Genomic DNA, 144,179 nt, shown 5'->3' with positions numbered 1-144,179 from the left:
AGGTTCAAGCCCAGCCCTGGCCAAAAATTGCAAAAAAAAAGCAAAAACTAAAGATTTTCCCAATTACCTGAAACATCAAAACTCTATTGTACTTTGAGAAAACTCTAAAAAGCAGCATCAGGCTCGGCTCCTGTGGCTCAAGCGGCTAAGGGGCCAGCCACATACACCTGAGCTGGCGGATTTGAATCCAGCCTGGGCCCGCCAAACAATGCCGGCTGCAACCAAAAAAAATAGCTGGGCGTTGTGGCGGGCGCCTGTAGTCCCAGCTACTTGGGAGGCTGAGGCAGGAGATTCGCTTGAGCCTAGGAGTTGGAGGTTGCTGTGAGCTGTGATGCTACAGCACTCTACCCAGGGCAACAGCTTGAGGCTCTGTCTCAAAATAAATAAATAAATAAAAATTAAAAAGCAGCATCATTAAAATAGTGGTTAACTCACAAATATGTATGTTATGTATGTAACAACCATCACACCAACCTTAATATCACTTAGGCGTGTCAGAGTCACCACCTGCCAATTCAGCACCCTGATAACTGATTGAGAAAAAGGCCATGAGCAGTAAGTACACAGCCCAGGGCATCCAGGTGCTTTCTTGTGAAATGAGTGTCAAAACGGAATAGACTCTCCTCACAGAATCCAAGGGCCAAATTAAAACGCACGCTAAACAGCTGAATCCTTTTTGACACCTTCCTCATCATTTTAATACATAGATGGTACAAAGTCTTCACACAGTAATTGTTAAAAATTGTATTTTATGTTAATGCTAAGACAGCTAATTTAACAGAACTTTTAAGTGCAAAATTTTTCAGGTTTTCCTTATTAATTACCAATATTAAGATAGGGGTCAACGTGTTAGCTAAAAAAGCCCATAATCTATATGTCAGCTAATATAATTTAAAGATCACCTGACAACACTATTTAAAAAGGCCTTGAAAGAAAAACAGAGACCATTATTTGGAGTTTAATAAATCATCCACATAAAAGTTCTGTTATCTACATTTTAAGTTGATCTATCTTCAAATAACTGAAATAATTCAGCTATTTAAATCACCATTTTACACAATAAAAGAAAGAGTACCCACTGAAGTTCACACTTAAAAATGAACACAATGGGTGGTGCCTGTGGCTCAAGGAGTAGGGCGCTGGCCCTATATACCAGAGGTGGTGGGTTCAAACCCGGCCCCAGCCAAAAACTGCAAAAAAAAAAAAAAAATTATCATACAGTAAAAATGAACACGATGTACCTGTTGGTCTAGTGGTTTAAAAAAAATGAACAAGATGGTAAATTTTATGTGTATTTTAGCAAAATTAAAAATTTAAAAAAATACTGAAACCCACAAAAAAAGGATATATCTTTTTGGTAACATGATACTAAGAAAAACATGCAACTAAGTAATCAGACTGCTTTCAGTAAAAAAATGAATTACTTTTCTTTTCATATTCTAAGGTTTAAAGGTCCAGTGTCAGATCCCTAAATCTCTGAACGTGGTGGCAAATAAAAATTCAGCATAACAATTAAACCTGCTCCTCTTTTCAGATAACGGAGAGATTTGTTCAAGGAGTTATAAAAAGAAATACCAGGGCTTTGCAAGAGAATTGCTGTTTTTTAAATATTTAATGTATTTAATAGAATAAGTTGATCATGTTTGTAAACCTAAAGATTTAATTTCTCAAGTATTTGGAAATAAGGAAAATCCTTCCTACCACCAAATTATGGTCCTCTTTCTCATTCTCTCAGAATCATCCTAATTCCCTAGCATATCCTTATCATCTATCATTAAAGACACCATAATATCACGCAAAGCATGGATATACCTATATGCCTGATCTCATCTTAGACTCACACTAAAACTGCGGAAGCCGTCTAGGCATAAACACCAAAGTGGAGGCACACTGAGCCCCTGGGCATCTACAGAAGCAGGAGTGTTCTCTCTCTAGCTGGCTGTTCCTTCTGAAATAGCTCTTTGATCTGGGCTAATTGGCCATAGAGCCTCTCTCTCAGTGGAGGAATGTGGTAGGTAGGGTTCAGAATGTTCGTTATTCTGCCCTCTCTCTTGCTTCCGTGACTGCTAACAGGACACCTGTGTGACCTTAGGGAAGTCACTTAACCTCTTTGATCCTCAGTTTTTTTCTTTTTCTTTTTTTTTTTTTTTGAGACAGAATTCTACTATGTCGCCCTAGGTAGAGTGCTGTGGTATCATAGCTCACAGCAATCTCCAACTCTTGGGCTTAAATAGTTTTCTTGCCTCAGCCTCCCAAGTAGCTGGGACTCCAGGTGCCCACCACAATGCCCAGCTATTTTTCTGTTGCAGTTGTCATTGTTGCATAGCTGGCCTGGACTGGGTTTGAACCCATAAGCCTAGGTGTATGTGGCCCGCGCCATAACCACTGTGCTACGGGCCCTGAGCCTGATCCTCGGTTTCTTTGTATTTTTTTTTTTTTGAGACAGAATTTCACTATGTCACCCTGGGTAGAGTGGCATCACAGCTCACAGCAACCTCCAACTGTTGGGCTTAAGCAATTCTCTTGCCTTAGCCTCCCAAGTAGCTGGGACTACAGGCACCCGCCACAGGGTCCGGCTATTTTTTGGTTGCAGTTGTTGTTTAGCTGGCCTGGGCTGGGCTCGAACCCTCCAGCCTTGTTGCATGTGACTGTCACTGTAATGACTGTGCTATATGCACCAAGCCCTCAGTTTCTTTGTAAAACTGAAGTGGTAGTACATACCTTACAGAGTTGTAAAATGAGATAACAAGTAAAGCATTTGGCTTACTGTAGATGTTTTAATGTTAGTTATTTTATCACCATTATTATTATCATTATTCAGAACTTTGCATCTTTGATAATCTTGGCAGAGTCATTGCCTGGGAGAAAAAGGTAAAAACAAGAAGTTACTTCACCAAGCTGATTGATTAGGGAAATAGCAGAGGCAAGGGAACGTAAAATATTAAGTATTTTAAATTTTATCCAGTGATCAATGGAAAGGTGGAGGATTTTAAACAGCTAATATGATGACATTTGCACTTTTTTTTTTTTTTTTTGTAGAGACAGAGTTTCACTTTATGGCCCTTGGTAGAGTGCCGTGGCCTCACACAGCTCACAGCAACCTCCAACTCCTGGGCTCAAGCGATTCTCTTGCCTCAGCCTCCCGAGTAGCTGGGACTACAGGCGCCCACCACAATGCCCGGCTATTTTTTGGTTGCAGTTTGGCCGGGGCCGGGTTTGAACCCGCCACCCTCGGTATATGGGGCCGGTGCCTTACCGACTGAGCCACAGGCACCGCCCACATTTGCACTTTTTTAAATGACAAAATTATTTCATGCATGTTTTAAATTTTTCAAACAGAACAGAATTGCTTAAAATAAAGTCCTTTCTTTACCCTCATGTATGCATTTAGGAAGATCATTTTAACAGCTATATGGAAGTTGGAGTAAGGGGACGAGAACAATAATAAGGATATATCATTAGTTGAGTGAAGAGACTAGAGAACAGAATTATGATAGTGGAAATGGGGAGAGGACATATATGGGAGAGCAGTGAGAGAAATCTGGAGTAAGGTGGAAAGGGAGCAAAACAAGATGATAAAGGAAAAAAGGTAGGGTAGAGAGAATAATGTGCAATCAAAAGATGCCTTGGAGTTCAAAGGGCAGCAATAGTGACTAGAAAGAGAGGAAGATCACGGAACTGATCATGTTGAAGGGGCTACAGAGAGGAAATTACACAGATGGCTATACCCAGAGCTCTGGTGTCTAGGTAACCCTTGGAATCATTTCTTGCCCCTTTCCAATTTAAGGAAGATAAGCCTACTCCTAAAGTCAGAAATATGTAAAAGATGGCCCGGGCACAGTGGCTCACACCTGTAATCCTAGCACTCTGGGAGGCTGAGGTCGGTGGATTGCCTGAGCTCACAGGTTTGAGACCAGCCAGAGCCAGAGCGAGACCCTATCTCTAAAAATAGCCGGGCATGGGTGGCGCCTGTGGCTCAGTGAGTAGGGCGCCGGCCCCATATGCCGCGGGTGGGGGGTTCAAACCCAGCCCTGGCCAAACTGCAACAAAAAAAAAATAGCCGGGTGCTATGGCGGGCACCTGTAGTCCCAGCTACTCGGGAGGCTGAGGCAAGAGAATCGCTTAAGCCCAGGAGTTGGAGGTTGCTATGAGCTGTGTGAGGCCACGGCACTCTACCAAGGGCCATAAAGTGAGACTCTGTCTCTAAAAAAAAAAAAAATAGCCGGGCATTGTGATGGGCACCTGTAGTCCCAGCTACTTGGGAGGGTGGGGCAAGAGAATCGCTTGAGCTCAAGAGTTTGAAGTTGCTGTGAGCTGTGATGCCATGGCATTCTACCAAGTGCAACAAAGTGAGACTGTCTCCAAAAAAAAAAAAATGTAAAAGATAACTTGCAAATACCATGTTCTACAAATTTTTTACAGGAAAATTTAGGAACAAGCCAAGAGAATAAAAAGGTAAACTATCTTTTTTTTTGTTTGTTTTTTAGAGAGAGAGAGACAAGAGTCTCACTTTGTCACCCTCTTTTTTTTTTTTTTTGTAGAGACAGAGTCTCACTTTTTCACCCTTGGTAGAGTGCCATGGCGTCACACAGCTCACAGCAACCTCCAGCTCTTGGACTTAGGCGATTCTCTTGCCTCAGCCTCCTGAGTAGCTGGGACTATAGGCACCCGCCACAACGCCCAATTATTTTGTTGTTGTTACAGTTTGGCTGGGGCCAGGTTAGAACCCCCCACCCTCGGTCTATGGGGTTGGCGCCCTACTCACTGAGCCACTGGCACCACCCCTATCATTTGAGTTTTAACACCATACTTTGGTAAGGAAAGGAAGAAGCAGTACAAAGACAAAAGAGAAAAATAAGGAAACAGTGAGGAGTCAGAGACTCAATGGTATTTGTTAAACTGGACATTAGCCTTATAGTTGTTTCTGTACGGCTTAAGCCATTTGCTACATGACATGACAGACTAACAGACTGGTGTAGTTCAAATTCAAAATGTAATGTGATATTGCTAGATGTACCTTGTAGCATTATGAACAATACCCATTTATTTTCTGAACAGCTATCCTTCCTTATCCTTGTGTGCCAAGATGCATCACCAGGTCTTAAGAGCTATTTCCCATTTTTCAAGCACTTTTTCCTTCCCTGTGGTAGGTCCCAGAGATACTTTTTTTTGTGTGTGTGGTTTTTGGCCGGGGCTGGGTTTGAACCCGCCACCTCCGGCATATGGGACCGGCACCCTACTCCTTGAGCCACAGGCGCCGCCCGAGATACTTTTATTTTCTTATTTTAAGCTGCCAACATTTGAGGTTGCATAGTATTCCATGCAGCCTTAAAAAAAGATGGAGATTTTACATCCTTTAGTTTACATGGAGCTGGAACATATTTTTCTTAGTAAAGTATCTCAAGAAGGGAAGAAAAAGTATCCAATGTACTCAGTACTTTTATGAAACCAATTTATAATCATTCACACTTTTTTTTTTTTTAGAGACAGAGTCTCACTTTGTCACCCTTGGTAGAATATCGTGACGTCACAGCTCACAGCAACCTCCATCCAGCTCTAGGGCTTAGGCAATTCTCTTGCCTCAGCCTCCTGAGTAACTGGGACTATAGGTGCCCACCATAATGCCCGGCTATTTTTTTTTGTTGTTGCAATTTGGCTGGGGCCAGGTTTGAACCTGCCACGCTGGGTATATGGGGCCGGCACCCTACTCACTGAGCCACAAGCGCTGCCCAATCACTCACACTTACTTTTTTTTTTTTTTTTAATAGAGACAGAGTCTCACTTTTTCATCTCACTTTTTGACCTTCTGTAGAGTACTGTGGTGTCACACACCTCACAGCAACCTCCAACTCCTGGGCTTAGGCGATTCTCTTGCCTCAGCCTCATGAGTAGCTGGGACTATAGGCGTCTGCCACAATACCCGGCTATTTTTTTTGTTGTTGCAGTTTGGCTGGGGCTGGGTTTGAACCCACCACCCTCGGCATATGGGGCCAGCGCCCTATCCACTGAGCCACAGGCACTGCCCCACTCACACTTTCATATGAAAGATAAATCACAACTATAGCCCAGGATGTAGGAGGGAAGAGGAGGGGGGGGAGAGGAGGGGGGAGATTTGATGGAGGGAGGGTAAACAGTGGGACCACACCTATGGAGCATATTGCAAGGGTACATGTCAAATCTACTAAGTATAGAATATAAGTGTCTTAATGCAATAATTAAGTAAATTAGGTGAAACCCTATATTAACTAATTTGATCTAAGTTTTCCAAATTGTATATAAAATCAGCATATTTTACCCCATAAATGCGTTAATGTATACATAATCTATGTGTATGTGACTTAATTTTAAAAACCTGCCAACATTTGAGGGTTCTTTTCCCATCATATTAACTATTATCCCTGATTCACCCCCAGTCAAGACAAGCCCAGTGGCCCTTAGCTTTGTAAAGGTTTTGCTTTGAATCACAATGGGGAAACAGGCTTGGGACAACACAAATAGTAGGTATGGGGAAATTGCAAAAGTTATGGAATTTTACAGATTTCTAACAGTCAACTCTGATTCATAGTTCATTCCTTACTGATATGGTGATTACAAAGATCCCTCTTGGTCATCATTCTTCAGTGGGGTTTCATCGAGCTTTCCCACTTGACACAAAACTCAGAAGCATAAAATAAAAGAGTGTTACTTTTGTCTACATAAAACATCCTGAACAAAAAGTTCCATAAGCAAAATTAAAAACAACAAAAGGGGAGCAAATATTTGAAACTTTTTCACAAAAGACTAAATAGTCTTATTTATATAAAGCGCTCCTACAAATCAGTAATAAAAGATAAATAATTCAATAGATATATGGGTGGGCAAGAGATATTAGGGTTCTCCAGGAGAGCAAAACCGATTAGATATACATAGATATAAGAGGGGATTTACCACAGGGTTGGCTCACCCAATTATGAAGGCAAAGAAGTCCTATGATCTGACACCTGCAAGCTGGAGAACCATGGAAGTGGCTGGTATTAAGTCACAGAGTCCAAACGCCAGAGAACCTGGAGCTTTGATGTCCAAAGGCAAAAGAAGATGGATATCCCAGCTCCAAAAGACAGAGAATTTGCACCTTTTTATTCTGTCTGGGCCTTTGATTGGATGATGCTACTCTACATTGGTATGGGTGGATCTTCTTTATTCAGTCTACTGATTCCAATGCTAATCTCTTCTGGACACACCCCCACAGACACAATCAGAAATAATGTGTAACCATCTATCTGGATATTCCTTAACCCAGTCAGGCTGACACAAAATTAATTATCATAGATATAAAGACATGGCTTTAAGAAATGGAAATCCAAATGGTTCTTGAATGTATGAAGTAAATTCTATATTTAAGAGAATTTAAAAAACCTGTGCTGAAATGTTTCTCATCTATTAGAGTGGAAAAGCAAAAGTCTGATAACATACTTTTTTTTTTTTTTAGAGACTGAGTCTCACTTTGTTTCCCTTGGTAGAGAGCTGTGGCGTCACAGCTCACAGCAACCTCCAGCGCTTGGGCTTAGGCGATTCTCTTGCCTCAGCCTCCCGAGTAGCTGGAACCCCAGGCACCTGCCACAGTGCTCGGCTATTTTTTCTTGCAGTTTGGCTGGGGCCGAGTTTGAACCCGCCACCCTCGGTATATGTGTGGCCAGTGCCCTGCTCACTGAGCCACAGGCGCTGCCCGGTGATAACATACTTTCATATGCGGATGTAAAGAAACAAGTACTCTCTTATAGGAGGAAATATAAATTGGCACTACCTCCACAGACAGCTGTTGAGCAATATCTGCCAAATTATAAATGTACAAATCTTCCATTCCAGAAATATGACTTCTAGGAATTCATCCTACAAAGATAGTTACATATATGCAAAATGACATATAAACGTTTATAATAATAAAAAACTGGAAAAAACCCAAGTGTCTCTCAGTAAGATATTTATTAAATAATTTTCCTACAGTGAGACGCTTATTTCTCAACTATAAAAAAGAATAAGGAACCTCTTTATATATTGATAGGGAATGAGCGCCAATATATATCGTTAAATTTAAAAACCAAGATTCTAGGCCGGCTGAGATAACTCATACCTGTAATCCTAGCACTCTGGGAGGCCAAGGAGGGTGGATTGACAGAGCTCACGGGTTCAAGACCAGCTTGAGCAAGAGCGAGTCCCTGTCTCTAAAAATAGCTGGGCATTGTGGCAGGCACCTGTAGTCCCAGCTACTCAGGAGGCTGAAGCAAGAGGATCACTTGAGCCCAAGAGTTTGAGGTTGCTGTGAGCTATGACGCTACAGCACTCTACCAAGGGTGACAAAGTGAGACTCTGTCTCAAAAAAATAAAAACCGGGCAGTGCCTGTGGCTCAAAGGGGTAGGGCACCGGCCCCATATGCCAGAGTTGGCAGGTTCAAACCCAGCCCCGGCCAAAAACTGCAAAAAAAAAAACCAAACAGGATTCAGGACACAGTGTGCTACCATTTATGCAAAAAGGGGGTATTGGCAGGGCGCGCTGTCCACACCTGTAATCCTAGCACTCTGGGAGGCCAAGGCAGGTGGATTGCTTGAGCTCAGTAGTTAGAAACCAGCCTGAGCCAGAGCAAGACTCTGTCTCTAAAAAATAGCCGGGTGTTTTTTTGTGGAGGGCATCTGTAGTCCCAGCTACTTGGGAGGCTGAGGCAAGAGGATTGCTTGAGCCCAAGAGTTTGAAGCTGCTGTGAACTATGATGCCAAGATACTACCGAGGGCAACAAAGTGAGATTCTGTCTAATAAAAAAAGGGGTTGGATTAAAGTACGTGCACACATATTTGTTTGAATATTTGAATAAGCATAAATTATCTCTTGAAGGCTATTGGTTGCCTCTGAGGAAAAGAACTGGGTGGTTGGGAGGTATGGGTGGGAGGAAGACTTTTTTTTGTTTTTTTTTTTGAGACAGAGTCTCACTTTGTTGCCCTCAGTAGAGTGCTATACCGTCACAGCTCACAGCAACCTCCAACTCTTGGACTTAGGCGATTCTCTTGCCTCAGATTCCAAAGTAGCTGGGACTACAGACTCCTGCCATAACACCCGGCTATTTTTGTTGAGTTGTCACTGCTGTTTTAGCTGGCTGGGGCCCAGTTAGAATCCACCACCCTTGATATATGGGGCTGGCATCCTACCCACTGAACCACAGGCGCTGACTAGAAGACTTTTTTTTTTTTTGAGACAGTCTCACTTTCTTCACTTTCTTTCTCACCATGGTCTTAGCCTAGCCCATAGCACCTCAAACTCCGGAGTTCAAATGATCCTTTTGCCTCAGCCTTCTGAGGAGCTGGGACCACAGGCACCCACCACCATGGCTGGCCTTTTTTTTTTTTTTTTTTTTTAGGAGAGATGGAGTCTCGCTCCTGATGATGCTGGTCCCAAGCTTCTGGGAGATCCTCCTGCCTTGGCCTCCCAGAGTCCAGAATCACATGCCTGAGGCACCACGCCCAGCAGGAGGGAAATTTTATGCTATTAATATGTATTTTTTCTCTATTGTCTTTTGAATTTTGAATCATGTGAGTGAATTACCTATTCAAAAAGTAAATATTGTTTTAAAAATAACATTTCTCCCCATTTCAGTACTTTGAACTCTACATTAAAAAGTGTGGAGGCATGATACAAACCATTTTCAGGAATAAAAACCCTGTGTTTCAGCTATAATACTCTCAGATGCCCATTAATCTCTTTATATTTAAAGACCTCAAGGGCCTGGCAAGGTGGCTCACACCTGTAATCCTAAAACTCTGGGAGGCCAAGTGGGGGTGGATCACCTAAGCTCACGAGTTTGAGACCAGCCTAAGCCAGAGTGTGACTGTCTCTAAAAATAGCCTGGCATTGCGGCGGTGCCTGTAGTCCCAGTTACTTGGGAGGCTGAGGCAAGAGAATCGCTTGAGCCTAGGAGTCTGAGGTTGCTGTGAGCTATGTCACACTCTACTGAGGCTGACAAATTGAGATACTGTCTCAAAAAATAAATAAAAATAAATATCTCAAGCCGAGCTGAGTAGGGTGAGGTGCCTGAGACATACACTTCATTTGCAAAATTTAAGTGGGGGGGTGGGCAAAAACATCAGTAGTCTAGAGGAATGATTTTTTTTTTGCAGCTTTTGGCTGGGACCAGGTTTGAACCCACCACTTCTGGTATATAGGGCCGGTACCCTACTTTTTGAGCCACAGGCACTGCCCAAGAGGAATGATATTTTAATGTACTATTTTAAAAATCAAATTAATGCAAAAAATTCATGATGAGCAAAATACCACTTTTTTGTTGTTGTTGTTTGAGACAGAGTCTCACTATGTTGCCCTGGGTAGAGGTGCTGTGGCATCACAGCTCACAGCAACCTCCAACTCCTGGGCTCAAGCGATTCTCTTGCCTCTGCCTCCCAAGTAGCTGAGACTATAAGCGCCTGCCACAACGCCCGGCTATTTTTGTTGTTGTTGTTGCCGTTGTCATTGTTGTTTAGCAGGCACAGGCCGGGTTGGAACCCACCAACCTCCGTGCATGTGGCGGGCGCTGTAACCACTGTGCTACAGGTGCCGCCAAAAAATAACACAATTTTAAATAAAGACAGGATCAGTAATAGTGCCATACTGAGCCATATTGGAGCCTGGGGCAAAAGGAAAAATATAGGTGTTGTATACATGATTCCAGGTATTCTTTTTTGTTGTTGTTGGGTTTTTTTTTTTTGAGGCAGAGTCTCACTGTGCCGCCCTGGGTAGAGTGCTGTGGCATCACAGCTCACAGCAACCTCCAACTCCTGGGCTCAAGCAATTCTTTTGCCTCAGCCTCCCAAATAGCTGGGACTATAGTCGCCTGCCACAATGCCCGGCTATTTTTGTTGTTGTTGTTGCTGTTGTAGTTGTCATTGTTTGGCGGGCCAGGACAGGTTCGAACGCGTCAGCCCTGGTGTATGTGGCTGGCACCCTAATAGCTGAGTTACAGGCGCCAAGCCATGATTTCATATATTCTTAAATGGTGTTTTCCAAAACATTAAAGCAGTTGAAAAATATTGAAAATTGAAAAATGCGGCAAGGTGCGATGGCTCACACCTGTAATCCTGTGGGAGGCCGAGGCAGGTGGATCACCTAAGCTCATGAGTTTAAGACCAGCCTGAGCAAGAACGAGACCCTATCTCTAAAAATTGCTGAGCATTGTGGTGGGCACCTCTAGTCCCAGCTACTTGAGAGGCTGAGTCACTTAAGCCCAAGAGTTTGAGGTTGCTGTAAGCTGTGACATCATTGCACTCTACTAAGAGTGACAAAGTGAGACTCTGTCTCAAAAAAAAAAAAAAGAAAAAGAAGATTGAAAAATACATTAAAACTCACAGCATCTAGTCTTCAGATATGCTTTACTAAAAACAAATATAGGCGGCGCCTGTGGCTCAGTGAGTAGGGCACTGGCCCCATATGCCGAGGGTGGCGGGTTCAAACCCAGCCCCAGCCAAACTGCAACAAAAAAATAGCCGGGCGTTGTGGCAGACACCTGTAGTCCCAGCTGCTCGGGAGGCTGAGGCAAGAGAATCGCGTAAGCCCAAGAGTTAGAGGTTGCTGTGAGCCGTGTGATGCCACGGCACTCTACCCAAGGGCGGTACAGTGAGACTCTGTCTCTACAAAAAAAAAAAAACAAAAAAACAAATATAAATCTTTTTTTTTTTTGCAGTTTTTGACCAGGGCTGGGTTTGAACACACTACCTCTGGCATATGGGGCCCGGCGCCCTACTCCTCTGAGCCACAGGTGTCACCCAAATATAATTTTTTTTAAAACTCATGGCAGCTAAATTTAAATACATTATTTCCATCAAAACTAGAATTTATTAAATTTTATGTTCCTGCTTTTCTTTCTTTCTTTCTTTTCTTTTTTTTTTTTTTTTTGAGATAGAGCCTCAAGCTGTTGCCCTGGGTAGAGTGTTGTGGCGTCACAGCTCAAAGCAACCTCCAGCTCTTGGGTTTAAGTGATTCTCTTGCCTCAGCCTCCCAAGTAGCTGGGACTACAGGCACCTGTCACAGCGCCTGGCTATTTTTGTTGTTGCAGTTTTCATTGTTTTAGCTGGCCCGGGCCCGGCTTGAATCTGCCAGCCTCGGAGTATGTGGTGGGTAACCTACCCACTGAGCTATGGGCACTGCCCATGTTCCTGGTTTTAATGAAAGCGAAATCATCAAAAATATTTCCATTAAAACCAGAAGCTTGGCTCGGCGCCTGTGGCTCAAGCAGCTAAGGTGCCAGCCATATACACCTGAGCTGGTGGGTTTGAATTCAGCCCTGCCCGCCAAACAACAATGACGGCTGCAACCAAAAAATAGCTGGGCGTTGTGGCAGGCACCTGTTGTCTCAGCTACTTGGGAGGCAGAGAAAGAAGAATTGCTTGAGCCCAGGAGTTGGAGGTTGCTGTGAGCTGTAATGCCACGGCACTCTACCCAGGGTGACAGCCTGAGGCTCTGTCTCAAAAAAAACATAAAAAAAAATATATATATATATATACACAGAAGCTTAGAGCCAGGTGAGGTGGCTCACACCTGTAATCCCAGCACTCTGAGAGGCGGAGGCAAGTAGATTGCCTGAGCTCATGATTTCGAGACCAGCCAGAACCAGAGCGAGACCTTGTCTCTAAAAATAGCTGGGCAGGGCACCCATAGCTCAGTGGTTAGAATGTGAGCCACATGCACTGGGATCGGTGGGTTTGAAACTGGCCCAGGCCTGCTAAAAAATAAAATAAAATAATAAAAATAGAAACAAAGGTCAGCACCCATAGCATAGTGGTTAGGGCGCCAGCTACATACAATGAAGCTGGCGGGTTTCATTCCAGCTGGGGCCTGCTAAACAACAATGACAACTACAACAGAAAATAGCCAGGCATTGTGGTGGGCACCTGTAGTCCCAGCTACTTGGGAGGCTGAGGCAAGAGAGTCACTTAAGCCCAAAAGTTTGAGGTTTCTGTGAGCTATGATGCCACAGCACTCTACCAAGGGTGACAAAGTGAGACTCTGTCTCAAAATAATAAAAAATAAATAAAAATAGCTGGGCATAGTGTCTGTAGTCCCAGTGCCTGTAGTCTCAGCTATTTGGGAGGCTGAGGCAAGAGAATCGCTGAAGCCCAATAGTTTGAGGTCGCTGTGAGCTGTAACGCCATAGCACGCTACTGAGGGTAACAAAGTAAGACTCTGCCTCCAAAGAAAAACAAACAAACACAACAACAACAACAACAACAAAAACAATCCTGAAGCTTAGGCCTAATATGAATTTGTAGAATTCAAGGGAAGTCCTAGAAATCTGGGGCAATTTAAATGCAAGGTAAGCATTGGAGAATCTCTGGAGATGAGAATCACAAGGTAGACATGGACCATATAGTTATGTCATGCTAAGGAATTTGGATTTTGTGTTGAAGGTGATGGGGTACCTCTAAAGTATTTTTTTTTTTTTGAGACAAAGTCTCAAGCTGTTGCCATGGTGTCATAGCTCACAACAATCTCCAACTCTTGGGCTCTAGGGATCCTCTTGCCTTAGGTTTTTTTCTATTTTTAGTAGAGATGGGGTCTCACTTTTGCTCAGGCTGTTTTCAAACTCGTGAGCTCAAGCTATTCATCCACCTCAGCCTCCCAGAGTGCAAGGATTACAGGTGTGAGCCACCACGCCTGGACCCTCTAAAGCAGGCATCCTCAAACTTTTTAAACAGGGGGCCAATTCACTGTCCCTCAGACCATTGGAGGCCCAGACTATAGTTAAAAAAAAAAAACTATGAACAAATTCCTATGCACACTGCACATATCTTATTTTGAAGTAAAAAACAAAATGGGAACAAATACAATTCACACCGCTTCATAAGGCCCGCAGGCCGCAGTTTGAGGACGCCTGCTCTAAAGTATTTTAAGCACATTAATTTCAAAATATTACAATCACATTGAGTACTGAGGACTAATAAAAGGGCAAGACAGGAAGTAGAGACCTGGTAGTTTTTTTTTTTTTTTTTTTTGGTTTTTGGCCAGGGCTGGGTTTGAACTCGCCACCTCCGGCATATGGGATCAGCGCCCTACTCCTTGAGCCACAGGTGCCGCCCAAGAGACCTGGTAGATATTTATTTTTATTTTTTTTTATTTTGCAGTTTTTGGCTGGGGCTGGGTTTGAACCCACCACCTCTGGCACATGGGGCTGGCACCCTACTCCTTTGATCCACAGGCACCGCCCTGACCTGGTAGATTTTTAAGGTAGAAATATAATTCTAAGATAGAGAAAGGCTAAGTTCTGAAGACTGAATGTGAGGAATAAGAGGATATGAATAAGGATAATCAACCACTCAGATTCACCAAATACAATACAGTCTGCTCTTTATCCTTATTATATTATATGTTCACTCCCGACATGTGTGAAAGGAAATAAATTATTCTCTCCTTTTTAAGAAGCTTTCCGAGTCTTTCAGCCGGAGACGCCATCTTCCAGTAATTCACCAAAATGACAAACACAAAGGGAAAGAGGAAGGGCCCCCGATACATATTCTCTAGGCCTTTTAGAAAACATGGAGTTGTTCCTTTGGCTACATATATGCAAATCTACAAGAAAGGTGATATTGTAGACTTTAAGGGAATGGGTACTGTTCAAAAAGGCATGCCACACAAATGTTACCATGGCAAAACTGGAAGAGTTTACAATGTTACCCAGCATGCTATTGGCATTGTTGTAAACAAACAAGTTAAGAGCAAGATCCTGGCTAAGAGGATTAATGTTCGTATTGAGCATATTAAGCACTCTAAGAGCCGAAATAGTTTCCTGAAACGTGTAAAGGAAAATGATCAGAAAAAGAAGGAAGCCAAAGAGAAAGGTACCTGGGTTCAACTGATGTGCCAGCCTGCGCCACCCAGAGAAGCCCACTTTGTGAGAACTAACAGAAAGGAGCTTGAGCTCCTGGAACCCATTCCCTATGAATTCATGTCATAATAAGCATGTAACATAGCGCACAGGAGTACCAGTGGACCCATGTTTTTAGGTGCAAGAACCCATTTATTCCCCATGAGCTCATAGCATAATAGGTGTACAGCAGTGATACAAGGTGCAGGAAACTATTTCCCATGAATTCAAAAGTCAATCAACACTTCGTCACATTCAATGGCAAGGTGCCTCCCTGAACTACTGGAACCTCTTCCCTATGAATTCATGGCATGGTAGATAAAAATAATAGCGTAAAAATGTTCATTCACTAAAAGTGTGATATTTTTTCCCCCTAAAGAAGTATTAAAGCAAATTTTAATGTGTCCTTAAAAAAAAAAAAAAAGAAGCTTGCCAAGCACCTTTTATTTTTGTAGCAGAGCATACCCCAAAAAGTTGAGAACCGTTAATGTCGTCAATTTCTCCTATCCATTCATAATATATATGCAAAATGTGAGATGAAGCTTTCCCCTTATCTTAGCTATAGTCCATTTACTTTTTTTTTTTTTTTTTTGAGACAGAGCCTCAAGCTATCACACTGGGTAGAGTGCTGTGGCATCACAGCTCACAGCAAACTCCAACTCCTCGGCTCAAGCAATTCTCCTGCCTCTGCCTCCCAAGTAGCTGGGACTACAGGCGCCTGCCACAATGCCCAGCTATTTTTTGGTTGCAGCCATCACTGTTGTTTGGCGGGCCCGGGCTGTTCAAACCCCGCCAGCTTAGGTGTATGTGGTTGGCGCCTTAGCCACTTGAGCACAGGCGCCCAGCCCACTGTTCATTTCAAGAAAGTCTTTCTCAAGAAACTGGCAAGAAATCTGGTATTCTGCCAAATGTGCCAAGATTCATATATATAGATATTAATATATATCTATATATATGAATATATGTATAGTAGCAGACTCAAGTGACTGGTAGGTTGTAGGTTGACAGTTTTGTTTTCTTTCTTGGGCAAACAAAAAAAAAACTTTAAAGATGAAATAAGGCATAGAAAAATCCATTTACATTCTCCTAAGAAAGAAAGGGGTATGACCTTCTAAATTAAAATTCGTTAAGAATTTAATCTAAGATTGGCATCTAAACCAATGCTGCCTGCCATACCAAAATTATTTTCCTTTGAAAATAATTGCAGCCTGAGCAAGAATGAGGCCTCTTCTCTACAAAAAAAGAAAAGAAAATAAAGGAAAAATTAGCTGGGCATGGTGACACACACCTATAGTCCCAGCTACTTGGGAGGCTGAGATAGGAGGATCCCTTGAGCCCAGGTATTTGAGGTTTCAGTGAGCTATGAGGATGCCACTAATGTCTAGCCTGTGCAACAGAGCAAGATCTTATCTCAAAAAAAAAATAAAATGATAAGGTTCGGCACCTGTGGCTCAAGTGGCTAGGGCGCCAGCCATATACACCTGAGCTGGTGGGTTCGAATCCAGCCAGGGCCCGCCAAACAACAATGATGGCCGCAACCAAAAAAATAGCCGAGTGTTGTGACGGGCGCCTGTGGTCCCAGCTCCTTGGGAGGCGGAGGCAGGAGACTCGCTTGAGCCCAGGAGTTGGAGGTTGCTATGAGCTGTGATGCCATGGCACTCTACCCAGGGCGACAGCTTGAGGCTCTGTCTCAAAAACAATAATAATAATAATGATAATAAAATAAAATCTCTAATGTCCATTCTGGTAATATGGTAGCCAAAATAACCTGAAAGTCCTTTCATACTGCAAAACGCTTAGAAATAACAAATAAAATATAGCATCCTTTTAAACATATGGCTGAGATTGCAAGTCAGTAAAGCAAATCACCAGGAGTTCAAAACACAAAATGGAAAACCAAAAGCCAGAGCATTCGGTGGGAGGTGAAATTTCAGCTGCTTCAGGGAGGTGAGGGATCAGTATTTGCAGACAGTTTGCTTACCTCATTATGCAAAGTGCTTAGGTTTTGCTGGCCTTGTAGAGGCAGGACAGAGCCTTGGGCCTAAGGAAGGCAATGGGTCAGAACTGAGACACCTGTAGAAAGCTGGAACTTTCAAAGGACTAAACCTTTAATAAAGTTGAATTGGACAGAAACCATTTGCTACCACAGGAGGACAATCTGGGAAGGAAGAAAAATGTCTGCCTATGATGATTTGTAACCTCGGGCCTGGTTTCACATGGATTTGGCATTCAAATATATATATATATATATATATCTTCTGTAATGTCAGGGAAACTTTCACACCAAAAAATGAGCATAACGTAGTTCTTAGCTGGCAAAAGCAACTAAAAAATAGCTCTAGAGAGACACTCTTCACAAAATCCCCACAGGTAAAGCTGCACTGAACACAACTTACAATAAAAAATTATAAAACACAGGAAGAAACACTGTACCTGAAGCGACTATCTGAAGACACATCAAACAGGATTGGACGCTAAGATCTGAAGATAATAAAATAATCTAATATATACTACAAAATAACTTTGTTTAAAATAATTAAAGACATCATTTAAAACATAAGAAATGAACAAGACACTATTTCAAAAAGACCAGGTAGTATTAAAAAGGAATTCTAGGGCGGTGCCTGTGGCTCAAAGGAGTAGGGCGCTGGCCCATATACTGGTAGGAGGTGGTGGCCCTGGCCAAGAAAAAAAAAAAGAATTCTAGAAATGAAAAAATGTTTCAAAATTAGAAACTCAGTGGACATATTAAAACAGAAATTGGGCCACAACTAAAAGAAAAATAGTAAACTGGAATATAGATATACAGAATATAGCACAGAGAAATAAAGAAACACAAGATATAAAATAGAAGTAAGGACACATACCAGAAAAATTAACAAAAGTAATGTTCAAAGAAGTAATGGCTGAGGATGTTCCAGAACTTAGGAATTAAAAATATGAATCCTGGGTGGCGCCTGTGGCTCAGTGAGTAGGACACCAGCCCCATATGTCGAGGGTAGCGGGTTTGAACCCAGCCCCAGCCAAACTGCAACAAAAAATAGCCGAACATTGTGGCAGACACCTGCAGTCCCAGCTACTTGGGAGGCTGAGGCAAGAGAATCACCTAAACCCAAGAGCTGGAGGTTGCTGTGAGCTGAGACGCCAAGGCACTCTACCAAGGGTGACAGAGTAAGACTCTCTCTAAAAAAAAAAAAAAAAAAATCCTCAGATTCAGGAATTATGAATCCTGAGTGGGATAAATACAATTAAAACTCACATTTAGGGGTGGCGCCTGTGGCTCAGTGAGTAGGGCGCTGGCCCCATATATTGCGGGTGGAGGGTTCAAACCCGACCCCGGCCAAACTGCAACAAAAAAATAGCCGGGTGTTCTGGCAGGCGCCTGTAGCTTTTGGGGAGGCTGAGGCAAGAGAATCACCTAAGCCCAGGAGTTGGAGGTTGCTGTGATCTCTGTGATGCCACGGCACTCTACCGAGGGCGATAAAGTGAGACTCTGTCTCTACAAAAAAAAATTCACATTTAGAACATTTTGTCGAATCTTCTGAAGACATTGAGACAAATGATTATAATGATGATACTTAACATTTCCTATGTGCCAGGATTGTTCTTTTGTATTTTTTGTTTTACCCAAAAGATAATCATTTTAATATTAATATATTGGTATATTTTCTTCCAGTCTTTTATCAATGCATGTTTATGTACAATACAAAAATTTCAAAACAAAATCAGAATAATATCATACATTTTTTTTTTTTTTAGATAGAGTCTCACTTTGTTGCCCTGAGTAGAATTGCTGTGGTGTTATCATAGCTCACAGCAACCACAAACTCTTGGGCTTAAGCAATCCTCTTGCCTCAGCCTCCTGAGTTGCTGGGACTACAGGCGCCTGTCATGAGCCCCAGCTAATTTTTCTATTTTTTGGTAGAGACAGGGTCCCGATCTCGCTTAGGCTAACCTGGAACTCCTGAGCTCAAGCAATCCACCCTCCCCTTCCTCTCAGAGTGCTAATATTACAGGTGTGAGTCACCTTGCTCAGCCTTGAATTCTTTTTATACTCAATATTTTACTATAAGCATTTTCCCATGTTATTAATCAGCAGCAGTAGCAGCATAAATAACAGGTAACATCTGGGTGGTGTTGTTATGAGCATGAGTTTTGAAGTAGAACTTTTTGGATTTGAATCCCAGCTCACCAGTTACTAGCCAGGCAGCATTGGACAAGTGACTCATCCTATTGCTGATTCTATTTTCTCAGCAGTAAAAACCTACGTCACAGTGACTATTTACTAAACCATCTTTCAGGCACTGTGTTAAACACACAAATAACTCATTTAATACTCACAAAACCCCAGATTTTATGTAGGAGAAAAGTGGGGCTTAGAAAGACTATTAGGTGATTTGCCCAAGATCACATTGCCCAGTGATGGTGCTTGGATTTGAATTCAGCCGTCTCCAAAAACTATGCTCTTGATTATTACGCTACACTATTTTATATCATTTTACTGGCTTCATAGTAGGTATAAATCATAAATCTCACTACAATATTTCTCAAATGTTGCACTATTACACCTAGATCCTTTCCATTTACGTCTCATTACAAATAACCCAGTAAAGCACATCTTGACCCATAAAATACTGGGTGCACTTCAGACAAATTCTTTTAGGGTAGTCCCTCTAAAGTGGATTTACTAAGTTACAAAAAGTATGGGCTGGGCTCAGTGGCTCACACCTGTAATCCTAACACTCTGGGAGGTCTAAGTGGGTGGATTGCTTGAGCTCAGGAATTCGAGACCAGCCTGAGCAAGAGCAAGACCCCATCTCTACTAAAAACAGAAAAACTAGACAGGGGGTTGTGGTGGGTGCCTGTAGTCCAGCTACTAGAGGTGAGTGACTGAGGCAAGAGGTTTGCTCAAGCCCAACAGTTTGAGGTTGCTGTGATCTATGATGCCATGGCACTCTGCCTTGGGTGACAGAGTACAACTTTGTCTCAAAAGTAAAAAAGTGTAATATTTTTAATACTCTTAGTATTTGTTAGCAAATGGTTTTCCAGAAAAGCTGGAACCATTTATTTACCCATTGGTAGTATATGAGAGTAAGGCTGACTTTTTATATATATATATTGATCACCTATGTATGTTCTTTGCCCATTTTTCTTCAGAGATGTTCTTTTTCCTAATTTGTTTGGATGATACGTTCTGTTATATGTTATGTATGTATATATGGTATATATTAAGTTAATCTTATACAGTTACTTATATAGTATGATATTAACCAGTTTATTATTATTATTATTTGAGACAGAATCTCACTATGTCAGTCTTGGTAGAGTGCTGTGGCGTCACAGCTCACAGCAATCTCAAACTCCTGTAACTGGGACTACAGGCGCCCGCCACAACACCCAGTTATTTTTGTTGTTGTTGTTGTTGTTGTTGTTGTTGTAGTTGTTTGGCAGGCCTGGGTTGGGTTCCAACCCACCAGCTCTGGTGTATGCGGCTGGCACCCTAGCCACTGAGCTATAGGGGATGAGCCAATGAGCCAGTATTTTTTAATAAACTTTTTATTTTCAAATAGCTTTGGAGTTACAGAAAAGTTATCAAGATAGTATTGAGCGTTCTCATATACTTCACACCCAGTTTCTCCTATTTTTTTTTTTTTTTTTTTTTTTTAGACAGAGCCTCAAGCTGTCACCGTGGGTAGAGTGCTGTGCATCACAGCTCACAGCAACCTCCAACTCCTGGGCTTAAGCAATTCTCCTGCCTCCACCTCCCAGGTAGCTGGGCCCACAGGAGCCCGCCACAATGCCCAGCCATTTTTTGGTTGCAGCTGTCATTGTTGTTTGGCGGGCCCGAGTTGGATTTGAACCTGCCAGCTCAGGTGTATGTGGCTGGCACCTTAGCCGCTTGAGCCACAGGTGCCGAGCCCAATTTCTCCTATTGTTAACATCTTACTTTAATATGGTATATTTGTCACAATTAATGGACAAATAATTATGCATTATTAACTAAATGTTAAAGTTCATACTTTATTCAGAAACTACAGAAATAATTTGTACCTAATGTCCTTTTTCTGTTCCAAGATACCACACTACATTATGTCCACTTATGGTCCTCTTGGCTGTGGCTGTTTTTGTCTAGCATATCTTTTTGCAAATCTTTTACTTTAATTTGTAATTTATTTTTCAGTTTTATTAAGATAGAATTGAAAAATAATATATATATTCAAAATGTACAACTTGATGATTTGATATACACATGCATTGTTCAATTATAACAACAAATTAATGCATTCTTTACCACATATAGTTACAGTGTGTGTATGTGTGTGTGTGAAGATATGCTCGTTTCTTTCTTTTTCTTTTTTTTGAGACAGAGTCTAACTCTTTTACCCTCAGTAGAGTGCATGGCGTCACAGCTCACAGCAACCTCACTTGGACGTAAGCCATCCTCTTGCCTCAGCCTCCCAAGTAGCTGGGACTACAGGCACCTGCCACAACGCCCGGCTATTTCCTCTTTGTTGTTATTGTTGTTGCAGTTGTCATTGTTGTTCTAGCTGGCCCGGGCCAGGTTTGAACTCACCAGCCTCGGTATGTGTGGCTGGCACTGTAACCACTGTGCTATGGGCACCGAGTCGTAAATACTTCTTCTTTTTTGTTTTTTTAGATATGTTCTTTGAGTAAATTTCAAGTAAACAATACAGTATTACTAACTATAGTCACCATTGGTGATGCCTGTGGCTCAACGGAGTAGGGTGCTGGCCCCATATGCCGGGGGTGGTGGGTTCAAACTCAGCCCCGGCCAAAAACTGCAAAAGAAAAGAAACTATAGTCACCATGCTGTACTATTACTATTACAGTATGGTGACTAGATTAGATTAGACTGTATTAGATTCCCCAGAACTATACGTCTTATAATTTGTCTTTCTCATTTTATATGTACTGTTTCTGATATATATATATAGCAAAGTTTTTTATTTTTATTTTTTGAGACATAGTCTCACTATGTCGCCCTCGGTGCAGTGCCATGGTGTCACAGGTCACAGCAACCTCAAACTCTTGGGCTTAAGTGATTCTCTTGCCTCAGCCTCCCACGTAGCTGGGACTACAGGCACCCACCACAACGCCTGGCTATTTTTTGTTGCAGATGCCATTGTTTAGCTGTCCCAGGCCGGGTTCGAACCTGCCACCCTGAGTGTATGTGGCTGGAGCCCCCACCACTGTGCTAAGGGCACCAAGCATATATCAAAGTTCTTAAATCTGTATTCAAATATATAATATTTTCTTCTGTGATATTATCTTCTATATTTATACTTAGAAAGTTCTTCTCCATACCAAAATGAGTAAAATATTTACCTTTATGACTTCCTATTATTTTATATTTTCACTTTTTAAATTATATATAATTCACCTATCCACCTGCAGTTTATTTTGGTAAATAGTATGAAGTTGGGTTCTAATTCTTCTTTTTCCAAGTAATTACCATTTCTGAGAGCACTATCTCTTACAATCCTTCTTTTTCCCACTGATGTGTAATTCTCTATGACCTACTAAAGTTTGTTTCTGGGCTATTCTTTTCCACTAATAGGACCAGCAGCTGCCATCCCAGTTTGCTGACATTATCTCAGGTTTACCACTAAAAAGTTTCTGTCATGGGAAAGCTCTGAGTCTTGGGCAAACCTTGATGGATGGTCACATCATCCTCTCCTTATTTTTGTGCCATTGCCACACTATGTTATTGTAGCTTTATAATGTAGTTTAATATCTACCCTGTTTCCCTGAAAATAAGACAGTGTCTTATTTTACGGTGTGCTCCCACAGATGAGCTAGGTCTTATTTTCAGGGGACGTCTTATCTTTCCTGTAAGTAGGTCTTATTTTCAGAGGATGTCTTATTTTCGGGAAAACAGGGTAGTAGAGCAAGTACCCCTCACTGTTCTCTCCAAAAATTGACTGTTTCTTCTTCCAGATAAAATTCATAATATTTTACCAATTGCAAAATGAAAATTCCGTTGTATTGCATTATAATTACAAATCATTTAAGAATATTTCTTTCCTTTTATTTAGAGGCAGAGTCTCAGTTTGTTGCCCTTGGTAGAGTGCGGTGACGTCACAGCTCACAGCAACCTCCGGCTCTTGGGCTTAGGTGATTCTCTTGCCTCAGCCTCCCGAGTAACTGGGACTACAGGTGCCCACCACAACACCCGGCTATTTTTTTGTTGCAGTTTGGCCGGGGCCGGGTTCAAACCTGCCACCCTTGGTATATGGGGTGGGCACCCTACTCACTTAGCCACAGGCGCTGCCCAAGAACATTTCTTAATTTGAGTCTTCTTCATGTAATATGGAATGCCTACTTTAAGTGCTATTCTATGTTCTCTCATTAAAGCTTCAAAGTTATTTTCATATAGGCCTTTACATATATTATATTCCTAAGTAATTTAAAATTTTATGCTGCTATATCAAATGGGATCTTTCTTTCCTCCTTATTATACTTTCTAAATAGTCAGATCAAGTATTTTCACATATGTCCATACAATTTTACCTAAAAGTGTAAGTGAGACTATATACATGCTTTAAAAAAAAATTACCCAATCTTTTTTTCTTTTTCTTTTTTTTTATGTTTTTGGTTTGGCTATTTCACCTCCTCTCCACTTCTATCCCTGTCGCATATTTTACCAACTTAATGGGTATCTTTTCATTTTTTCCTATACTTACATACTCCTATACAGATAGATAATAGTTTTTGATCACTGGTTGTTTTTTTTTTTTTTTTTAATGGCAGCATATTACATGCATCTTTAAAATTGTCAGTAGATACTGCAAAGTTGCTTACCATGGCTGTAATACTAAATATTTCTTTTTTTTTAATTTTTTTTGTAGAGACAGAGTCTCACTTTACCACCTTCAGTAGAGTGCCATGATGTCACAGAACTCACAGCAACCTCTAGCTCTTGGGCTTCCACGATTCTCCTGCCTCAGCCTCCCAAGCAGCTGGGATTACAGGCACCTGCCACAACGCCCAGCTATTTTTTGGTTGCAGTTCAGCCGGGGCTGGGTTTGAACCCGCCACCCTCGGTATATGGGGCCGGCGCCCTACTCACTGAGCCACAGGCACCACCCAATACTAAATATTTCTATCATCAATAAGTAGGAATACCCTTTTCTCTCATAACCACCAACAATATATTTTTGCCAATCTTAAATCACCCAAATGTCCAGCATAGGAGATTTGCTGGATAAAATATGGTACATTGGAACAATGAAATATCATGCAGCTGTAAAAAGAGAAGAAAAAGATGAGTGGCACCTGTGGCTCAGTGAGTAGGGCGCCAGCCCCATATACCAGGGGTGGCAGGTTCAAGCCTGGCCCTGGCCAAAACTACAAAAAAAAAAAAAAAAAAAAAAAGAAGAAAAAGAGTTCTATTTACTGCTGTGAATAATCTCCAGGATATACACTTAAGTTAGAGGAGCAAAGCACTTTTCAAAGTACGTACAGTAATCTTTTATGAAAGAAAGACAGGAAATGTTTGCCCAGGCTGGTGTCCAATTCCTGGCCTCAAGTGATCCTTCTGCCTAGGCTTCCCAAAGTGCTGGGATTACAGGTGTGAACCACCATGCCTGCCAGGTATAATTGTCTGATACTTTCTCTTTTTTCTTTTTCTTTCTTTCTTTCTTTTTTTTTTTTTTTTTTGTGTGTCAGAGTCTCACTATGTCGCCCTCGGTTGAGTGCCATGGCGTCACAGCTCACAGCAACCTCCAACTCCCAGGCTTAGGTGATTCTTTTGCCTCAGCCTCCAGAGAAGCTGGGACTACAGGCACCCGCCACAATGCCTGGCCATTTTTTGTTGCAGTTTGGCCGAGGCCAGGTTTGAACCTGCCACCTGCAGTATATGGGGCTGGTGCCCTACTCACTGAGCACAGGCGCTGCCCGAGCCGATACTTTTCAACTGTGTAGTACAAATTTGTTTTTGAGTAAATATTGAATGCTAGCTGTGTGTCAGGCATTATTCTAGTAACAGTCGTATAAGGAAGATAATTGTTATACACTCACAACTTTAAATTGTAAAATTAGCATATACTCTCAATGATTTGCTATTATATAACTTACGTGATGTTGGGATCCAGAACTAATGTTGATTCTTTCAATAAAGAATGCATAGTTATGGCTTGGCACCTGTGGCTCAAGCGGCTAAGGCGCCAGCCACATACACCTGAACTGGCGGGTTCAAATCCAGCCCAGGCCCACCAAACAACAATAATGGCTGCAACCAAAAAATACCTGGGCACTGTGGTGGGTGCCTGTAGTCCCAGCTACTTGGGAAGCCGAGGCAGGAGAATTGCTTGAGCCTAGGAGTTGGAGGTTGCTGTGAGCTGTGATGCCACGGCACTTTACCCAAGGCAACAGCTTGAGGCTCTATCTCAAAAAAAAGAAGAATGCATAGTTATCATGGATTATTGTAAATTGTGAATTCTATATTTTGGATATGTAAATGGTAGGTTGTACTTCATTGGGTTTTAAATTTCAAGACAGATTGTGGATGTATTATATATGTTTGTTTTATGGCTGTGTCATGCTTTCTTAAAATTAAAATGTGCGTTCTTACCTTTGAATTTTAATTTTACTCAGAAAGTAACGTGTATGCTGCTGACTTTTCCAACAGGAATTCTTTTAAATATTTATACTACCATGTGTTATGAGTTAATTCTCTTGGTATTTTCTATATTTGAACTATAATTAAAACTTCTTATTCTGGGTGGCGCCTGTGGCTCAAGGAGTAGGGCGCCGGTCCCATATGCCGGAGGTGGTGGGTTCAAACCCAGCCCCGGCCAAAAAACAAAAAAACAAAACTTCTTATTCTAAAAAAAAGACAAAAAAAGACAGGAAATAAGGACAATGCACACCATCTGGGTGAAGGGCACACTTATAATTTTAGTTCAATCTGTAAAAAACAAAGTATGTAAACAAAATGTGTACCCTCTAGTATTCTGAAATTTAAAAAAAATTAAAAACTTATATAACTATTTATGTTTTCAAAAATAAACAATGTGCATAGGAAAAAAAATAAAAAATAAACAATGTGAGTATAAACTAAGAGCTAATAAAAATGGGTACGGCTAAGAAGAAGGAGATAACAGGTTGTTAAAGGTCAAGAATGAAAGCTAGACTTTTTTTGTTTTTTTGAGACAGAGTCTCAAGCTGTTGCCCTGGGTACAGTGCTGTGGTGTCACAGCTCACAGCAACCTCCAACTCTTGGGCTTGAACAATTTTCTTGTCTCAGCCTCCCAAGTAGCTGGGATTATAGGCATCCGCCACACATCTGTTGTAGTTGTCATTGTTGTTTGGCAGGCCTGGACTGGATTTGAACCCGCCAACTCCAGTGTATGTGACTGGCGCTCTAGGCACCGAGCTGAAAGCTAGACTTTTTTGAATGTAACTTTCATGGTCTTGACATTGGAGTCACATAATTTTTTTCATAATTATAACAAAATTAAACTAAAAATCCCTAAAAATTGAAAACAAAATGAATACAACAAATATCTTTGTTTTTTATTTTTTTTGTTTGTTTTGGAGACAAAGTCTCACTCTGTCACCCTGGGTAGAGTTCAGTGGCTGTCATAGCTCAGAGTAACCTCAAACTCTTGGGCTCAAGAGATCCTTTTGCCTGAGCCTCTCAATTAGTTGGGACTACAAGTGCCTGCTGCCACAATGCCCAGCTATTTTTTTTTTTTTTGTTGCAGTTGTCGTTATTGTTTAGCAGACCCAGGCTGGGTTCGAATCTGCCAGCCTTGGTATATGTGGCTGGTGCCCTAACCACTGGACTATGGACGCTGAGCCATGTATACACATTTTTAAGAGATGCTATCTATGTATTACTTTTCAAAATTAAATTGAATTACAGTAGCAATGTGTAGTATGATGTTTGCTCAAAAGATGGCATTAATCATGCTGGTGGGATGGTAAACTAATACAACCTCTTTTGAAAGAATATGGAGATCCTCAAAGAACTCAAATTAGACCTTCCATTTGATCCTGCAATCCCATTATTAGGTATCTACCCAGAATTAAAAAAAATCATTTTACCATAAGGACATTTGCACTAGACTGTTTGTTGCAGCTTAATTCACAATCACCAAGATGTGGAATCAACCCAAGTGCCCATCTACACATGAATGGATTAATAAACTGTGGTATATGTATACCATGGGTTCTTTTCAGCCATAAAAAATACGGAGACTTTACATCTTTTGTATTAACCTGGATGGAGTTGGAGTACATTCTACTTAGTAAAGCATCACAAAAATGGAAAAGCAAGTATCCAACGTACTCAATACTAATATGAAACCAGTAATTGAACAAATACACACCCACACAGGAGAAAAATGTAATTAAACTCAAGTGGGGGGAGGGGAAAGGGAGGAAGGGGGATTGGTGTGCTCCCACCTAACGGGCACAATATAAGGGTATATGGCATATCTGGGTGAGGGGCACAACTACAACTTGGACTCTGCCTAACAAATGCAAACAATGTAACCTAATCTTCTGTACTCTCATATTAATATGAAATGAGAAAAAGATGGCGTTAATCAAATGAATGCTAGCATCACCATACAACAGACATGAATAGAATAGCTTTTTTTCTTAAAATGTATACATATATGTGTGTATATATATATATATATTTTTTTTTTAGAGACAGGGTCCCACTTTATCACCCTTGGTAGAGTGCTGTGGCATCACAGCTCACAGCAACCTCCAACTCCTGGGCTTAGGTGATTCTCTTGCCTCAGCCTCCCGAGTAGCTGGGACTACAGGAGCTAGCCACAATGCCCAGCTATTTTTTTGTTGCAGTTTGGCCGGGGCTGGTTTTGAACCCATTGCCCTTGGTATATAGGGCCGGTGCTCTACTCACTGGGTCACAGGCACTGCCCCAAAATGTATATGTATTTTTTTGGCCTTCTGTGTATATTAGTTGTCAGTAGAATGACACAAAGAAGAATTAGTTCAGGTTAGTTTAAGGCATAGTAATTTGACTAAAATGGTGGGATATATACCCCAAAGATAATATAAATCACAAAGAAATCTCAACTGAAACAGTAATAGTACTGAAACTGTTATTTTAAAATTATTGGTTACATACCTCAGGATAAAGTAAATAAATAATTATGTTAATGTCATTAGCAACCAAGATTTTCAGCATCAGAGAAAAGAAATACAAATATAAAGAGGTTGAGTAAAAATTCTATAATCTAAATTTTGAATTGGCAATGTCAGTATGAACTGATCTATTTTTCTCTTTCTAAAAATTACACTTTTGACATCTATGTAGTTAAATAGGTCTATCTCTTCTTTTTTATTTTTATTTATTTATTTTTTGAGACAGAGTCTCACTTTGTCGCCCTCAGAGTGCCATGGCATATTTTTTGCGGTTGCTGTGAACTGTGACGCCACGAGAGGGCGACATAGTTAGACTCTATCTCAAAAAAAAAAAAATTAGCTTTGTTTGGTGGCAGGTGCCTGTAGTCCCAACTACTCTAGAGGCTGAGATGGGAAAATCGCTCGAGCCTAGGAGTTCAAGGTTACCGTGACCTGTGATCTCCCGACTGCAGTCCAGCCTGGACAACAGAGTTAGATCCTGTCTCTAAAAAATAAATAAAATGAATTAAGCCATCTTGAATCTAGTTTTCTAAATTGTGTAAGAAAGGAATGTATTTTTATTTCTTCTGGATAGCCAATTGTGCCAGTATCAATTTGTTTTTCATTTTTTTGAGACAGAGTATCACTCTATTGACCTGGGTGGAGTGCAGTGATGTCATAGCTTCTAGCAACCTCAAACTCCTGGGCTTAAGATATCTTCTTGCTTCAGCTTCCCCAGTAGCTGCGACTACAGGAGCCCACTATAACATCCAGCTATTTCTAGAAATGGGGTCTTGCACTTGTCTCAAACTCCTGAGCTGAAGTGATCCACTGCCTTGGCCTGTCAGAGTGCTAGGATTATAGGCTTGAGCCACCATGCCCAGCCACAAATTCTCTTATTAATTAAATGGTTTTTTTTTCTTACTGAAGTCCTTTAGATTTTCTTTCTTAAATTGATACATAATAGTTGTACATATTTACAGAATACATGTGATATTTTAATACATGCACACATGTAATGATCAATCAAGGTAATTGGGATATTCATGACCTCAAACATTTATCCTTTCTTTGTTCTGGGAACATTACAAAACTTCTTTTTTAACTCTGTGGAAAATATACAATAAATTATTGTTAGCTATAGTTTCCCCACTGTGCTATCAAATACTAGAACTTATTCCTTCTATCTACCTGTATTTTTTTTTTTTTTGAGACAGAGTCTCAAGCTGCCACCTGGGTAGAGGGCTGTGGCAGCACAGCTCACAGCAACCTCAAACTCCTGGGCTTAAGCAATTCTCTTGCCTCAGCCTCCCAAGTAGCTGGGACTATAGGCACCCACCACAATGCCCAGCTATTTTTTGGTTGTAGTTGTCATTGTTGTTTGGCAGGCCCAGGCTGGATTTGAACCAGCCAGCTCCAGTGTACGTGGCTGGTGTCCTAGCTGCTGAGCTACAGGCGCTGAGCCATATCTACCTGTATTTTTGTGTCTCTTACCTAACTTCTCTTTGTCCCTTCCCTTCCTCTCTCCTCTCAACCTGTTGTAACCACCATTATACTCTCTATCTCCAGGAAATCCACTTTTTTAGCTCCCACATATGAGTAAGAACAGGCAATATTTGTCTTTCTCTGCTGGCTTATTTCGTTTAATATAATATCCTCCAGTTCCATGCAAGTTGCTGTGAACAACAGGATTTCATTCCTTTTTTATGGTTGAATAACATTCCATTGTGTATACAGAAGGTGCCCCAAGATGTGTATACACATTTTAAGAGAAAAAGCTATCTTTTTCTCGCCTGTTGCATGGTAATGCTAGCATTCATTTGATTAGCACCATCTTTTGAGCAAACATCATGGTACACATTGCTACAGTAATTCAATTCAACTTTGAAAAGTAATATGTAGATAACATCGCTTATATTGTACATACATTTTTATGGCACCCCAAGTATATACCACATTTTCTTTATTCATTCATCTGTTGATTCCATCTCTTGGCTATGATGAATAATGCTGCAATGATCATGGGAGTGCAGATATCTCTTTGATACATTGATTTCCTTTCTTTTGAATACACAGCCAATAGTGAGATTGCCAGGTCATATGGTATTTCTATATTTATTTATTTATTTTGAGACAGAGTCTCGCTATGTCGCCCTCAGTAGAGTGCTGTAGCGTCACAGCTCACAGCAACCTCACACTCCTGGGCTTAAGCGATTCTCTTGCCTCAGCCTCCCAAGTAGCTGGGACTATAGGCACCTGCCACAGTGCCCGGCTATTTTGTTGTTGTTGTTGCAGTTCTCATTGTTGATTTCTTAGATGGCCCGGGCTGGGTTCGAACACACCAGCCTCCGTGTATATGGCTGGCACCCTACCCACTGAGCTATGGGTGCCGCCCAGTAGTTCTATTTTTAGCTTTTTTTCTTTTATGGGATATTTATCACTTGCCAATAAAGTATTTTTTTGAAATGGGGTATCCTTATATAACCCAGGCTGGTCGCAAACTCCTTGGCTCAAGCAAACCTCCTACCTCAGCCTTCCAAGTAGCTCAGACCACTATGCCCAACTTATTAGTTTTTTTGATGAATCTTCATACTGTTTTCTGTAGGGCCTGTAATAGTTTGTATTCCCAGCAGCAGTGTGCAAAGATTCCCCTTTAACTGCATCCTCGACAGCATCTACTATTTTTGTCTTTTTGAGAATAGTCATTCTAACTGGGATGAAATAATCTCATTGTGGTTTTGATTTACATTTCCCTGATGTTGAGCATTTTTTTCATGTGCCTTTTGGCCACTCGTATGTCTTCTTTTGACAAATGTCTATTCAGGTCTTTTGCTCATTTTTAAGTAGGATTTTTTTTCTATTGATTGAGTTTTTTTATATATTCTGGTTGTTAATCCTTTGTCAGATGGATAGTTTGCAAATATTTTCTTCTGTTCTGTGAGTTGTCTGTTCACTTTGATTATTTCCTTTGTGGTACAGAAGCTTTTTAGTTTGATGCAATCCCATTTGTCTGTGTTTGCTTTTGTTACCTTAACCTGTTCTGTTAAGGTCTTATTATTGTACAGATCTAAGTTCTGTATGTTTCCCCAAAGTGTTGTTTTAGTAGTTTCACACTTTTGGGTTTTAAACTTTAAAAATTAAAAACTTTAAAAATTAAAGTTTTAATCTACTTTAAATTGCAATTGTGAGGGTTAAATGAGATAAACATACAAAGCACTGGCAAAGGCCCTAGCACATGAAAAGTGCTCATTGAATGTTAGCTATCATCAACCTTGGAACAATTTCTCTTACATAATATATTTCTAGAGAAGGAACACATGCTACTGGGTATTTGCTATAATGATGAAATTGAAGCCATAGTGGGGAGGCAGGAGGAGTGCTTTACAGGGAAGGTGTACAACAGAACTTATTGGAAAGAAACATCCACATGACAGAAAAAAACCCAGAAATACATTCTGTATGCATCTGACAATATAATAGTAGTATGCAGGGTGTCCCAAAAGTCACTATACATATGGAAAATGGAAAATTGTAGCTAAATCTACCTTTATTTACAAAATATTCATTACAAAATTTTTATTTTATTTTATTTTTACATATTTATTTATTATTAAATCATAACTGTGTACATTAATGCAATCATGGGGCACCATACACTGGTTTTACATACCATTTGACATATTTTCATCACACTGGTTAACATAGCCTTCCTTTTTTTTTTTTTTTTTTTTTTGTGATTTTTTTGGCCGGGGCTGGGTTTGAACCCGCCACCTCCAGCATATGGGACCGGCGCCCTACTCCTTGAGCCACAGGCGCCGCCCAACATAGCCTTCCTTTTACAAAAATACTCTCTACGTGTCAGCTAGCTGTTTCCACATACACTTCTCTCCCACTCATGGTGAACTCATGGTGTTCCAAGATATCTTTCTTTTGTTGAGTTTGTTACTTTTTCCTATGTGTGGAGACTTTTGGAACACCCTGTATAACAGCTTTTATCTGCATCTGTACATGGTGTACAGCTCTCCCCTACCAAAAGAAATCATAATTCAGCTGGTTATGCCTGTAATCCTAGCACTCTGGGAGGTCCAGGTGGGAGGATCACTTAAGCTTGGGAGTTTGAGAGCAGCCTGAGCAACAGAGACCCTGTGTCTACCAAAAAATAGAAAAAATTAGCCAAGCATGGTGGCGAGTGTTTGTAGTTTCAGCTACTCAGGAGGCTGAGGCAGGAGAGTTCCTTGAGTCCAGGAGTTTGAGGTTACAGGGAGCTATGATGATGCCACTGCACTCTAGCCTAGGTGACAGAGTGAGATCCTGTCTCAAAAAATATCCCCCCATGGGCGGCACCTGTGGCTCAGTGAGTAGGGCGCCGGCCCCATATGCCGAGGGTGGCGGGTTCAAACCCAGCCCCGGCCAAACTGCAACAAAAAAATATCCGGGTGCTGTGGCAGGCGCCTGTAGTCCCAGCTACTCGGGAGGCTGAGGCAAGAGAATCGCTTAAGCCCAAGAGCTGGAGGTTGCTGTGAGCTGTGTGATGCCACGGCACTCTACCAAGGGCCATAAAGTGAGACTCTGACTCCACAAAAAAAAAAAAAATATCCCCCCATAATTTGTATCCTTTCATATCTTGCCCCCCGCTTTTTTTTTTTTTTGAGACAGAATCTCAGTTTGTTGCACTTGATAGAGTACCATGGTGTCATAGCTCAAGCAACCTCAAACTCTTGGGCTCAAGTGATTCTCTTGCCTCAGCCTCCCAAGTAGCTGGGACTACAGGTGTCGGCCACAACGCCTGGCTATTTTTAGAGACAGGGTCTCACTCTGACTCAAGCTGGTCTTGAACTAGTGAGCTCAGGCAATCCACCTGCCTTGGTCTCCCAGAGTGCTGGGATTACAGGTGTGAGCCACTGCAACCGGCCTCATATCCTCCACTTTTTATTCCCCCTTTTCTTTCAGAATGGGCTGGAAATCTGGCAATAAGGGGAAAATTACATGTGTTTATGCTTTGATCTCTAACTAGATTGTAAATTTCCTGAGGGTAATTTTTGCCTCCTTCCCATGAATCACTTACCATGTTTTAAACATTTGATAAGTGTTTCAAATTCAACCCGGCGCATTAAATTCTCAATTAACATTTGCTGGATGCTGAAATTTATACATGAGCAGGTATATGCGCCCTTCCTCCATCCATTGGGATTCTCCCTGAGAGACTTCTGTTAGAGTACAATTTTTATTCATCTTACCTTTATATCTGATTTTTTTTTTTGAGGGGAAAGATAAACGTTATTTATTTTTTTAAATCGTATTACTAGGAAAATATATCACAGCCTAGACAAAGAAAACAGACAGGCTGTATTATCATTTCAAGTATAGGTTGATAGACAAATGAAGTCTTTATCAAAACCACAGGTGTGAGGGCCGAAACACTGTTTGTTGAGAAGACCCCAGGCAAAAATGGCGTTTGGTAATGGGGCACTGCCCCTCCTTTTCTTTAAAGAAGTCACAGCTCCTAGCCCAATTTGCTTACTTTTCCCTTGAACTTCCTATTAGCAGGAGATTGTTAATTCAGGGGCCTAAGTAAGCAAAGCCGGGTTTAAGCTTTCATTGCATTCTGTGAAAACCATGTTCTTCCAAATCCAGCCCTTCACAACTCTCTTCTATTCAGGCAGCCAACAGTTTCTTTTTTACTGTTGGCTTCTCCATAGTGGTATTTAACACAATCAAAATGCTGTTTTCAAGGAGAAAGTGTTAGTGCAACATTGTCATGTCACTCTGCAACAGACAGCCTCAGGCCTACCAGCTAATAAGCAGGAAGTTCTGATTCCCAAAATCACTGTGATGTTGCCTGTCATATTTTTGCATGGTATCTGCCTGAAAAATGCAACAGGTAACAATTTTAAGAACTGCACATCCACACCTTGATGGTCAGAAAAGGATATCTCAAGAAAACTTTTCAAAGTTCCTATCCAAACTACTCTCTCTCCCAGCTCCATATCTTAAATCAACTTTGTGCCCTTGTATAAATATAATAAAACCAAGTAAAATAAAAACCCAGAAACCTTTTTGCCCCTTCTAAATTAGTGACCTCATGAATTTTGTTGTACAGATTGTGGAAAAGCGGTGTGGCAACACTTTTGGTAAACAGGAGGTTGGCAACGAACAGAAATGCTTTCACTTAAACTTTACCAGATCATAGGCAGGTTAGGGGCAACTGTCAGCCTGCTGGTATCTATGCAGTAAGAATTTGGTACCTTGGAGGGCATCAGCGTGGTATAGAGGAGATTCTTACTGCTGGGAAAAGCACTTGCCACGTACAATATAGGCTCTAAAACACTCCCCTGTACTATCTCTGACAGAAATTTTAGCACCGATTTTTTCCATTTTACTTTTCAGGTTTGAAACAAAGGAACCAATGTCCAGAGGCAAGTGACATATGCCTTAAACCCATTTCCATCCATCTTCATTCACAGACTTTGCTTAAAAGACTAAAATTCCCTTTCCTTTTAAAAATAGACTCGTGCCCTGAGCCCCAAAGGCCACTGGCAAAGACTTTTATTTCCCAATGGACGTGAGAGACTCCTTCATCTTCTTGGTCATAGTTGGGATGAGGTGCATGTGGTCATCAACACACTTAGTCACACAACTGTCCAGCTGCTGCTTCACGTGAAGCTCCTTACTCCCTGCATCTATTGAATCTTTGGCTTTGTCGTGGCAATGCATGGTGCATCGGGCCAGGTGGTCCTAGAACTTCTCCAACTCAAGGGTAACCAGAGACTGAGCTTGAGCCAGAGATGCATGGCAGTGCTCGATGCACTGGTGTACCTGCTGCATGGTCACATGGCTGTCCTCACTGCAGTTGGTGCTGCACCGGAACATGAGGCCCTGCATTTTCCGGATATTCTCTCTCTCCAGACTCTTCAACATAGAGTCCATGGCCTCCTGCACCTGCACTTGCTGCGCCTCCACCGTGATGACCCCACACTCTATATCTGATTCTTATTTATTTATTTATTTATTTATTTGCAGTTTTTGGCCAGGGCCGGGTTTGAACCCGCCACCTCCGGTATATGGGGCTGGTGCCCTACTCCTTTGAGCCACAGGCGCCACCCTATATCTGATTCTTTTTAAAAAGGTTTTTTTTTTCTTTTTTTCTGTGACAGAGTCTCATTATGTTGCCCTCGGTAGAGTGCCGTGGCGTCACAGCTCACAGCAACCTCCAACTCTAAGGCTTAAGTGATTCTCTTGCCTCAGCCTCCCAAGTAACTGGGACTAGAGGCACCCACAACAATGCCCAGCTATTTTTTGGTTGTAATTGTCATTGTTGTTTGGCAGGCCCAGTCTGGGTTCGAACCCTCCAGCTCTGGTGTGTGTCGCCAGTGCCTTAGCTGCTGAGCTACAGGCACTGAGCCTTTAAAAAAGTTTTGAGGAGCTTTCAGTGTTACTTATTGCATAAGATAATAATAATTAGGGACTTGGGAGAGAATGCAGTTATTAATGATAATAAGAAAGGTTGACATATGCCAATAATATTTATAGCTATTAGAGGTGGGTTGCAAATTTGGTCTGAGCTTCCTAGAAGCCATCATAAAGTTAACTATATAATTCACAATGTTGATACAATTCAAAACAATTACTCAGCCATTTCAATTACCAAAAATAATATCTTTCTTTGAGTTTTCATTAAAGGATTTTTTAAATATAATAAATGCCTTCACACAGCTAAGGACACAGCAAGTAAAGCAAAAAGACAATCTTCCCAATGAGAAAAGATACTTGCAGGGTATGAATCTGACAAAGAGTTGATAACTAAAATCTACAGAGAAGTCAAATTAATCAAAAAAAAAAAAAAAAGAGAGAGAGAGAGCAAACAATCCCATCTACCACTGGGCAAGAGTATGAACAGAACCTTCTCTGAGGAAGACAGACAAATGGCTAACATATGAAAAAATGCTCATTGTCCCTAATCATCAGAGAAATGCAAATCAAAACTACCTTGAGATACCACCTAACCCCAATGAGAATGGCCCACATCACAAAGTCTCAAAGCTGCAGATTCTGGTGTGAATGTGGAGAGAAGGGAACACTTTTACATTGCTAGTGGGACTGCAAACTAATATAACCTTTTTTGGAAGGAAGTATGGAGAATCCTCAAAAAACTCAAATTAGACCTCCCATTTGATCCTGCAATCCCATTACTAGGCATCTACCCAGAAGAAAAAAAATCATTTCATCATGAAAACATCTGCAGTAGACCGTTCATTGCAGCTCAATTTATAATCACCAAAATGTGGAAACAACCTAAATGCCCACCAACCCAGAAATGGATTAACAACCCATGGTGTATGTATACCATGGAATACTATGCAGCCATTAAAAATATGGAAACTTTACATCTTTTGTATTAACCTGGATGGAGTTGGAACACGGTCTTCATAGTAAAGTATTACAAGAAAGGAGGTACAAGTATCCAATGTACTCAGTAGTAATATGAAGCCAGTAGATGAACTAATGCATACTCACATAAGAAAAAAATTCAAATCAATTCAAGGTGGGGGGCAGGAGAATGAGGGAGAAGGGAGGAAGAAGGGTGTGCTCCCACTTAATGGGCATAATGTTGGGGGTTATGATACACCTTTTGGGGGCAGAACACAATTATAAGAGGGACTATACCTAAACAATGCATTGTAACCTAATTCTTTATACTCTCAAATTAACCTGAAATAATAAAAAACCTAAAATATTTTTTAAAAATGCCTTTAAGTATACTCTGCATGGGGGGGGGGAGGAAAAGCAGAGAGAGGGAAGAAGGGAGAAGGGTGGGGCCTTGGTGTGTGTAACACCTTCTGGGGGCAAGACATGATTGCAAGAGGGACTTTACCTAACAAATGCAATCAGTGTAACCTGGCTTATTGTACTCTCAATGAATCCCCAACAATAAAAAAAAAAAAAAAATGGAAGAAAAAAAACGCACAACACTGACAAGTGCAATGCCTGGAATTCCCACAAAAAAAAAAAAAAAGAATGCAGTAAATGTAAAACTAGTTTTGTTGGTCTATTTTGTATTACAATCCAGGGTGAAGTCTTTATGGCAGGGATCCTCAAACTGCGGCCCACCGGTCACATGAGGCGGTGTGATTGTATTTGTTCCCGTTTTGTTTTTTTTACTTCAAAATAAGATATGTGCAGTGTGCTTAGGAATTTGTTCATAGTTTTTGTTTTTGTTTTTTTTTAAACTATAGTCCGGCCCTCCAATGGTCTGAGGGACAGTGAATTGGCTCCCTGTTTAAAAAGTTTGAGGACGCCTGCTTTATGGGTGAATGTCAAAATAAAGATTAATGGATGGATTGTAAAAGGGACCAAAACCTATTTTGTCTAGGTCTGGTGCTTTGATCATGTAGTTCAATTGAATGAAAAGAAATCGTTTCCTACAAGAGGTGGTTGTACAACAGTCTCCCCCCCAAAATATTTATTCCTTACAATTATGTTTTGGTTAAGAGTTAGGCAGTTCATGCTAGTGTTTAATAGGCACCAGCAATGTTTCTTTTCTTTCTTTCTTTCTTTTTTTTTTTTTTTGTAGCGATAGAGTTTCACTTTCTCGCCCACAGTAGAGTGCCGTGGCATCACACAGTTCACAGCAACCTTCAACTCCTGGTCTTAGGTGATTCTCTTGCCTCAGCCTCCTGAGTAGCTGGGACTACAGGCGCCCACCACAACGCCCGGCTATTTTATTGTTGCAGTTTTGGCTGGGGCCGGGTTTGAACCTGCCACTCTTCAGTATATGGGGCCAGCGCCCTACCCACTGAGGCACAGGCGCCGCCCAAGCAATGTTTCTAATAGTATCTTTATGTCTTTTTTTAGCGTTGTTTTGGATTCATTGAGCATACAAAGCATTAGGTTACCCTGATGGCAATTGTTACTTTATGTCTTTTTTTTTTTTTTTTTAGACAGACTCTCAAGCTGTCGCCCTGGGTAGAGTGCATCATAGTTCACAGCAACCTACAACTCGGGTTCAAGCGATCCTGTTGCCTCAGATTTTCTATTTTTAGTAGAGACGGGGGTCTTGCTTTTGTTCAGGCTGGTCTGGAACTTGTGAGCTCAAGCGATCGACTGCTTGAGCCTCCTGGAGTGCTCGGATTGCAGGCGTGAGCCACCGTGCCTGGCCGTTACTTTATGCCTTCAAAGAAGATACCTTTGACATCATCATTTCATGAACGTTCTGGAACTTTACAGATCCCGTGACTAAACAGGAAGCCATTTTACAATCCCCACGACACCGGACCATGGAGCGCCCTGAGGTACAGCTCCCCGATTCCTCACAAAGTGATTCAACAGTGACAACTACGACACCAGATATAATTATCTACGAAGAGCACCAAATTCGTAGTGCCCGTGGAGCTGAAAGTGCCTGTGTCAGCATTGTTGAAACTGCCGAAGAAGACGGCGTCCAATTTCCTGACAGCCAAGGCGGCGACATTCCCGTCGGCCAAGATGCCCCAATTCCTGTCAGCGAAGGTGCTCCAACTGATGCCGACAATGGAGCCCGAGCCGCCGCTGCAACTCCAGGAAACTTACCAGAAGGGACACGTAAGTGTTTTTTAAGGTTTTTGTTTGTGTGTTTGTTTGTTCTTTCTCTCTCTCTCTTTATTTATTTATTTATTTATTTATTTGAGACAGTCTCACTATGTTGCCCTTGGTAGAGTGCCGTGGCGTCAGAGCTCACAGCAACCTCAAACTCTTGGGCTTAAATTCTTTGCCTCAGCCTCCCAAGTAGCTGGGACTACAGGTGCCGCCACAATGCCTGGCTTTTTCTTTTTTCTTTGTTTACAGTTGCATTTGTTTAGCTGGCCCGGGCTGAGTTTGAACCCGCCAGCCTCGTTGTATGTGGCTGGCGCCCTAACCACCGTGCCGCGGGCGCAGAGCCAGTTCTCTTTTTTTCATAAGGATTTTCTTTGGAAGTTTATCAGAACTGCAACCCCGGTTTCGGCAAGCCCCCTTTCAGAGTGGCTCGTGACCCTTTACGAAGATGTAAAATAGTGACTGTGCTAAGAAGAGGGGAGAGTTTAATCATGCTAGAGTACTTTGGGCCTGGGTTGTAGTTATTTAGTGGGTTTATGCGGCAGTGTATTTGTCAGTATGTGAGGTCGCCTCACCAAGGGACAAATTGTCCAACCTAACAGATTTGAGGAGCAATTAAATGTGTCGGGCCTTTTGCAAATATCACTGTCTACTGGTAAAAATCCTCTGGGGCCCTGGAGATCGCCGCTGTGTAACGGTAACTTGTTTTAGAGCCTCGGTTTTGCTTCCCGAGCTCCGTGACCGTCGCGTGCCCTCCCCGCTCGGCCTTTCAAATGTTCCCGCCCCACACGTGGCGAGACCTCGAGGCTGCCGGTCTGTCAGTTTTGCTGGGCGGCTGGGGAGGCGTGGCGGGGCGGGGAGGGGCGGGCGCGGGCCGCTCCTACCTGTCCCTGCCGGGGCCGCCCCAGAACCCGCAGGGCAGAGACACGGCTCCCGGCCCGCACAGCCTTTCCCATGGCGGCGCGAGTCCTCGGAGAAGCAGGTGAGTCTTCCCCGGACCCGGTCAGCGCGGGGGGACAGCACTCCCCACCGCCCTCCCTAGCCTGCCTGCACCTTGAGGCGCTAAGGCTGTGCCCCGTTTGGCCCTGAGGTTAGGTTTTCAAGGGAAACGGGATCAAAGCCCAGGAACTAACTGAACTTTCTCCTTGGAAGCTTAGAGCCCCAGGGATAAGGATGCAGTGGGTCACTGTCTCTAATTTGGACCCGAAGGCTGTGAACTTGAACAAGTACCAATTTAAGCTTGCGTTGACTTGCACTGTCTAGAGCATGCTGCCAGAAGCCCTCCAGCTAGTTATAATTCCCCCAATTGTAATTGAGCTAAATCGAGATGAAGGTGGAGTGAATGGTGGAGAGTGGTCCTGTTAATTTAATTTGGTATCAAAGAGTGCTTGCTGGAAAAGAAGTTGATGCTTTTTTTCCTATAGTAAACACCATACAAAAAGTTCTTTGGGTAAATGCAGGTAACAAATTTTAAAAAGTAGTTTTAATTATTTTAGCCACCTTCTCTCCCACAGGAACTTTTATCAGCTCTGTGTACAAGCTTTGGGTAAAAAATAATTAAAACTCATATCAACCAAGGTTAGCCACCTTCTCTCCCACAGGACCTTCTATCAGCTCTGTGTACAAGCAACTACTTTGAAATAGTTTCAGTTCTTAAATTCTTTCCTTGATAAAAGAAGAGTTGCCAAAAAATCTTTGCAATGAACAAAATGCCCTAGTCTTAGTTCTGCTGAGAAATCTAAAAGTTACTACTGATCTGATAAAATCTTGCTTAGCAGCTAGTTGTTCAAATAATCTGTTTCCCACCCTTGTGTTAGTTACTCTGTTCTGTTCCTTAGGCAATGTGCCCAGCTCCAGATTTTTTGTTCCACTGATTTATTTTAATTAACTTTTTTCTTGCACTCACATTTCGTTTTTGTATTTCTATGTATATGTATGCATGTGTGCATATGTATTTAGAACTGTATGAAGCAAGAAGAAATAACTATCACAAATGATGCAAACGCCCCCCCATCCCAGGTTGTCTGCTTTTCCACTGCTGACTTCTTTGTGTTTTCTGTGCCTCTTTAATAATTTCTGAAGTTATGCTAAAGGATAGAAATCATAACTGCTGAATGATTTTACCCTAATAGGCTCCCAAACCCACTTATATGTGTTTAAAAAAAAAGGTTCCAGTATTTTTAATTGAAATTCAAATTTAAAACTTAGAGTCCAGTTAATGGTTTACAGACTATTAGGGACTGTACCTGAACTGGAGCTTCTACTCTAACTCAAGGTATAAAGTCTTATAACTTGGAGTATAGCATAGTCAGATTTCATATATGTACATTGCTTTCTTCCAACCTTTGAGAAAAATCTTCCTCAGAAGAAGTGTGGGCCCTAATACCCAAAATACAAGCTACTACAAATTCATCCCAAATAGATGGAAAATAAGGTTAAAGACTAACATGGGATCTAGCAATCCTCCTTCTGAGTATATATTCTAAGCACTTGAAATCAGTATGTCAAAGAGATATGTGCACGCACACATTCATTGTAGCATTATTCACAGTAGCCAAGTTATGAAATCAATCTAGGTGTTCATCAGTGGGTAAAGGGATAAAGAATATGTCGTGTATATATACACAATGGAATATTATTCAGCCTTTAAAAAGAATGAAATTGTCATTTGCAGTAACATGGATGAATCTGGAGATCATTCGGTGAAATAAGCCAATCAGAGGAAGAAAAAAAAAATTCACACATATTCTCACTTGTATATGGAATCTAAAACAGTCAAAGTCAGAAGCAGAGAGTAGAATGGTGGTTTCTAGAGGTTGGAGGATTGGGGGAATGGGGAGATGCTCGTCAAAGGGTAGAAAGTTGCAGTTAGATGGGAAAAGTAAATAATAAGTATTTAAGATGATGAATATGCAAATTAGCTTGATTCAATCGTTTCTCCCAGTATGCTTATCATAACATTACTACATACCCTCATAATTATATACAATTATAATTTGTCAAATAAAGATTAACTAAGAAGAGATTATTCACTTTACCAGATGTCTTTTTTTCTTTCTTTTCTTTTTTGAGACAGAGTCTCACTTTGTTATCTTGGTAGAGTGCTATGGCGTCACAGCTTACAGCAACCTCAAACTCTTAGATTTAAGTGATTCTCTTGCCTCAGTCTCCCAAATAGCTGGGACTACAGGCACCTGCCATGACATCCGGCTATTTTTTTCTATTTTTAGAGATGAGGTCTCACTCTTGCTCAGGCTGGTCTCAAACTTGTGAGCTCAGAAAATGCACCCTCCTTGACTTCCCAGAGTACAGGTGTGAGCCACTGTGCCTGGCCTATTTTTCTTTTTAACAAAGGGATCCATCTTAGGGTTACTTTAAATATTCTTTAGGGGCATTTTAAATAAGTGGTAGTTGTGGGCGGCGCCTGTGGCTCAGTGAGTAGGGCGCCGGCCCCATATGCCGAGGGTGGTGGGTTCAAATCCAGCCCCTGCCAAACTGCAACAAAAAAATAGCCGGGTGTTGTGGCGGGTGCCTGTAGTCCCAGCTGCTCGGGAGGCTGAGACAAGAGAATCGCTTAAGCCCAGGAGCTGGAGGTTGCTGTGAGCTGTGTGAGGCCACGGCACTCTACCAAGGGCCATAAAGTGAGACTCTGTCTCTACAAAAAAAAAAGTGGTAGTTGTGAGAATTAAATGAAGTATGGACTTCATTAATGTACATTAATGTACTCAATGTAGTGCCAAGCACATAGAATGCATGCAATAAATGTTAGTGATGAATAAATCAAAATCAGAGTTTAAGTTCTATCCACACTACCCTTTCAGGAATGCATCATTCCATGAAGTTAGGAGTACTCACATACATAGTCTAGCCATAAGAACTGAACTTCTAATTTTTCCCAAAGGTAGCTCAGTACTGTTGATGTTAGCTTTTCTTTTTTTTTTTTTTAGAGACAAAGTCTCACTTTGTCGCCCTCAGTAGAGTGCTGTGGCGTCACAGCACACAGCAACCTCCAGCTCTTGGGCTTAGGCAATTCACTTGCCTCAGCCTCCCGAGTAGCTGGGACCACAGGCACCCGCCACAACACCAGGCTATTTTTTTTTTTTTTTTTGCAATTTTTGGCCGGAGCTGGGTTTGAACCCACCAATTCTGGTATATGGGGCCAGCACCCTACTCCGTTGAGCCACAGGTGCCGCCCCACGCCAGGCTATTTTTTGTTGCAGTTTGGCTGGGGCCAGGTTTGAACCCGTCACCCTCGGTATATAGGGCTGGCACCCTACTTACTGAGCCACAGGCACTGCCCTGATGCTGGCTTTTCTAGAGTCATTAAAAAACTACCTGCTCTCCTATGGACTGTTTAATTCCTACCAGTCCATTAAAGTGGATGAAAAATTGGAAGTGAAGTTTTTGTTTACTTCAAGACATCATAGAACACTTTTGGATTGATTTTAGCCTTTGGTTTGCATTGTTCCCTGCAGAGATCCTATAGTTTGCTTAAGTAACCACCACTGTGTTGCTGAATTGTAGTCCTTTACCTGAGAGTCTAGGAATATTGTAGTTGAATTGTAGTCCTTTACCTGAGAGTCTAAGAATATCATTAAGATTAAATGTTTCAAGGCTGGGGTGCAGTGGCTCATGCCTGCAATCCTTGCACTCTGGGAGGCCAAGGCGAGTGGATTGCCTGAGCTCAGGAGTCTTTTTTTTTTTTTTTGCAGTTTTTGGCCAGGGCTGGGTTTGAACCCGCCACCTCCGGCATATGGGGCTGGCGTCTTACTCCTTTGAGCCACAGGCGCTGCCCTGAGCTTAGGAGTCTTAAGACCAGCTTGAGCAAGAGGGAGAACCCGTCTCTAAAACCAGCTGGTCATTGTGGCAGGCTTCTGTAGTCCTAGCTACTTGGGAGGCTGAGGCAAGAGGATAGCTTGAACCCAAGAGTCTGAGGTTGCTGTGAGCTATGACACAGAGCACTCTACCCAGTACAATGAAGTGAGACACTGTCTAAAAATGAGTAATTTGGATTGATTTTTGGAAACCTATGCATATTGGAGGGGAAATAAAGTGACTTTTAGAAACAATTAAGTTGGGTCGGCGCCTGTGGCTCAAGCGGCTAAGGCGCTAGCCACATACACCTGAGCTGGTGGGTTCGAATCCAGCCCAGGCCCACCAAACAACAATGATGGCTGCAACCAAAAAATAGCTGGGTGTTGTGGCAGGCGCCTGTGGTCCCAGCTACTTGGGAGGCAGAGGCAGAAGAATCACTTGAGCCCAAGAGTTGGAGGTTGCTGTGAGCTGTGATGTCATAGCACTCTACTCAGGGCGACAGCTTGAGGCTCTGTCTCGAAAAAGAAATAATCAAGTTATGTCAAGTAAGGTATGGTGTAACTGTACACATATCATTCCGGTGAGGATTATGGGCAAGGGTTTGTATAATTTAAATAGTACTATCAGAATTGGTCAGCAGAGGGAGCAAGAGGAGTTTTTAGTGACTGTTTGCTTTCTGTTTCCATGAACTCAAGCACAAGAGAGGAGTCAAACTCAGGATGAACCTCCTCATGAACTTGAGAACCAGTTCATATTGCGTCTGCCTTTGGTAAGAAACATTTATATCTCAGAGAAAATGTCTTCAGTGCATAAATATAGTTCTCCTTGGATTCTATAACATTTCTTTTTTTAAATTGAATTATAGCTGTGTACATTAATGTAATCATGGGGTACAATGTGCTGGTTTTATATACAATTTGAAATATTTTCATCAAACTGGTTAACATAGCCTTCACAGCATTTTCTTAATTATTGTGTTAAGACATATTCTACACTTAGTAAATCTCACATGTACCCTTGTAATCTGTAACATTTCTGTTTCAGTTAGACTATACGAACTCACCATTTGTTTCCCAGGAATCATGTTCTATTAAGCATTCCTATCCTAGAGTGCACTCTTCCAGCAGGTTTTTCCCCCTCTGTACACACTATCTATCATGTGGGTTGATTCCTGGCAAAATAGCTGTGACAATGATGGACCCAGTCACTTATCACAGATACTCACAGCCTGTTCCCTGGACAGCCAAGATAAGACTGTTCTGAAATCCTTTCTGTCACTTCAAAAGGGGAAGTGAGAAGAACCAGCCCTGTATCTCTTTGTAAATTTGTCCCCATGAAAGTCTGTCGAAGCTCATCTCAACAAGTATTTGGGTCTCTTCCCCCACTGATACCTGTATTTGTGCATTACTTACTCTAGGAAGCTATATTAAGGATGAGGTTCAAAAAGCTATTTCCCCGATTAGGGTTAGTTAATATGCCAATTAGTATGCCAGGTACACTGAAGCTAAGCCTTTCTTTAGCCACTGCAACGGAAGGGTAGCAGTTAAAGGTAGGAATGTAGAGCTAAGAGAAGGTATTAAGTAACTACTAAAAGACAATGAAGAGATTAGAATCAGCCTCATCCTGACTTGATTTATACAGTGCATGATATCTCATTGTATATGGTATTGCTATTAAGATTTTGAAGGTGTAGAGTTTTTTTAAGGGAGATTTTTCTTTGATATATCTGTTAGCGGCCAACTAAGTAATCCTGACTTTTCGGGCGGCGCCTGTGGCTCAAAGGGATAGGGCGCCAGTCCCATATGCCAGAGGTGGTGGGTTCAAACCCAGCCCAGGCCAGAAACTGCAAAAAATAAATAAATAAATAAAAATAATCCTGACTTTTCAATTTATCTCCTTTTTAGGAACAAGCTTATAATGTCAGGAGCTTAATACATTCTGGAAGTGTCGCCATGAAGGATAAACTAAAAATTGACTTATCTCGTAAGTAGTTAATACCTATTCAGCATACATTGAACAATAATTTACTAAGGGATTGCTATGTGACAGGCATTATACTAGGTACTAAGGATGTAAAAAAGAATATAATATGGTTTATTTCTTGATGGACTCATGGTTTAGAGAAGCTTAAGTCCTCTTAAGAGGAAAAAAAGTAGGAATTATGCAACTTGGGGTGAGTGATTATCATAGTATGTATAGGGAAGAACTTAGGGGTTAACTGTGGCATTTTCATATTGCTAGTAGTTTCCTAGATACAAGATTTATGATTTCTGAATGTCCAAAGTAACGACAAATGAATATGCTGTTCATTGTTTACAAAGGTGACATATATTTATTTTAAATAATAACTTGTTATATTTGCAAACCATACCTCTAATAAGAGGTTAAAATCTAAAACATGTAAGGAACTCAACTCGATAGCAAGAAAACAAATTACCCAATTAAAAAATTGGTAAAAGGGGCTCGGCACCTGTGGCTCAAGTGGCTAAGGCGCCAGCCACATACACCTGAGCTGGCGGGTTCAAATCCAGCCCGGGCCCGCCAAACAACAATGACAACTATAACCAAAAAATAGCCAGGTGTTGTGGCGGGTGCCTGTAGTCCTAGCTACTTGGGAGGCAGAGGCTGGAGAATTGCTTGAGCCCAGGAGTTGGAGGTTGCTATGAGCTGTGATGCCATGGCACTCTACCCAGGGTGACAGCTTGAGGCTCTGTCTCAAAAAAAAAAAAAAATGGGAAAAGGACATGAACAGACACTTTGTTTTTTCTGAGGCAGTCTCACACTGTTGCCCAGGCTAGAATGCCATGATATTAGCCTAGCTCACAGCAACCTCTAACTCCTGGGCTCAAGAGATCCTCCTGCCTCAACCTTCTGAGTACCTGTGACTACAGGCACCCACCACAACGCTGGCTAATTTTCTATTTTTAGTTAAGATAGGGTCTCATTCTTGCTGAGGCTGGTCTTGAACTCTTGAGCTCAAGGGATCCTTCTACCTCAGCCTCCCGGAGTGCTAGGATTATAGGCATTAGTCACCGTGCACCGCCTGAACAGACACTTTTTGAAGAAGACATACAAATGGCCAACAGGTTCATGAAAAATGCTCAGTATCACTGATCATCACTAAAATACAAATTATTTATTTATTTATTTATTTATTTATTTATTTATTTATTTATTTTGAGACAGAGCCTCAAGTTGTCACCCTGGGTAGAGTGCTGTGGCATCACAGCTCACAGCAACCTCCAACTCCTGGGCTTAAGCAATTCTCTTGCCTCAGCCTCCCAAGTAGCTGGGACTACAGGCGCCCACCACAATGCCTGGCTATTTTTTGGTTGTAGTTATCATTGTTGTTTGGCAGGTCTGGGCTGAACCTGCCAGCTCTGCTGTATGTGGCTGGCACCTTAGCTGCTTGAGCTACTGGCACTGAGCCTATTTATTTTTGGTTTTTGATTTATTCTTTCTTTTTTTTTTCTCTCTCTCTTTTTGAGACAGCATCTCACTTTGTCACCCTTGGTCAAGTGCAGTGGCATCATAGCTCACAGCAACCTCAAACTCTTAAGCACAAGCAATTCTCTTGCCTCAGCCTCCTGAGCTGCTGGGACTACAGGCACCCACCACAACACCCGGCTATTTTTAGAGACAAGGTCTCACTCTGGTTCAGGCTGGTCTTGAACCTGTGAGCTCAGGCAATCTACCCCCTTGGCCTCCCAGAGTGCTAGGATTACAGTCATGAGCCACCACTCTATTTTCTGTTTCTCACTCTGTCTCACTCCCAGGCTGGAGTCCAATGGTGTGATCATAGCTCATTGCATCCTCAAACTCCTGCCTCAGCCTCCCAAATAGCTAGGACTGCAGGTGCACACCACCACTCCTGGCTACTTTAAAAAATATTCTTAAGTAGAGATGGAGTCTCACTGTGTTGCCCAACCCACTCTTGAACTCCTGGCCTCAATCCATCCTCCTACCTCAGCCTCCCAAAGCACTGGGACTACAGGAGTGAACCACTGCACCTGATCTAGGAAATGCAAATTAAAACCACACTGAAATGTTACTTCATACCTGCTAGAATGACTTTTATCAAAAAGAAGAAAGATAGCAAGTGTTTGTGAGGATGGAGAGAAAAGGAAACATTTGCATATTGTTGGCAAAAATTTAAATTATTATAGCCATTATGAAAAACATTATGGAGGTTCCTCCAAAAACTAAAAAATAGAACCACTATATGATCCAGCAATCCTACTTCTAGGAATATATTCAAAGGAGTTGAAATCAATATGTTAAAGGTATATCTGCACTCCCATATTCGTTGCAGCATTATTCACAGTAGCCAAGATACAGAATTATCCTAAGTGTCCATTACAGATGAATGGGCAAAGAAAATGTGGTATGTGTATATAATGGAATACTATTCAGCCTTTAAAAAGAATAAAATTCTGTTATTTGGAACACCATGGATGAAGTTAGAGGACATTATGCTAAGTAAAATAAGCCAGGCACACAAAGACAAAATACTGTGTGATCTCGTAGTATGTGGAATCTAAACTAAGTGGAACTCATAGAAGTAGAGAGTTGAATGATGGTCACCACAGATTGGAGGCTGGGGGGTGGATCCAGAGAATGAGGAGTGGGCGCTGCCTGTGGCTCAAAGGAGTAGGGCGCCAACCCCATATGCCAGAGGTGGTGGGTTCAAACCCAGCCCCGGCCAAAAACTGCAAAAAAAAAAAAATAATAATAATAAAAATGAGAGATAATGAGGAGTTACTGGTTAAATGGTACATGGTTTCAGCTAGATAGAAGGAGGTTTTTTTTGTTTTTTTTTTTTTTGAGACAGAGTCTCACTTTGTCACCCTTGGTAGAGTACAATGGCATCACAGCTCACAGCAACCTCCAACTCTTGGGCTTAAGCAATTCTCTTGCCTCAGCCTCCCAAGTAGCTGGGAGTAGAGGCCCCCGCCACAATGCCCAGCTATTTTTTTTTTTTTTGTAGTTGTCATTGTTTGGCAGGCCTGGGCTGGGTTTGAACCCGCCAGCTCTGGTGTATGTGGCCGGTGCCTTAGCCGCTGAGCTACAGGCGCCAAGCCTAGGTAGAATAAGTTTTGAGATCTGTTTCACAGCCAGGTGACTATAGTTAATGATAATATATATTTTTTATTAAATCATAACTGTGTACATTAATGCATTTATGGATTACAATGTGCTGATTTGATGTACAATTTGGAATGCTTACATCCTACAATTCCTTTACTAGGTATATGCCCAGATGACCAAAAATCATTTTACAACCAAGACATTTGCACCAGAATGTTTATTGCAGCCCAATTCATAATAGCCAAGTCATGGAAGCAACCCAGGTGCCCATTGACCCATGAATGGATTAACAAATTGTGGTATATGTATACCATGGAATACTATGCAGACATAAGAAGATACTATATATTTTAAATGAACCAGGAGTAAGTTTCAAAGGTATCACCACCAAAATGTTAAGTGAGGATATGTTCATATGCTTGACATAATCTTTCCACATTGTATCATATATTAAAACATCACATTGTACTCTGTAAATATAATTATGATTTGTCAATTTAAAATATTAAGTTTTTAAAAGCTCCCAAAGCAAAAATAAATAAATTTTTTCATGTAAGACTTTTCTGCCTAAAACACATAAACCAAAAATAAATAAATAAATAGACTCAGCGCCCATAGCACAGTGGTTACAGTGCCAGCCACATACACTGAGGCTGGCAGGTTTGAAACCCGTCTGGGCCAGCTAAACAACGATGACAACTGCAACAAAAAAATGGCCAGGTGTTTCGTCAGGCTCCTGTAGTCCCAGCTACTTGTGAGGCTGAGGCAAGAGAATTTCTTGAGTCCAGGAGTTTGAGGTTGCTGTGAGCTGTGATGCCAGGGCATTCTACCAAGGGTGACATAGTGAGACTCTGTCTCAATAAATAAATAAATAAATAAATAAATAAATAAAAATTTGTTAGAGTTTTTTTTTTAATTAATACAGAGAAATATATAAAGAGAAAACAAAAGTGGCCCACAATCCCACCACTGAGTTAACCCTATTGACATTAAAAAAAAAAAAAAGAGAGATGGACCAGGCACGGTGGCTCACACCTGTAATCCTAGAATTCTGGGAGGCCGAGACAGGTGGATTGCCTGAGTTCACAGGTTCAAGACCAGCGTGAGCAAGAGCAAGACCCTGTCTTTAAAAATAGCCGGGTATTGTGGCGGGTGCCTGTAGCCCCAGCTACTCAGGAGGCTGAGGCAAGAGAATCACTGAGCCCAAGAGTTTGAGGTTGCTGTGAGGTATAATGCCACTGCACTCTACCAAGTGTGACAAAGTAAGACTCTGACTCAAAAAAAAACAAGAAAAAAGATAATACAAGTTTATGATTAGAAAATTCAAATAAAACATACAAGTTCAAAAAGAGAAATGAAATTCTCCTTACAGTGCTCCAACTTCAATTCCAAACATAACTAATATTAACCATTTCTTCCTGTGTTTTCTTTCAAAATTTTTATGCATAATACTAGAATTTAAATAATTTCTCTATATGCTGTATTTTTAAAGTTAATTCACACACACACAAAAAGATTATGTCAAACATGGTTCTGCATCTTTCTTTCTTCACTTAATGTAGATTACACCTAAGTCCTCTTGTGTCAAAAGACATTCATGTTTGAGACATCTGAGCAGGATTCAGACTTCGGTATATGGCTGTTGTATATAATTTTATCTTTGTGATGCTAACTATTGATTTTTAACATGAGACTCATTAGCACCATTCTAGGGTCAACCCTTTTCTCACCCAGCCTTTTGAAAACACCCACATACAGGGACAGGATTGAATGCTTCTAAAAACAATGGGCTTAAACGGATGGAATTTGCTTTTCAGGACGAGAATGAAATATTTACTGCTTCACTTGTATTTAGTTCACACTCGTTAACAGAAACAGATACTTTGAACTAGTGATATGAACTGGGAAGAAAAGAGTTTCATACTCTCTTTTCTCTGGGAAGTTACTAATTGTGTACACAACTCTAGCATTATGAGTAATAGGAGGTTTCACTGAAAGACTAGTCGGTGCCACATAAGTCTTCATTATTCAGATCTTTGGAGGCCTAAGAGTTCATTGGGAAGATGTCAACTTTAATCTTTAATTCTCTTCAGCTGCCGAGCGGCGTGCAATTGTTCAGGTGGAAGATGTTTCACTATCTGCTAAGCTAGTTGATTTGCCTTGTGTTATCGGAAGCCTGAAAAGTCTTGATAAAAAAACCTTTTATAAAACAGCAGATGTTTCCCAGGTATGAACTTGTTTTCATAATTTGCCAGCTCTGATATCCTTCAGGGAACCCCTTTCTCCCTCCTGTTTTGTTTTGTTTTTTTCCTGTACTCCTTTCTGCTAGTTGAATGCTGCTTCTCGTTTATTTATTTTTTATTAAATCATAACTGTGTACATTAATGCATTTCAACTGCATAGGAATGAAATGTCCTGTTCTGGTTTGGTGTTAGATCTTAGCTTTTCAGTACTTTATTTTGTCCAAATAGCCTGTAGAGCTCCTTGTTTACAATTTATGGTGACTTTTCATTAATTGGAAATTATGAGCAGCTGGGATCATCTTTTGAACTTTTTCCCTAAAGTAGTATGCTGGACGTTTAAATTGGTTCAACTTTCTTTTTCTGAGATAGAGTCTCACTCTTTCACCATGAGTAGAGTGCCATGGCATCGTAGTTTGCAGCAATCTCCAACTCTTGAGCTCAAAAGATCTTCTTGCCTCAGCCTCCCAAGTAGCTGGGACTATAGGCACCCACCACATCTGACTGTTTTTTTTTTTTCTGTTTTTGGTGGACATAGGGTCTCAGTCTTGCTCAGGCTGGTCTTGAACTCCTGAGCTCAAGCAATCCACCCATCTTGGCCTCCCTGAGTGCTACGATTATAGGCATGAACCATGGTGCCCAGCTTTAAATTGGTTCTTATCATCCTCTCTGCTGTCTTCTTATTTCCTCTCTAAATCAAAGTGTTAAGATGTATCTGTTTTCAGTGTATTCCCTCTGCATTGTTCAGCACTCTAACTTAAAAAAAAAGACCCTCAGAGTCCATATATGGTGCTATTGTTGGGAGGGAGGGAGGGGGAGGGAGAATATGAGAGAACATAGGTGTATATTACATAATACTTGGTCTTCTGGAAATGCCAAGTATCAAGCTCTTCTGTGCTCTAGGATTTCTGGTAGTAAGAATGAACATGATTTATTGTTAACCCAATATTTGTGGTCGACTTCTTTGTCTTTGTTAAATGTAGATGCTTCTGTGCAGTGCTGAAGATGATGTCCATTCTTCTCCAGAAGAACCAGTTACCTCTACTGATGTTAAAACAACCAAGAAAAATGAAAGGGAGAACCAGAAAAAATATCTCTGGAAGCATGGCAGTAAGTCACCAGCCCCTTGCTTATTCTGGCTGACTAGATTTATCTGTTGAATCCTAATTCCTCGTGAACCAGAGACCTCTTACCACACTTAGGCCTTAGGTTCATTAGACTCTCAGATGCTTTTAAGGGAAGGAGTCATGTCATGAGCCAGTGGTTTATAGCATGACCTTTCTGTATCAAATTCAGATAAGTATGTGACTACTATCAATCATATATATGTTTCATTGTGTTGTATTTATTTTAGTTACTCCACCACTTAAGAACGTCAGGAAGAGAAGGTTCCGGAAAGTAACAAGAAAGGTTAGTTGCATGCTATTTGTGTGTCTGTTGGGTCAATTAGAAGAGGATTGAGAGGAGAATGGAAAGGGAGAAAGTCAGCTGGGAATTAACTTGTTCATTCATTCATGTGTTCAGTAAATGTTTATTGAATGTGAGCTAAATGCCAGGCACTATGTGTTAACAGATGGGAAGGTGTAGTATAGCAGTGAATAAAAACAAACCTGATTCTTGAGGTTATAGCCTAGTCATTAGGGGTCTGGAAGAATCATGAATTTGAAATTTATGCTAATGCTTTTAGTTTTCAATTGCAAGATCTAGATTTAAAGTGAACTCATGTGGAACCTAAGAATTGGGAATTGTAGTTATATTTCTAACCCTATTTCAAGCTTATAGGACCTTGGGGAAGCTACAAGAGTACTGTGGCTTGGCTGCTGCTTCTTTCCTTTTTTTTTTTTTTGAAACAAAGTCTCACTCTGTTGCCTAGACTGCAGTGCCATAGAGTCAGCCTAGCCCACAGCAACCTCAAACTCTTGGGCTCAAACGATCCTTTTGCCTCTTGCCTCAGCGTCTCAATTAGCTGGGACTACAGGTGCCTGCCACAGCACCTGGCTAGTTTTTCTATTTTTGGTAGAGACAGTCTTGCTCAGACGGGTCTTGAACCCCTGAGCTCAGGCAATCTACTTGCCTTGGCCTCCCAGAATGCTAGGATTATAGGGTGAGCCACTGTGCCGCGCCTGAGAGTTCTTTTGTATTCTAAATACTAGAAGTCTTTTGTCAGATAATGTAGTTAGCAAATATTTTCTCCCAGTCTATATCTTCTCTTTTCATCCCCTTCTCAGGATCGTTCAAATACCAAAACTTTTTAGTTTTGATGAGGTCCAACTTTTATTGTTTTTTTCTTCTTTTAAAGATCTTGCTTTGGTGTTAAGTCTAAGAACTCTTTGCCTAGCCCAGATCCTGAAAATTTTCTCCTATGTTTTTTTAAAAAAATGTTTTACATTTTATATCTCAACCTGTGATCAATCCATTGTTGAGTTAATTTTTTGCGAAAGGTATGAGATTTAAATGCTAGGTGCAGTAGCTCCCATCTGTAATCCTAACACTCTGGGAGGCCGAGGTGAGTGGATTGCCTGAGCTCAGGAGCTCAAGACCAGCCTGAACAAGAGGGAGACCCCATCTCTAAAAATAGCCAGGTGTTGTAGTGGGCACCTGTAGTCCCAGCTACTTGGGAGGCTGAGGCAGGAGGATCAATGGTGCCCAAGAGTTTGAGGTTGTTGTAAGCTGTGATGCCACAGCACTCTATGGAGGGTGACAAAGTGAGACTCTGTCTCAAAAAAAGAAATAACAAAAATAAAAGGTATGAGATTTAGTACAAGTTTGTTGTTTTTTTTTTTTTTTTTGCCTAAGGACATCCAATTGTTCCAGCACCATTTGTTGAAAAGGCTGTCTTTCCATATTGTTTTGCACTTTTGCCAAAAACCAGTTTGGCATGTGTGCGGGTCTATTTCTGGATTTTCTATGCTGTTCCACTGATCCATGTGTCAATCCCTCCACCAGTATCACAGTGTAGCTATATAATACTGTTTTAGATGTTTTAGAGCCTATACCTTTCTATATAAAATTTAGAATAAGCTTGTCTGTGTCTACAGAAAACTTTGCTGGAATTTTGATAGGAAATTCATTATACTTTCAGAAGAATTTGGGAAGAATTAACACCTTCGCTATGTTGAGTCTTCCAATCTATCAATATAGTTGCCTTGGCTTTTATACTCTGTTAGTCAATAGCATTTAGTGAGTGCCTACTAAATATAAAACTAAATTAAGAATAGTTACAGAGCTCTTTAAGCTTTCCTGGAGTGGAACAATTATAATATAACTTCATTGTTTATTGTCTTTTATTTCATAGCCCCCCGATTGCAAACAAATTGAAGAAATCAACTTTGCTGAGGTAGAACAATCATACCTTTATTGTTTACCCTTAATGTGTTTTGCTTAATAGCTTATTAGTTTCAAACAAACCAAATAAGTCATAAAGATTACTTTTAAGCTTGCTTTCTCACCCCAACTCCCACTCCCATATACATACACTGTGTTTAATTCACTGAATAATGAATTTATTGTTTGTTATCCAGTAGCTTCTAGGAAAACATACAATGTGGCCAATGACCCCATTTACTCTAATCTACTTTTTTCTCTCTCATATTATTTAAAAAGCCATTCCTTGGAATCCAGGGTTTATTTTTAGCAGCAGTTGTTTGCAATTGCTTATCCCCCCTCAAAGTCTTAATTTCTATTTGTGGCATGACGCATTGGTTGCTGTGGAGATAATTATCTAAAACTGGATTCAAGGAAGAACATGTAGCTAAGATCCAGTTTTTGTAGGAACATCTCTAATAATGAAGATGGTGGGGAAGTGAAATCTGGGGATTTGGAACTTAGACCAAATTACTTCTAAATAGCTAATAAGGAATTATAGTTCTTTGTCTCTTTGTCAGTATTAATCAGGGAGAATAATTAATAACTGAGATCTAAGGGCTGTACCTCTGAGAGAGATCTTTGCCATAGAGTTGCAAATTGAAAAGATTAAATGTCTCAAGTAATTTGTTTAATTGGGAAAAATAAAATTATTGTATAAAAATCTAGAACATGATTACAAAATCCTTCATAAATAGCAGTACTTAAAGTAGAAATTTGGTTTGATGGGCATCTGAAGAGACCTAAAACTTTGAATTTATCAGTATGTAGGAAAAGGGCATTTCTGCAAAATGGAAAGTGTTAAATGACAGTATTTGTATCTCTTTCCCCAATTTTAGTTCACTGACTCTCCAGATGTGGAAAAGGAAGTAAAGAGACTGCTGTGTTCAGATGCTGAAGCCATCTGTGCCCGTATCCTTTATAAAAACATTTTTTACCAAAAATTTTTTTTTTTTTTTTTTTGTAGAGACAGAGTCTCACTGTACCGCCCTCGGGTAGAGTGCCGTGGCATCACACAGCTCACAGCAACCTCCAGCTCCTGGGCTTACATGATTCTCTTGCCTCAGCCTCCCGAGCAGCTGGGACTACAGGCACCCACCACAGCGCCCGGCTATTTTTTTGTTGCAGTTTGGCCGGGGCTGGGTTTGAACCCACCACCCTCGGCATATGGGGCCGGTGCCCTACTCACTGAGCCACAGGCGCCGCCCCTACCAAAAAAAAAAAAAATTAAAAATATTTACTGCTTAGTCTGTTCCACCCTATAGGCACATGCTGACAAACCCACAATTGGTATTTGTGTGCCAGTTTTGATGTGCGAACTTAAGAGTTTTGGAAATGTTATGTTCTAGCTAGGGACAGTAACAGTAAAATCATGTGATAGAAATTTACTTTTTTTTTTTGTGTGACAGAGCCTCAAGCTGTCGCCCTGGGTAGAGTGCTGTGCCATCACAGCTCACAGCAACCTCCAACTCCTGGGCTCAAGCGATTCTCCTGCCTCTGCCTCCCAAGTAGCTGGGACTACAGGCACCTGCCACAACACCCAGCCAGTTTTTGGTTGCAGCCGTCATTGTTCTTTGGCAGGCCCATGCTGGATTTGAACCCTCCAGCTCAGGTGTATGTGGCTGGCGCCTTAGTTGCTTGAGCCACAGGCGCCAAGCCAGAAATTTATTTATTTGTATAATTCAGTATAAGGTACTCCTCCAAACTAGGAATCCACATACAAATAGCCTGAAGTTGGACTAAATTAAATAGCACTGTTTGCCAGCACTCCTCTCTTTTAACTGTACCTTTTCCTTTCCTTCTTTATTTTCTTTGACTGCCTCCTCCTTTCAGGATGGGAAGTAATTGCTGAAGATGAAACTAAGGAAATTGAAAGTCAAGGTTCCATTCCAGGCTTTGTGTTATCCCCAGGCTACGAGCGGGCTCCTATCTCAGGTAATTTAGCTGAGGCAAAGTGGGTGCTTCAGATAGAACAGGTTTTGACTGGGTATCAGATCATTCTCCATAGATTTGCAGGTAAACTATGGAAAAAAGATGCCTTTACCTTTGTTCCTTCCTTTTTTTTTTTTTTTTAGTCAATCTCATTTTGTCACCATTGATAGAGTGCTGTGGTGTCATAGCTCACAGCAATCTCAAACTCTTGCGCTCAAGTGATTCTCTTGCCTTAGCCTCCTGAGTAGCTGAAACTACAGGGGCCTGCCACAACACCCAGCACTTTTTAGAGACGAGATTTCACTCTGGCTCAGACTGGTCTCAAACTTGTGAGCTCAGGGCAATCCACCTGCCTCGGCCTCCCAGAGTGCTAGGTTTTTTCCTTCTTATTTGTCCCTTAGTTCTTTAGTGATTTTAGGTTGGTGTTATAATATCCCATCCACCGCTGGTATTCTAACTTCCTACAGATCCTTATGTTATCTAGATATATGGGTCACCGAATATGTGAATGGATGTTACAGTGTTTTTCTTTTCCTGTCCTTGTTTGGTGAAGGGAATAATCCTTCTGCAAGAAAGATGATTTCTAAAATTCACTGGTTGCCCAGTGAATTTGAATATAAGGAATATGTATCTGGAATGGGAGTCATTTGGAAAGTTTCAGGTAGTTCACCTTTTTCTTGCTTAAAATCAGTAGAATATGATATGCTTCGGGAGATGTTAAGTGATTCTAGTAGTACCAGTGATAATGATGATGATGATAATGACGACAACGACGATGACGACGATGACGATGATGAAGATGAGGATGAAGATGAGGAAGTGGAAGAGGAATGTGAAGAAGATCTGGAAAGGGAGCTACAGGCCAAGTTTCTTGAATTTGGCCAGTATGAGGCAAAGGAAGGTGCCAGTTCAGTAGGTAAGTTGGAGGGAAAAACAGGGACAGCTGTGCTAAAAGCTGACTGTAAATGCATATTAGATGCAAGGCTGAGTTTGGAAGGTATTGCTAAAATGTGTAGTCAAGTGTTACTTGATTTGGATCTTGGTCCATTAGTTTAGGCTGGGCTATATTTATATTCATAAAGTTTCTGTCTGTCTCTGTTAGTCTTTGAAATTCAGAAGCAGATTCATTACGTAGAGAAAAGCCTCTGCGTGATTCAGAGAAAAATTCAAAGACAGAAGGATCTCATCATGAAAGTGGAAAACCTGACACTCAAGGTAAATTCTTGTTGGCTGATATAAAGACATCTTGATACCTTACTTTCAAAATCCCATGTTTGTGTTTCTACTCATGTCATCTCTATGTAGCATTCTTGTTCTTCATTCATGAACGTAAACAATCTCTTAGAAACTCCTAATAGAAGATAGCCCTTAAACCTGAGTAATTTTGATCATCCAATATAAGCCTTTTGGGGAAGGGATCACGTGACTTAAAAATTGTCACTATTTAACATTTACTATGTAGAATGCATGTAAAGAGCTAAAAATTGTAATGTATCATCTCATTTTAGCCTCATATCCCCCAAATTTAGATACTATCACCATTCTCATTTTTTTTTTTTTTGTAGAGACAGAGTCTCACTTTATGGCCCTCGGTAGAGTACCGTGGCCTCACACAGCTCACAGCAACCTCCAACTCCTGGGCTTAAGCGATTCTCTTGCCTCAGCCTCCCGAGTAGCTGGGACTACAGGCGCCCGCCACAACGCCCGGCTAGTTTTTGGTTGCAGTTTGGCCGGTGCCGGGTTTGAACCCGCCACCCTCGGTATATGGGGCCGGCGCTTTACCGACTGAGCCACAGGCGCCGCCCCATCACCATTCTCATTTTACAGATAAAGAATTGAAACTCAAAAAGGTTAATTAACTTGCCAAGACTCAAAGTAAATGGTTGGGCATAGATTGAACCATGTTGTTTGTACCAAAATGTATTTATTGCAGTAAAGGAGGAGTAACTAAATTAGTTAGATTTTTTAATGCATGCTTGAATAAGAATATCCAGTTTTATTTTTATTTTATTTATTTTTTTTACAATGTAGTATAGAGTTTATTTAATAGCCTAATATTTATTTTTTTTATTGCTGGGGATTCATTGAGGTTATAAGAAACCAGGTTACACTGCTTGCATTTGTTAGGTAAAGTCCCTCTTATCCAGTTTTATTTTTAATAATACATGTGTTTAAGAGCTTCAACAAAAGGAAAATATGTGTTAGGTCATGTTTGCTTCCATTTTTATAGTGAGGGAAATTCAGAAGCATTTGCATAATTCCTCGCCAGCTTTCCTTTTCTGTAGAACTACAGTCATTGAAGGGGAGCAGCTTGATACAGACCTAAACCCAGTTTTCATGTGTTATTCTTTAGAATAACCAAGGAAGATAATAACTATGGAAATACTTTTAAAGATTCAGATATATTATATTAGTATAATTATTGTTGTTGCCTGTTTTACTAGTCAGGAATAGTAATTGTCTGCCCTAGTGAGGGGAAATGGAGATGTTGTCAGCACTAGAATCTAAGCCAGGTCGAATAGGTCACACAGCAAAAGGATTTATGCTAAACTAGAAAAAGTAACATGAAAGCATTCCAGTTATTTATTTTAAGGCAAGAAAAAACATTGTATAAAGTGCATAAAATAGGACAGCACTGTAGTTAGGGGGTATAGTTTTTATGCTCCATATCCCTAAAAAGAGTGCTTTTTGTATAACTGACAGTTTTCTTACTTATCACATCACTTGCCAAACTCCTTGTCTCTCTTGGTCCTTTTCTCTTTGAGACTCAGCATTTATCAATTATACAATTTGTTTTCCAGAATCATTTACACTCTATGCTGAAGCAGCTTGAGCTACAAGAAAGTCAAAAAACCGAGCAGGTGAGAAGTATGTTTCCAAATCTATCAGAAAACATTTGAGTCGGGCACCGTGGCTCATGCCTGTACCCCTAGCACTCTGGGAGGCCAAGGTGGGTGGATTGCCTGAGTTCACGGGTTTGAGACCAGCCTGAGCCAGAGCAAGACCCCTTCTCTAAAAATAGCCAAGCATTGTGGTGGGTGCCTGTAGTCTCAGCTACTCAGGAAGCTGAGACAAGAGAATGCCTTGAGCCCAAGAGTTTGAGGTTGCTGTGAGCTATGATGCCACAGTACTCTACTGAGGGCAACAAAGTGAGACTCTGTCTCAAAAAAAAAAGAGAGAAAAGAAAACATTTCATACAAAGAACCCTCCTCCTCAGGCCAGATGGAGGGAGGGTGAATGGTGGGATCACACCTATGGTGCATATTGCAAGGGTACATGTTGGATCTATTAAGTATAGGGTTAAATGTCTTAACACAATAATTAAGTAAATGAGGTGAGGGATATATTAACCAGTACAACGTAAGTATTCCAAATTGTATATGAAATCAGCACATTGTGCCCCATAAATGCATTAATGTATACATGATCTACCTCTTTATGATTTAATAAAAAAAATAAAAAAGAACCTCCCTTCCTCACCCCTGTATCATTTCTGGATGTTCCTCTCAAAGGAACAGTGGTGGCCAAATCTTCTAAATGAGGGTAGCAGGGTGAAACAAGGTCTTGGTGAAAATTCACTCACTTAACAGATATTGAATGCCTATGGAGGGAAAAGCACCGGATGTAAAATGTTGAATAAGATAGATACAGTAAGTACTATGTTGTTGATAGATTCTTGGAAACTGCAACTTAAAGCAAAACAACGTATAATAAAAGCAATTTTACCATAGGCTAATTGATTTAAACACAAGTTAAGTTGCTGTGGCATATTTCTGGTCACAAAAATATCAGAAAACTACTCAAAAACCAAAACCAGAAGGTGGTTCATGGTGGAACATGATGGTTCATGCCTGTAATCCCAGCACTTTGGGCTTTGGGAAGATGAGGTAGGAGAATCACTTGAGGCCAGGAGCTTGAGACCATCCTGGGCATCATAGCAAGACCCTGGTCTCTATAACAACTAAAAAAATTAGCCAAGCAAAATGTTGCATGCCTGTAGTCCCAGCTGCTTGTAAAGCTGATGCGGGAGGATCAATTATTTCACTGCACTCCAGCCTGGGTGACAGAGCAAGACCCTGTCTCAAAAACAAAAAACACTTCTAATATTAAACATTGAAATAAATGTGAGTTAAACATATATTTAAATATTAATAAAGACTTAAGCACTGGGTGGCCAGTGCTTATCCCTGCAGCTCAGAGTGCAGGGTGGAAACTAGCCTGAATAGGACACTATACCATCGCAGACTCACACTCAACTCAGACTGGGACCATTTAGGCATGACAGTAAGGCCGGGCTCAGCCTTACTGTGTAATCCTAGCACTTTGGGAGGCTGAGCTGGGTGGATCTCCTGAGCTCAGGAGTTGGAGACCAGCCTGAGCAAGAGCGAGACCTTATCTTGACTAAAAATAGAAAAACTAGCTGGGCATTGTGTTAGCGCCTGTAGTCCTAGCTACTTGGGAGGCTGAGGCAAGAGAATTCCTTAAGCCCAAGAGTTTGAGGTTGCTGTGATCTATGATGCCACAGCTCTCTACCCAGGCAACAGAGTGAGACTCTATCTCAAAAAAAAAAAAAAAAATAGATGTGCCAGTGAATCAAGCACATCTTTGGGATGTGTGAGGAAGCCGGAGTACTGGGAAAAAAACCCACACAGATGTGGGGAGAATGTGCAAACTCCACACAAACAGGGGCCCTGGTTGGGAAGCCATTTTATTCTCATTAATGTTATAATAAAACAACATCGAAGTAATGATATCATTCAAGGGCCTTTTATATGTCATTTACTTAAAGTTGCAGTTTCCAAGAACCTATTGATGTTAAGTGAAATGATGTTGAACAAAATGATCTTATTTGAGCACCTGTTGTACTTGTCCTTATGGTGCTAATAGTCTAGCACTATATAAAGGTACAGATTGTGAAGAAGTGCTATGAAAAAAGTAAATTCAATGGTGCTGTTAGAGTCCTAAATTAAAATAAACTGGGGAATCCTGATAGATCTTTCCGAGGATATATTTAAGCTGAGACCTGGAGAATAAGTCTAGGCAAAAAGTGGGATGAAGCCTCTGGGTGGATCATATGCGAGGTCCTATGTTGGGAAAGAACTTGGCCTTTTTGCGGACCTTGGAAATATTTAAAAGCAGATAAGATAATGGTTAACATAAGGTTGGAGAAATAGGCAGAGGCCATAGCATTATGGCCTTGTAGCCATGATAAGGAGGATGGGTTTTAGTCTTAAATGGAATGGGAAGCCCTTGAAGAATTTGAAGCAGGAGAATCACATCTAATTTGAACTTTAAAAGATTACCCGGAGTATTATCTGGAGAATGGATTGTAGAAAGGCAGGAGTAGAAGCAGAGGGTCAGATAGGATGCCATGTGGTAGTCTACTAAGAAACGATGGCAACTTGGACTAAGGTAGTGGCAGTGGAGATGGAAAGAATATAGATTTTAAAACTGTAATACAAATGTTTTTATAACTGCTTTATTGCGATGTAATTCACATACCAAACATTTCACCCATTTAAACCATACAATTCAGCCGGGCGCGGTGGCTCACGCCTGTAATCCCAGCACTGTGGGAGGCTGAGGAGGGAGAATTGCTCGAGCTCAGGAGTTCGAGACTAGTCTGAGCGAGAGTGAGACCCCAACTCCTAAAAAAATGGAAAAACCCAGCTGGGCGCCACAGCGAGCGCCTGTAATCCCAGAGGCTTCCGGAGGCTGAGGCAGCGGGGTGCCGGCAGCCCGAGTCTGAGGTTGCGGTGAGCTACCACACCCACTGCACTCTGCTCAGGGGCATAGGGTGGGACCCTGTCTCAACAACAACAACAAAAAAAAAAAAAACATACAATTCAAAGGCTTTTTTAGTATATTCAGAGTTGCACAACTGTCAACACAATTGAAGTTTTCATCACCCCCAAAAGAAACTCTGTACCCATTAAGTCACTCACCATTTCCCTTGAGTCTCTTCCCTACCCAGCCCTAGGCAACTACTAATCTACATTTTGTTTTGAGAGAGAGTCTCACTATGTCGCCCTCAGTAGAATGCCCTCAGTAGAATGCCGTGGTGTCAGCAGCTCACAGCAAGCTCAAACTCTTGGGAACAAGAAATTCTCTTGCCTCACCCTCCCAAGTAAGCTGGGACTACAGGCGCCTGCCACAACACCCAGCTATTTTTTGGTTGTAGTTTTCATTGTTGTTTAGCAGGCCCAGGCTGGGTTCTAACATGCCAGCCTGGGTGTATGTGGCCAGTACCCTAACCACTGAGCTACAGGTGCTGAATCCTGGCTATTTTTTTTTTTAAGAGACAGAGTCTCACTTTGTCACCCTCAGTAGAGTGCCGTGGCGTTACAGCTCACAGCAACCGCCAGCTCTGGGGCTTAGGCCATTCTTTTGCCTCAGCCTCCCGAGTAGCTGGGACTACAGGCACCCGCCACAATGCCCGGCTATTTTTTTGTTGCAGTTTGGCTGGGGCTGGGTTTGAACCCACCACCTCTGGCATATGGGGCTGGTGCCACACTCCTTTGAGCCACAGGTGCCGCCCATCCTGGCTATTTTTATGTTGTAGTTGTCATTCATTGTTGTTTAGCAGGCCCAGGCTGGGTTCAAACCTGCCAGCCACAGTGTATGTGGCCAGTACCCCAACCATTGAGCTATGGGCACTGAGCCATACTAATCTACTTTTTACTAATATAATGCCTATTCTGGTTATTTCATACAGATGGAGTCACATAATACATAGTCTTTTAAGGGATTTTTTCACTTGGTATAAGTTTTCAATATTTATTTATGTTGTGGCACATATCAGTACTTTATTCCATTTGATACTTACTAATATTCATTATATGGATATACCCCATTTTTTGTTTTGTTTTGTTTTTTGTCGGTTTTTTTTGGCCGGGGCTGGATTTGAACCTGCCACCTCTAGCATGTGGGACTGGTGCCCTACCCCTTCGAGCCACAGGCGCTGCCCGATATACCACATTTTGTTTATTCATTCATTAATGGACATTTGGGTTGCTTTCAGTTTTGGCTATTATGAATAATGCTGCTATGAACATTGATGTGAGATAATGTATTTTAAAGGTAGAATTAATGAACTTGGGTCAGTCACTGGGTGTTGAAGGAGAAGAGAATGTTACGGATGTATGCCATACATTGCTCCCCATCCCCATAAGACCAGGGGAATTTTTATGTTCTGTATATTCCCTTCCTCTCAGTAAATCACTTACCCAAGTTCTGTTTAAAAACAACTAGGTGAACAGTTAATGCCAAGATTACTTTAGTACCCACCAAACATTTTTGTTTTCATCTGTGTAAGTATAGTCACATGCTGTATAACCATGCTTTGGTCAACAGCAGACTTCCTTCCATAAGATTATAATGGAACTGAAATATTCCTATTGCCTAGTGATATCATAGCCATCATAATGTAGCATAATTACTCTTTTTTTTTTTTTTTTTTTTTGGTGATTTTTGGCCGGGGCTGGGTTTGAACCTGCCACCTCCAGCATATGGGACCGGCGCCCTACTCCTTGAGCCACAGGTGCCGCCCACAATTACTCTTTTAAAATAAGTTTGGTGTAGCCTAAGTGTATAGTGCATATAAAGTCTACAGTAGTGTACAGTAATGTCCTAGGTCTTCATGTTCACTCACCATTCCCTCACTGACTCACCCAGAGCAACTTCCAGTCCTGCAAGCTCCATTCATGGCCAGTGCACTGTACAGGTATACCTTTTTTTTTTTTTTTTACATTTTATACTGTATTTTTACTGTACCCTTTCTATATTCAGATGAGTTTACATACTTACCATTGTGTTATAGCTGCCTACAGTATTCAGTACACTGACTGTACAGCACAGGTTTGTAGCTAGGAGCAATAGACTGTTTCTATAGCTTAGGTCTGTACTCGGCTGTACCATGTAAGTTTGTGTATATACAATCTATGATGTTTACACAACCAAATTTCCCACTGATGCATTTCTCAGAATGTATCCCCATTGTTCAGCAACACATGACTATAGTTAGTACTGAAGAGTGCTATAATATTTTCAACACAAAAATGTAGCTGTAAACTTTACTCAGAGTCCTTTATATTAGCTCCTTTATTCAAAGTACATTTATTGGTTGCCTACTTTAAGCTAGGTTCTGCAGGGAGCTCTGAAATGTTTATGATATAGTCTCTGCCTTCAGTTGGGGAGAAATTCATGACAGGGCTAGGGACTTAGAGGAATGAGAGTTTACTTTGTCTATGGAGATTAGAGAAGGCTTCATGGAGCAGATCTTTGGGGCCTTAAAATGTAGGAAGAGTTTTAATAAGAAGATAAGGAAAGGAGGGTGGGTGTTCTCTGAGAAGGCAACATGCTTGGTTGGGCACAGTGGCTCATGACAGTAACCCTAGCACTCTGGGAGGCCAAGGTGGGAGAATCTCTTGAGCTCAGGAGTTGGAGACTGGCCTAAGCAAGACTGCGACTTCATCTCTCTACTAAAATATTAGCTGAGCCTGGTGGTGCACACCTGTAGTCCCAGCTACTGGAGAGGTTGAGGTAGGAGGATCACTTGAGCCCAGGAGTTTGAGGTTGCTATGAGCTAGATGCACAATGGCTAAGAAGTGGTGATGCCAGACTTAATTAAGAGTTTAGATTTGGGGTATAGGTCATAACGAGTCTTCAAAGCTTTTTTGTTTTTTTTTTTAACCTGGGGAATACATCAGGAAGATTTTTTTGGCCAGCTGTATATAACATAAATTGGAATAGGGAGAGAACTGAGGAAGGTACAAATGATAGAAGGAACCAGAATTTACAATTGTTTGGGTCTACAGGGCAAAAATGGGAATAAAGATGAGTCCAAAGCCTGGGTAACTGGGAACTGGTATATCATTAACTGAAATTAAGACAACAGAGATGAGAATGGAGAAGATGAGTTTAGTTGATAGTGCTTTTGAAAATAATACATTGGAGAGAGGCCCAAACACAGAGATGATCATTGAAGCCGTGGGGCTAGATGAGTTAGCCAGGTTGACTGTTCAGCAAGTAGTCTAAACCTAGGGAAACACCTACCTTTAGGAGATGGTGGGAGGTTCTTCACATCATCTTGGTTTTTTTCTCACAAAGGAGAAAGAACTGCTGCAGTTAGTGGTTGTAATCATGGTCAACTGGGAAATCATTCAGTATCTGAGTGAGAAGGGCCTCTAGGTCACTGGTTTTCGACCCATATGCCACGAAAATTTTTAAAGATCATGAATTAAATTATTTTTGAAAGAAGTTCAAAGCACAGTTAATATTCTTTAACTCTTTTTAATCAACATAATTTATTTATTTATTTTTTTTGAGACAGAGTTTCACTGTGTCACCCTCGGTAGAGTTCCATGGCGTCACAGCTCACAGCAACCTCAAACTCTTGGCTTAAGCGAGTCTCTTGCCTCAGCCTCCCAAGTAGCTGGGCCTACAGGTGCCTGCCACAACACCTGGCTATTTTGTTGTGTTGTTGTTGTAGTTGTAGTTGTCATTGCTGTTTAATAAACATAATTTAAGTGTGCCATGGAAGTTTATAGGTTCAAGTGTGCTGTGAGTTGAAAAAGGTTGGAAAACACTGCTGCTCTAGATTAATGCAGATGGCAACTGTAGCAGTTTGGTAGGTGATGTGCAGCATAGGATTGTTTTATAATGTTTCATTCCTGTCACAGACTAAAAAGCCACACTCGTATGCAGTGACCTAAATTGGATAATACTTTAAAACAACTTTTGTCCAAAGATCGCATATATCTGTATGTTATCAGTCACTTCACTATTCCAAAAAAAAAAAAAATTAAATCCTATACCACAAAAGGTTCAGGCCTTCTGACTTAGAACACATAAGTAGAACATCATCGAGTTCCTGACTAGTTAGGACTCTGACCTGGTTTCTCAATGTCTTACAATGTGGCAAGAAGAAGCGGGTAAGATTCAGTATAAGATCCAGTTTGTTCACTGGGACAAGAAACCATCCCAACTGCCTTCTTTATCTTTTGGTTCTTACAATGTGGCTACAGTGATCTTATCAGTGAGCTGTGACTGCCGAATATTCTTCATAGAAGCATGGATTCTTAAAAGCAAACGTATTCAATTGCTAAAGCATATTCAATGTTAAAGCTTCCTTTTTTAAGTTTGGCATAATAAAGGATGACATAATCACCACAGCATGATGCAACCTTGACTGTGGCACTGTTCTTTGAAATACTGTAAGACTAAGATAACCTTACAAATGACAGTAGTTCCTTTGGGTTCATATAAGTAAATTCTAGATCAAGTAATGGAACTTAAGATTTCAGGTAAAATTTTCATGGTTTTTTTTTTTTCATCTCCTTACAGCTCACTTCCCTGCAAGAACAATTGAAACAATATCTGAAGTGAGGAGAGCCTTCAGCCTAGCACACAAATGTGGAATTCACTATTCAGACTAAATACTGGATGAAATATTGCATGTTTCTGTCCCTTTATTTGCCGTAATGTCAAATCAACTATAGTTATTGCTCAGATCCTTTTTGCTAGCTATAATAGGTTTGAAGTTTATATTGTGTGAAAGGGACAGTATAGAAAAGTAGCAAATTTAAAGACTCCATACAACTACAGGACTTTGTTTCTCTTCATTAATTTGAGAATTATTAATACTTTTCTAGAGACAGCATCTCAGCATGTTGCCCAAGCTGAATTGAACTCTCGGGCTAAAGAAATTCTCCTGCCTCAGCCTCCTGAGCAGCTGAGACTATAGGCACATGCCACCATAGCCAGGGGTGTGGTACCATCAGATGATTCAGCCATGCTTGCCAAAGACAGATAGTCTAGCCTAGAAGCCATACAGCTGGTTGACATGTTTTTCCAAACTTTTCCGGGTTTTGTTTTCTGTGAAGTATTTCCTTAACATAGAAAGAAAAGTCAATTCATTTCTCTCTAGGGCTACGACCTACCACAGTGAATTTAAGTGCCTACCTGGCAGCAGTTAATACTAGGTTGTGTCCTGTCTCTGTTCATGTAATAGGGCTGCTTTCCTGCTCAGGGATGATTCGCTGCTGCTTATGTTTCTTCTGTTATGTATTTAGGAGTGGGGCTGGTTGTTATTCAACAGTTAAGGGAACAGTTAGAGTACAGATGAAGAAATTCTTAGCACTTATCCTTATTCTGAGCCTCCTCATCCTAACCCCATAAGAAAAGGTTAGGAAAAACAGATGCTTGTAATGCCTATGAAGCCTTCCTTTAAAACCCTAGATTATTTTGTTTTGTTTTTTTCAGCTTTCATATTAATATTTTCTGGTTTATGATACTTAAGCAATAAAAATAAATAAATCCTGTTAAATAGATTGCTTTTTATTAAACTACTCCCATAATAAAGTATACTCATAATCAAAAGGAAACAAAAAGACAAATAATAAACTGTATGTCTTCATCCATTTCAGCTGCTATAACAAAAATACCATAGACTGGGTAAAATATAAACAATGCAAATTTATCGCTCACATTTCTAGAAAGTCCAAGATAAAGGTGCCAGCAGATTCAGTATCTGGTGAGATTTGGTATTCAGTAGCTGTGTCTGCGTTGAGGATCATACTTTCTTTCTGCCTCTTCACATGGCAGAAGGGACACATTCCCTCAGGCCTATTTAATTATTTTATTTTATTTTATTTTTATGAGACAGAGTCTCACTTTGTTGCCCTTGGTAGAGTGCCTGTGTAATCATAGCTCACAGCAACCTCAAACTCCTGGGCTCAAGTAATTCTCTTGCCTCAGCCTCCCAAGTAGCTGGGACTACAGGCTCCAGCCACAACGCCTGACTATTTTAGAGATGGGGTCTCGGTCTGGCTCAGGCTGGTCTCGAACCTGTGAGCTCAGGCAATCCACCCGCCTTGGCCTCCCAGAGTGCTAGGGTTATAGCGTGAGCCACTGCGTCTGGCCTCTCAGGCCTGTTTTAAGAGGGCACTAATCCCATTCAAGAGGGTAGAGCCCTCTTGACCTAATCACCTCCCTAAATCCCTCTCACAATACCAACACATTGCACGTTATTTTCAGCATATGAATTTTGGGGGGACACATTCAGATCATAGCATTTTTTTTTCTTTTTGAGATAGAGTCTCACTTTGTTGCCCTCAGTAGAGTGCCATGGTGTCAGCTCACAGCAACCTCCAGCTCCTTGGGCTTAGGCAATTCTCTTGCCTCAGCCTCCCGAGTAGCTGGGACTACAGGCACCTGCCTGTTGTTATTTTTGTTGTTGTTGTTGCAGTTTGGCCAGGGCCAGGTTCGAACCTGCCACCCTCGGTATTTGGGGCTGGTGCCCCACTCACTGAGCTACAGGCACTGCCAGATCATAGCATTCTGATTGGAAAGTGACAGAAAATGTTGTCAGTACTTGGGTATCCTTCCAAACAATTCTTAGGATAACTCCAAATGAACTAAGGAAATCACCTCATATTAACCATATAGCATCAGGAATTACAGAATTCAGCTCCAATGTTTATATTGAGCTAAATAGGGACTTACAGAAGGCAGCTCCAATATTTAGATTGAGATTTAGTTGTAGTGGAATAATCACAAGGTTGGAAGTCACCTTGGGAAAGTCCCTATACTTCTTAGAGCCTCTATTTCCTCATCTGTAAATCAAGGGTGATAATGCTTATCACCAAGAGGCATCTGAGGGTTTTCTTGAAGTAGCCCAGCTAGCCACAGGTCTAGTCCCTACTGATAAAATTAGTGCTGCTCTAGGAAATGTACTCCCAAGTTCTCTGCACCACATTTAGTGCTCCTATTCCAAGTCAAAGTTAAATCATGGGCAAAAAAGAGGTTAATATGTACACATAGGAATGTGGAGAAGGAATGAGGACAGTGAGAATGCTGGGGAAAATGAAGGAAAGAAGTAGGGCTATAGGAGATAGGCCTATTAAGAGAAAACAAAGTAAAGCCAAGATTAGGAGACAAGTTAGAAGACAGTTTGAAAACCCCAAGATGAGAGAAAAGAGATTTTTTTTTTTTTTAATTTCAGAAACCTAGAACTTAAAAGATGAGAATAAGGAGAATGAGGTCAAGTGCATGGCTCACATCTGCAATCCTAGGACTTTCAGAATAGAGGTGGCAGGATCACTTCAGGCCAGGCTTGGAGACCAGACTTGGAAACATACAAATACCCTGTCTACAAAAAGTAAAAAAGAAACATTAAAAAATAAAAAGCAGGAGGAGGATCACTTGAACCCAGGAGTTCAAGGCTATAGTGAGCTGTGATCATGCTACTGCACTCCGGCCTGTGCAACAGAGCCAGACTCTGTCTCATAAAAAAAGGGGGGGAGAAAGAATGGGGGAAAGGAATTGCATCTCAGAGGTAGAAGATACGAGAAGCAGCAAAGTTTGAAAAGAAGATAGGCTTTTCCAGATAAAGGAATACAGAGGACCGAGGTAGAAAAAGAAACTACCATGGGGACATGTTGGAGACACTGAGGCCAGTAAGGAGGGCATATATCATGCTGCCTTTGAGAGCAGCCAGAGCTTTGCTGAGAGGCAGGATGGTAGAGAAGACAACACAGCAGGAAGGAGCAAGGGCAAGCATGTGTGGCTTTTGAGCACCTGACATATGGCTAGCCTGAATTGAAATGTACTGTAAGTATAAAATATACACTATATTTCTGTAGGGGAACTGCTCTGTGTGAGTATCCTGACAACCTTCTACTAACCATTGGTCACACAGGCAAGGCTCAACTGCAGGTTGACCCAGGTCTTGACAGAATGCCCTGTGATCCTCCTAAAACACAGGAATATAGACAATCTTGGGAGGAGGAAGGCTGCCATGAGGCAGTTTCTCATTTGCCTCCCTCATTCCAGTAAGGTATAGGCTCTAGGGCTTTTTGCCTGACTGCCCTCCCCCAGAAGAAACAGATGCAGGCCACAAAATTGCTCAGTGCAGTGTGGCATTGGTTACTCAGCACCATCAAGTCCCACCATTCATGTTGTGTGCTATCTGGCCCTTTTTGTTTCAGTGTTATCCTGTGGGACAAGGAAGGAAGGCACTGACACCATTGTTGATCTTGCTTCTTCTGTCTCTATAATTAACAAACTGTTTGGAGCTATCTACATTTCTTGTTTTATTACCAGCTGAATTTGTTAGTTTGCTTAACAATTCCAAGAACTTAGTTTTTAAAAAGAATACAAAATCTCTCATTAATAATTATTTTATACTGATTATATGTTGAAAATATAATATTTGGGATATATTTGATTAAAAAGTATATTAAGGCCAGGCGCGGTTGCTCACCCCTACAATCCTAGCACTCTGGGAGGCTGAGGTAGGTGGATTGCCTGAGCTCACAGGTTCAAGACCAGCCTGAGCCAGAGCGAGACTCTGTCTCTAAAGTTTGCTGGGCATTGTGGCGGGCACCTGTGGTCCCAGCTACTTGGGAGGCTGAAGCAAAAGGATCGCTTGAGCCCAAGAGTTTGAGATTGCTGTGAGCTATGACGCCACTGGCACTCTAATGAGGGCAACAAAGTCAGACTCTATCTCAAAAAAAAAAGTATATTATTAAAATTAATCTACCTGAAAAAAAAATTAATCTACCTGTTTTACTTTTTAATATGGTTGCTATAAAATTTAAAATTACATATGTGGCTTGCGTTATATTTCTACTGCACAGTTCTGCTGTAGTTTGGTGAGAAAAGAAAAAATGGTGGCAGGGAAGAGGGACATATAGGATTTTATTTTGCCAGAAAATGGCATTTAAAAAGAACTATCACCATCAATTCACAGGGACATTTTTACGCCCAAAATGTATATAGCCATAATCTCAGAATAAAGGAAAAATCTTTAAATTAAATAATCTCAGAATAAAGGAAAAATTTTAAATTAAATAAATGTAACTTTATGGAAACTGCCACTGCATTGTCCTGAATTTTCTTTTTTTTTTTTTGTCCCGATCCGATTTTTCTTTTTTTGTTTGTTTTTTGTAGAGACAGAGTCTCACTTTATCGCCCTAGGTAGAGTGCCGTCGTGTCACACAGCTCACAGCAACCTCCAACTCCTGGGCTTAGGCGATTCTCTTGCCTCAGCCTCCTGAATAGCTTGGACTACAGGCGCCTGCCACAAGGCCCAGATATTTTTGTTGTTGTTGTTGTTGCAGTTTGGCTGGGGCAGGGCTCGAACCTGCCACCCTTGGTATATGGGGCTGGCGCCATACCCACTGAGCCACAGGTGCCGCCCTTTTATCGTGATTTTTCTTACATTGCTTTAGACTAGTGAAAAATTCCTCAGATTGATGAGGATAGAATTTAGAAGCCATTGCTATGCTGAGCTCCATCCCATGAGGTGATAATTAGCTAATTTGGGGAAGGGTAGGAGGCTTGAGAGGCAACCAGTCCAGGTAAAAGCAGCAGATGGGACCAATGGGGGTGTTGGTTTTTCTCCCATAGATGTTAGACTCATCTGGTGGCCTTATGTTTTTTTTTTTTTTTGAGACAGAGTTTCACTTTGTCACCCTCGGTAGAGGGCCGTGGCATCACAGCTCACAGCAACCTCAAACTCTTGGGCTTAAGCGATTCTCTTGCCTCGGCCTCCCAAGTAGCTCGGACTACAGGCACCTACCACAACGCCTGGCCATTTTTTTGTTGCAGTTGCCATTGTTGTTTAGCTGGGCCAGGCCAGGTTCAAACCTGCCAGCCTCAGTGTATGTGGCTGGTGCTGTAACCATCGTGCACAGGCACTGAGCCTGGTGGCCTTATTTTTTATAATGCTTCTGAAGCTTCTTGGTCCACCTTCTCTTTCCACCCCCCAAATAAGAGAGTCAGATAGTATAACCAGAGGAACCAAAGTAAACAAATACAAATTTATTCTTTTCAAAGCAGAATTCAAGGGAAAGGTGAAAAGCACCACAGTGAGTGGCAATCAAAGTTAACCAATTTGTTCCAACCCTGCCTCTTAATCTCAAACTTTTCTAGACTTGGCTGCCACCCTGTCACTTCCCCTGAATCCCTTCCCCAATTCTCATCCTTTTGACTAGTTCTTACAAACAGCATAACAGACTTCAGTCTGGCCTCAATAATGCCCAGGGGACAGCAAAGACATTCAGCAGGTCCCTTCTCAAATATGGCAGCTGTGGGAGGAGATGGAAGCTGGGAGCTGAGCCTTGAGCCTTTCCCTCTCCCACAGCCATTGGTGTTAAAAAAGTGAGACACAGCTGAAGAATTCCTTTGTTCCCACGGGAGCTGCCTAACTGAGGAGCTATGTCTCCACAGCCCGAGGACAGGACCTCCAGTTTCTCTCCTAGAACTAACCATTTGTGTAAGGGCAGCTATTTTCTTGGTTATCTGTCCCTGTCCCTTATGTCAAGAGAAACTGGATGGGATCCTTGGCCTGAAATAGTCCCAGAGGTGAGGTTATGACTCTGCCATTGAGAACGTGAGTTCAAAGAATGTTCTAGCCCTACACTGGATATGGAGCCCAAACTCCAAACACACCCCTGGCAGCACGGGCATTCCTTAAAATGATTCTGGAGGGAAAACATCTCCCAGAATTGGCCTCTTCCTGGCCTTAGGGTTTATCATTACTGTGACTTGCTAGCCCAGTTCCTGGAGCACCAGAAACTAAAACAGGCTTCTCTGTAGGGAAGTATTTCTCAGCTTTGGGCCTTGAAGAAAATAGGTACTTGAGAGCCTTTGATTCTAGCCTTTCCAAAGTGGAGGGAACGGCATATGACCTCTTGGGGGGTTCCCCTAGGAAACCATATCCCAGCCCAGTGTGCTCCAGCCAGTCAACCTTCCCTAACAATCCCCAATCAATGTGAATCCACTCTGCTTTAGGTGGAAGCAAAGCTATCCTCTTTTAGCCTTTATCAAATTCTGTTGAGAATAAATTGCCTGTCAGTCCTAACTGTTCCCTGATACTATTTGACAACAACCTCAGCAAACACATTCCTTATCACTGATGCTAATTCTATAGTCATAGGTTTCCCTTAGGCTACCAACTGAGCAACTCCCTTCATCACTCTTCCAGTGCAGGGCCAGAACTACACAGCACCAAGCACAATGCTTTCAGGTAACATGATACACAACAGATGCCTAAAAATATACAGTAAATATATTCAGTAAACCCAACCCCAATCCAGATTCACAGTGCCCAAGGATCCGTTTACTTCACTGTGGGCACGCTGCCCATACATGCTTCAGTAACTGTCACTGGACCCCTGAGTGATACACTCACATCAGGTCATTAAGGTAAACACAGAATCACAAAGTATCAGTGACTCCCTTAGTGAGAATTCAACTCTTGACCTGCTGCTTCAGTCCACCTACAACACGGATACTACATAACGAGATCTACCATGCCTGGACCACGGCAATTGCCACAGGTTCTCAGCAGCCCAAGAGCTCTTAGGTGGGGTGGGGGTAACAGGACTTGCCAGGGCTTTTCTGGTAAGAGAGGGTTCCATAATATCTGCCTTCCTAAGGCTCACATAGGCATATGCCTCAAAGTCCCTGAGCCCTCTGTCCCACATTCCTACTTACAATTTAGGCCCTCATGTTGACTGATACCTACTTACCACTTGCTCACCATCTATCCAGATACCCAGTTATCCCACTCAGAGACCTCATGAACACTAGAGTAGATGTTGCGATATGAAGTCTGACATCCCAGACCTGTGGCTTAGAGTAGGGGGAGGAGGCAACCCTAAACCTCCGGACCCAAGCCACTGTTCTACCTCCCCAGCAGCAGATCAATCTAGGTTCCCAGTAGTTCGACCCACTGGCTAACTCATGGCTTGATTATAACACAACACCCAAACTGTTTCACTCTCCCCTGATGTTGGTGGAGATTTCTTTAAAAAGCCTTGAGCCAGATCTTAAACTGGAAGGGTCCTAAGAATGTACTCTGTGTCTTAGCCTGGAAGAAGCTAATAACGGCATATTTGTTACTTCTGTCTCTGCATGGGGTGGGCAGAGCTTGCATTTGCTCTATTTTGGCACCTGAATCATTGTTTAAGGGAACCCAGGAAAATTCATCTAAGGCCCAGGTCTCAAGGGGAAAAGATTTGGAATGAGTGAAGAGAACAAAGTGACTCTTCCCTCTGTGGCCACAGACTTCTGCTGCTTTGGTCTTGAGGTCAGCCCACCCCAAACATCAATGGAGAGAGACATCCTAAAGGAGCAGCCAGTATGCATCTATCTTTCCAACAAGAGGCTGGGACTAACAAAGAGCAAGGCAGAACATTAATTCTTCAAGAGGTATTAGAATTTAATATGTGAGTGAGGCCAGGAGAGCGCTGATGTACAGTAGATATGTAGAATAGATATGTATGTATATAAACTTAGGCAAACTAAGTTGACTGTAGAGCTCCAGGTTATAAAGCTCCTCTTGGTAGAAAGCTGCCTAAGTGGGCTCTGAATCTATTCAAAGCCCACTCTCTCATCCCCCATTACCTGTTCTGAATAGTTTTTAGGTAAAGGGATGATAGTATATGTTGCCTAGGAAGAATTAGTTCAGTGTGAGGATTGGGTTCATTTTCCACAGTTAGAAAGAACAGTTTTATGCACAGGAAGGCCTTGCTGTTGTCTGGGTGGAAAGTGACCCTCTTTCTGATTCATGGTCAGTGGCCCCTAGGGAGGGGCTACTACTTAAGGTGGTCTGTTGCAAATGACTTATGATTATCTGGGGGCAATTAGCCACCTCACCCGATTAAGCCTAAGATCTAGAAGGGTCGCAGCCTGAAAAAGTGATAGGGAGTCCTACTCCTTCAGGCTAGAGGGTAGCTTCTCCTTCCTAACCTAAGGAGAACAAGAACCTCCACTGGGGCGGCGCCTGGGGCTCAGTGAGTAGGGCCCTGGCCCCATATACCAAGGGTGGCGGGTTTGAACCTGGCCCCGGCCAAACCGCAACAACAACAAAAAAATAGCCAGGCATTGTGGCGGGCACCTGTAGTCCCAGCTACTCGGGAGGCTGAGGCAAGAGAATCGCCTAAGCCCAAGAGCTGAAGGTTGCTGTGAGCGGTGACAGTATAGCACTCTACAGAGGGCAACAAAGTGAAACTCTGTCTCAAAAAACAAACAAACAAAAAAAAAAAAAAAAAACGCCTGAGCAAGCTGCCACTCATCGGGGGATCTGTAAGGGCAAACTCAGAGGAACAAAAGGTGGCTGCAGCTGTGTTTCCAGAGCAATGCAGCAGGTCTCTGAGGATGCCGAGGCCTTCAGGAAATAGGAGGATTGGGGTAGGGGCAAAAAATCTAAAGCCGTATAAGAATTTCTTTAATGTTTCTAAATATAAGGTGGGAGAAGGAACCAAAATGAACTATTGCCCATTGAGAAAGGTCTACCAGGTAGTGAGGCAGAAGGATTAAAGATATTCAAGGAGGAAACATCTAGGTAACATTGGATGGCTAAAGATCTGCCCTGGAGCTGAAGTAATAGGACCATACTGCCCAGACTTTTTCCGGGCTGACTCTGGAGTGGGGTGTCTCAGGGATACCCTTTTGCCTCCCTGAGTTGGCCCAGAGAGTAGGGCTAATGCCTGTGGATTCATAATGCTGGAATCCTGGGGCCATTAGGCATCTCCCTCTCCGTAATTCCATGGAGAAGGTAAAGGGGCCAATGGCACTACTTAGCTCGGCAAGAGAGCTTCTCTGCTCTCCATCTGAATGGCTAAGTGCTGTTTGCCTGGGTTGTAAAAGAAGCGTACTTAAAGGAGTGGTCTCAAACTTGAGGATTAAAGGGAACATTTTAGAGTTAGAGGAATCATGCCTCCCCTTCCCCCACCACCCCCCTCCCAAACACATACCCCTCACATACCACCAGATCCCTGCTGCTGCCCAGAGCCCAAATAACTCTGCTTGAGGAACATGGGGCCAGTGGGGACAAAAAGGTTGGGTGAAGTCTGAGGGAAGGCTTTGACCAGAACCAGGAGAGGACTATGGACTATAGGATGGGGATCTCGCTCATCAAGAGGCCAGCAGGGTGTTGGCCGTCACATCAGAACTTCGCACACTGGGGAAGGCATGGCGGAGCTTCTCCATGATGTCCTCCAAGCACAGGCTGACATCCTGGCTCTTTGATCCCACATCATCTGAGTTGGAAAAGAGATTGGGAAGAGAACTAGAGACTCCTTTATGAGGCCTAGGGGCCAGGTAGGATACTACCAGCTGAAGGGCAGACCCACCAGCAGTGCTTATGTCTTCCCAGCACAATGCCTAGTACATGAGGGTGCTTGATATACATTTGTAGAATAAGCATATGAATGAATCAGTCAATAAACTGATCATCTGACTCTAAGCTCAAAGCCATGGGAAACCCATGGCAGCACTAGCAAAACCTTGGGCAGGACAAAGCCACACAAGAAGGAGCTGAAAAGAGCCAAGGAAACTCACCTGCAGCCTCTGTGTCTGGGGTAGTCTCTCCCTTCTCCCGAGGGTGACTGCCTTCTGACTGCTGTGGAGAGGAAGCTAGGGACGAGCCTGCAGAGCCATTTCCATCTGATTCGGTGGGTGGCTAGCAAGAAGTAAGGCATGATTGAAGTGGCTTTGCCTTCCTGACCTTATCTTGACAGATTCCTGAGCTTAGAAGGGAACTTAGGAACTCCATACACATCCCTTTGCCCTTGGACTTTAAGAAGCTTTTGGTAATGGCCCAAACAGTGGCATCCTCTTTTAGAAAACGTTTGAATATCCCATTACTGATTAATTTTCTTCTTCAACAACATGTATCAAAGGCTCTCAGTTTTTATAAGAATGGCATCGCACCTAAAGGTCCTCTGCTGTCATTTCAGCTATGATTAAGCTATTTAAAATGCAATTTTCTGTAGAAATGTAGAGTTGTATACCTGATCCTTAGATCATGACATAATAGCATATGGTTAGAAAGCTCCAGGAATCCACTTAGAGTCCATGCCTTGGAGGATCTGGGGAAGAGGTGGTGAGGGGACGGGGGACAGGTGGTATTGCCTGATACATATAATGACAATAACAAGTACCATTTATGAAGTGTGTACTATATTCATGGTCTTGTGCTAAATTCTATGAATTCATTATCTCATTTTATGTTCACCTCAATTTTATGAAGTTGGTACTATTATTATCCCTGCTTTACAGATGAGGAAACTGGGAGCATAGAGATGTAAAGTAACAGTCCTAATGCGCTGTAGCCACTAATTTGCAGAACCACATTCAAACTAATTTGCAGAACCACATTCAAACCCAGAGCTATCTGACTCCAGCTACACTACAGTATACACACTACTTCTCAAAGATGAAACGGACAGAAAGTAACAAGAGACCTCTATAAGCAAAAAGTTATCTTTTGCCAAACATGTCCAGACTTGCTTCTTTCTAGTAAATACCACAATAGCAAAATCAACATTTTGGATGATTTTTGAATTTAGTTCTTTCAGTATTGGATTCCAATGGGTTGGGAAGAAATGAGCCCTCAGAAGTCTACTCTGCCCCAGAACCCGCAGTAGCTTGAGAATGACATATAAGGGTGGCATGGAAGCTAGGTGGAAGATAGTCGGTCAGTGATGTGACCATACCAGCCCCTTTTTTTTCCCTGCCTACCCCAACTACAGGCCCAGTTCTTTTCAGGAAGTCCCCTGAAAGCCACTGCCAAGGATTTCTTTCCTGCATTCTCTTGACTGCACTCCCCAACTCCCTAGCCTTCCCCTGCCCTTAGTGGCTGCCCTGGTCCTTTCCCTGTCTCCAGCCTCACCTGTAGGAGCAGCTCCCTCAGGCGCTGCAGCTGGGACTCTAACTGCTTATTGTGGTCTTCAAGGATCTGCATGCGTGTCTCCAGGCGGCTCTTGTGCTGCCGAAGGATCCGGGCCTCAGCCAGAAGCTCCTCATTGTGCTGGTCTGCTGCTACCTCGGTGGAGCCCTCAGCCAGGGTAGGTGCCTCAGCAGCCTCCTCATGCTGCCACTTCAGGCGCCTCAGCTCTCCCTGGAGAATCCTACCAAGGACAGAGAAGCCAAGGCCTGTATGAGCCCAACAGGGTGCTGATTGTCCAGGTACCAGATGTCCTCCTGGGCCTAGGTGTACTCTCTCACCCCACGCCATCCCCAGCACACTCTTGCTTGAGTGGCTATATCTACTTCCTGTCCAGCACATATGTCATTTACTCTGCCATCCTGAGACCTCAGAGCAGGGAGAGCTGACATTTCACATAAGAAATGTCTTAGGGCTTTGATGCGCTGCTGTGGGGATTAATTCTGACCTTAAACTCAGGCAGAAACACAGTCTGCAAATAAATGGGGCCTTAGGGCTACTGACTCACCTAGTCCATTTTTAGAGTTTTAGATCCCAGGGAAAGATGTAACATAAACAAGAGACCACCTGCCTTGTGTGTTTTCTCTATAACCCTTCTCTTTGGGCCACTTTGAACATCCATTTTGGGTCATTAAGGAAATAGATTCCAAAGAGATGGACTACCTCAGGGGATATCACTTTCTTCTTCAACAGAACAGAGTTGCCCAATGTGTCCCAGGGCCTGCCCACTGCTGCTCTAAGGCTGTGTTTCTCAAAATATTCATAGTGAAAAACCAGGGTTTTCTTCACTCCTTTGTGGACCAATATGTGATCCTCATGCACATGACTAGCACACAGTTCATGTCATGCACAATTCGACACAAAAGGCCAACAACATTCCAACTGGTCCATTTTCAATGACATGAGGTCACTAATTCTGTGCTTGAATGTCATGCTGCTGTAATAGTTTCTTTTTTTTTATTAAATCATAACTGTATACATTGATGTGATCATGGGGCATCATACACTCGCTTCATAGACCATTTGACACATTTTCATCACAATGGTTAACAATGCCTTAGTTTCTAAGAGCCTAGTTTGCATCTGCATCTATCTTGTCCTGGACTGGTCATAGGCTGGCCCTGGTCTGCCCTCCACACTTTTTTTTTTTTCTTTTTTAGAGACAGAATCTCATTTTATTACTCTCGGTAGAGTACCGTGGCGCATCACAGCTCACAGCAACCTCCAACTCCTGGGCTTAGGAGATTCTCTTGCCTTAGCCTCCCGAATAGCTGGGACTACAAGTGCCCACCACAACGCCTGGCTATTTATTGTTGTTGTTGTTGCAGTTTGGCCAGGGCCAGGTTCGAACCTGCCACCCTCTGTATATGGGCCCGGTGTCCTATCCACTGAGCCACAGGTGCCACCCTGCTACCATTCCTACTTTATGGAGATTCATGACATCCCTGTAATCTTCACCCTCCTTCTTCAAGTCCTGAGATGCTCTGTGTAATGTCATGGTCCTCTGGGATATTTCCACTAGATGATAAGCATCTCTTTCCACTTTTTTTTTTTTTTTTGCAGTTTTTTTTTGGCTGGGGCTGAGTTTGAACCTGCCACCTCCAGCATATGGGGCCGGTGTCCTACTCCTTTGAGCCACAGGCACTGCCCGATCTCTTTCCACTTCTAACAGTAAAAGTTCTCTGAGGGCAGGGACATGTCTTATTCTCTTCTATATTCTCTGTGCTGTTATTCTCTCTACTTTCATCTAATGTGGAAAAATAGGGATTTAATTTAAAAGATCCAAACAATTCTTATAATAGCTAACATTTATTGAGCCCTTATTATAAGCCAGGCACTGAAATAATACATTATATGCCTGATCTCATTTAGTTTTCACAAGTGACCCTAGGAAGTAGGTTCAATTATCATCATCCCTATTTTATCTTTTTATTTATTTTTTTTTTATTTTTTGAGACAGAGTCTCAAGCTGTCACCCTGAATAGAGTGCCGTGGTGTCATAGCCCACAGCAACCTCCAACTCGCGGGCTTAAATGATCCTCTTGCCTCAGATTTTCAATTTTTAGTAGAGATGGGGGTCTCGCTTTTGCTCAGGCTGGTCTTGAATGTGTGAGCTCAGGCAATCCACCCATCTTCGCCTCCCAGAGTGCTAGGATTACAGGTGCATCATCACTATTTTAAAGACGAGGAAATAGAGGATCACAGAAAATAATTCACACAGTTAGGATACAGAAGTGCCAGGACTTAAATACAAGCTGTCTGCCTTGAGAACCCACAGAGATTTGTACCATCATCACACCCACCGGTTCTCATCTTCCAAGTGGGCCAAGATCTTCTCTAGGTCCCCCTTGCTTTCTGTGGCCACGCTGCATGGAGCCTGCTGCCCAAAGGCCAGCTCCCGGTCTGTGATGGGGCTGGAGTGCCGCAGCAGGTACTGGTCCTCATCTCTGCATGGGTTTGGGGAGAAGAAAGGAGGTAGTCATGTGTTGAACAGAAAAACAGATCTGGATATGGGTTCTCGGCTCCAAGCCTGGGCCCCAGGAGATGCATGCTGGAGGATTTACTTCTAAGTCACGTCAAGAGGGAAGGCCATATATTCAGGCCTGAGAGGGATGAAAATGTTCAAAGATGGCAGAGGCTGTGGTTGGGGTCACCAGGAGATTGTGTTTTCGGGATGCTGGGGTTTCTGGATTCTGCTTATTAACTCCCTGGGCAACAATGAGAAAATGACCTCCGTTTCTGTGCTATTTCACCAGTCTGCCCTTCTTTGTTTCCTCGTCCCCCAGAGGGATCTGAGTCCCAGTCAGGACCAGATTGATCCATGTAGCCAGCAGTTCCTACCAGGGGTCCTCAAACTTTTTAAACAGGGGGCCAGTTCACTGTCTCTCAGACCATTGGAGGGCCAGACTATAGTTAAAAAAACAAACAAACTATGAACAAATTCCTATGCACACTGCACATATCTTATTTTGAAGTAAAAAAAACAAAATGGGAACAAATACAATCACACCACCTCATGTGGCCCGCGGGCCGTAGTTTGAGGACCCCTGTGACCTAGGCCCTCTGAGCAAGAGGGGGACCTTCCCAGACATGCAGGGAATCCCTTTGGCTATATTTTAGTTAGGTCCCTGATGTCTTCTGGGGTTGGTGTAAAGGATATAACATTGCAACAGGAAGACACCTGGGCAGATAGTAGGGAGATTAGTACATCATTCATTCTCTACCTCAGTTGATTGAAAGAGGGAAAATGGCTTTTTTTATTAAATACTTTGTCCAGAAAACAGGAAGGAAAGCTGGGAGCCAAGGACCCTAACCACCCTGCATGCTTCCCATGCCCTGGAGAATGCATCCATCCTAAATGGTGGCAGATGGATCCCAAGGAGAGCTATTTCTGGAAAATAAGCAGCTGTGGAAACTTACATGCTGTCATCTGGGGAAAGGCTGTCATTAAAAAAGGAACAATTTTGACTTTCCATCTCAGCAAGCCTAAGAAGAAAGAGCAGAAACAGGAGGGAAAACAGGAAGTGTGTGTGTGTGGGTGCTTTCACCACAGGGATTCTTATCCCACAACAGGACCATTGGCTTTGGAAGCTGCCTTAACTACCCCTAAGTGTTAGAGCTCATTGGCTGCTGAATACTCTACTATGCACATCTCCTGGCCCTGATTCCATTCTCCTTGCTGCAACTCAAAACCCCTTCCACTTGAACTTCCTACAAACCCCACACCTCCCCACCTCCACCTCCCGTAAACCTGGTGGTACCTGCTGGCAAAATGCTCAATGCGGGAGTGTGTGTCAGCATGTGGCAACATTGGGGAAGAAGCCGGCCTAGAAGAAAGCAGCAAAGACTCAGAAGACCAGAGACCGGGCAGCTGGTCAGCTGGGCAGCCTGTTTTCTCCCCTCCCCACCACACACATTATGGAGATGAGTAAGAGCTCATAGAACAGGATACACAGGCTGGATGCCAGTCTATTCCTCAAGCCAGAATCCAGGTCAGGCCCAAGCCGAACTGCCCAGTCACTAGTAGGATTTACCCTGGAACACTCCCCTAGCCCACCTGGCACTCAGCCCCTTGACAACACACAATCAGGTTCAGTGAGGCTGCCCGCAGCCCCTGCTCAGCCACTGGTACTCACATCTCGCTGTAATCAGCCTCCAGCACTGATTGCACAGGCAGATAACCTCGCTGAGGGTGCTTGCTGAAATAATGCTTTGAACGAAATTTGTTCTTTAAGGTTGTGGCAAAATCCCTCATGTTCTCACTGGATGTGGTCTGGTGGGGAGGGAGAGAGACAGAGCAGAAGGACTCACCCTAATGGCTTCCAGATGCAGGTGTGGCTCCTCCCCTAGTGCAGAAGCATGACAAGGAATCCACCCTTGCTCATGCCTACCACACCTGCTGCTTGATAAAGATGTGGAAGGCTATGTGCCAAAATGTGAACACTGGTTGCCTCTGAGAAGTAACTGGACAGGTGTGGAACAGGGTGAGGAGGGGAACTTTTCTTCTATACTTTAAAAACTTCTTTACAATCTGATTCTTTTACAATGTTTGTTATTTTATTTTATTTTTTTTTAGAGACAGAGTCTCATTTTGTCACCCTTGGTAGACAAAGGGCTTAGGCGATTAGCTCCCGAGTAGCTGGGACTACAAGCGCCCACCACAATGCCTGGCTATTTTTTTGTTGCAGTTTGGCCAGGGCCGGGTTCAAACCCGCCACCCTCGGTATATGGGGCCAGCGCCTTACGCACTGAGCCACAGGCACTGCCCCATGCTTGTTAAATTTGTAAAATAGCTTTTCTGTAACTTCTAAGGATATAGAGGATAAACAGGAGGTATAAGGTTATCAGTCAACTACCTCCAGCCACTTTTCCATATATAACTCTTCTTATATTTTCCCTAACATGATAATAAATGAAAAGTAAAGGGCATTGTCCCTGTTCCCACTAGGTCACATAATTCTGTGACAAAAGAATTTGAAGAGGTGACGTCTTGGAAAGATGGATTATGGGAAAATGGGCTAAAATATGTGATGGAAGGTGGAGGAAAGAGTGAAGGGAAAAGCTGGGAATATTCTTGGGGCTTTGGGAGAATATGTGGGGACAGAAAGGGATAGAGACATGTAGGGAGCAGAGACAGCTCAGGAAGCTAGGCATACAGCTCTGGGTCTTGAACACAGCACAGGAGCAAATCTGTAGCTGCAGTTCAGGGATGCTGATCGTGGGATGCTGATGCCCTGGTCTACGAAGGGCATGGCTGCCAGGGAAAACCAACTGGAGTTTGGGGCCCATTAAAGAACATACTTTTTACCCACAAGGGATTGATTTGAGCATGAAGTTTGGTATTGAGTAGAAGGGATGAAAACATTGACAAAGTAATTGGAAAAGACCAAGTAACCCAGTAGAGGAGCAGTACAGGAACCTAGGCAAGAAAAACTCAAGTGAGCAATGGAAGGTGAGTCACCTGGAACTGTCTTGCCCTCTGTGTTTTTTTCCTGAGACTTTAATCTGCAGTAAAATAGTGAGTGCGCTTTAAAGAGCTGAGACTGTCCTAGGCCAGCTGCATCCAATCCCTGTCGGTAGTGAGGCAGCAGCTATGCTAGAAGAATCCCTTATACCAGTGAATCACCAGGGCTGTTTGGAGAACGTTCCCCATAGGACAGCCGAATACATTGAGCCAATGCTGGACAAAGTAGATGTAGGTCTAGTATCTGAGAGTTGCCCACCCCTCCACCTAGCCCGGGCCTCCATACCGGTGTGTAATACTCCATGATGGGGTAGTACAGCTTGTTGCCTTTGCTAGCCCTGCCTGTTAAGAAGCAGGTCTGGCAGATGTCGACATTAAATTGTTTCAGACTCCGGTACCTTGGAGAGAGGAGACATGGTAGGGAAGAGAATCCAGTGTGCTACCATACCTCCCCACTGTTCCCCAAACATCAAAATATACACACACATTAGAAGGGAGTGAGGCATGGAGCCATAACATGCCCAATGTCCTATACATAGCAGTGGCTGAGTCCTCAGTAGATAAACGGCCTTATTCTACAGATCATAAATCACCATGAAATCACAAGCCCAGGTTCTGAGGAAGCATGGGAAATAGCATTATCTTACCATCTTTGTTTAAAGGTGGTGGGGAGGAGCAAAAGTAAAGATCTCATTATATCAAGTCTAGGCTCCCAGGTATCACTACCTACCTTGGAAGTTACACTTTAAGGACAAAGTCAGTTTATTCTACAAGCCTCATATAAGTTGGCCAGAAGTTATTTCTTTCTTTCTTTTTTTTGAGACAGAGTTTCACTATGTCACCCTCAGTAAAGAGCTGTGGCGTCCTAGCTCACAGCAACCTCAAACTCTTGGGCTCAAGTGATCCTCTTGCTTCAGCCTCCTGAGTAGCTGGGACTACAGGTGCCTGCCACAATGCCCAGCTATTTTTAGAGACGGGTTCTACCACTAACTAGCTGTCTGAACTTGGGCAAATTACATTCCACATTTTTTTATTTTAGAGACAGAGTCTCACTTTGTCACCCTCAGTAGAGTGCTGTAGTGTCACAGCTCACAGCAACCTCCAGCTCTTTGGCTTAGGCAATTCTCTTGCCTCAGCCTCCCGAGTAGTTGGACAACAGGTGCCTGCCACAATGCCCGGCTATTTTGTTGTTGTTGTTGCAGTTTGGCCGGGGCTGGGTTTGGACCCACCACCCTCAGTATATAGGGCAGGCGCCCTACTCACGGAGCCACAAGTGCTGCCCACATTCCACATTTTATAAAAAGCAGAGTGGTTGTAAGAAAGAGTTGAGTAGGGGTGGTGCCTGTGGCTCAAAGGAGTAGGGCGCCAGCCCCATATACCGGTGGTGGAGTCAAACCTGGCTTCGGCCAAAAAAAAAAAAAAAAAAAAGAAAGAAAGAGTTGAGTGTTAGCGGTTTAAAAAGTCAAAAAGTTGAGCATTTTATGATTAAAGCCAAATTTAGGATAATGGTTACCTTTGTTGGTGGAAAGAGGGGAAGTAACAGAAACCTCAAATGTATCACAATAATATTTTATTTCTGTAAGCTTTTTTGTGGGTATATACTGTGGTATGCTGAGGCCAAGTCATACCAGCTCACAAGGGTTGGCTTAAAATTTCAGGGGTTTTCTAAGCTGGTTGTTAAATACAGCCATTACTAAAAATTAAACTACATAAACTCACAATTAAATAAATGATTTTTAAAAAGGTAAGAAATACTCGGTGTGTTCTCACCTAACAGGCACAATGTCATGGTACAAGGCAACTTTTAAGTGAGGGGCACAACTACAACTTGGACTTTACCTAATAAATGCAAACAATATAACCTAATCATGGGAGGCACCTATGGCTCAGTGAGTAGGGCGCCGGCCCCATATACCGAGGGTGGTGGGCTCGTACCCAGCCCCAGCCAGCTAAAACAGCAATGACAACTGCAACAACAACAAAAAAAGCTGGGCGTTGTAGTGGGCGCCTGTGGTCCCAGCTACTCGGGAGGCTGAAGCAAAAGAATCACTTAAGCCCAAGAGTTGGAGATTGCTGTGAGCTGTGATGTCACTTCACTCTACCGAGAGCGACAAAGTAAAACTCTGTCTCAAAAAAAAAAAAAAAATATATATATATATATAACCTGATCGTCAGTACCCTCATATTAATCTGAAATTTAAAAAAAGGAAAAAAATACTCAAAACTCATCACTTCCTAATTACTTTACTATTATCTGTGCTCTTGGGGTTATCTATCTATCTATATATCTATCAATCTAATTTTGAGACAGGGTCTCACTCTGTCACCCAAGCAGCAGTGCAGTGTTATGATCATAGCTCACTGCAACTTCCAATCCCTGTGCTCACGTGATTCTCTGGCCTTAGCCTCCCGAAGTGCTGGGATTACAGGAGTGAGCCATCGTGCCTGGCCTCTTGAGGTTATTTACATCAACTGTATGTGCATGGTGGAAATATAATACTATAAATGATGTACAACTGAGCATTTCCTCTCGACTCTGCTCAGAGACTTACTGTAGGTAGCCTGACATTAGCCACAGTGGGAGTTTATGTCACAGAAACTAGCAAATATTACAAATCAGATTTCCTTTTTTCTTTCTAAACAGTATGGATTTTTTTTCTCTACATTGCTTTTATTATATGCCAAAGAAAAGGGAGTATTTGACATACTGTATTTTTGTGTTTTTTTTGTTTTCCAAAATATTAAGGGGGTACCTTGAGAGTAGGTTTTGAAACATTTGCAGCACACTATTTGGTACATAGCGATCTTTATAGTGTCCTCTATACGTTTTCTGTAGGTCTGTAACACTTCATAATACAACTAAAATAAAAAAACTTCATTGCCATTTTTTAAAAAAATTAAACATCCTTCGATGAAAGGATTACAACAACATATAACACATAATAGATTAACTGTAATTATATAATAAGTATGTCATGCATTGTTTTGTAATATCTGATTTGTATGTCACATGACACATTTATTTTCAACCTAACAGGTATTGTTTTCCTTACCTGAATCCCTTGATGGGGCACTGCCTACAGATAGAGCACTTAGTCTGATGCTTCACTTGCTCAGCAATGGTGACCCGATGCAAAACAGCCAGCCACACCATGGACTGGGGCTCCAAGTTGACCCACTCCAGGAACTGGGAAGCTTCAATGACTGGCTTCCCAGTGCTCTAGGAAAACAAGAAGCCCAATGGGAATGATTGATGCCCAAGTGTCTTGTCTGTAGAATGACAGCCCTCAGAGGAGCAGGGGAACCAGCAGGGCCTGGGTTGGCCTATTTTTCTGTCCCGCCCTTGCTGAGCTGCCACTCTCCCCAATAGGACTCTGACCCTAGAACCTAGAGAACCTTCTGCCCTTTTGTCCTGTCCCAACAAACTCCCTTACATCTCAGTACTTCAGATCAAAAGCTTAGCACTTAGTCCTCCTTCCATCCCTCCTGTCTCCCCTTCTCTCCTTCCTTCCCTCCTCAGTTCCATACTCACAAAACGGAAGCAACTACGAACACTGGGCTCCACGTTGCTGCCCCCAAAGGCTGCTACTTCACCCAGCTGACGGGGCACCTGAATAGCCTCATGAAGCAGGACACCAAGGTGGCGCTGGTCACACTGGCTGCCTGAGTTGGCCACTTGACTGAAGAGGTCTGCTGGCCCCACCATCAAGAATGGCCACCCCAGTGCAGGAATGGCCAGAAAATGGCATGAGGAGAAAGGGCAGAACAGACAGGGAAAGAGCACACAGACTGAGTTAATGTCTTTTGAACCTAGAATACTTGGAGATCCATCCCTGACCCTCTAGGAGCCCAGGAGTTTTAGAAAGAGCATTCTTTTTGTTCAGAGAGAAAAAAAGACAGAGACAAAAAGAGAGCATCAGGAAGAGAGGGAGAGAGAAAACAGAGAGACAGAGAGCTGTGTGTAAGAGCAGCGCCAGACGCAGATATGACACTTGTGGGAAAAAAGATTCCTCGAGAAGCAAGATGAGGGGGTGTGGGCTCAGGGTGCCTGAACATGAGTCACGGTTGAGCTGCTGTACCCTCTCCTATAGCTCATATGGTCTGACAATTCAGTCATCTTTCAACTGTTCACATAAATGGAAGGAAACACTGGCATTGGATAATCCAAAAAGAGCTAATTCAAAGCGCTATTCATCTCATCTCAAAGGAATGTTGGGAGAAATAAATAATATCACAGCCATGAATAAGCTTGGGAAAGTTCCCTTCTCTGTAAAGTTTCCCCAGACCACCATCATCTGTCTCTCCTCTGTGATCTGATATAGCATATATCCTTTGCCATTTTGGATTATTCTCATTGGTACTTTCCGAACAATGCTTCCTGTGTACTTCTGTCTCCTCCTCTGAACTATAAACCACTTGAAGCAGGGACTGTGTCTAATTTAACCTAACATTCACCCCATTTAGCAAAGTGGTCTATACATGTTAGGACTCAACAACTAATGATGCTGCTGCTGAAACATTCAAAATGCTGAACACAAGATGGAGGATAGAGGGGAAAGCAAAGGTACTATAAACCAGAGAGGTGAAAAACTACAGAAGTATATACTGTCCACCTTCCAGATAACAGGGATTATTGCACACTGCCCATGTAATGACACAAAAAGTCTCTAGGGGAATGTGTGACATAGCTTCAGACTGGGGGAAGGCTAAGCCTGGAATGCTTCAGGGAAATACACTAGAAAGTCAGGGCTCTGGGTACCCCAGGACACCAATGTCGATCCTGGCTAAGTACTTACATCAGATCAGAAGAAACCAAGCCCCTTGGAATGACATTAGCAGTCATTCCAGTGTCGCTAGCTTTTGGCTATCATGTGTTCTTTGCAATAGCCTGGACCAAACAGTGTCACAAGGTAGCCCAACCAGCCCCCTACTGAGTCATAAGACCTACCACTGGCTTATCTTACCCTCTTCTTTCTCCCTACAAGACCTCTACCTCCACTCAACACCACTTTAGACTTTGGGGTTGTACTCACACTGAAGTTTTTCCTTCACTTCTGTGCCACACAGGCATGCAATGCCAGTCTTAAAGGACAATGCCCGCATCTTTCCGCTGCGACCACTAGGTTTAAAAGAAGAGACTTAGAATATGAATATATATAAAGGGTTAACATTTTGGCAGTCACTTCCATTACAGAGTTGATCCCAGCCCATCCCTGTGCCAACCATGCCCCAAGCTGAGCTGGGTCCAAGTCCCCCATGGCAGCAACCTCTTTCCACCATTCCCACTCAAGACATCCCATTGACTTTTTTATTCTTTTGAGACAGAGCCTCAAGCTGTCGCCCTGGGTAGAGTGCTGTGGCATCACAGCTCACAGCAACCTCCAACTCCTGGGTTCAAGCGATTCTCCTGCCTCTGCCTCCCAAGTAGCTGGAACTACAGGTGCCCCACAATGCCTGGCTATTTTTTGGTTGCAGCCATCATTGTTGTTTGGCGGGCCTGGGCTGGATTTGAACCCTCCAGCTCTGGTCTATGTGGCTGGCACCTTAACCGCTTGAGCTATAGGCGCTGAGCCCATCCCATTGACTTTTATCCTGGAGGCTTCCAGAGTTAAAAGGCCTTACCTATCAAAAACATTGAGGAGCCAGTTGAGGGTCATGTCCACACAGAGTGGCACATTGACCAGGATGCCTCTTTCCTCCTCAAGCCGCTCATATAAGGCGGTCAGGCAGTGGATGACCTCCACCACATCCATCACGTGCTCACTGGCTTGCAGATCATGCTCGTTGAAGACCTCCAGGGCTGTGGTTAAAGTTACCAGGTCCACTGGGAAGGAGAATAGAGAAGAAAAAAAACATAGCCAGAAGTAGAACTCCCAGGATTAGATACCAAGGTAATACAACCAGCATCACCAAATTTGACTCAGTCTCCGGAACAACCATTTGCAAGTATGTTACAGCTTCTCCTTTACCAAGACCCTCATCCCAAGGAAGGTGGGAGGCAGCAAAAGGTGCTTCAAATTAACCCAACCTATTCTTATAGCCCTATGTTCTTTGACATCTGTTTTTAAAAGATGTTGTGATGTGAGTAAATTCATCCCTTATATCATATAAACTCCTAAGGGAATCAAATCTCATTTTAAGTTTCTCTGTCTTTACCTAAGTTTCAACTGCAAATCGGTTTGTCCATGAGCCTTGTTCTGAGAAGCTAGACACCAGCTATGAAGGCTTAGGTATGGCTGGGGAAATGTGATATATATCAGAAGGACAGTTTAGTTACCTCCAATGCTGGATGTGCTTGAGCCTAGCCAGATGTGCTTGAGCCAGGAAGCTTGAATAAATAGTGTTCACGAGAAAGGCCAGAAGGCATATAATATCTGCAGCCATACTGTTCCCTAACCACTGGAATTTTCTTTAAATGTTCTGTTGCTACATCCAGTAACCCCAAGATGGCAAATCATGGGCTGGGATACTTCCTCAAGGAACTTGCTTGATTATCCATGTTGGTTAGGGGAAAAGGGGCAGGTGGAGGATAACTGTAGGGTTAGTTTGGAAACATATCTGGGGCTTAGGGAGAATGGAAGGGCCCTGAAAAGAGCAGGTGTTCACAGGCAGCATATGCCAGCCTTTGGAGAGTTTCTACCATGCCAATCAACAACCCTGGCCAAGGTGGGATGAAAGTGGGAAACAGCAGACAGATGAGGAACAGAAGTAAGAGAGTGAAAGCCATAGGGAAGTATGACAGGAGACGTACAGCGCAGGGCCTTCTGGACTCTGCGGAGCTTCATGGCAGTGCGATAAGCTGAGAACTTAATGTTGTTCAGATCAGCTGCAAAGAATGGAGAGAGACCCACTCAGATCAGAGAAACGCAAATTAAAGCCACAACATGATATCATCTTATACCCATCAGATTGACAAAAAATAGAAGTCTGACTGACAATAGGAAGTGTCAACAATGATGTGGAATAATAGGAACTACCAGTGAAAGTGCAAACTGAAACAATCACCTTGGCAAACAACTTAGTATTACCTGGTAAAATGTAACAGCCATATGTCCTATCCCCTAGCCGCTATATATCCCAGAGCAATGATTTACAAGTATGTTTTGGCCAAGACTCATAGTATGAAATTCTTTTTGTGTCATGAGCCAGTATACATACGCATGTGTGAGTATATAAATAACTGAGTCAAACATTTCAGGAAGCAATTCCTGACTAGATTTGATAAGTATAAAGCATAACAAACTTAATATCGAATATGACTATTGTTAAGGATCTATTGTATGTTAATACTTCCTATTCTATATTTCAAAATTTTTAAATGCTTATGACAACATACTGAAATAAGGTTATGACCTGTGGACTGAAAAATATGCCCTGGAGAAACCCTTGCACACATGCACTAGAAGACATGTACAAGAAAGCTTCAGCAGCACTGCTCTTATTATCTCCAAAGTAGAGACAACCCACTTCTAGTAGAATGGATAAAGAAACTGTGCCGTATACAATGGAATATGCTATAGCAGTGAAAATGAATGAACTATAGTCACATGCATCAACATGGATAAAATTTGCAACACAATGATAAGTCTCTCTTAGTAGGCAAAGATAAGGCATGCAAAAGTCACACTCATCACAGCCAGGACAGTATGTTTCAAAGCAGATCAGACTTAACATCTGTACGCATAATTCCCTAATGTGATGATAAAATGATCCAGGGGGAAATGTAGAGCCTCCAGTTGAGGCAGGTGCAGAGGGGAGCAAAAGGAAAGGTATCAGAGAAAGGATGAGCCACTCATTTCCTCTCCCACCTGCTTATTGGTTGGGATTCCCTTCTATTCTTTTCTTTAAAACCAGTTTATTGAGGTATAATTGACATACAAAAAGCTGTACAGATTTAATGTCTACAACTTTTTTTTTTTTTTTTGAGACAGAGTCTCACTATGTCACCCTCAGTGGAGTGCCGTGGTGTCCCAGCTCACGGCAACCTCAAACTCTTGAACTTAAGTGATTCTCTTGCCTCAGCCTCCCAACTAGCTGGGACTACAGGCACCCACTACAATGCCCAGCTATTTTTTTTGTTGTTGTTGTTGTCGTCATTGTTGTTTAGCAGGCCGGGCCAGGTTCGAACCCACTAGCTCCTAACCACTGAGCTACAGACACTAAGCCTAATGTCTACAACTTGATGAGTTTGGAGTTAAATATACACCTGTGTTGGCTCAGTGCCTGTAGCTCAGCAATTAGGGCACCAGACACTATACACCAGAGCTGATGGGTTGGAATCCAAACTGGAGCTGCCAAACAGCAATGACAACTACAACCAAAAAATAGCCAGGCGTTGTGGTGGGCAGCTATAGTCCCAGCTACTTGGGAGGCTAAGGCAAGAGAATCGCTTAAGCCCAAGAGTTTGAGTTTGCTGTGAGCTGTGATGCCACAGCACTCTACCAAGGGTGACAAAGTGAATCTGTCTCAATAAATAAATAAATAAATAAACAAACAAACGAACAAACACATGTGAAACCACCACCACAATCGATGCCATAAATACATCTATCCCCTCTAAAGGCTTCCTCCTCCCCTCTTTATTATTTTCTATAAGAACACTTAATATACATCGCTTCTCGGCCTTTTGGCTAAGATCAAGTGTGTGAAGAACACTTAATAGAAGATCTACTTTCTTAGCAAATGTTTAATGATACAATCCAGTACAGTCAACCATCGACACTTTGATGCACAGTATATCTCTAGGACTTATTCATCTTGCATAACTGAAACTTTGTACCTTTCCCATTTCCCCCTGCCCTCAGCCACTGGCAACCACCATTCTACTCTCCGCTTCTATAAGTTTGACTATTTTAGATTCCTTACGTAAGTGGGGTCATGTAGTATTTGTCCTTCTTTGCTTGCCTTATTTCACTTTATATAAAATCCTGCAGGTTCATCCATGTTGTCTCAGATGGCAAGATTTCCTTCTTTTTAAAGGCTAAATAATATTCCATTATATGGATTATGCCACATTTTCTTTATCCATTCATTCTTGATGGACATTATAGGACAAAGGCAGCTGTATAGATCCCCATCTTGTATGAGAACTCCACATTCTTACCTAGGGTTTGGTATAACTCTGTCATCTTGGGATGGTCCCAGCATGTGGTCTGAGCCTGGTGGCTACAAACAAAAGCATCAATAGCACCAGTGTCGATACCACTCACCCCCCCATATACACACATGTGTGCACACCTCTAAGTTGACAGATTGGACACAAGAAGGTGCAGGATCCCAGGGTGAACCCTAAAGATCCCATAGCACAAGGGTTCAACTTTATCTAGGTCAAATCTTGTGCTCTTGAGATGAGTAGGAGAAAAAGTGGAATTGATGGAGGAATCCCAACAGACAAGGAGTGACAGGGATGGGTAGCAAAAGGATAGGAGAGGAGGAGGTGGCAGGAGAATGGGCAGGTGACTGACCCGCTTCTGATTCAGATGGTCACTCACTTGATGTAGTAGGGAACTTTATTGGGTGAAATTGCTCTTTCCCAGGGAACCTGGACAGAGGCTGATAAAGAGAAAGAAAGCAAGCATAGCTCTACTACTGCTCTTTAGGCCCCTGGCCACCCTGCTGCTCTATCCTCCCAAAGAGGTGATCAAGCCCAAAAGGAGATGCCTGACTCACTGCCAGCTCTCAAAAGCCCTTGAGGGTGGGGCTACCACTTCTAATGAACATACTTCTCTCCCTGATGTTAGTGCAAGGGAAGAGGAAGAGGTTTTCATTGTTACCCTAACTTACCAGAGATATGGCAAGGGTATGAATCTGACCTTGGCCACCCTGACAATCTTCTTTCTTCCTGAGCAGGCTACCACTTCTACCCATTCACTTGCAGGCAGCTAGATTGTTCCTGTGGATAGGAAGTGGACCCTACTTTCCTCTTGGGGCTCAAAGCCCTTCCCCCAGAAGGTTAAGCTTCTGAGTCCTGTGGGACAGTTGGGAAATGGCACTGCCCATTTCTCTCTCATGAGGAACTCATGCCTCTCTCTGCCCTGTGTCTTTATCTTCCAGATCTTTAAGAGAGGCTCAGGTTACTTGGCCAACCTGCCCACTGCAGTTTACCTGGGTACAAAAGCCATCTGTAGGTATAGCTGCATGGCAGGGAATATTATAACAACACTACTAACCACAGTTAATATTTCTTGAGCTCCTGCTATGTGACAGATACTATGCTCAATGCTTTGTGGATATATCTAATTTTCTTATCTGTATACTCTCATCATCTCCACTGCTACTCACCCGGTCTGGGCCACTATAATCCTATGCCTGGATTATTGCAATGTGCCTCCTAACAGGTTTCCCTGCTCCCACTCCTGCCCCCAAGCAGCATAAGGCACATCATGCCACCCTTCAGGTCAAACTCTGCCAAAGGTTCTCCACTACATTCAGAATAAAATACAGGCCAGGCACGGTGGCTCACCCCTGTAATCGTAGCATTCTGAGAGGCCAAGGCAAAAGCTTAGGAGTCTGAGACCAGTCTGAGTAAGAGCGAGATCCTGTCTCTACCAAAAATAGAAAAACTAGCTGGGCCTTGTGGAGGGCACCTGTAGTCCCAGCTACTCGGGAGGCTGAGGAAAGAAGATTATGCGAACCCTAGAGTTAGAGGTTGCTGTGAACTAGGCTGACACCAGAACACTGTAGCCGGGGCAACAGAGTGAGACTCTGTCTCAAAAAAATAAAATAAAGTAAAATAAAATCTTAAGTTCTTCCCATTACCTACAAGGCCCTGTCTTCCTCAGCTCTTCCCGTCTTTGCTTTCTTTCTCCTTGCTGCTCCTCAGGCCTAAAGGCCTGGAAGCTGCTGTTCGCTCTGCCTAGTAGGCTTCTCCCTCAGTCCTCCACATGGTTCAATCCTTCACCTCCATTGGGCCTCTGCTCAGATGTCACCCTCTCAGTGAGCCTCTGCTAACTACCATGTTCAAAATTGCAACACCTCCCCCGTGAAGTCCAGCACACCCTATCCATGCCTTCCCTGCTTTAATTTTTTCTATAACCCTTGTCACCAATTGACCTTAGATGTATTTTCCTTATTTGTTAGAGTTTTACTTATTTGTATTGTGGATTTCTGTCTGTTTTGTTCACTGATACAGCCCACAATGGGCCCTCAATAAATGTTGTTGAATAAATAAAGTCATTTAATTCCCATAACCCAATGAGCTAAGGAAAACTTTTTCCCTCTTTTTACAGATGGGAGAACTGAGGTTCAGAAAGGGCGTGCTATTTTTTCAGGCTTGCATAGCTATTAAGTTGAGGTGCTATAACTCACATCTAGGTCTCTTGATTTGAGATACTATTCTCTTAACTACTACCCTACACTGCATTATCCTTACTGCTTCTCAGATGTCAATGTATGGGCTCCCATCATGCCCCCAGGGACAAGAACAGACTCTCTTGGAAGATGGCTGAGGTTCTGCCAAGCGAAGACCAGTTTGTCTCACGTACAGGAGAGGAAGTGTTGTGACCCCGGCCCAAAGTCCCGGTGGGCATCCTGGAGCTGTTTAAGCCTCTCTCCAACTGACACCTATGGAAAGAACAGGTAGGAAGTCAGTAGATTCATTCTAGCAGTGTGGGATCTCCAGCACCCTATGAATCTTTATAAGCTCCCTCATCGGCTGGCTTTTCTCTGGTTCCAATTTTTTCTGTCATCTTCATCCCCCCACTCCTAGTCTTCCCCTAGGACTCCCAAGGGTCAGAGAAGAGCATCCCTAATTCCAGCCTACATTCATTTTCTCTGCCCCTGTCTGCCCAAGTTTAGAAAGGTCTCTCATTTCTTCATTCCAATCACTCCATGAAGATTAGAGGTTAAGGAGCCCATTCTTGGGCCCCATGTTCTCTACTATTCTTTTCCCACACAGGTCCCATTCCCATACCCCTTCATTTCCTTTGAACCTGGAGAAGTTTCCCCCACATCTAATTATATTGAGGCAAGTCCCCATGGTTCCCTCTCAGCTGTTCTTCTACCTGTAGCTGTTTCCATCGGATGTTGATCTGTTCCAGGGCTCGGGAATTCTCCATTGACAAATGCACATCAGATATGGCAAGTTGGTGGGCTAGATCATTCACCAGCTTCACTCCATCTTTCATGGGGGAGAATTCTTCTTTGAATAGCTAGAGAACCAGGACCCAAATGCCACAGCAAAGAGTAGAAAAGAAGAACCATTATTTATTCACCTCCACTCCTCCCTCTTCATCCAGAGGTTTTGTTACAACAAAACTACCTAGGTGCATGTCTATTTAGGCAATCAGGCTAAGCTGTGGGTGGCCACTGTCCTTATCCTCTTCCTCTCCTCTCAGAAAACATCATGGAAAGAGAAGACAGTGGAAAACCAGAAGAGACTCAGTCTAAATCAGGCCCAAATTTAGCATAGAAACCAAGAGGCCCATCTGTAGTCCAGGCCAACAATGGAGTCTCAGCAGCAAGAACACTGTCAGGGACTGGGGACAGAGCTAAGTCTCAGGTTTGACTACAGTCAAGGAGGGGACCTAACATACCTTAATAGTCTGGATGTGCTCTGGGAGTGAATCAATGAACAAATCCCCAATGGGCTCCCACGTAGCTCGGACTCCCTCGGCTTGGGTAAGAGTAGTGCTTAACTCCTCCATTGCCCCCTGGATCTCCAACAGCTGCTCCAGGGTGTGCTCAATGTGACGGTGCTGGTCCACACAGCGGGCTGTCAGCTTCTCCCATAATTCACTGGCCACTGTTGCTTGCTTCCACACAAAGCGGCTAAGATTCTGGATCCTCTGTCTGGGGGAGGTATCTGTAAGGACAGGCAGCAAGCCAGGTCAGGCCAGCCACCCAGGGGCAGGGCAGGGAAAGACAGAGACAAAGACAGCCCTTTATAAAGTGTGTGCGTTTGTGTGCATGCTCACATTACCACATGCATGTTTGTGTATATATTCAAATATGCACAATTACATATGTTTCCATGGTTGAGCCCTTTTGCACATTCAAGATTTTTAAAAAAAAATTCAACTAATTTTTTAATTAGTTTAGTTTAATTAGTTTTAATTAGTTTACTTTGAAATCATTATAGTTTCACATGCAGTTGTAAGAAATAATACAGAGATCTCATGTGCCCTCTGCCCAGTTTCCTCAAATGGTAACATCTTGCAAAATGATAGTATGATATTACAATCAGAATACTGACACTGACACAATTCACCAATTCTGTTTAGGGCTCCCCAGTTTTACTTTGTGTGTGTTGTGTGTGCACACGTGTACACTCATGTTTAGTACTGTATGATTGCATCACATGTTGGTTCATGTATCTATCACTACTGTCAAGAGACCACATTGTTTTTTTTCCACTTACTGTATCATGAGGATTTCCACTTTTTTTTATTTAATGGGCAAGGTAAAAAATGAGTAAAATATTTTAAGTGGTGTACTGAGGTGAATCATCCAGAGTCTTGTTCACATGGCCCTGGAATGTAATTTTGCATTTGTGTCTGTGGCCCACTTCCATCCAAAGAAGGGAGGCATTTTATGAAGACTCAGCCCAGGAGAAGTTCGGTATAATGTAACCAGCTCTTCCACCTAGGCTCCTAATTTGTAGATTTCCTCTTCCTCCTTCAGACCTCCTCTTAGAAGCAGATTTAGAGCCCCCAAATCCCAGGCTAACACCTCTGTGTTGGAATAAAGCAGTATTTTTTTAAAGGGCATACTGCTGCATTTATTCTCAGCTCAATTCATTTGAATGTTTTTTTTTTCTTTTTCATGCCTCATTAAAAGGCCACATGTGATGGTCCAGAGAGCCACATATAGCTTTGGGTCATATGCTGGTGACCCCTGCTCCAGGCTCTGTTCTCTATACTTTTTCCTGAACTATGAATCTTGCTCCTCCCCAACTTTGGACCAACTCCTAGACAGAACTACCCTCCTAGATAAAGCTGAGAAAATGAATTTGGGGAGGGCAGAGGGTATTTGGTTAGCAGTACATAGCTTAGGAAGGGGGAAGAGCAGAAGACACCCACCTTTGCTCTCAGAATGAGGTTCCTCTAATTCCTCAAATGGGTGCTGGGACAAAAAGGCCTGAGCCGACTCCAGTACAGAATAGATATAGGGGCCCCGCGACTTGACTTCTTCCATAAAGGCCTGTGGAGTTTAGCAATATGGTCAACAGGGGGAAAAAAAGCATTTCAATTGCTTTACATTCTATTCTGCAATTGATAACCTTTCTTCTCCTCCATGTGACTTGACCCTTTGACACTATCAGGGATCTTTGAGCTACCAGACAAAAAGACATGCAGTCCTTCCTATAGGCAGAAGAATAACTCTGACACTGAAAGCTCTATTTAGTATGAAATGGGTCTGTCTATGCCACACAGTAGAGAGAAATGTGGGGATCTTGCTTTTCTGGAATATGCAGAAAGTCCTTTGTAAGGGACTTAGAGAAATCAAACCAGGATGGGCAGGATTTATATTAAAATTTTTGTTGAAATATACAGAGTACACAAATCAAAAGTGTACAGCCCTATGTAACTAGTACTAAGATCAAGAAACAGAATTCTACCAGCATCGCAGATGGCCCCCTGGTGGCCCCTCCTAGTCACTGTTCCATCCTTCCCTCTCAGAGGTGACCATGATCCTGACTTATAAAACCACCGATTATTTTCACCTATTTTGTTTCTAAGGTCTTGCTATATTGCCTAGGCTAGACTCGACCTCCTGGGCTCAAGTGATCTTCCTATCTTAGCCCCATGAGTAGCAGGGACTGTAGGTGTGCACCACTGTGCCTGACTGAGTTTTACCTAATTTTGAACTTTACATGAATGGAATTATACAATAGGTACTCTTTCTGTATCTGGCTTTTTTTTTTAAGATTCACCCATGTTGTGGCACATGATTATAGTTTATTTTCTTACTGCATTATATCACATTCTGTTCTCATTTTTAAAGAAATATTGTTATTTTTATAGCTATAGAGATAATACACATCTTACAAATATTAGGAATTTTAGGAAGGTATGAAGGAGAAAATTAAAGAGAACTCCAATTTGACTACCTAGAGTTAACCATTGTTAATATTTTGATCTCATCCCTTCCTGTGCTATTATGTGTGTATACATGCACACACATCTGTATACATTTTTATACAACTGAGATCCACCTGTATTCAGTTTTGTATTCTGCTTTTTTTGTTGTTTGTTGTTGTTTAGCATTCATTTCCCCGTGTCCCCCATTGAAAAAACAGAAAAGGACCTTAAGAGAGGCCAGAACTTGATGGGAGTGGTAGAAGGAAAGATTTGATTTAGTCCACGGCATGCTATTCACAGACCAGTAGGACTGCATACAGCTTCCTAGCAGGGGTCCTCAAACTACGGCCCGCGGGCCACATGCGGCGGTGTGATTGTATTTGTTCCCCTTTTATTTTTTTACTTCAAAATAAGATATGTGCGGTGTGCATAGGAATGTGTTCATAGTTTTTTTTTTAAACTATAGTCCGGCCCTCCAATGGTCTGAGGGACAGTGAACTGGCCCCCTGTTTAAAAAGTTTGAGGACCCCTGAGGGTGTTTATGCAGAGCTGGGTGCCTGTCTGTGAGGGTATCACAGAAGTGATTCCTTCCCAGCTGAGAGGCCATGCACCACAGTATCCAGGATTCTAACCTACCGCATGTGTCTCCTTCTCCTGTTGCACCAGGGCCACATCCCCTTGTAGGGGCAGCTGAGCTGACAACTCCTCATCCTTTTGGCTGAGCCAGTCAATAATCTCTTGAAGTGGCAGCTGAAGCTTTCCACTGTGGTCTGAGAAGGCCTCTAAGCGAGCACTGCACACAATGGGAAGATCAGTGATGTTCAATCTTCTTTTTAAGATGAATGGCAAAACATTTTTTTTCCCCAAAACAAACACTTAAGTGAAACTTTAATATAGAAAATGGATTCAAAAGGAGCTGCTCTGCCAGAAGTTGGAGAAGGCCTGGAGCCCTTGCTCTTGCCCACCCGCAGAGGCTCCCCAGGTACCTCCACATGGAGTACAGTAGTAAAAGCAGTGGGTAGAACCCTGGGTAGGGAGGCATTCCAAACTTGAATGGCTTAAAATGCCACTAGTGGACCTCAGTTACTTCAGCTGAGTGCCAAACAGCAAACCAGGGAAGGTCAGAAATTGATCAAGGATGTTAAGGGTGACAACCATCTGGTTCCCCTCTTGCCCTGGCAGAATTCAAGTCACGCCAAACTACTCATCACAGAGACTCCTCTGAGCCTCTCCTGTGAGCAGTAGAGGATGTGATAATCAGAAAGAGTAGGTTGGGTGATTGAGTGCGGGCACAAACACGTGTAGGTTGCGTATGAATATAAACAGCTAAGGGGATTGAAAGCATGACCAAAACATTGGCTAGAGGTTTGAGACAGAGAAGCAGAAAGGTCTCTACCGTATAATCATCTCTGTCTGCCTCCTCCCGCCCTCCAAGGGATAGGAAGATGGAGGCTGGCCAATGCTGTGTGCAGCCATTGAGCCCATTCCCTTAGCTAAAAACAATAACTGTCTTTACTCATTGCCTCTCTACCACCTGGGCCAAGCTCTTTACCTAAATTATTGGTTCAGCTAATTCTAATAACAACCTTAAGGGGTAGGTATTACTATTCCCCAGGGAGGTTAAGTAGTTTTCCGAAGGTCACACAGTTAAGTTACTGATAGAGTTATGATTTTAACCTCGATTTATCTAACTCCAGAGCCTACATTCTTTCAACTTCTCCATACAGCCTCAACCCCCACCAGAACTTACCAGGAGTTTAGGTTTTGATGATATGGGGTGGGGAGGAAAAGTGGAAGACATACACAGAGGGGTAGGGGAAAGAGAAAAAACTGTGATAGAAATTGCCTTCAAGCTCTTACTGAGTTTCCCTTAGTCTGGAGAGGAATTGGTGGGCTGATAACTCATGGATGGGAGTAGGGCATGAAAGGATGGGAAAGCAAATGGATGAGACCTACCAAGATGGAGGACAGCTATGAGAGGAAGAGGAGGAGGGAGTAATTCTTTCCCTCATTTGCACTTTTAAGTTTTGAAAGTGTTTCCACATCTTAATTGAATCCTTGGGACTAAACTGTCATAAGAATTATTCCTCCACTCATTTTTTATTAAAATGGAAGCTACAATTCTGAGAACTCAACTTGTCGAAGGTGATGCAATTATTTAAAACTGAGGATCAGATTCAAATATCCTGACTTCTAACACAGTTCCACAGCGCCAGAGTAGGAAAGGGAGAAGTAGGCAGTGGGGCTGAAGAAAGGGGGACACATAGGTGGGGAGAAGAATGACAAGCTGCTGTGGCAAAAGGAGCCCAAGATGGCATCCAGGCTGATTTGCTAAGGCATCTGTTTCTAGGGGCCAGGCCTTACCGGAGGTTGTGAGACTTCTTTTTGATTTCATTCCAACACAGATTCATGGCTGGTGACTCTAAGGGTCCAGTGGCACCAACAGACCTGTTCAACAGCTTTAGGCTTAGGCAGGGAACCCCAGCACCATCCTGAGGAGGCGTAGGGGTAGTGATGGCAGCTCTAACCTGGACAGAAACACAGACATCCCGTGATTCTCAGAGTGAGCCACACCCTGGTCAGCACCAAGCTAACAGTGAAACAAGTGTGAACAAGGGGAGAGAAAGGCTGGTTCCAGGGTTCAGAAGTCCTAGCGTGTATGTGTGTGTTTGTGTGTGTGCATGCGTGTGTGTGCGTGTGTGTGTGTGTGTGTGTGTTCCTTCAGGGAGTGAAATGAAGAAAGGCTCCATTCATTGTCAGTTCTTCTCCTGATACAGGCCAGTGGCATAGACTGATGTCTACTGTAATTATTACTTTTATTATCATGAATTCTGCCAGGACCACTGTCCAGATGGGGACCTGGAAGTACTCATGTTAGGCAAGAAGCTGCTCAGAACTGCACAAACGCTGGGCATCTATAGCATTCCAGGTAAGCTGTAGACTTGTACTTTAGGGTCCCACAGTTTGCGCAACTTTCTAGAAAAAGAAAGCTGAGGAGGGCAGCGCCTGTGGCTCAGAGGAGTAGGGCGCCGGCCCCATATACCGGAGGTAGTGGGTTCAAACCTGGCTTCGGCCAAAAACTGCAAAATAAATAAATAAATAAAGGTGAGGAGCTGCCCCATAAAGATTCAGAGAGGAAGTGGACCAGCCAGCGAGAACTATCAGTAGTAGGTGTCCTACTTGCCAAATGGATTTCAGCCTTGATGTCTCCTGCCCACCTTCCCTACCTGCACTTCCCACTGGTCAGGAAGCCTGGACATAGTCCTAAAGAGTACTGCTTGTGAATATTTGCAAAGGACCCTGAACAGAGCTGGCAGTCAACAGGTCAAGTCATGGAGCCTGCCAAAGTCTAGTCTTAGACCTTCAGGTTCAAAGCCCATCACCTGGTTTCTTGAGCACTGGTAAGGTCCTATGGGGGAACTGTGAGTTTAGAGGAATGGAAGTTATGCAAATAGCTGTAAGGAAGGTAGCTACCTACAGCACAGAGCCAAAACTGCCCAAGAAGGGGGCAGGAGTAAGTAGAGGGATAGGGAACTAGAAGGAGGAAATCTCAGTCCAGGCTGCTCCACTCCAGCCTAGGGAGACTCACACAGTAGCCTGCCTGTCTATCCACCTGTCTTCATTTGAAAAGAAAACAAACTTGCTAGTTAGTGGCTGAGACTCTTGAGGCACCCCCCAAAAAAAACATACTTCCTCCCCATACAAGACTGTCCAGGCAATTTAGGAAGTCTGATGTCCCATCAAAATCAAGGCTCACAACATGAAAAGGAATTGAGGGAATGCAGTTCAAAACTCAGCCACCCTGCGCCCCATGCACTGACCCTACCTGTGCTGCCTGGGGGGTCTGTGGCGGGATCTGGCAGCTCCATGATTATCCCTCAACAGGAATCCAGACTCAGTGAGTGCCTGGTGAGCCGCGGGCAGGCAGAGTCCCAACACGCTCAAAGCAAGTCCACTTGGGAGGCAGGTGGAGCTGAGCCAGGCCAGGAGGCGGGGGCTGTCACCCTGTTTGTTTACTGACCCCCCAGGAATCTGGAGGGGGCGGCTATGTCAGGGCCTGGCCGGTGAATCAGAGCTTTGTCCGTGGGGAATTCCGGCTCACTCCCAACTGGGCCCGCCACACCGGGGCCAGGATGACCCTCCCAGGCTGGCAAGGATGGCAGGAGTGGGATTGGGCATTCCATGGTGCTGAGGAGGGGCAGGCAGAGAGTAGCTTCTTTTGATTTATTTTCCCTTTCCATTGAAGACACAAAGAGCTCACTCTGCCTCTGAGCCCACCCCTTCCCTGAGGTGGAAACAAAGCATCAGACCACTTTGGTGACAAACCTCTGGTAAGCAATTTTCCCAAGGTCTGGCAGGAGGATGAGCTTGGGAAATAAACCCTGTCCTCAATTAAGTAAGCCTACTCAGAGGTAGTGAGGAATTTGTGTGACAAATTTGTGTGGGGAGAGAGCCATGGGATGGCAGCATCAGGAAGCCAGGGCAGCAGAATCCCTCTGAATTTGATTATCATTGGATGAGTGAAGGACCCAGGAAATTCACTGGAGCCCACTGTGAAAATAAGGGTGTGCTCTGCCCTGTCTTAAGATGCAGACAGAGGAGTGGAGGCAGAGCCATAGCCCTCAGACCGCTTGCTGTACCTGAGGCCAGAAGGAAATGGATGGTGTACAGCAGTGGTTCTCAACCTTCCTAATGCTGTGGCCCTTTAATACAGTCCCTGTGGGTTGCAACCAACAGGTTGAGAGCCCCTGCTCTACAGGCATCCCCTTGGACCTCTTCAGGTTGAAAGGGAACTATGGAACCAGCAGCTCCACACAGGGAACCAGTGCCAGGGAGGCTTCCCTGCCCCACCTGTGTTACTCTGGGCGTGGGGTGGGGGAAGCCCCTTCTTATAAGCCACTGGCCCAAGGGGAAGGGCTACCTCCTGGAAGCAGCCACTTTACTTCTCTAGCAGACTTTCCCATGGAAAGGTTAACATTCCCAAGCTGGGCCCCCACCCCTCAGCACTGAGGGAAAACACTTCATTTTGACCAAAAAGGGTTCTGTTCCCATCCTCATTTATCTCCCACAGAGTCTTCTGGGCTTTCCACAGTTCTACATTGTTTCCATGCTGAGGCCCACCTACAGGAATAGTTGGAACAGCTGCCTGACCCTTTCTGGGGGTCTGGGGTGGAGCTAACTGGGCTGGCTGGGAGATGGCAGTGGATGGCAGGCCAAGAGCAGGGAGTGCCTATAGCTTGGGGGTGTGGTCTCACTTGTGCTAAGATAATTGGGCTCAAGCCAGTCTCAGAGTCCACTAGACTGAGAATGCCCCAGAGTTAGAAATGGTCCCTTTTGACCCAGCCACAAAGAAGCTGTCCTGGCTCTGGGGGAAGCACCCACGATGAGCTGGGCTCCACCCACATTATCCTTTCATTCTCTCCAGCCTTCTTAGTTTCCTAAACCCCTACCTGGCTCCTGTACTATTCCCCGATTGCCCTATTCTTCCTCTCCTAGTTCCCTTGCATACTCTCAAGTCCCACCTAGCAGAGCCAGGCACACAATAGGAAAATAACAAATAGTAATTGTCTGAGTGTAGTGGCTCATGTTTATAATACTAGCACTTTGGGAGAGCAAGCTAGGAGGATCGCTTGAGCTCAGGAGTTGGAGACCACTGTGAGGAAGACGAGACCCTCTCTCTACAGAAAAAAAAAAGAAAAAATTAGCTGGGTTGTTGGTGCCTGCCTGTAGTACCAGCTACTCAGGAGGATGAGACAGGATGATCGCTCAAACTCAGGTAGTAGTGAGCTATGATGTTGCCACTGCGCTCTAGCCCAGGCAACAAAGCAACACCTTGTCTCAAAGAAACAAACAAAAAACGAATAGTAATCATTTTCTTTCCCTCTCCCTATCAATTGCCTTCTACTTCTCACTTCTGTAGCCAAGATACTTTCTTCTCACACAGCTCTCAATAAGGAGCTCTCTACTCATCCCTTGAGCCATTGAGACAAAGGCCAGAGGAAAGAAGAGAAACTGGTCATGGCAGAAGAGAGGATTTGGGTCATACCATTTTGCAGTCATAAAATGAAGCCCTCGGGTCCTCCTGCCTAGGTGATGAAGCTTGGAGTGGGTGGACCATGAGTGGGGCAAGCTTTTTGGAAGGACTTAGGCTTTTCAATCCATTGACTCTGTGAAAGTCCCATTCTAGGGAAGGAGTAGGTTACTTGGGGACTCTCAGTTGATCCTGGCTTTAAGAATATGTTAGAAGCAGCAATTCTCTCTGGCTAGACATGGGGAAATAACTCAGGAGGACCTGACACTCTTGCCTCTCTAGACCTTAACTTTCCCTCATTCTTCTCCCCCAAAAGACCTTCTCAGCATCTACATTCTCTGTCCCCACTGCCTTTCTCCTTCCCTATCTCCACCCTGTATGTTCAGCTGCTGCCTGCTCCTCTAGAAGTGATTCAGCACTGCAGCTTATCTGTGAGACTTCAAGAGACATAGCACTTCTCACACGCCAAAGCCTCTGGACCCCAAAGCATTGTAGTACAACCCAAAGTATGCTTATGTGTCTTCCTTCTCCAGTCAATTTTCCCTCATCTCCCTCATTGTCAAAAAAGGGGGATGTCCTCTCTAGATTACTGTCTCTCACATATCCTCTACCCACATACTGACACACACAGGCAAACACACACACCACCACCATGGAATGCCTCAGAGAGAAGAGAGAGATGAAAGGCAGGTAGGAAGCTCAGGGAATTCTAAGTGAGGCCAAGCGAGGAGCTGTGAGGAAGACTGGGAACTTTAGAGGAAGAGCCAACAACAGGAAAGAGATCAGTGCAGAATGTGTGAGGTACTCCAAAGAGAAGCCACAGCAAGGGAAGGTCCTGCCTTGTCCTACCTAGACCATGCCCTGAAAGATCACACTCGTCTGGGACCTCTTTAGACCTGTAACCCTTAGAAAGTTAACATGGAACCAGCCTTTCTCTGCCACAGTGGGTCCTTTGGCTTGCCTAGCCTAAACTTCTTCCTTGCCCTGTGCTCCTCGTAACAGGCCTCATGAGTGGTAAGTGATGGGCCTGCAGGATTCCCTGTACTCTCCAAGGAGTTTCATGTATATGGAGAGTGCCCCTGAGCTTTAGGAAGCACGGGCACCCAAAGGACACACAGATCCCTTGTCCACTATTCTCCATAGGTCTTTCCTTTACTATCAGAATCTTACCTGAGACTGGGGGCAGGTGCCTCGGAGGCTGCTGCTGTGATGGAACTGGTCAGCTGCCCGCCACTCATGACATCGTGGGAGGGTATAAGGGCATCCCTGCATGACCATAGGTTGCATCAGAACCAAGGCTCATGGGGGGTGAGGATGGGCAGTGCACTGACTGTTGAGCATTAAGCACCTGGAAGAGTATCAAGGAAAGATTTAGAATCAAGATCTAGAAAAGGCCCGTGAATCTAGCATCTACCCAGAGGTGCCTGGATCAATTATGCAAATAAGTATGCAAACTTTGTTGACCTACCCAAGCCATCATGAACTGCAAAAGACCTTATTTAATTATTGATAAGTATTTATTGTTTACCTATAGTGCTTTCTGCTAAAGACACAAGATGAATTGCTATCTGAGATTTTATAGCCTGGGGTTAGGGGTGAGAGATAGGGAGGCAGTCATGTAAGCTGATATTTAAAATGCTTATGTGTCCAATGCTATAATTAAGATTTGGCCACAAGGTTAAGGGAGCACAGAGTAGGGGAAAAGCTAACTCTACCTGAGAATGTGCACAGATTTCAGAGAGACCACATTTGAGATGAGTCTTAAAAGGATTAATAGCAGTCTTGGAAGTTGGACTTACCTGTGCAAAGGTGGATGGCACAAAAAGGCATAACATGTTCAGAGAACAGTGTGCTCAGTATGGCTAGAGTTTAAAAGGCACTGAGATGAAAATGGCATGGGGCCTGCCCCTGAGGAGTTCGCACACAGAAAGAACAAGCATGGAGAAAATAAAGGCCATAAAGTATTATTTACATTAATAATAAAAGTATTTACAGTCTAGAGTGAAGAGACAGATGAGGGAAAGGTGAGTTCTGTCTGGTCATGTCAAGAAAAATCTCCCCAGAGGAAATGTGCTTGAGGTGACTCAGGAAAGAGAAAGGATTGTCATTTGGCAGAGAAGATAAAACAAAAAAGTACATTCCAAACATCACAAAATAAAATGTATGGTGTGTTAGGAGTGACCAGAGTACAAGGTAGGTGCCTTGTTGGGAGTAGCAGGAGATGAGGCTGGAAAATGAGGCTGTGGCCAGACTGGGCCATGCCTTGAATGACAATCAGAGGATTTCAGGCTTTATCTTGCAGACAGTAGGGAGGCACAGGTTTTAAGCAAGGGAGTAACATGACCAGGTTTGCATTTCAGAAAGAGCCCTCAACCTGCCTTATTGGAGTGAACCTCCTAGTGGAAGAACCCATTGAGAAACTGTTATAATAGGCAGGCAGCTAGAGTGAGGATGGAGCACACAGCATGGTTTTGAGGTACACTGGAGAGGTAAAATATATTGGGCTTGGTGATCAATTGGATGTGAAGGGAGAGGGAAATAAAAGAGTCAAAAGTTTCTCATTTGGGATCTGGGTAGATAATGTTGCCAACTGCAAGAGAGGGAAGACAGGAGAGCAATTTCGTGTGGTAGGGGGTGAGGGCAGTGTTACATAATAAGCTATGCTTGAGATATATTTGGCTTTAGATGTTAGGAGCTAAGCTTAGAAAGGAGAGATACAAGCACACATTTTAGATGTACAAACCAATTAACAATGAATGCACACAAATGTGATGAAATGATAAAGGTTATCTCATTTAGTGGTGGGCATACACACAAACTCTGATCCAAAAGGGCAGGAACTGAACATCTTTTATTCCTGATGCAGATGATTAAATAGCTACCATTTTTAAGACTGTATTCCAGTGGTTCCCAACATTTTCAGCATGAGGGCCCTTTCTTAACATTAAAAGAAAAAAAGAAAACCTCACTTCACCCACTCACACCCACAATAGTAGTTATACTTTTAGAACTTACAGAGTGAGAAAAACATTTATACATTTAAAGATCTGTGGACTCCTTGCATTAAGTACCCTTCCTCATCCTCAGAGGTGCATGGTCCAAAAACTGGGGACTATTACAGATCATAAGGGTACAAGAGTTTGTGGTCTGAAAGATATTTCGTTGCAGTAAAAGTCCCTAGAGATTTCACAGTTACATAGCTCCTCATCCCCAAAGATACCCCAAATAATGACTGAGAAGATGGCTCCTCTGTGATCAGATACCATAAAAGAATTAGATATACTCAGATAAAAAAATGAAGTCATTGCTATAGACGTGTTATAAGCATAAAGGCTACAAAACGCTTGCTTTCAGACCCCTTCTTATGTTAATATTTTTGTTTTTGCTGATTACACAAGTAATGCATGTTCTTTATAGAAAAACTAAAAAATACAAAAATTCATAAGGATGAAAGTAAAAATAATCTATAATACCACCACCCAGAGATCACCATTACTAATAGGTGTGAAGTTTTTCTATGAAAATAATAGAAATATTTTCTATGAAAATAATATATGTACTTTTAAAATAAAATTGTCATCATATGCTATCTGTAATATCGTATCCTGCTTTTTACACTTGCCATTATACCACAGTTATTTTAGAATTTCATAAGCTATTGCTCTAAAACATGATTTCCATCAGCTGCACTGGTAAAATAAAATAAGAGTACACACTTTTGGCAAGTATGCTTAGAAACTGTACAGCACTGTGGTTGAAGCTACAGGCTCTGGTGTCAGACAGACCTAGAGTCAAATCCATTCTATTCAACCTATTAGCAGTACGACCTAGGACAAGTCAACATCTCTCAGTGTCCTCATCTGCAAAATGGGGATAATAATAATGCCATCCTCATAGAATTATTCTAATGATTACAATTAATAATGCATTTAAATAACTTAGCATAGTGTCTGGTAACAGTACATGGCTCAATAAGTGTTAGCTATAATCACTATTGTATAGTAGTCCACTGAATGGATATACCACAATTCATTTTAACAATTAGACATACGTTTATGGTTCTTTTATTGTATAAGTCAAACTGCAATGAACATCCTTGTGCATATTTGTAATTTGTTCCATAGGGGGAGGAATTTCTGAATCAAAGGGTATGGAACTGATTTTAAGCATATAATACATATTTCTAAATTTCTCTAGAAATTTAGAATACACTCTTATTTGCCAACTTTTGTGTGTGAAAATGACATCTAGAGGATTGCTTTGCATTTCCTTAATTAGCAGAGATACTTAGCTTCCCCCCACATTTTTAGTGGCCATTTGTATTTCTTTTCTTTTTACTTTTTTTTTTTTTTTTTGCTGTTTCTGGCCAGGGCTGGGCTTGAACCTGCCACCTCTGGCATATGGGGCCGGCGCCCTACTCCTTTGAGACACAGGCACTGCCCCCATTTGTATTTCTTCTTCCACGAACTCTCTCTTTTTTCTTCTCTTGAGATTCACTTCTATCCAGAGTAAATTACTTTCTTCTTATTCTTCTACTAACCTGATGTCAGGTCAATGCTTCACAAAACAAAATAAGGTAAACCCAGGAAGTCAGATAATTCAGCCCTTCTAATCCCAACACAAAAAGAAAAGGAATAAGCTCCTTCTGGTCCCGGCATGAACATCCTCTGCTATTTTCAGACTTTACCCCTGACTGGAAACTCAAGTCATTTCACCTTTCTAGGCCTTCATTTGCTAATGCTTTTTTTAAAATTTATTTAGTATTAAATCATAGCTGTGAACATTAATACAATCATGGGGCACCATACGCTGGTTTTATATATCATTTGACATATTTTCATCACACTGGTTAACATAACCTTCCTGGCATTTTCTTAGTTATTGTGTTAAGACATTTATATTCTACATTTAGTAAGTTTCACATGTACCCTTGTAAGATGCACCATAGGTGTGGTCCCACCAATTACCCTCCTTCCACCCATCCTCCCCCCTCCCCATTTGCTAATGTTCATGCTTAAGAGTTGCCATGCTTCAAAATACTATCATTCCCTGTATTTGTATAGCATGCTTGTATAGTCTGTTATGCTATCTTTTGTGATCCTAACCACAACCCGTTAAGGCAGTCCCAGCCAGAATTATGATCCCATGTAACAGATGAAGGTGCTGTCAATTCACAATTGCAAAGATAAGGAATCAATGTAAGTATCTAATAATGGATGAGTGTATAAAAAATATAGGGTGGGTGTGTATTTAAAAAAGAACAAAATTATGTCTTTTGTAGCAACTTGGATAGAACTGGAGGTCATCATCCTAAGTTAAGTAACTCAGGAATGGCCAAATATCACGTTTTCACTTATAATTGAGAGCTAGGCTATGGGTATGCAGGGAAATATAGAGTGGTATAATGGACATTGGAGACTCAAAAAGGGGGTGAATGGGTGGGAGTGGGGTGAGAACTGAAAAAAATCACTCATCAGGCACAGTGTATGCTATTTGGGTGATAGGTACACTAAAATTCCAGGCTTCGCCATTATACAATTCGTTTATATAACCAAAATCACTTGTAACGCTAAACCTATTGACATTAAAAAAAAAAAAAAAGAAGATGCTAAGGTACAAGTGAACCTGGGCCACTTGGGCCAGTGGTATTTATTATCCTCAAAGATTCTTTTGCCTCTTTATCTCCATCCTGCCCCCAATCACTACCTGCACATACTAATTCTTTTCCTATTTCTCCTTTTAATTTGCAGAGGCTATGAAGGATTGGAGATGAATCAGAATTTGTCTCCACTAGTCAAATGTAGGAAATAAGATATATAACAATGGCCTGGTGTGGTGGCTCGTGCCTATAATTCTAGCACTCTGGAAGGCCAAGGTGAGTGGATTGTCCGAGTTCACAGGTTTGAGACCAGCCTGAGCCAGAGCAAGACCTCATCTCTAAAAACAGCTGGGTATTGTGGCAGGTGACTGTAGTCCCAGTTACTTGGGAGGCTGAGGCAAGAGAATCACTTAAGCCCAAAGAGTTTAAGGTTGCTGCGAACTGTGATGCCACGGCACCTACCAAGGGCAACAAAGTGAGACTCTGTCTCAAAAAAAAAAAAGATATATAACAACAACAACAACAACAAAATTTTTAAGGGATAAAATGATCCATACCCTATGTGGGTGCTATGGTTTGAATATGTGTCCCCTCCAAAACTCATGTTGAAATTTAATCCTAATGTGACAGTATTGAGGAGTGGGGCTTTTAAGAACTTTTGGTGTGCCAATATAGAATGATCTCTTAAGATATATTTTAAGTAAAAAGAAAACAAGAAAAAAATCAAGGCATTCATATGTTTAAAATATGTCCTTATATATGCAATAAAATATTTTTTGGAAGTATACAAAAGAACCTGTTACCATTGGAGAAGGGAACTGAGTAGCTACTAGACAGAGGAGAGTAAATTCCCTTCATTCCTTTGTGATTTTCCACAAAGTTTCCCTCTTTTTCAAAACAAGAGATATATGTACCAAGAAAAGCACATAAAGTGTATATGTAAAGTAAATTAAATTATAACAAAGAAAATTCCAATATAATCACAGCTCAGGTTGAGAAACAGAATCATTACTCACACTACGAAAGCCCCAATAGGAGATACAGTTTTTTATTGAATATCCTTTTGTACTTTTTGAATTGTGAACCATGTGAACATTTTACCTATTTAATAATAGCTGCCTCTGGCTTGGTGCTTGTAGCTCAGTGAGTAGGGCACTGGCCACATACGCCGAGGCTGGAGGGGTTCGAGTCTGGCCTGGGCCTGCTAAACAACAATGACAACTGCAACAACGACGACAACAACAACAAAAAAATAGCTGGGCACATGTAGTCCCAGCTACTTGGGAGGCTGAGGCAAGAGAATCGCTTAAGTCCAAGAGTTTGAGGTTGCTGTGAGCTGTGATGCCATAGCACTCTACTGAGGGCGACATAGTAAGACTCTGTCCTCCCCCCCCAAATAATAATAATAGCTGCTTCCTTCCTCCCTCCCCTCTCTGCTTCAAAACACCACAGAGGTCTTCAACTGTTTTATGGAAATATTGATGTGGCAGCTTTTCCATAGCCACATAAATCATAACAGTTGAAACTTACTGTATTGCATGTTTTATATACTATGTATATTAACTAAGCAGTCTACATAATTAATTCATTTAATCTTCAAGACAATCCTACAAAGTAGTTACTATTGTTATCTTCATCATGTGGATAAGAAATGGAGGCACAGAAACAGTAAGTAACTTGGTCAGAGTCATACTGTGAATACATGGTGAGGAGCTGGGGTTTATACCCAGGTAGTTGTGTCCCACAATACAAGTTCTTTACCATTATACTATTCTGCCTCTGTAAATTCTACAACCCTGGATCTGAGGCATTGTAATCACTGACCCCTAGCAAGTAGAGATTTTTGACTATGGGCCACTAAGTGGGAGCTCCAGAATCAAATCAGTTGTGCCACTATCTGGGCAAAGACACAAGCAATTAAGAATAAACAGGATTCAATGAGTCTGGGGTCTGGGGAAGCACCAGGCTGGCAAACCCTGCAAAGCACTTAATTGACCTTTCTAGGGCTTCTGAGCTATAACATTCTGGTCAAACCTCCTAAGTTGAGCTCAGAGCTTCCCCAGTGCTGAGAGGTCAATAATTTTTTTTTTGTTTTTAATGAATAAATGAATAAGCTCTTTCCACCTAAAAACTGGAGAAGTCTAGGAACTTATGCTACAGAAAGACTTGCAGAAGTACAAGGACATCAACTGCAGTATTGTTTGCAATGGCAAAAATCTGCAATTGACTTGAACGTCTACCAAGGGGGACTGGTGAGTAGATTTGTCAGAGAGGCAACACAGATGATCGTTAAGGGCACAGGCTCTGAGCCAGGACACTCCGGTTTGCATCCTGGCTTTGCCTCTTATCTTCACAGATTTGGACAAGCTCCTTAACCTTACTGCGTTTCAGTCCCCACATCTGTAAAACAGAGATAACACAAAGATCTACCTTATAGCCTTGTTGTAAGAAATTAAAAAACATTTTAAAAATCTACATGTGCATATGTGCAGAAAGAAAGTTTGGGCTTTTTTTGTTCATTGATATTACTTCTGAAGAATTCTATGAGGAGGTTTCTCCTTTTTACTTTATATTCTTTGCTTTTGATACAACAAGCATTTATTATTCTTGGGAGAGGAAATCAAGAAATGAGGAAGATTTCTAAGATAGAGAAGTTCTAGAAAGAACAGAGGGCAGTGGGGTGAAGAACCCCTTTCCCATGAGCTATGGATTCCTCTCCCCAGTTCAGGGTAATACCACATGATGCTCTCCCTCTCACAGCACTGCTTTTCTACCGGACAGCATGGCAGTAAGAGACAGGAGACATACTTTTTTTTTTTTTATCTGAGACAGAGTCTAATTATGTCACCCTTGATACAGTGCTGTGGTGTCACAGCTCACAGCAACCTCAAACTCTTGGGCTTAAGCGATTTTCTTGCCTCAGCCTCCCAAGTAGCTGGGACTACAGGCACCAGCTACTACACCCGGCTATTTTTGTTGTTGTTGTTGTTGTTGTCATTGTTGTTTGGCAGGCCCAGGCTGGGCTGGAACCTGCCAGCTCTGATGTATGTGGCTGGCACCCTAGCCGCTGAGCTACAGGTGCTGAGCCGGAGACATACATTTTATTGATACCAAACTTTGTTATATGCTCCTAAAAAAATACCTGCAATGTAGCCAAAAGCCAAGGTTCCTTTTCAGATGTGCCTCACTTAATCAATAAAACACAGAAACTCAGATTGCCAAACTTGAAATCATCTAGGCCAACCCCCTCATTTACAAATGGAAATACGAGATCATCTAGGCCAACCCCCTCATTTACAAATGGAAATAAGGGAATGTATTCCTGAGAAGTTAGTAGTCAAGCAATTTTGAGAAATAAAATTTATTTTCCACTGAAAAAATCAGTGAGGGAGAAATTTTGTTCTAAGGGCCGATTAATGCAATAAATCTGAAACCTTTATACACTGCTGGTGGGAGTGTAAGTTAGCAAACCATTTTGAAGAGCAATTTGACAATATCTCCCAAAGGTAATGATGCACATGGCCCATCAGGGACAGGGAAGAATTCCACCCTAGATATCTACCAAGTAGAAGTAGTCACCAAATAATATCTACACAAGAATGGCCAGAATAGTCTCAACTGTGATCGTTCAAAACTAAAAAAATAGTCTAAATGTCCATCAATAGCAGAATGGATAAAGTGTGGTATATTAGTTAAATGGATATACAATAGTGAAAAAAATGAGTGAACTAGTGCCACATGTTACAACATAGATGCATTTCACAAACATAGAATTGAATAGAAGAAAACAAGTTGCAAAAGGATATATGTAATATACTATTGACATAAATTTTAAAGCATATAAAACAGTAATATTTAAGGTAAGGTGATCAGCAAAAGAAAAAACTAAAGAACTAGACAAAAACATATAAAGCTGTACTAGTATATGTTGTTTAAATACTTATACGCATGTTGTAAAAAGATAAATAAATGCATGGGAATAATGAACACTAAATCAAGGTAGTGATTACTTCAGAGGGAGAGAAGGTGCTTTAACCACAGGAGGACAATGAAGGGTTTCAACTCTACTGGGGATGTTTCCTTCTCAAACTGGGCAGTGAGTACCCGATTTTCACTATCTTAGTTTTTATACCTTTTTGAATATACAAAATGTTTTATAACACATTGTTTAAAAGAATACGATAAATCCCATGCTGAAAGTTGATAACTTTTGCATAATAACACAATATTAAGAGAAATGTATTAAATATAAATGTTGTCCTCAAAATTAAAGATTATTCCCTAAATCTGCTTTATTATCCTGCTTTATTTTCTTTTTTTTAGAGACAGAGTCTCACTGTACCACCCTCAGGTAGAGTGCCGTGGTGTCACATGGCTCACAGCAACCTCCAACTCCTGGACTTACGCCATTCTCTTGCCTCAGCCTCCCAAGCAGCTGGGACTACAGGCGCCCGCCACACGCCCTGCTATTTTTTTTTTTTGTTGTTGTTGTTGCAGTTTGGCCAGGGCTGGGTTTGAACCCGCCACCCTCGGCATATGGGGCCGGCGCCCTACTCACTGAGCCACAGGCGCTGCCCTATCCTGCTTTATTTTCACAGGAGGAAACCTGCTAGAGAAGCAGTAGTTGGGTGCAGTGGGCTGGGAATCAGGAAAAAAATCTCAGATACTCATCAGTTACAGGAAATAGAACAATTTGATTAACCTCTTGGGTTTTTTCATGTTTAAAAATGCAATATTGGACTAGACTCAATTATTTCACAAGTTTTATCCACGTACCTTTATAGCTCTTTCTTTTCCTTTTCTATCTTTTTTCTTTTTGCCTTTGGGAAAAGGTTTATTAAAATCTTGAATGTTGAATAATGGGTGAAATAAGAAACTCATTAAGGGTTTTTGGTTTTTTTTTTCAGCAGCAATTCCCTAAACCGTATCTATAAGGTACTAAAGTGTTTGCCATATACAAAAGTGTTCCCTGGTCAAATCAGTTTAGGATACACTGGGTTAAACAACAGTGTATTACTTTACAACAGTACTTCTCAGAGCCTTTACTATACTTTATACACATTGTGATTCTCCAAGAGGAGAATTTAGTTAAGAAGCATTTTCAAAAAATTATCAGAGCATAGAATGCATGTGTGTACACACACACCCTCCACACTTATTTAAAACAGAATCTATTAACATTCTCTGAGAACAGTGCTCTGTAAAATATTGATTTGGTAAATGCTGTCCTAGAAGGATTTATCTCACTTGCTATTTTAGTTGCTGATGTGTGTTTAAAACCCTTTTATAAAGGAATATAGTTTTATAGTGTAATTTCCACTGAGTGAGCTTCCTCTGAATGAGCATCCCTGAGAAGTTTAGAAGGCTATCATCTCAGGGTTCATTAGCGGGACCCCATCCTGCTTGGCACTGTGGCAGATCCAACATCAGAAACTTCGGAGCATCTAGATTAGGAGGGCTGCATACCAGATCTGTCCTTATTTGGCTTGGGGCCTTTGCTAAATTTGCTGCTTCAAATCATGCTTTTTAAATAATTGCAGAGTTGAAAGGTGATCTGACCTGGGGCTCAGAGATTCTTAGCTAGGGGTAAATGCCTAGAAGTACAAGTCTTGTAGGAAGAGGAGCTCTTTCTTGTGCCTTCATCCTCCAGTGATAGTTTTCTGGAAGAAAGACTACACAGGACAGAGGCCTGCCCACCCAGGGGAAGAAAGGATTAGTCTTCTTTCAGGGAGAGGATATTTAACATTTCCAGCACCATCTTTCCAGGGGGGTTTCCTTAAGAAGCCCAGAGATTCTTGGAATGCTCTCTCCACCCAAACCTTAAAGGGCAAATCTCCTGAGGCTTGTGGCTTCCACGTGGCTTTTTAAAAGGTGATTTACCTGAGGGCCTTTAATCTAGAAATAAGAATTTCTTTGCAAAAGTCAGGAGTTAAGATGAAGTAGCATAGAGCCTTTTAAAGGCTTTTGTTCTTTTGAACAATCAAAAAGAAAACATGAAAGTATGCTCTTTTCTGGACAGCACACACCATGCTCTCAGTGGAAGCCAGCAGCAGCTGCTGCTGACACCCCTTTTCTATCCCATGCCACCCCACCCCAGCCCTGCCACCTGCTTTGACCCAACATCGTGAGGCCTGTCTCGACCTGATTACCAAAGGAAGGATAAACCTTAACTACCCATACAGTCTCAGGCCCAATTACCGGACTGGGGTGCTTGGCCTAATGCTGGCAAAGGAGGTAAGAGCAGAAAGAGATCGGGTGCTGGACTCCAGGAGAAGTAAGCCCTATTTCAAACCACTCCAGGCTATCCTTTCAAGAGTAGAGAGATGCCTCCTGATTACTGGAGGCAGAAAAGAAATCAGGGGAGAACACAACAGGGGGTGGGGGGGAGATGCAATAGGGAAAACAAGGAAGTAAATGCAGAGATGAGATGAGCCCTTCAGTCCCAGGTTCTTAGGTCAGATCCCAGTTTACTTCTGGGAAGAACTCCTGTGTCCTGTCTGCTGGCCAGAATACTCATTGGTTCAGGGAATCTGCTCCAAGGTCCCGCGTTTCCTCTCTCCTCCCCTTTTAGCCAGTGCTTTCCACACATCTTTCCTTCCCTCTTGCTAGGAAATCTACCCTTGGACAAAAAAACATGTCATTGAGAACCTAAAATAAATAATACTCCTCTCTTCTCAAAGAAGCAAACCATAAACCTTCCTCTTATTCATTTTAGACCATGTTTGCCCAAATTAGCTTGAGTTTCTATTTCCGGGCATCTTTTTATCTTTATGAATTCAAGTGGTCGCTACTTCATTGTGGGCATTTTTTAATGCAAGTTTTCCCCCAAAGGCACATACAGGCAGGCAGGCACACGAGCTCTCTCTCTCACATACACACATTCATTCTCTCTCTCTCCCCCCATTCCCCCCCACCCAGCTCTCTCCCCTCAGCCATGCAAACAAGGGCGAGGCTTGGAAATAATTTCTCTACGGCCTACCTTCTGATTCCATCAGGTCTGAGAAGCAGGCGGCAGCTGGAAGCTGGGAAGCTGGGGCTGGGCTGCCTCTGTGAATCAGCAAAGAAGTCCCTGAGACAGGGATGCCGACAGCTGCTGTACAGCACACTCTCCCTCTGTCTCTCCCACCTCCCTGTCCTCTTTTTCCTCCTCCTCCTCCCCTCTCGGAGCCACTCTGTGTTGCTATGCAATCATATCACCAGGACTAACAGCATCTGCTACGACCTCAGGCAAAGATACCCTTGATTGGGCAAAAGCAGAAAGAGCAAGGACAGTTTTGTAAAACTACCAGAGACGCAGTGGCTCTTGGAGATTTTAATTCATTAGAAGCAGAGGAGGAAAGCGGAAGAGCCTGACAGGCAGAGGGAGAGAGGGGAAGAGGGGGAGAGGCTTCCACTGGGGAGGAGGAGACAAAAGAGCCGTGGAGATCAATACAAGCTGCTGAGCTGAGCGAGGAACCTGGGCCTCAACTTACACCGACTTAGCCCAGAGCCAAAACCAACTTCAGAGCCAGTAGCTGGCAGGGGCCCCTTGGTAGCCAGTCCAGGATTCAGTTTCTGTGTTGGGGATTGAAACACTGTGCTCTAGAATTGTCACTGGTACTCAAGGTACAGTCTTGGGCCCAGGGCGGTCTTCCAGTTGCCCCTAAGTCCCATCTTTAGCTGCTCTTAGGTCTTACATTTAGAAAAAGCCTCAACAAGTAGGGGAAACAAAATGGACTTTGAATGATTTGAGAAAATCCAGCTCCTCCATGCCTCCCTTCAATGACTACCTCAGTCACCCTCCTGCTCTCACCCACATCAGCTCTTACTCTTTTAATTGTCACCTTGTTAAAAGAAGAAAGTATGAGCTTCCAAACACCCTGAGAGACCTGGGAGAAGCCACTGGTAGGATGGAGATGATATCACTTTACTGAGTGCCCAACACACAGTAGGTTACTTAATAAATATATGTTGAATTAATAAATTGAATGAATGGGTAGATGAATAGCAGTCAGAAAGCCCCCATCCTGCCAGGCACGCAAGATGACTCATGCCTGTAATCCTAACACTCCAAGAGGCCAAGGGGGGTGTATTCCTTGAGATCACGAGTTCCAGACCAGCCTAAGCAAGGAAGACCCTGCCTCTAAAAAACAGCCAGGCATTGTGGGGGTGCCTGTAGTCCCAGCTACCGGAAAGCTGAGGGAAGAGGATGTCTTGAGCCCAAAAGTTTGAGGTTGCTGGGAGCTATGATGCCATGAAAAAGAAAGAAAGCTCCCATCCCCATCCTCCTACACAAACACACTAAGACTTAAAGCCTCAGCTGGTCCAGGCCAGGGCAAAAATCTTTCTTCCCTCCATTTCTGAGAATAGGGTGTGTATGAGAGAGAAGAGATCGGTTTGAGGGTGGGTTGCTTACCTTCACTGATTAGACACTAAAAGCACTATATGCTTTGATAGCCCTGGAATTTGGAATAGAAAATACTTCCTGACACATAGGATCTTGGACTAGTGTTTACAAAGTTTCTAAGGGACTGAGAATTATTTTTTTAGAGTTCCTTTTTTTTATTATTTGTGTTTGTTATGAGGAAAGTTTATATTATTAATTTTAATTGACAAATATTTATGTAGATTTAGGGGGTACAATTTGGTATTTTGATCTTTGTATACAATGTAGAAAGATTCAGCCCAGCTAATTAATGTATCCATCACTTCACTTTTTTTTTTTTTTTATGAGACAGTCTCACTTTGTTGCCCTTGGTAGAGTACCGTGGCATCATAGCTCACAGCAACCTCCAGCTCCTGGGCTTAGGTGATTCTCTTGCCGCAGCCTACCAAGTAGTTGAGACTACAGGCACCCAGCACAACACCTGGCTATTTTTTTTTTTTTTTGTTGTTGTTGTTGTTGCAGTTTGGCTGGGGCTGGGGCCACGTTTGAACCTGCCACTCTCAGTATATGGGGCCAGCACCCTACTCACTGAGCCACAGGCATCGCCCACGTCACTGTTTTTTTTTTTTTTTTTGTGTGTGTGTGTGTGTAGTGAGGACATTAATTATTCTTTAGGTAATTTTAAAATACACAATACATTATTATTAACTCTGGTCACCATTATTATTGTTGTTGTTGTTATTATTATTATTGAAAACCCTCAGCTAGAAATAACTAGTGTATATATGTGTGGTTTTCTTTTAATATGCTATTTTAAAAACATAAACTGCTGGTTTCAGTAAAAGCTAGAAATAGGCCTGATCCACTCTTTAAAACAAGCAAAATGGGAAACAATTGTCCCCTCCATCAAACTTTCACAGCTGCATATATAGCCCCCTCCCATGTGGCCCAAAGAGCAGTAGCCAGGCCCCCAAGCAGGTAGAGAAAAAGCCTTTGATTTATGAAGGGGTATTTGGAAGCACATCTAGCTTCTTGACCTATGCACACACTCAACAGAGCACTTCTCAGCTGCCCAGCCTAGACTAGGCCAGACGCTGCACTTTGGTTCCTATCCTAGTCCATCCTGGCAGCTTAAAGAGTTTATCAACACCATCTAGAGCAGCGGTTCTAAACCTGTGCGTCACGGCCCCTTTGTAACAATGATAATACATCCTGCATATCAGATATTTACATTACGATTCATAACAGCAGCAAAATTACAGTTATGAAGTAGCAACAAAAATAATTTTATGAGGAACTGTGTTAAAGGGTCGTGGCATTAGGAGGCATTAGGAAGGTTGAGAACCACTGATCTAGATTTAGGGACCCCAGAGTCCTTTCTAACGGACTTGAAATGATTTGGAGGTAGGAGTTGGCTAGAAGAAAAACCAGAGACAGCATTCTGAGGAATTGTTTGGGCTGGCACAGACACAGACCCACTGTGACAGATACATACCAAACACATGGGAACCTGACTCACTGCTCACGCTGGCATCAGCTCACCAGCATGCCTCATAAGCACATAGGCTAGCCTCATCTCTCTAAGGAGGGCAAAGAAAGGTAAAAGTAGGTCAGTCCATGAGCTTTGACTTTAGCTCCACCGTGGTAACTGGCAGGAGGATGTTCAAGACTCACCATGGTATCATTGAACAGGACTTTGCTAGGTAGATAAGAATAAGTAGGCCATTCAAGTAGAGAGAAAACGTGTAAAAGCACAAAAGTCAGAGAACATGGTTTGCTAAGGGACTGCAAGTACTAGTTAAGTATGGCTATGTTAAGATAGGGCTATGAATGGGAAAGGGGAGAAGATGGCAGTAGATCAAACTATGGAAGCACACAAGGATCAGACCATGAAGGCACTGGAATACTTTGCCAAGGACTCTTTCCCCTGCTATCTAAAAAACACAAGGGAAACAGAAAGTGTGTTGATTCCTGAGAGCTGGAGAATGAGAAAACTCTTTCCCTACTAGAGAAAGTCCTCTGCACAACACACACAACCACATCAAAACTGTGTTGTAAACAAGATGAAGAAAGTTTGGAGGGAAGCAATATCATCAGAGCAAAGAATACCCAGGTTTCAGTTAAGTCTGGAAAGTAAAACATAGCACTAAGAAAATTCAAAGGATAGTAACAAAAAAATCTTTGCTAGTTATTTTTGCAGGATGTCTCCTGCCATATTATTTTATTTATGTAGCAGGTATTGTTTCCAACAAATGGAGATTCCATGCGGCAAAACCAAAAGGGTTAGTAGAGGAACACACAGGCAAAATGCCTCAGGACAAGCAAGATGGAAACGAATTGGGAATGGGAGAATGAATCAGACAGTAGGAGGGAGGGATTTTCACTGTGTATGACACTAATGACAAAAGCAGGAAGTTGGGAGATAAGTCAGAGGAACCTGTTAGGAATTTAGGGGCACAATGCTGAAAAGGATGGATTTTGTCATTAGAGTTGATAAGGAATAATGCAAAGCCACAACACACTACAGGTTGTTGAATCAGTGTTCCAATCAATGTTCTGAGCACTCTGTTGCCTTTGTTGAACATCTTGAAATGTAGAATTCATTTTACACACTTGGTTACCTCCCACCCCCTTGTGCTGTTCCTCAAGCTTTTGCTAAACCAGACCCAGCAGCTGGGAAGTTATATAACAAAATATTATGTTCCATTTATGTTTTCAATATATATTCCATTTAGGCCAAAATCATTCAAACTACAGTTTTAGTGGTACTGTGGAAAGAACCCTGAATTAGGAGTCAGAGGACAAAGGCTCTAATCCCAATTTTGCTTCTAAATTGCTAAAAGCTCAAACCTTTTGAGCTTTGGTTTTCTCCTTCAGAAAAGAGATAATATCTGCCCTGTTTACTTCACTTGATTAGGGTGAGAATCAAATGGGATAATGGATGTGAATATATGTTGAATATATTGAAATTATAAAGTGTTATTCAAATGTAAGAGATTATTATTTCCATTGCTTCAAGGTCCTGGTGGTTTTCCTATCTGCAGAGGACATAAAGACCTAGAGTAGATTACAGCAGCTAAGGAAGCCGTGCCAGGAATAAAATTAGCTCCCTGTTTCCATGCTAGATCAGATACTGTAGTTCTTTAAGTAGAAATACCAACCATGCGGTTCAGGCTCTTATTTACCATCCTTCACAGTATCAACCTTCCCATCCTCCCTTGAGCCCAGAGTGCTAGAAGTATGCATACTCTCTGGCAACCTTTCACATAGGAACTTGCAGGATAGGATATACGACTAAATAAAAACTAACAGTTTTCTAGGCTAAAGAGAACTGCTACTGACTTGTAGTTCAACTGTGTTTAGATTGTTATGGTAAGGCCAGGCACGGTGGCTCACACCTGTAATCCTAGCACTCTGGAAGGCTGAGGTAGGTGGATTTCCTGAGCTTAGGAGTTCAAGACCAGCTCTGACCAAGAGCGAGACCCCGTTTCTAAAAAAAAATCTGGGTGTTGTGAAAAAAAAAATAGCCAGGTGTTGTGGTAGGCACCTGTAGTCCTACCTACATGGGTAGGCTGAGGCAAGAGGATCATTTGAGCCCAAGAGTTTGAAGTTACTGTGGGCTATGACATCACAGCACTTTACCAAGGGTGACAAAATAAGACTCTGTCTCAATAAAAAATATATATTGCTAAGGCACTTCCTGCTTGTAATTTGCATGGAGAGAGGGAAAGGAGCTAACATTTTTTGAGATCATACTCTGCTCCAAACACTTGCATAAGGCACTTAACATCTGTTGCTTCCTATAATGTTCACAATTCAATGAGGTAAAGACTATTATTCCCAATTTTGCAGAAAAGGAAACTGTAGTTCAGACATATTAAGTAATTTGCCCAAGTTCATAAAGCTGAGAAGAAATGCAAGCTGGGATTCAATTCCAAATCCTTCTGACACCAAAGCTGAAACTCTTGCAACTTCTCTTCTATTTCCAGGCAAGGTCACAATATTAAAAATAGGACAAATCCTAGAACATGCTACTTCATAATTCTAGGCACATTCAAAGGCACATATTGGGGCTTGGCACCTGTGGCTCAAATGGCTAAGGTGCCAGCCACGTACACTTGAGATGGCGGGTTCGAATCCAGCCTGGGCCTGCCGAACAACAATGACGGCTGCAACCAAACAAACAAACAAAATGGCCAGCGCTGTGGCGGGCGCCTGTAGTCCCAGCTACTTGGGAGATGGAGGCAGGAGACTCGCTTGAGCCCAGGAATTGGAGGTTGCAGTGAGCTGTGATGCCACAGCACTCTATCCAAGGTGACAGCTTGAGGTTCTGTCTCAAAAAAAAAAGCACATACTGGCATAACATCTGGCAAGTACCTTGGTCATTAACTGGTAGAGGGACCTTTCAAAGATGCCTTTAAATACTGAAGTTGCTTTTTAGTCTAAAGCAAGCCTGGGCCTAAAAGACAAGAGCTGTCTATCTTTTGTATCTAGTAGCGAGCTCTATATATCTCACAAAATAAAGGCAAGATATTTGCCTGGCAAAGGCAAATGACAATTTCAAAGCGAGAATCCGTCAGTGATCAAAGAATACTTTGTACAGTGTTGCCTGGCCAATAACCAATCAAACTCAGAAGTACCACATTAGGTCCTCCTTCGATTCAGTCTTAAATTCAATTTTACAGGAGTCAGTAGAGTCAGTAGGTATCTACTTAGATAATTTGAGGAGGACTGAAATGCTATCACTAATCAAAATTACTTCCTGCACTGGCCCTGGCATGGCACCTGGTATTCCCTATTAATAACTGCCTTCAGCCTAAGGCACGTATCAAAATATAAGTGTCATCTTCAGTTATTATACATTATACTCATTAGTTTGTCACTTTCATTCTAATCACCAGAATTATCACACTGTATATCTGATATCACACTGTATCCAAGTGTGGGATACAGGGACATTTTTGAAGGCAAAGGAAAAGAGGGAAGGATTCAATGTGATGTATGATGTACAGCTGGAATCCAGCAGGGCCAGGTTAAGGTATTTTAAAACCCATGCACTGCCGGGTGCAGTGGCTCACACCTGTAACCCCAGGACTCTGGGAAGCCAAGGCGGGGGGATTGTCTGAGCTCAGGAGTTCAAAACCAGCCTGAGCAAGAGCGAGACTCCATCTATAAGAAATAGCTAGGCATTGTAGTGGATACCTGTGGTCCCAGCTATTCGGAAGACTCAGAATCACGTGAACCCAAGCAAGAGTTTGAGGGTGCTGTGAGCTATGATACCATGGCACTCAACCCCAGGGCAACTGAGACTCTGTCTCCAAAAAATAAATAAATAAAACCCATGCACCAAAGAGATAATAGTACAAACCTTACACACGTATTTTTACCCAAGATAAAAAATAATACTAACCTGGCAGCACCCATAGCTCAGTGGGTAGGGTGACAGCCACATACACCAAGGCTGGTAGGTTCAAGCCCGGCCCAGGCTGGCTAAAACAATAATGACAACCACAACAAAATTAGCTGGGCATTGTGGCAGGCACCTGTAGTCCCAGATAATTAGGAGGCTGAGGCAAGAGAATCACATAAGCCCAAGAGTTTGAGGTTGCTATGAGCTGTGACATCATAGCACTCTACTGAGGGTGATAGAGTGAGACTCTGTCTCAATATAAATAAATAAATAATACTAACATGTAAAATAAGCATAAGAGTTCAACAAAATCTGATCTTTCCCATAATTACTGCTGTAATCTTTTTTTATTGCTGTCATAATTATGGAAAGTATATAATTTTCCATTCTTTAAAAGTGTGCAATTCAGGGGCGGCGCCTGTGGCTCAAGGAGTGGGGTGCCGGTCCCATATGCCGGAGGTGGCGGGTTCGAACCCAGCCCTGGCCAAAAAACCACAAAAAAAAAAAAAAAAAAAGTGTGCAATTCAATGGCTTTTAGTATATTCAGAGTTGTGCAATCATCACCCCAATCAATTTTAGAACATTTTCATCACCCCCCAAAAAAAACTCCAGTCATTCCCTATTTCTCTCCAGTTCCCTCTCAACCCTAGGCAGCCACAAGTCTATTTTCTGTCTCCATAGTGTTTCCTACTCTGGACATTCTACATAAATGCAATAATAATATTTTGTCTTTTGTGCCTGGATTCTTTATCTCCTCCCCCCTTTTTTTTAGGACAGTCTTGCTCTGTCACCCAGGCTGGAGTGCAGTAGCCTCATCATAGTTCCCTGTGTACACTCTTCCTGCTGGGATTACAGGCATATGCCACCATGCCTCACTGATTTTTCTATTTTTAGTATGGATGGGTCTCACTCTGACTCAGGCTAGCCTCAAAATCCCAGCCTCAAGCAATCCTTCCTCCTCAGCCTCCCACAGTGCTAGGATTACAGGTGTGAGCACCCAGCTGGATTCTTTCCACTTAGCATAATGTTATCAAGGTTCTTCTTGTTGGAGCAGGCATCCGTTCTTTATTCCTATTTATGGCTAAATAATATCCTATTGTATAAATACACCAGATGTCATTTATCCATTCATCAGTTGATGGGTATTGGGTTGTTTCCACCTTTTGGCTATTATAAACATTGCTTGCTATGAACGTTTGTGTGCCAGTTTTTATATGGAAATGTTTCCTGTTCTTTTGGACTAGAATTGCTGGGTTATTTAGTAACTTTCTGAGAAATGCTGTGTTTATCAAAGTGACCATTTTACATTTCCACCAGCAATGTATAATGGTTTCAATTTCTCCACATCCTCACCAGTACTTCTTCCTGTCCTTTTTAGTATCATCCTATAGAGCACAAAGTGGTATCTTATTATGCTGATTCCTTTTTTTAATGTCAAATACCCATTTAAAAAATCTTTAATGCTTCTATTTAGCTAGTTTTCTAAGCAGGTGCTTGATCTATCTGTTACTTAGCATCCAGGACTGGGACCAGTTGAATTGATGGGGTTGGATAGTACACAAGGGAAGCCCTACTCTGTATCAGATATTTCTAACACCCACCAAGATCCAACAATGACTAAGTCACAATCTCTGTCTAATAGAGGAGGCAGACACTTACTCCAACAACTATAAAACAAAGTAGAATGAGAGAGGTACTATAATAAGGCAGTGGACAGACAGAGATGTTAGGGCAAACCACAAGCAATTCTTGCAAAGTACAGTGCTAAGCAGCCCCAAGGATCACCAAAGCAGCCCAGCTTCTCATCCCTACCCATCTGCCAAATGAAGCCAGATTCTTCTTGGAGCAGGGAACAAGTATATCTCTAATAAGAGATATATTACACTGGGTCTGAGAGGTATATTTGTCATTTTCTCACTTCAATGACTATTCATACTTACTGCCCCACTGGCTGACTCTTTCAGGCCTGGCCTCTTTACTTTTAGTCTTACATCATTTTGTGGGACTGTACTGAAAAATGACTATAAAGTGTTTTATAATACACAGTGTGCTATAAATAATAATCTCTCATTGCAAACTTCATGCCAATAATAAGCAAATCCTACTCCAGCAGCTCCTCATTGTCCTCTCTCCAATCCATTATTTTACCTGAATCATTCCCATTACATCTCCTGGTATCAATACACTCCAGTTTCTGGAGATAATGCTTACAATCAGCTAAGACTTCAGAGAGCCTTTACAGTCTTAGAATCACTCTGATTCAGTATTTTGCTTTGGAAATAGAAAGCAAGCCAGGAATATTGCTCCCATTTCATGAATGATGACACTGAGGCACATGAAGATTAAGTGACCCAATAATTAAAAAATAAGTACTATGTGTCCTCCCTGTCTTACTCTCACCCCTACCCATGAGAAAACTGCAGCCATTAAGGTTATGGATTTGGGGTACCTAGTCTCCATCTCGCAAGCCTTTCGCCTAAGAGAAGCTAAGAGTAAGCAGGCTTCCAGGGCATAGCTAACTCATATTCAGCAGACCAAAGAAGGTAATTTCACTTTTGAACTGCTCTCTACTTTCATGAAGTGGGACTCAATTGTGCTTGAAAATGTCAAGCACAACCTAATTGCCCTCAACCATCTGCCTAAAACTCTCCTCATAGCAATGGGCAAAAATCACATGATCCTGCCTGAGGGAGGCCTCAGGGGAAGCCCTTTGGAAAGTAGAGACCTCTAATCATTTATTCAAATATTTGTTGAGCATTTACTAATTTTAATACTGCAGAGCGGTATTAGTGGTAACCAGCACAGGATCTGAAGGCCAATTGCCTGGGCTTAAATCCTGACTCTACTGCCTGATTACTGACTTCAGTATCAGTAAGATGAATGAAAATTATTCATCCCAGAGGGCAGATGTGAGGATAAATGAGACTCATATGTGAAGTGGCTAGCACGGTTGTTTGGCCCATGGTAAACATTCAATGAATGTTACCTATTATTTGTTATTTGTGCTGAATTGGAGCAAATCTGACAAGGGTCAATGAACAATGAATAACAGAGAATAGATAATGGAACAAAATTTTACTGCCCTTCAGTTAGTTTCATGGGCCCATTGCTGGAAAGAAGCATGTGCTAAGATGAGCAGGGGAGAAGGCGTCATGATTGGAGGAAGTAAAATAGAAATGACACTTGGATGGCAGAGAATGACTACTGAAGTTGCAGAAGAGTACCAACACCAAAGAGGACATTATTGCATGTCAGTACATATTTCTCTAGGGTAAATGATTCCTGCTAACATAGCCCAGTCCCTAGCAATAGTATTTTCTATCACATAGTACAAAGAGCACAATGCAGGCTTAGAGCAGTGATTCTTATGTGCAGAGCCCAGAACCTAATGAATTATTTCAAATTTCTCCCAGCAACACTGTTCCTGGAATTGGTTCTGTGAGTTGGGATACTCCAACTGACCTCACTTGAGAAAAGACAAAATAGTGGTGAGCTTACCGAGGAGGACTGATTTAGGACTACTTTGTAGGGGGGAGCTCCTGCTGGGTCAAGGCTTAAAAGGAATGCAGGGAGAGTGGGGAGTGACAGTGAGAATTCAAACGAGACAGAGTTGTGCTGTGTCACATTGGGTAGAGTGCCGTGGTGTCATAATAGCTCACAGCAACTTCAGTCTATTGGGCTCAAGAGATCCTCTTGTCTCAGCCTCCTGAGTAGCTGGGACTACAGGCACCTGCCGTGAAGCCCCACTAGTTTTTCTATTTTCAGTAGAGATGGGGTCTCACTCTTGCTCAGGCTGGTCTTGAACTTCTGAGCTGAAGCAATCCACCTGCCTCAGCCTCCCAGAGTGCTAGGATTATAGGCATGAGCAACTGCACTTGGCCCACAATTTTTTTTGGGGGGGGACAGTCTCTATTGCCCAGGCTAACATTCCATCGTGTCAGCCCAGCTCACAGCAACCTCAAACTCCTGGACTTGAGTGATTCTCCTGCCTTAGCTTCCTGAGTAGCTGGGACTACAGGCACCACCCACAACACCTGGCTAATTTTTCTATTTTTCAGTAGAGAGGGTCTCGCTCTTTTTTTTTTTTTTTTTTTTTTTTTTTTGAGACAGGGTCTCACTATGTCACCCTTGGTAGAGTGCTGTAGCATCACAGCTCACAGCAACCTCAAACTCCTGGGCTTAAGCGATTCTTTTGCCTCTGCCTCCCAAGTAGCTGGGACTACAGGTGCCAGCCACAATGCCTGGCTATTGTTTTTGTTGCGGTGGTCATTGTTTAGCAGGCCTGGGCCAGGTTTGAACCCACCAGCCCCAGTGTACGTGGCTGGCGCCCTAACCACTGAGCTATGGGAACCGAGCCCAGGGTCTCACTCCTGCTCAGGCTGATCTCAAACTCCTGAGCTCAAGCAATCCACCCACCTTGGCTTCCCAGAGTGCTAGGATTACAGGCATGAGCCACCACACCTGGCCAACAGCGAGAATTCAGATTTGACTATACTAATGACTGTCAAACAGGAATCTTTAACCCTATTCCTGGCTTTCATGCTTAGTGTCTACTCTGTGCACAGTAGTGCCAAACATCACAAGGGATACAAAAGAAACAACAAATGAACTTTCCGCTTCCAAATTGTGATTAAATTGAAGTGGGAAAAATATTCTGTTTTCTGCCTGTAACTTAATTCCAGACTGGAGAATACAATGATAACAGCTGCACTAATTGCTTTTCTTTTACATACAGCACTCAGAGTTAGGGCCTCTTGAACTCAATTCACAAACTGAAATAAAATCATGTATGGGCACTCCTGTTGGGTAGAGGATTGCAGCCAGAACTGTATAAAATTCTATGTTTATGTTCTCTGCTTCACTATTCTCTCATTGAACTGGTATTCTTCAGTAATAATTAATGCAGTGAAATATCCTTGGTCCTCCCAGGAAAGGGCTGGGGGGGCTCCAAAGGCACATGCACAGTGGTTTAACATCATTGAGCATTCTGTGTCACCTCCACTGTTTTCCCTCAAGTCCCTTTGCCATTTGGAGGCCCTATTTTTGTTTTCCTCTGTCGGTGGGCTGACCAACCATTTGTGAACAACCTAATTGTGAAGGAACCAGGGTAATGGTATTGGCAGACTAAGCAGACTGAGCCCCAAGCACCAACAAGCTATCAACTCATGCTTCCGTACACTCTTCACATTTCTTGGTCAGAGTTCCTCACACCTCCCACTTAGTGTAAGAAGGCTCACAGTGAGGGGGCGGTACAAGGCAGAGGCAAATAATTTTCTATGATTATTTTTCTCTTCTAGAAGACATGCTCAAAAAGTTCTCCTTTGATAGTCTGGGATGGGTTAGGTATAGTTCTGCCTGAAAGCAAAGAGACAGCCTCTTCCAGCCCTATGAATCTCTAGTTATACTTCCTGACTGACTCCCACAGAGATGAGCCAGGTGTCTAGTGTTTTCTTCTGTTCAAGCTATCAGGGCTCAAGCTAGTCAAAAGATCTCTGCTTATTGAAAGCTTATAACTACTGATATTACTACTACTTTTTATCAGTTTTCTCTTCTGGGGGAAGCTCAGTCTGATAGCACAAGGACTGAGAAATTATTATTATTTTTTTATTAAATCATAACTTTGTACATTGATGCATTAATGGGATTCAGTGTACTGCTTCAATATATAACATGAAATGCTTACATTGAACTAAGTAACACATCCATCACAATTATACTCATTTCTTAACAGTTTTGAAAGGTACCATTGCATCATACACATTAGGTGAAGTCCCCCCAAATACCCTCCCTCCTTCCATATCCCCCCTCCCCTCTCTCTCCTCTTCCCTTCTACTTTCTGGACTATAGTTATGTTTTGCCATTCATATGAGTGTGTAGGTGATTATATATTGATTTCATAGTAGTATTGAGTACATTGGATACTATTTTTTCCATTCTTTTTTTTTTTTTTTTTTTTTTGGTAGAGACAGAGTCTCACTTTATGGCCCTCGGTAGAGTGCCATGGCATCACACAGCTCACAGCAACCTCCAACTCCTGGGCTTAAGTGATTCTCTTGCCTCAGCCTCCCGAGTAGCTGGGACTACAGGTGCCCGCCACAACGCCCAGCTATTTTTTGGTTGCAGTTCAGCCGGGGCCAGGTTTGAACCCGCCACCCTCAGTATATGGGGCTGGCGCCTTACCAACTGAGCCACAGGCGCCGCCCTATTTTTTCCATTCCTGAGATACTTTACTAAGAAAAATATGTTCCAGCTCAATCCAGGTAAACATAAAAGATGTGAAGTCTCCATCTTTTTATGGCTGCATAGTATTCCATAGTGTATATATACCACAATTTGTTAATCCATTCATGGGTTGATGGGCACTTGGGCTGTTCCCATGTCATGGTTATTATGAATTGGTCTGCAATAAACATTCAGGTGCAAATGTCTTTGTTGTAAAATAATTTTTGATCATCTAGGTATATACCTAGTAGAGGAATTGCAGGATAGAATGGTAGGTCTACTTTTAGTTCCTTGAGTGTTCTCCAAATTTCTTTCCCAAAAGGTCATATTATCTTGCATTCCCACCAGCAGTGTAGAAGCATTCCCTTCTCTCCGCATCTACGCCAACATCTGTAGTTTTGGGATTTTGTGGTGTGGGCTAATCTTACTGGAGTTAGATGATATCTCAAAGTAGTTTTGATTTGCATTTCTCTGATGATTGAGGATGATAATTTTTTCATGTGATTTTAGGCCATGCACCTGTCATTATCAGAGAAGTTTCTGTTCGAGTCTCTTGCCCACATAGAAATGGGGTTATTTATTCTTTTCTTATTGATTAGTTTGAGTTCTCTGTAGCTTCTAGTTATCAAACCTTTGTCAGAAGCATAACCTGCAAAAATCTTCTCCCATTCTGAAGGTTGTCTGTTTGCTTTACTTACTGTGCTCTTGGCTGTGCAAAAGCTTTTTAGTTTGATCAGATCCCAGTAATGGATTTTTGGTGTTGCTTCAATTGCCTCAGGGGTTCTCCTCATAAAATATTTTCCCAGGCCAATTTCTTCAAGTGTTTTCCCTACACTCTCTTCTAGTATTTTTACAGTTTCATATCTTAAGTTTAAATCTTTTATCCAGTGAGAATCAATTTTTGTTAATAGTGAAAGGTGTGGGTCCAGTTTCAGTCTTCTAGAGGTTGCCAGCCAGTTCACCCAGCACCATTTGTTAAATAGGGAGTCTTTCCTCCATTGAATATTTTTGATAGGCTTGTCAAAGATCAAATGACGATAAGTAGCTGGGTTCATCTCTTGGTTCTCTATTCTGTTCCATAAATGTACCACTCTGTTTTTGTGCCAGTACCATGCTGTTTTGATCACTGTAGATTTATAGTGTAGCCTGAAGTCTGGTAATGTGATACCTCCTGATTTGTCCTTATTTCTGAGTAATGTATTTGCTATTTGAGATTTTTTCTGATTCCATATAAAATGAAGTACTATTTTTTCCAGTTCTTTAAAGTATGACAATGGTGCTTTAATAGGGATTGCATTAAATCTGTAGATTGCTTTGGGTAATATGGACATTTTAACAATGTTGATTCTTCCCAGCCATGAGCATGGTATGTTTTTCCATTTGTTAACATTTTCAGTTATTTCTTTTCTGGGAGTTTCATAGTTCTCTTTATAGAGATCTTTCATGTCCTTTGTTAGGTAAATTCCCAGATATTTCATCTTCTTTGGCACGATTGTAAAAGGAATAGAGTCCTTGACTATATTGTCAGCTTGACTATTGTTGGCATATATAAAAGCTACTGACGTGTAAGTATTGATAATACTTGTAATGATATTTTGTATCCTGAGACACTGTGTATTCCTTGATCACTTCTAAGAGTTTTGAAGTTGAGTCTCTGGGATTTTCCAGGTATAAGATCATCAGTGAAGAGTGAGAGTTTGATCTCCTCTGACCCTATTTGGATACCCTTGATTACCTTCTCTTGCCTGATTTTGATGGCTAAGCCTTCCATCACTATGTTGAATAGCAGTGGAGACAGTGGGCATTCTTGCCTCATTCCTGATCTGAGTGGAAATGTTTTCAATTTTACACCATTCAATATGATATTGGCTGTAAGTTTGCTGTAGATGGCCTCTATCAGTTTAAGAAATGTCCCTTCTATGCCTATTTTCTTAAGTGTTCTGATCATGAAAGGATGCTGGATATGTTCAAAGGCTTTTTCTGTGTCAATTAAGAGAATCATATGGGCTTTGTTTTTATTTTATTTTTTTCTTATTTTTTTAAAATTAAATCACAGCTGTGTACATTGATATGATCATGGGGCATCATACACTAGCTTCACAGACCGTTTGACACACTTTCGTCACACTGGTTAACATAGCCTTTCTGGCATTCTCTCAGTTACTGTGCCAAGACACTTACATTCCAGGATTGGTGGGATTACACCCTTGGTGCATCTTATAAGGATATATGTGAAACTTGGTAAATGTTTTTATTTTATTTTATTTTATTTTATTTTATTTTATTTTATTTTATTTTACTTTTTGTTTTGTTTTTGTTTTTGGCCGGGGCTAGGTTTGAACCCCCCACCTCCAGCATATGGGACCGGCGCCCTACTCCTTGAGCCACAGGTGCCGCCCAAATGTTTTTATTTTATTGCTGTGATGTATATTTATAGATTTGCATATGTGAACCAACCCTGTAACACTGGAATAAAACCAACTTGATCATGGTATAAAATATTTTTGATGTGTTGCTAAATTCTTTGTACTAAACTCTTACTGAATATTTTTGCATCGATATTCATTAATGATATTGGTCTATAATTTTCTTTCTTTGTTGGATCCTTTTTTTTTGGTTAGGGTATCAGGGTTATATTTGCTTCATAGAATGTGTTGGGAAGTATTCCTTCTTTTTCTATGTTTTGGAAAAGGTTGTATAATATAGGTACTAGTTCCTCTTGAAAGGTTTGGTAGAATTCGGATGTGAAGCCATCTGGTCCTGGACTTTTGTTTTTTGTGAGATTTCATATAGTTGTTGCTATTTCAGTGATTGATATAGGTCTATTCAAGATTCCTAATTCTTTCTAGTTGAGTCTAGGAAGGTGGTGTCCTTCCAGGTATTGGTCCATTTTCTTCAGATTTTCATGTTTCTGGGAATAGAGATTTTTGTAGTAACCATTGAGGATTTTTTGATTTTCTGAAGTGTCTGTTGCTATTTCTCCTTTATCATTTCTGATAGACAATATTAGAGATTTTACTTTTCTATTTGTAGTTAGGTTGGCCAAAGGTTTATCAATTTTGTTAATCTTTTCAAAAAACCAACTTTTTGTTTCATTGATCTTCTGAATGATTCTTTTATTTTCAATTTCATTTAATTCTGCCCTAATTTTGGTTATTTCTTTTCTTCTGCTGAGTTTCAGGTTGGAATATTCTTCCTTTTCCAGTTGCTTGAGATGATCCATTAAGTTGTTGGCTTCCTCTTTCAGTTTTCTTGATGAAGGCTTCCAATGCTATAAATTTCCCTCTTAGGACTGCCTTTCCAGTATCCCACAGGTTTTGATAATTTGTGTCTTCATTATCATTTTTTTCCAAAAATTTGGTGATTTCCTTCTTAATCTTGTCTTTGACCCAGCTATTATTCAGCCTATTATTTAGTTTCCATGACTTAGAGTATGAAGATTCCTGTTGCTATTGAGTTCAACTTTTTTTTTTGTTTGTTTGTTTTGCAGTTTTTTTTTTTTTTTTTTGGGTTTTTTTTTGGCCGGGGCTGGGTTTGAACCTGCCACCTCTGGCATATGGGTCCAGTGTCCTACTCCTTTGAGCCACAGGAGCCGCCCTATTGAGTTCAACTTTTATTCCATGGTGGTCTGAGAAGATACAATGCATAATTTCTACACTTTTAAACTTGCTGAGGTTAGACTTGGGTCCTAGGATATGATCTATTTTGGAGGATGACACATGGGCTGATGAGAAGAATGTATATTCAGTTTTATTAGGATGAAATGTTCTGTAGAGGTCTGTACAGTCCATTTGTTCTAGGGTCAGGTTTAAGTCTAATATTTCTTTGTTTAGTTTCTTCTTGGAGGATCTATCCAAAAACTGTCAAAGGGGTGTTAAAATCTCCAACTATTATAGTGCAGGAAGATATCAAGTTGTTTATATCCATTAGGGTCTGCTTTACAAATTGAGGAGCATTCTGGTAGGGTGCATAAATGTTAATTATTGAAATCTCTTCATGTTGGGTATTTCCCTTGACAAATATGTAGTGACCTTCCTTATCTTTCTTTATCTTTTTTGGTTTAAAGCCAATTGTATCTGCTACTAAAAGTGCAACCCCTGCTTTTTTCTGGTTTCCATTTGCCTGTATTATATATGTCCATCCCTTCACCCTGAGTCTATTTTTATCCTTTAAGGTAAGATGAGATTCTTGTAAACAGCAGATATCTGGTCTGAGTTTATATATTCAGTGAGCCAACCTGTGCCTCTTTAGAATATAATTTAAACCATTTACATTAATCGATAGAATTGATAAGCCTGCTTTTGTTTTGGGTGTCATGATTTTTGGATGTCCAGTGGACATTTTTAATCCTTTCGCCACTGTGAAAGTTGGGTTTTGTTAAAAAATTTCTGAGTGAGTTTACTTTGGAGGTAGAGCATTGCACTGGTCATTGTGAAGGATAGGTCCAAGAATATCCTGGAGAAAATATTCTGGTTTAGTTATGGCAATTTTTTCAACATGTCTATGTCATTAAAGTATTTGATTTCTCCATCACAAATGAAACTCAGTTTAGCTGGATACAGGATATGGGCTAGAAGTTGTTTTGTTTTAGGAGATTGAAGGTCGATGACCATCTTCTTCTGGCCTGAAACATTTCGACTGAGAGATCTGCAGTCATTCTGATACTTCTCCCTTTGTATGTTATGCTTTTCTTACATCTGGCTGCTTGCAGAATTTTCTCCTTCATCTTAACTTTGGCAAAGTTAATTACAATGTGTCTAGGAGATGCTTTATTTGGATTGAGTCTTGCTGGGGTTCTGAAACTGTCTGCTATCTGAAGTTCTGTATCTCTTGCAATGTTTGGGAAATTCTCCTCCTCAATCTCTTGGAGTAGAGCATCTGTACCTTAGGATCATCCTCTTCTTCTTCAGGAATAATAATAAGATGAATGTTTGATCTTTTAGAGTGATCCCACAACTCTCTCAGGGAATGATCAGTTTTTGCTCTCCATTTGTCTACCTCTTTGAGTGTTTGGCAATGTTCAAAAACTTTGTCTTCAGTTTCAGAGATCCTTTCTTCTGCCTGGTCAACTCTATTACTGAGGTATTCTACTGTATTTTGGAGGCCCTCAACTAACTTTTTCATTTCATTGAGCTCTACTATCTCTTTTCTCATTATGTTCATATCTTTGGTGACTTGGGCTTTGAATTCATTAATTTCTTGAGATAACTTGAGAACTACTCTTTGGAATTCAATTTCTATCTTTTCTTCCATTTTATTTATCTTATTTGCATTCAATATTCTGAATTTGATTTCTGACATGGCTGCCATTTGTCTATGCATGGCATCTTCAGTTGTCATTTATTTGTCATTATTTGTCCTTTGTCATTTATTGGGGTGGGGAGTGGTTGATCTACTCTGGTTATTCATGTTGCCAGAGTTCTTCTGTTGGGTCTGCACCATGTTTATTTTCCACTGTTTGGTTATTAGAACTGGTAGGGAAAGATTGAACTGTGGTTCCCAGGTAGTAGAGATAGCCCCTTACCAAAGTGCTGGGCTTTGTAATTGTGGCTTATCTCCTACAACCTTACCAAGGCCCCTTTCAGAGTTTTGGCCGGAGATTCTGAGGACCTACTTGGTGAGATAGCACAAGCTAGCCCTGTTTTGATATCAGCCAACCTCTACCCTATCCTAAGAAACCACAGTATTAGGTTTAAATCTCTACTGTGAAGAGATACAAACAGCTGTGGCACCTAGTCCCCACCCTTCGGTTGTTTTCCTCTACAGAACTTCAAAGGTCAACCTCGGAATGTCCCCGAGTGGACAGCCCCAGACACAGGTTCCAATTAAATTGTCTCAGGTGGTGCAAACCCTGCTCAACAGAGAGGGATTCAAGGGTCTCCAACAGCACAATTGGAGCCAGGGATCCACACTCTTGCCTGCCAGACTCAGTCCACACTGTTGTCCACTTCTCTGCTCACAGGCCCAGTTGGAGCCAGAGGCCCCGTCCTGTCCACTGGTCTCAGTCTACAGGGGACCATGCCCCCACCTGCTAGTCTTTGCAGGCTCTGTTAGTGTCAGGGCACCGCACTCCACCTGCAGGTCTCAGTGCTCACCTGGTAAGCTTCTGCTCACCAGCCCTGCTGGAGACAGGGGACCATGCACTAGCCCTCAGATCTTGGTTCACACCCAGTAAGCCACTGCTCAAGGGTTCTATTGGAATCAGGGGGCCACGCCCTTGCTCTCAGGTCTCAGTCCATGCCTAGCAAGCTTCTGCTTGCAGGCCCAGTAGGGGCTAGGGACCAGCCCTATCTGCTGAACTCAGTCCACATAGGACAACCACTCTCCCACTGTGGGTGCTGTCAGAGCCGGGGGTTCTGCACTCCATCCCACCAGACACAGCCTGAACTGAGTTTCAACACCACCACTGGCTGGGCATAGTCATAACCAGGGGACTGCTCCTCCTCCCACCAAGTGCCCCTTTCTTCCCACACCCTTTTTCTTCCCCCGTAGTCACAAATTCCATCCTGACAGTTGGCAGTCCATACTATGCCCAGATCTCTCAGGACAAGACCAAACACTCTGTGTCTGCAGGGGGCAGAACTTCAGACGGCCATGTGAGGGAGAAAGGGTAGAGTGGGAGTTTGGACTTGTGGGGGAAAATATCTGTTCAATTTTATGCCTGGTGGGGTGGTTTCTAGGTTCATAAGTGGGACCTCCCTGGAGAAAGAGACCTGGAGTTTAGCAGCTCTCTCCAGTGAAGTAAAATGAGAGGTCTTTTGTTCCCTGCTCATTTGCGGATAGCCTGTGGCAGGCCTCCTGCTTGGGGGAGGGGCATCCTGTCCTCTAGTTGATAGTCTTTGTACCTGTAATTTGTTTTCTTGAATGCTGTTCCTTGGAGTTATAGCTTGCTGAACTTCTTTCTTGGCTCAGCTCCCCACCTTTGGCTTCATAGAGTCCGATTCCATCCAGCTTTACTTCCTCTGCTCAGGAGCCTCTGCCAAGGGTTGCTACCAGTCGGCCATCTTCCCAAAATTCCCAGGACTGAGAAATTAATTCTGACCTTGAAGGGAAAGCATCTATGAGATTCACAAGAGAGACTTATATGTAAACTGGTCACTGGGCAAAGAAGAGCATTATAGGCTGAGCAAGCATCATAAGCAAAGGTGCAGAGGTGTGTAAGAATATTGTTCCTATAATCAAGTTCAGGAAAGTGAACAGCTGAGTGGAGCTACAATGAAGGCCATTAGAATAAGTGAGAGTTATGTTGAATAGACTGGAACAAGGTAAAGTGGGGCAGATTGTAAAGGGCATTGAATGCCATGTAAAAGGAATCAGATTTACTTTTTTTCTTTATTTTTTAATAGAGGTGGGGTCTTTCTATTGCTCAGACTGGTCTTAAACTCCTGTGCTCAAGTGATCCTCCCCCCTCAGCCTTCCAGAGTGCTAGGATTATAGGTGTAAGCCACTGTGCTCCACCAAGATTTACTTTTTTAAGCAATGGGCATTCTTGGCAGATGAAACACAATCCATTCCACATTTACGAAGAGACCTCTGGTGAAGTATGAGGGCTTGAGTGGCAGAAATAAGACCATTTAGGAGTCTTTGGCAAAGATCTAGATAAGAAATGAAAGCTATATCTAGGGTAGTGGTAGCAGGAACTGAAAGATGGCAGATTTGAACAATACTGGGAAACAATGGTATGCTAGTAAGCCATTAGCTCACCAGAAAAGCAAGGAAAAGAGTCCTCACCATGAACGAAATTGGCCATCACCTTCATCTTGCACTTCTCAGTCTCTAGAACTATGAGGAAATAAGTTTTTGTTGTTTAAGCCACTCAGTCTATGATATAGGTATGGCAGCCTGAGTACACTAATAAACATAGTAAAGGATCATTAAATATTTTTTAATGAATGAGGACTAGTCCCAGTATTTGTACTGGAATTACTATTTTTTTTTTTTTTTTTGTAGAGACCGAGTCTCACTGTACCGCCCTCAGGTAGAGTGCCGTGGCGTCACACGGCTCACAGCAACCTCCAGCTCTTGGGCTTACATGATTCTCTTGCCTCAGCCTCCCGAGCAGCTGGGACTACAGGCACCCGCCACAACGCCCAGCTATTTTTTGGTTGCAGTTTGGCCGGGGCTGGGTTTGAACCCGCCACCCTCGGCATATGGGGCTGGCGCCCTACTCACTGAGCCACAGGCGCCGCCAGGAATTACTATTTTTTAAAGATAAGATTTAGTAGAACAAAGGAATAAGAGTAAAAAGAGGCTCCACATGAGAGACCTTTGGTGGTAGATTTTTCTCTGGTGGAAGCTTTTCTCTTGTAGGGCTAGTGAAAGATTTCTTGCCAGAGTTTATAACAATGTCACTAGCCAAATTTCCAAAATATCTTTTCCTGAGGATCGTTGTATTCTGCTTCCACTGTTCTTGATTTACTTATGACACTAGAAATGCAATGGGGGAATAAGAAAAATATTAATTCAAAAATATGTATATAATATCTACTATGCTATGCAATATGTCCATTATCTTATTATTTTTAACACAAGCCTGAAAGGTATGTCATATTACACCTATTTTCAAGTGAAGAAATTGAGGCAGCTAAAGGCCAAGTGATTTCCTTAAGGTCATATTATGTATGTATCCCACATTTAAATTCATGTCTGACTTAAAAAAAAATTATCTTTTCTCTTACTCTTACCAACCAGCAGGGTGCGCCCTCTGCTCAATAGATCTTTTCTGTACCTCTTGGCTTCTGCTTATTTCCACATAGGGGTATTGTGCTGATTGCTCTATATCCATTCTCCTGTTCCATTCTTACAACAACCATAGGCATCTAGCACAGTTTCATTACATAGTATATATTTAATAAATATTTTTGAAAGGATAGCCATATATAATAGTAGTAGTAAGTAACATGTAGTCTTCTATGGGTCAGCATCCAATCTAAAATATTAATACATTACAAACATCAATTAATTTAATTTCCACAACACAATGAGACAGTGACTATTATCCATTTTAAAGCTGCTTACTGATTATAACTTTTTTTTTTTGAGACAGAGCCTCAAGCTGTCACCCTGAGTCGAGTGCTGTGGCATCACAGCTCACAGCAACCTCCAGCTCCTGGGCTCAAGTGATTCTCCCACCTCCGCCTCCCAAGTAGCTGGGACTACAGGCACCCGCCACAACGCCTGGATATTTTTTTGGTTGCAGCTGTCATTGTTGTTTGGCAGGCCCAGGCTGGATTCGAACCGCCAGCTCAGGTGCATGTGGCTGGCACTTTAACCACTTGAGCCACAGGCACCGTGCCCGATTATAACTTTTTGAGTTGTTTCATAGGCATCTAAAACTCAACAGGCTTTACAGATCACTTCCACACAACCACCTCTCCCATGTGCTGCTCCTGTTAGTAGACATATTTGTCTGCCTAGCATCCTATTGTCCCTGCTTCTGTAAAAAGCAGACATTTTTCTTTGAGGAAACTGGGCCTTACCAATTTCACAGGGTCTCATGGACTTGTTGATCACAGTACATCCACCTCCCTACCACAGCAATATGATCCAAGCAAGGTCAGATTCTCTGTCAAAAATCTGAATCTTAGGTCAGGTATGGTGGCTCACACCTGTAATCCTAGCACTCTGGGAAGCAGAGGTGGGAGGATCCCTTGAGCTCAGGCATTGGAGACGAGCCTGAGCCAGAGGGAGACCTCATCTTTACTAAAAATACAAAAAAAATTGCCAGGTATCCATGGCAGGCACCTGTAGTCCCAGTACTCAGGAGGCTGAGGAATGAGGATCACTTGAGCCCCGGAGTTTGAGTTTGCTGTGAGCTAGGCTGATACCATGGCACTCTAGCCTAGGCAACAGAGTGAGACAGTCAAAAAAAACAAAAAAGAAGAAGAAGGCAGGGTGTGGTGGCTCATGCCTGTAATCCTAGTATTCTGGGAGGCCGAGGTGGGTGGATTTCCCTGAGCTCACAGGTTTAAGACCAGCCTGAGCAAGTGCAAGACCTCGTCTCTAAAAAATAACTGGGCATTGTGATTAAATTTGAAGTGACAGAGAATTTTAAAATTAGCAAGTGTTTAGTCACCTACATGTATCAAGGAAATACCATCAGACTAATAGTGGACTTCTCAGCAGAAACCTTACATTCCCGAAAAGAATGGGATGGCATTTTCAAAGTGCTGAAAGATACAAATTATCAGCCAGGAATTTTATATCCTGCCAGAATAAGATTGGTAAATGAAGGAGAAATAGTTTTTACTAGATAAGCAAATGCTGAGAGAATCCACCACCACTAGACAAGCCATAAAGGAAATACGAAAGGAGTTTTAAACGTGCAAAGAAAAGGTCAATAGTCACCATAATGAAAACATGCAAAAAATATAAAACTCATAGGTCTTAGAAAACAATCACACAAAGGAGGAAGAGAAAGAAATTAAACGGCATCAGAACAGAAGTTCATCAAACTGCAAATACAGAATGACAATAAAAGGAAACAAAGAGGGGGGCGGAGACAAGATGGCTGACTGAAGCCAGCTATCCACCGAGGCTCCCGTCCAGAAGGAGAGTTAAAGGACAGAAATGTAGCAAGTAACTTGGTGGATTAGAGAAGTAACCTGGTGCATCAAGAGAGAAGGTTGAAGAACGCACATCAACCCCGCTGAGGTGAGCTGTGACCCCAAGGATACAAACAGAAGGTACAGAATCCATCACCAAGTGGATGGGAGTCCCCTCCCCCATGAGAACGGCTCAGAGTGCCCCACAAACAAACAAGCAGAGTTCAAAGGTCCTCTCACTATACTCCATGGGAGAGACCCTCTAAAAACTGGACCTACCACCCCTACTACGGTGCCAGGGCATTTTCCTGCCAGGTATAAAACTGTATATATTCTCTACCTGCAATTCTGAGCTCCAAGCACTCCCCTCCACTCTCACTCTGAGGTCTGGAGGCCTGTCCCCCAGGAGTCTAGATTCTTGGGTGATTTCTCAAGGGGTGTGGACAGGGCCTGGACTGCAGCTGGTCAGTGCTGATTCTGAGGCACAGGAGTGAGGAGAGGACAGTTGGCTGAGAGGGAACCACAGCAGAGCGGTGGTGCCCCGAGGCACAGTGCAACAGCCATTTTTGGCAACAATAGGGCTCACCACCAGATATTCCGAAGCCATGCCCCCATCTTGCTGGGCAAACAAACGAGGTCAGGCATCTTCTCAGGTGGCAACCACTGTGGAACAGATCTGGGACGGAAACGCAGGCCCCGTGAGTAAAGGGTTTGCCTGAGGCGGTACCAGCCTGGGTGGAGCGCAAGGACTAGAAAATGCACACGCAGAGCCAGCAGATTCCCAGGGTGGGGCTGATCCAGAGGACCACTTTACTGAGCCTGAGACGCACCCGGCCCTCAGGGGATCATCAGTCTATAGACAAAGGAAGGCAGGAAGCTAGAACTGACAGCTAAGCACGCTGCGAATACAAACCCACAGGACCAAAGACATGGCCTGAGGTGCAGGTTCTAGGAACTCAAAACAGCTTCTCTTCTGCAGGGGAATTTAGCAGGGACAGAAACAAATTCCCGCAAAGTTGTTCTATTCTGTCAGTAACATCAATCAGGGGTGGGGCTGGAACAGAGTGAACACTCCCCAGCCTCCTTCAAGCACCCAAAGTTGTCAGGCCTCACCTCTCCCTGCTGGATAGAGGCAGAGAGCAGCAGCCTGGCTGAGCAGATATAGATTTCCTTATGATTCAGGCAGGTGCAAACCCCTGGAGTATCTGCTCATTGAAGGCAACTGGGTCATAAGCCCTGCGGGGCTATAAGTGACTGGGTGTGACAGAGTTGCAAGGTGGGGAAGGAGGCATCAACCTTCCCAGACTAATCTATTTGCTGGGTGGGTCCTCCTGACTTCACGGAGCACCAGAGCAAGTCATATTTGAGTTGTCAGCGGACCCCAACGATCCAGTTGCCAGAGACCTTTTAAACTCTCCCACCTGAGACAGATGCTGACTGAGACAATTGATTTGGACCTTTTAAACTGAGCCAATCGCCCAAGGACTATGCAAGTGGTGCCCTGGATGTGTGGTTGTAGGAAGGTTTGATTTTCCTTTTCCAATTGTTGCCTGTGAGGGGTGGGGTGACTTAATTGCTGGTATTTCTCCACAGCTGAGACTTCAAACCAGAGTAACCATTTCACTAGGGTTGGACAGAGACGAGCTGAAAACAAGACAGAACCACTTAGCCCCACTACACCAAATAGGTCCCCTGTTTCTCAGGCCATAGCATTGTATGGGTCCTCAAAAAAGCTCCAGGGGAAATGTCAAACGGTGTAAAATAATCATGGGATAGAATCAGCGGAAAAACTCTGGTAACATGAATAACTGGAATAGATCAACCCTCCCCAAGGAAAGATATGGCAGATGGAACTAAAGATCCCATTCATAAACAGCTGGCTGAGATGTCAGAAATCAAATTCAGAATTTGGATTGCAAACAAGATTAATAGAATGGAAGAAAAATTGGAATTAGAAATTCAAGGAGCAATTCAAAAGTCGGAATTAGAAATTCAAGGAGAAATTGAAAAGTTGTCTCAAGAATTTAACGAATTTAAAGACAAAACCACCAAAGATTTTGACGCACTGAAGCAAGAATTTGCAGCCCTCAAAGATCTGAAAAATACAGTAGAATCCCTCAGTAACAGAGTGGAGCAAGCAGAAGAAAGGATTTGTGACATTGAAGACAAAGCTTTTGGATGCTCCCAAACTCTCAAAGAGGAAGAGAAATGGAGAGCAAAACTGGATCATTCTCTCAGAGAGCTCTGGTATAATTGGAAGAAGGCCAAAATCCATCTCATTGGAATCCCTGAAAGTGATGAAGTGGCTTCACAAGGCACAGAGGTCCTTCTCCATGAAATTATGAAAGATAATTTCCCAGACATGCCAAGAGATTCTGAAATTCAGATAGTAGACAGTTTCAGAACCCCAGCACGACTCAATCCGAATAAGACATTCCCCAGGCATATCATAATTAACTTCACTAAAGTTAATATGAAGGAGAAAATTCTGAAAGCAGCCAGAGGTAAGAAATCCATTACCTACAAAGGGACGAATATTAGACAAACTTTTCAAGCCAGAAGCCATCGACTTTTCAAGCCATCGACTTTTCAAGCCATCGACTTTTAATCTTCTAAAACAAAATAACTTTCAACCCCAGATCCTGTATCCAGCTAAACTGAGTTTTACTTATGATGGAGAAATTAAATACTTTAATAACATTCATATGTTGAAGAAATTTGCCATAACCAAAACAGCTCTTCAGCATATTCTCAGACCTATCCTCCATAATGACCAGCCCAATCCTCTACCACAAAAGTAAACTCACTCAGAAACTTTTGATCAAACTCCAAGTTCCACAGTGGGTAAATGATTAAAAATGTCCACTGGACTTTTGAAAAACTCAATACCCATAATTTTAGCAGACTTATCAATATTCTCCATTAATGTGAATGGCTTAAACTGTCCTCTAAAGAGGCACAGGTTAGCTGACTGGATACAAAAACTCAGGCCAGATATTTGCTGCATACAAGAGTCACATCTTACATTAAAAGACAAATATAGACTCAGGGTGAAAGGATGGTCATCCATATTTCAGGCAAATGGTAATCAGAAAAAAGCAGGTGTAGCAATTCTATTTGCAGACACAATAGGCTTTAAACCAACAAAAGTAAAGAAGGATAAGAATGGTCACTTCATATTTGTTAAGGGTAATACTCAATATGATGAGATTTCAATTATTAATATTTATGCACCTAACCAGAAGGCACCTCAATTTTATAAGAGAAACTCTAACAGACATGAGCAACTTGATTTGCTCCAGCTCCATAATAGGCAGAGATTTCAACACTCCTTTGGCAGTGTTGAATAGATCCTACAATAAAAGCTGAGCAAAGAAATTCTAGATTTAAACCTAACCACCCAACGTTTGAATTTAGCAGACATCTACAGAACATTTCATCCCAACAAAACTGAATACACATACTTCACATCAGCCCACGGAACATACTCCAAAACCGATCACATCTTATTTCACAAGTCTAACCTCAGTAAATTTAAAGGAATAGAAATTGTTCCTTGTATCTTCTCGGACCACCGTGGAATAAAAGTTGAACTCAGTAACAACAGGAATCTGTATACTCATACAAAAACATGGAAGTTAAATAACCTTATGCTGAATGATAGCTGGGTCATAGATGAGATTAAGAAGGAAATAGCCAAATTTCTGGAACAAAACGACAACGAAGACACAAATTATCAGAACCTCTGGGATACCACAAAGGCAGTCCTAAGAGGGA

The 144,179-nt window shown here is 42.3% G+C and overlaps 3 protein-coding genes and 1 pseudogene across 8 annotated transcripts; 2 read left to right on the top strand and 2 right to left on the bottom strand.

Annotated features, from left to right (window-relative positions):
- Positions 1-14,483: 14,483 nt before the first annotated feature.
- On the top strand, positions 14,484-14,966 carry LOC128578533 (60S ribosomal protein L21-like). The gene has a single exon (XM_053581212.1). It carries the CDS (start codon positions 14,484-14,486, stop codon positions 14,964-14,966), a length of 483 nt encoding a protein of 160 aa, XP_053437187.1.
- A 19,581-nt stretch (positions 14,967-34,547) lies between these two features.
- On the bottom strand, positions 34,548-34,946 carry LOC128578479 (protein FAM136A-like; annotated as a pseudogene).
- A 3,329-nt stretch (positions 34,947-38,275) lies between these two features.
- Positions 38,276-66,394, top strand: TAF7L (TATA-box binding protein associated factor 7 like). Its single transcript, XM_053579051.1, has 15 exons — positions 38,276-38,579; positions 39,282-39,552; positions 40,085-40,116; positions 44,081-44,154; positions 45,290-45,368; positions 50,567-50,700; positions 51,697-51,823; positions 52,068-52,123; positions 54,009-54,050; positions 54,916-54,988; positions 55,910-56,011; positions 56,700-56,924; positions 57,111-57,223; positions 58,810-58,869; positions 66,353-66,394. The coding sequence occupies exons 1-15, from the start codon at positions 38,276-38,278 to the stop codon at positions 66,392-66,394; spliced, it is 1,734 nt and encodes a 577-aa protein (XP_053435026.1).
- A 4,129-nt stretch (positions 66,395-70,523) lies between these two features.
- DRP2 (dystrophin related protein 2) lies at positions 70,524-136,776 on the bottom strand. Of its 6 annotated transcripts, none has more exons than XM_053580960.1 (23): positions 136,704-136,776; positions 105,433-105,610; positions 100,596-100,759; positions 98,868-99,024; positions 97,230-97,350; positions 95,745-96,013; positions 95,214-95,360; positions 94,695-94,773; positions 92,703-92,763; positions 92,315-92,376; positions 89,963-90,037; positions 88,834-89,035; positions 88,245-88,330; positions 86,744-86,901; positions 86,265-86,431; positions 83,498-83,609; positions 81,884-82,020; positions 81,509-81,574; positions 81,168-81,233; positions 80,051-80,194; positions 77,694-77,931; positions 76,361-76,481; positions 70,524-76,059 (listed from the first exon to the last, which is right to left on the bottom strand). In XM_053580960.1, exons 2-23 carry the CDS (start codon positions 105,547-105,549, stop codon positions 75,935-75,937), a joined length of 2,874 nt encoding a protein of 957 aa, XP_053436935.1. In that variant the 5' UTR covers positions 105,550-105,610; positions 136,704-136,776; the 3' UTR covers positions 70,524-75,934. The 6 variants fall into 6 exon arrangements, with proteins under 6 accessions (XP_053436935.1, XP_053436934.1, XP_053436936.1 ...); XM_053580959.1 differs by lacking the exon at positions 136,704-136,776 and adding an exon at positions 116,841-117,117; XM_053580961.1 differs by lacking the exons at positions 81,509-81,574; positions 136,704-136,776 and adding an exon at positions 116,841-117,117.
- Positions 136,777-144,179: the final 7,403 nt, after the last annotated feature.

This window comes from Nycticebus coucang, chromosome X (genome assembly GCF_027406575.1).
Source record: "Nycticebus coucang isolate mNycCou1 chromosome X, mNycCou1.pri, whole genome shotgun sequence".
Taxonomy (NCBI): domain Eukaryota; kingdom Metazoa; phylum Chordata; class Mammalia; order Primates; family Lorisidae; genus Nycticebus; species Nycticebus coucang.
This window is presented reverse-complemented; position numbering and strand designations above follow the sequence as displayed.

Excerpts from the sequence above, each read along its gene's own strand:
- LOC128578533 (XM_053581212.1), top strand. The coding sequence starts at position 14,484 with ATGACAAACACAAAGGGAAAGAGGAAGGGCCCCCGATACATATTCTCT.
- DRP2 (XM_053580960.1), bottom strand. The coding sequence starts at position 105,549 with ATGCAACCTATGGTCATGCAGGGATGCCCTTATACCCTCCCACGATGT. Across the intron at positions 88,331-88,833 it reads CTCCTCAATGTTTTTGATAG|TGGTCGCAGCGGAAAGATGC; the intron begins GTAAGGCCTTTT and ends TTTTAAACCTAG. Across the intron at positions 77,932-80,050 it reads CACTTGGAAGATGAGAACCG|GATTCTCCAGGGAGAGCTGA; the intron begins GTGGGTGTGATG and ends TGTCCTTGGTAG.
- TAF7L (XM_053579051.1), top strand. The coding sequence starts at position 38,276 with ATGGAGCGCCCTGAGGTACAGCTCCCCGATTCCTCACAAAGTGATTCA. Across the intron at positions 44,155-45,289 it reads TCATATTGCGTCTGCCTTTG|GAACAAGCTTATAATGTCAG; the intron begins GTAAGAAACATT and ends TCTCCTTTTTAG. Across the intron at positions 58,870-66,352 it reads AAAGTCAAAAAACCGAGCAG|CTCACTTCCCTGCAAGAACA; the intron begins GTGAGAAGTATG and ends ATCTCCTTACAG.